The following is a 139,671-nucleotide window of genomic DNA, read 5'->3' on the forward strand; positions in this document are numbered from 1 at the left end:
TATCATACAGCTTGGTTAAAATACCTGTCTTTTTTGGGCCTTCGCAAGACGGTTCAAAGGAGGAGATTGGAGTCGAGCATTTGATTGAGGAAAAGGGACGGCGCATCAGACCGATGGACAGAAAGAAGATTCATCTGATAGCAGAAATAGAAAGGGAGGGACAGGATTACAGGTGTATTTGTAACGGTCAATCTAAAAATTGCTCCGTGAACTTTGTTTCTCTACGTCTTTTTCTGCAAAGTGGCTGAGCCTCCTCCCAGTCGTTCCTGTTTACAAGGTTGCTTCCTGATGACGTTGATGTGAGTGTGTCATGGTCCGTCATCTGGTATTTCTCTCAGAGACCAGGACCCCTGTGTGTGTGTGACTTTATTAGTTAATCCTGTCTGTATTAATCAAAATGAACTTTTTAACGTGTTTAATTTAAGATACTAATTCTCTTTCCCTTTTCTGATCCTGGATTCTCCTTGTTGACCCTTCTGGTGATGTGTTAGAGTTTCTAAATCTGTGCTCTCTGTTACGTGAACATCCTGAAACAAAAGGACATGACATTGTTTCCGGAGTTTATAAAATCGCAAATTTGAAATTGTTGATCTAGCTGTCATAGCCTGACCTGTGGGGCAAAAACAGAAATGGGAAATGGAAATGCAAATTTAAAGGTTCTATTTTGACAAAGGGGAACAGACCCTCATAAGGAAAAGGAAGTTTGATGAGGGTAAACAGCATTAGTAATGAATAAAGTGTGTCGACATGTGCTTATGGAGTTGCTTAAAGCCACTTTGGAGGAGAAAGGCTGAGTAACAACGGTGAAGTAATGAAAGTACAGCACTGTTCACTATGAGTAACCCGGATGGAGCTACACTACTGGTGAACAGCACTAAACAAATAAAAGTTATATTTGAGTAACATACATCTATGCTAGTGTTGAAAAAATAAGCAGAAGATTACAATAGATACAACTCAAGGCAATTAGATATTCTGGTTTTTACTTCGGTATTGGCCAGATGAGTTCTTCTTCTTCATTGGAAATCCAAAAAAGCCCCTTCCAACGCTCAGTGGCTCAGGGAGGTTATGTCTTTTCTAAAACTGGAGAAAATGAAATACTCTTTAACAGGCGAAACCTCTAGGTTTTACACTAAGTGGTAACCCTTCTTAACCTTCTTCCAAACTCTCGCATTTTTTTCTACTGATTAATGGACACCCCCCCCCCCCCCTTCTTTCTTTATTACATATAATTTGTTTTGTCTTTGTATTGTTTTAGTATTATTCTTTAATATTATTATTATTATTATTATTATTATTATTATTTTGTCTTTGTATTGTTTTAGTATTATTCTTTAATATTATTATTATTATTATTATTATTATTATTATTATTATTATTTTGTCTTTGTATTGTTTTAGTATTATTCTTTAATATTATTATTATTATTATTATTATTATTATTTTGTCTTTGTATTATTTGTATTTATTCTTTATTTGTTGTTTTAGTATTATTCTTATTATTGTATTATTATTATTTTGTCTTTGTATTGTTTTAGTATTATTCTTTATTATTTGTATTTATTATTTATTTGTTGTCTTTGTATTGTTTTAGTGATTCTTTATTTTTATTTTGTATTATTTCTTTGTTTGGTTCTGTTAGTCAGTACATCACTCTCTTACATTTTGGCTGTCTGGTGTTCTGTAGTTATGACGGTGGTTTAAATATTGTACACCTTCGAGTGAAGAACAACTCTGTATGGCTTGTCATTTTGACGTACAATCGTAGAGACTAAGCTGATCACTAGTAGCTTTGAACTGTTGTAACATGTGTAACTGTGGTTCCTATCAATGTTCCAAATGTCTTTTCTATGTGTCTTCAATAAATAAAAATATGACAAAATAAAAACATAAGCCAGCGTGAATGTTATACGGTTAGTTTAGCTGCAAAGATTGTTTCTAGCTAGCTAGCATCCAGCTAATTGCAGCTATTGTAAGGGCATAGTGAAGGTGTGTGATTTGCGACAATGCTAACAAGTCAAATTCACACACAAGTGTCCCAGTGTACGATATGGCAGTGCATTAAGGGAAGTGCAAATGGAGACAAAGCATCAGCTGCAGGGTGTTAAGGGGGGTACAGCTCTTTTTCTGCTTTGAAGCACTTGTTTTAATAGTCTTCCCACAGGCCGGTTGGTCAGTAACCATCACTTAAAAGCACCTCATGTGGAATATGAATCTAAGGTAAGGTCTATTAAATGGAAAATACAGTCCCTAAAGATCCACTGAAGAGACATAAAATAAAAGGTCAGGAGGCGGCAGGTAGTTAATGGGACACACCCACGCTTAGCATCTTTGTAATTCGGTAGCTCTTCCTTTGTTGCCTTGCCATGCAGCTGCTCGCCGAAAGTTAGCAATCCTTAGAGCACCATAAATCTCACAGATGTCAAATCCACAAATTCTTGGAAGGTTTTTATACAGAGTGTGCACACCTGCATTCACAGCCATATGTATACTGCATACACACGCCTACAAACAGTCCACACACACTGCAACAAACACACACACACACACACACACACACACACACTCTGTACAGTATCTCACGCATACTTAGTAGGAAGTTTTAATACTTTGGTTGAGTGGAGGACCCTGTAATCAAAGCAAACAATCAGACAGGTCCAGGCAGCCCAGAGGGAAGACTCAGCGAATACCAAACTGCATCCGAAAATGCTTTAAATATCTCTGCCGTACCTGCTTATTACAATATAAAGGTGAGTACTTATCTTATGGATTTGTGGTTGGTGAGGGGATCGAGGAGAAGGGAAAGAGCGAGTCATAGTGGCCCTTTCTATTTGGGTGATTGGAGGTAGAAAAAATGATATTTTTGTGCTGGGAATATTTAATAAGACAGTAATGGGATCTTCGGCAGATAGAATTGGTACTTTATGGGTACATTTCCTGTTGTAAATATGTTGCAAAAGAGACAGGTTCGGAGCAGGTAGGAGCTTAGGAGAGGGAGGGGGGAGCTTTTTGAATAAAAGGACATAATGGTTTAACAAGGAGGAGAGGAAATGAGAGGAGTGGTGCTAAATGAGAGGGTGAGAGCGAGGCGTTAGTTGTTAAAGAGCTAGGGAGAGTGGAAACGGGGAAATCCAGGCTTTACCTCCCAGGAGACGGGGGAGGAGAAAGGGAGCATGGAGGAGGGCAGGGGTAGCGGGCATGAAGATCTGCGACTGATTCTCAACTGCCGACGAGGGTCGTTGAGTACAAAACAGCTTGGCGTCTACTGCAGCGGTGATTTCCATCCCCTCCTACTCCAGATACAATGAAAATTGTGTCTGAAAACAATGCCATCTGCAGAGACAGAGTGGGAAGAAACTTTGGAGTGGCCCAGTTCAGCTGCATGGCAGCCAGGGAACTGTGTCAAGGATGTGATGTCTGACAACCGCAACACAGCAGGGCCTCTGTGGGGCTTGTGTGTTGAAGGGCAAGACTATAGTGTGTGTCTGTGTGACTTGGGGTCAGTCCGTCGGAAAATACTTTCTTCAAACAAAATAAATGTCCCTTTTTCGGTTTATATTCTATTTTTTTGTTTCGAGTTTTCAAGCATTGAAGCATTGAATCCAAAATCCTGCTTCTACATGCTGCCTATTCGGTTGTGCAAAGGAGCCAGCTTAAAACAAGGATGGGTAATCTTGAGAAATTAGCAAGTATACAGTAAATAATCTAACCATGCGAGCCAGACAATGTTGCAAATCCTTTTCCATCTAAAGTACCCAACAACACTAGCTCTGGAAGTCGCTAAACCTAGCAAAATTGTCAACAAATTGTCAACACTGACAGCCAGCCTTTCTCTAAAGCAATGCCCCCAAAAGTTAGCCACAGCCACCATTCAACCACTCACTGCACACATTGAATGAGCCAAAACAACTATAGCCAATTTGGACTGAAGTTGCAAAACGGGAGTACATGACACCTATTTGATCTTACCCTAACCCTATTAGGGTTGTTTATTTCTTAGACTTTTAAAAAAGCAAAAGGGTGAATGTTGGAAAACTATCCATCACTAGCTACTTCCACCACTTTTTTAATAGCAATCTTATCAATGTCTTCCAACAGATGTGTCAGTTTCCCTACTATCTCATCCTTCATCCCTTTTTGGAAACAGTTGCCATGGTCAGCTGATTGTGTTAAATTGTGTGGGAGCGTAATTCTGTAGGAGTCATAGCTGCAGGTGCATCTGTATTAATTTGGATCCAGAGAGCAACCTAGATGGATAGAATCGGAGGATGAAACATTAGTCACATACATGCACACAGCAGAGCACACACAGTGAAATTAGTCCTCTGCATTTAACCCATCCTAGTACTAGGAGCAATCTGAGAGCCGGATTAATTTATACACCACCCAGGTCCTTTACAAACGGACTTCTTCTAAAGCAGCTCGATCTGAATGATGCTACACTGACTGCATAAACCGGAACTGTCTCCTTCCTGGACTCCACATGGCTTCAACAGCAGCTGCTCTCTCTCTAAAACTCTCTCTCTTTATGTTTAATTCCCTTCCTCATCCTGCCTCTCCTCTCCCTCTTCTTCCTCTTCCCTCCTCCGGGTTTATTTGTTCTCCCTCAGCTCCCAGGTGTTTTCCTGCTCCTTTTTCCGCTCTGACTCAGGTACAGCACACCGGTGGCTTCCCCCTTCGCTGTGACACACAACACACTGATCCATACACACACGTGTGACACACATATCGACCTCAAACACACACATTTACCGTAATACGTCACATGCACACTACCCTCTCTCTTTCTCCCTCATCCAACAATAACACAACAAACCTTGCTTCCTGTGCGCGGGGGAACAATAGTGGGATAGCTTTGATGGCCAGAGGTGGTTTGTTGTAGATAGTCCCTTATCGGCCCAGCATCAGCAGATCAGCTATAGATCCTGGCAGCATGTGCTACTGTATGGAACAGCTTTATCCTTTCCCCAGTGTCAGGATGTATGGTCGACAGGGAACTGCATTAACAGACAGGACAAAAAGTTAAAAAAGCGTATTGTGTGCTCCTGTGAGCCCGAGGTGATTTTAATGGTGTTTGTGTATTGTTCTGAATATCCCTGTGAAGGTGTGAGGAGGAACGCAATATGTGGGACATGTTGTGTAATTATGATACGGGGAAAACATAATTGTATACCGTTAGAATTCCATTAAAAAAAGATGTCCGACACATTTAGTAAAAGGGATTAATAGCCGGGCAATGTAATACCATACATATGCATAGGAGTCTCACACAATGGCCTCTGTTTGCTAAGCCTTTCTGGGAGAAAAGGAGGAAGTCAGGTAGGGAAAAAATCAGCAAGGATGAATGGGTTAAAGGGCAAAGGCTAAAATAGTTTACTTCCTTAACATAGTGACATCACAATGTAACAAGTGTGCTTCTATTGGGTAGGGCTCAAACAGATTATACGTGATAGGCTCAGGGGCGGGACATCTCTAAGAGTAATCACAACAGAACTGTCCCAAGGACACTCAAACACACATGTCCTCACACACACACACACACACACAGTTCCTATCACACACAGATTTATACTCACACAGGAATCTCAGTTTTGGCATTTGGTTAAAAACAATAAAAGTAACCAAACACACACTTAGTAATACCTAAAGCACGCACACACACACACACACTCCTCTTGTTTCTCTCCTCTGTTGTCATGTGTATCAATACTTCCATTGATTCAATAAGTCACAGGCGTTACCGGGGTCAGTGTTGGGATATCAGTCGCCCCTAGCAACATATCCATCGTCCCGCCCCCACATCCTACATACAGACCCCGTCCCTTCTGTCCATGCACCGGACTGTACTGTAAACCCAGTGATGCTCCGTGTGTTTGTGTGCATCACTATGGAGCTACAGCAGCTGTGGACAGCTGTTTAACTGTGTGTGAGTGTGTGTCCTGCGTGGGAGAAAGGAGGCGATGAGTCATGGCACACATACCACCAGGACACAACAGCTCCCCCTGTTGCCGGGGCAGGGGAACCCCGGAGGTGTGGGTGTATTGTGTGGAGAACAGCGCTGACCGTGACATCATAGGACATCTCACAGCGGAGGGGGAGGAAGAGGGAGGTGGGGAACAGGTGGAGGCAGTGGGTTTCTTTCTCTCCTAACGTCAGGGACAAACTGGTGAGAGCAGAATCCCTCACTCATTCCTGAGTTGTCGTTATACTTTGATAACTGTAGCTATCATCGGCTACTAACTTTTATGAATGAGCCTCACTGTTGGACGTTTTTCCTCAGTGGGATTTAGCAAGAGCATTGATTGAGATGTGATGCAGAGGGAAGAACACTCATACTGTTGGACCTTACGTACATTCATTCTCCTCTTGGTTGCATCAGCCAGTGATTAAATTATTCTCATGCAGTTATTAAATAATATGTGAGTGCTGGGCCCGGAATCAAACCAGCAACCCTTATTTGCACTTAACCTACTGAGCCACCGTCGCCCCAGCCACATGGCGTCAGCACAGGTGATTCATGAGTTTACCAATCAAACTTTTCATTCAAACTCTAAAATCATTAACTCCGTGTGTGTGTGTGTGTGTGTGTGTGTGTGTGTGTGTGTGTGTGTGTGTGTGTGTGTGTGTGTGTGTGTGTGTGTGTGTGTGTGTGTGTGTGTGTGTGATGTGTGATCCAGAAAGTGTGAAGCAGCATGTTTCACTCTTCAAGCCTCCTTAACCTTTGTTGTAGCCCAGTTCACTAAAACACAACGATACACACACACACATTTATACACAAGGACAGGACCCTCGCACGCGCATCAACTCGTACGCACACATGCACGTGTGCGCGGCCGCAGCAGGGAGAGGAAGCTGCAACACAATGATAAGGTTTGGGAACACAATGGGCTCAGCAGTGCACAGACAGAAGCCAGGACCAGTTTAGCTCTGAAAGGTCAACAAGCCTCTCCAAGCTTTCATTCAGTTCCCGCAGTTATTATTGTTCAACATTATAATAATTACTGGGATGGCCTTTATTTTGCAAATGTTGGAGCCATCCGGAAATACCAATGAAATATGAAAATGCAAGCCAGACCAGTGTGGAGAGAGAGGGGGAGGAAGGTTACTTTTTTTTTTAGGAGGGTTAACTGCTTTGATGTCAAGTTTCCCATGGCCTGGCCCAGCAGCGGATTGGACTTCAGGTTAGGGTTAGGAATCTTTAGAGTGCAGAACAAATAAATGATTGATGTCATGATAGGGACTGAAATATATAGGAAATACAACAGAGTGGTACATGCAGGGACTTTAAGAGGATATATTCTGCACATTTTCAGCTTCATATTAGTATCCTGTGCCTCTACTGGGACATGTCTCCTTGCTTTGATGTTCAAAAAGCTCTTTATTTTTCTCATACTGTCTGTGCTGCAGCACCTCTTTTCACCCTCTGTCTGAAACCAGAGCCCAGTCTGCTCTGATTGGTTAGCTGGCTGGCTCTGCTGTGATTGGTCAACCACTTGGAGATGCACCGCCCCTTAGCCTAGGTTTCAGTTTTTTCAGTGAGATAATTATGTATTGATCAACAAATATCTTTCATTTTGTTGTCACCCTTCTGGACATTGCTTAGCTCCAGTGCCGGATTTTTTCTTTAAACTGGGGGCATGCAGACCGCCATCTTCATACTGAATATATAAAACCCCCCACTTCAAACAAATCCAAACCCTCCCTTTGAGGTGTTCACCAAAGAAATCTAGTGTTGCAACTTAAACTATAAACTGCAGTGACGGAAACATTGAAGCAAAGGGATGAATAGCGCTTCATTGACTTTTCGTTTACATTGATAAAGACATCTTTGTTGCTATACATCCCATAGAATGAGACAAGCCTCTCTACTCCAACCACCGATTCCAAGACATCAATTCAGCCCACGAGTGGCGCCGACCTCGACGGTCTGTCTGGGCGAACCTCTTTCTGATCTTCAAAGCAGCGAAGGAGCAGAGCAGGTCACAGCCCACTCCAAAATGTCACAGCTCTTGCGTAATCCCTGCATGTATTTTATGTCAGGACAAACCAGATATACCCGCTCTGAAGTCTTCCACGGAGACAAAAAGGTCAAGACATTTCAGAGGAGAGAATGGCTCTGGCATGCTCGCCTAGCATCATGCAAAAGGTTAGCATGGAGACATTTACAGAATGACCTGTGTGAGTGTCTTATTGATTATGTCACAGTTATTGTGTCTAAGTGACCTATGAAGTTGTGCGAGTCTGAGTGTGGCTTTGTTAAGCTGTTGTGGTGAGTGGGCAATGTGAAGCTTGTAACCTCAGTGGGTTGCACAGATCACTGTCACACAGCATGACTCACTTGCAGAGGTGTGGACTTGATCACATGAGTTGGACCCGAGTCAAAAAATGTTATGACTTCAGGATCGTCTGTAGAGAATCTCCACTCCACTTGGACTTGAAGACCAATGATTTGTGACTGTATTTGGACATGAGCCTTTGACTTGAAAATACTTCCTGCAAATGCAAAGATTGAATTGTGGGAAAAAGAAAAAGCTCCAAATTAACTCCTCTGGTTTTTTATAGTAAAATTAAAGCGTTGATAATATTTATATGCAGTCAAAATGGAGCTGGGGTTACCGGCCTACGCTTAGGGACATAAACTGCCTTGCTTAGGGTGTTAAAAAGAGTGGTGATTTGAAATTTGAGACACAATTCATTTCCTGAATAAACGTAATAAACCAACGCTACTTATTTCAAGCGAGTAGATGACTTGTTGATGACTCAAAACTCAAAGTTAAGGACATGAATGAGCTGACTGAAGACTCACTTGTAAAGCAATGAATTGGTCCCGACCCCGGTATATAAAAAATGTGGTCATTTTAAATTGCAATCAGTCAGCATTAGCAATGAACACACATCATGGATTCTATCATACCAGTGTTAGTGTCACCAGTCAAGTCTTCTGATGCCATGAAAGACAGTTTTATTTTGAATTCATGCTCAATGCCAATAAACCTGACCTCCGCCCAAATTCTTTTTCCTCTCTGGTAAACATTTACCAAAGCTCCAAAGCAATGAAAACCTCTTGGGACAAACAAAGCCTAAGATATTGCTGCCAACATCTAAAAACAGCATTAAAAAAAAACAGAAAGCCTTGGTGATGCTGCCATTTCTACTTAGACATTAGTTTCTCACCATCTTAAAAATGTCTAAAACAAAACCAAATATAGTTCTGCACCGCAGGGTAACATGTGAATATCTTCTCCAGGCTGGATGAGAAACTGTAATTGGAAAGGGTTGTTTTTGTTGCCATGAGAGTGGTATTTTCTACCGTACAAAGATCAGTTTTTCTACGTGTTCAAAAGCAGTAATCTCAGCAAAGAGACAGACAATTGGAGCCTCGTAAGTGTTAATGACTGTTTGCTAAAGTTTCAGGCAAACAGTCGTCTGTGGTGAGACAAAGGAATTGTTTTTCTGAGTGTCAGACAGAAAACTTCAAGTCGTTTATGCATGCGTATTATAACCATGCACGATACAAGGAGAAAATACCAATATGTAAAGTAAATGGACTGTACCATATACTGCTTCAGCATGTTTTAGCTCATTAACTACAATGGATCACATCATTTTACACAAAGCACACCATGAGTTTCAAATTGAGTTTCAAATTGTGTTTCTACTCTTTATAAACTGGAATGATGCCCAGAAGCTAAGAATCTATCTATAAATCCATGCTGCGCTTTCAAAATGTTCAAAACCATTTTTAAGATAGTTACAGGAGGGATTCAATGTTAAATGGAGCACATTAAAGGAAAAATGGATTATTGTTCACACAGTTTAAGTTATAAGAAAGCAATGCCAAGTTATGATGATTATGGGGATTTTGGAATGTAAAGCGTACATATGAAGTCACAGGGAGCAGCTGGTTAGCTTAGCTTAGCATACAGCACTGGGGGTAGCAGCTAGCCTGGGTCAATTTAGGGATATAATAAGTCGCTTTGGATAAAAGATAAGCTAAATCAAATGTAATGTCATGGTAAAGGCAGTTAAATCCACCCACAAAATAATCCACGACTTTAGCCAGCATGCTGAGTCTTATCGTCACCCAGGCAAACAAAAACCAAAGGGCGTCTGTGTCAGTGTCACAAATAATAAACTGTCCTTGTTACACAATAATATCTGACGGAAATAAAACAGCTACAGCATCTTAATGTGTGAGCTTCAGATGTGCTGGGAGGCAGATTTGGGTACCGTTGGAAAGGGCCCGTCCCCCTTCTGTTTTGGGTTTTGTATGCTAAGCTAAGCTAAGCTAACAGGCTGCTGGCTGTAGCTTCATTGTTCATATATGTACCTGTCTGGAAGTTAGCGAATGAGTATATTCTTCCCTAAAGTTTTTTTTTTAAGGACCCGCCTTGCTCAAAATGTTCCTTAAATGTCTGACCTTGACTTGAAAGCTAGCGAGGTGTTTTCACTTGGAGAGGAGGAGAGTTTGTGCACACATTAAAATCTGAGACTGAATTGTTCTCGGGTCAGTCAAATATAGTACGTCACATATTTGATCATCATTCATAACAATCTAGTCATTTTCATAATTAAAAACATGTCTGAAGGGCAACTTTACTTAAAGCTAGTTGACTTTTTGTGTATTGCTGGGTGACACATCACTGTGTGTGTGTGTGTGTGTGTGTGTGTGTGTGTGTGTGTGTGTGTGTGTGTGTGTGTGTGTGTGTGTGTGTGTGTGTGTGTGTGTGTGTGTGTGTGTGTGTGTGTGTGTGTGTGTGTGTGTGTGTGTGTGTGTGTGTGTGTGTGTCTGAATAAATGCCCAGTGGCTCTACATCAGTGCACACGCATGTAAGTAGGAGGGGAGCCATGCTTCATTGTCCATGTGCTTTTTTTCCCTCGCTCGTTAAAAGCTAATTTTCCCCCCACCATCTCCCCTACCCAACACTCCTCCCCTCCTCCCTCCTCCTCCTTCCCCTGGCCCTCTGTCTTGTGTGATCAACAATAGTCTATTCTGTGCTGTCCCGTGCGAGTGGAGACACACCCAGAGCCAAGGCCACGGTGCAAGGGGAGATTTTTGGGAGGTGGCCAAGTGAGCGGGACACTGGCTCGATTCTCGTCTGGGAGCGTGGATCCTGCCTCCATAAGAGGGAAGAGGTGGTCATTTGGCAAGACAAGAGGTCATTTAATGTGGTGATTTCCAAATTAGGCAGGGGCAGTGGCAAAGATTACATGGATGGATCGGGGAAGAAGCTAAACTAATTACTTCTATTGAGTCGGCTGTAACACCTGAACACCACCATGTGTGCAGGGGGCCATTGAAACAATCTAGAGCCTTTTTAACTCAAACCAGTTTTTGGTCCATATCCTGATTGCATGCAGGTGGATTTTGGACAGCTTGGACAACATACAAACACCTGAATTTCTATTTTTGCAGATCAGATTTCTACAACGTGTCTTTGTTTGGATGTTCGGCAGGAGAAATCAGATGTTTGTGCATAGAGAAGAACAGTAAAAAGACATACATTTTGAAAGTGCCATATAGTACATCCACGAACCATGGAACAGTGGGAAGTCTTCGCAATCAAAAACTAAGTACAGACCTACTTACCATTTGTCATGCTCCTGCATCATGTTCTCGAACCAAAGCTGTGTAGTTGCTAACCCTAAGAGGGTGTGCAACAGCAGTCTGTGGTTGGTGATATCTGGACACACACATCAAATCTGATCACTTTGAAATAAGAACCTGGACAGCTGACATTGCAAGTAGATGGTTGAATTGAGCTAGCTAGTTAGCTTAAAGCAATAGTCAACATTTAAGGGTTAAAAAAGGTTAAAAGAAGTGGGGAAATGTTTGAAATTAGATCAACTAGCGGTACAACATATACTTTGAATCCATAAACAGATAGTAAGCTAATGGATAAGAATCAAAAAGGCTCAAATGAGCTAACAAACGGTTGAAATTACAACAGGAAAATTGCTTAAATTAGCCAAGTAGCAAAAAATAAATGCATAAAAGATTCTAATACGCAGGGTGGCCACTCAGCTGGTAATAGTACAAATGCTAACGGACTGTTGTAAACACTGACAGTTCAATTTAATGCAATTGTTTTTTGATAATGTCTGCTTTCATACAATTAATAGCATTAAATAAAATCCAGCACCATGACGTCCATACTTATTAATGTAATCTTCTGTGTATCTCACCTCCTATCTGGTTCTTGGAGCCCCAAAAGTCCCCATCTTCACATATCACACACACACACTGGCCACAATACATGCTCTGATATGTGCCGGGCCGCATGCTGAAGGTCGTTCTATCGACCCGTTATTCTCTATCATGACAATCTGTCCCTAAGAGCCACAGCTGGAGCCCCCCACTCACTCTGCTGCCTCCTCTGATAAGACCAGACCCTTCATTGTGTGATAACATAAATATGACACACCAACACACCATCCCCGTCTGCACCAGCCAGCCTAATTATATAATTATCCCTTGTCTGATTGTGCCCGTGCAGCTGAGACGAGGGAGGGTCTTTTGTGTGGCCGGAGGAATGTGGTGCGCTTGGCATTTTTCTGCGAAAGGGCAGCTTTCTGGAAGACGCTGCCAAAGGAGCGGAGAGGAGGGTGAGATCACGGCTGCTGGAGCCCACTCTTCTGTCTTTTCAGTCTCTATCACTCAGTACATCTTTCTCTTGCATGTCTCAAGGTCTTTATATCTGTCTTGGGATCTGGCTCTGTCACTTCTGGACAATTCCCTCTTTTTTCTGGGACTGTCAATCTCATCCTGACTCTATCTATCCCCCCTTAACCCAAACCATTCCCCCTAATAGTTGAGCTGCCAGAAGTGTGAAACGTATAGTAGGGGTCCCCTGCACATGAAAACTGCCGGATGCTAACTTGCATGTGTTCTGCAATGTGTGACATTAGCATAAGTTGCGTAAATTAGCATGAATTAGCATTATAGCAGACAATACTTTAAAAATGGCGTGGCAGATTTGGAGATTTTTGAAATGGTTTTGGAGGGTTGCCGAGTCCATTTCTGACATTTTTAGGATCACAATTTGCAGTTTTCACCAGGAAGTGGCCATATTTGTAGTCCCCGTGGGTTGATTTTGACCATGAGTAGGGTTGCAACCATTGGATAGAACAAGATGAAAATGGTTACCTCTACTTTAGACAAGTTGTTTTGAAAAAGAAAAGCAATTTATCCAATCCAAATGATCCAGAGTCCCCTAAAACTTCAAAATTGACTACATTTTCATCAAAATCAGCTCACCAGGAGTACAAATAAGGCCCTTTTCTGGTTAAAACTGGCATGTTGGATCAAGAAATGGATTCAGCATCCTCAATAATCCCCAAATACACCTCCAAAATTCTCCAAATTTGCCAAGCTTTCAGTCCACATGAACTATTATGCAAAGTAATGCTAATTAATGCAACTCATGCTAATTGAGCAAATTGCCCAACATGTGCACCTTAGCATCTGGCAGATATGTGATAGGGACCCATTATTTAAATTTCTAATGTCAAACTTCGGGGTACTCAACATTAACTGTACCCGCAACAGGACTTTGGGAGCTGGCTAACAGGCCAAAACATTTAACTCCACGTTCCCTCTCCAAGACTTCAAGCTTGGCAGATCCAGCTGTCTCGCAGATAGCGTGGCCTTTCGAGAGGGAATGCGCAGGATTTGGGTCTCCGATGATAAGATTGGACGGACTGTTTTAGAGAATGTCCGATAGTGCACACGGAGGCGACCGCTCCACCGCGTGTTAGGAAAGCATTGCCATTGTTTCTCTTAGCGAGCTGTTGAGGGGATAAGAGATACTAGAGCACGGGCAGGTGTGAGCACAGATTACAGCATGCGCCTAGAAAGCATTGCCCCTCTTTCTTGAATCAAAGTCAAAAGCAACAAGGCGGGCACATAAACTCGTACACTACAATAGAAACTCATTTTTTTCCTGACATCTACATCAAGGGCCTCCCAGCTTTTGCACGTCGTCCCTACAGGTGATTCTTTATTACTTCTTCGGACGCCTTTTATACTCGCTAATGAAAACAGCAGGGCGAAGGGGTTTTTGGCGCCAATGCTTTGCCAATGAATTCCTCTGTAGGAGCTGCTGTGTACTTCAAGAACACATTGTCATTTCAGCAGACCGAGCAAAAGAGAATGCACTCTCAGAAAAAGAATTGATAAACTTCAAGAGTTAAGCGTCAACTTTTCCCTAAGGTGCATCTACATTTTGGAGCGCAGGAGTCACAACAGCCAGTGGTGGAAAGAAACTAAGTATTTTTACTCAAGTAGCCTACTGTACTTAAGTACACATTTGAGGTATTTGTACTCTACTACATTTTGGAAGACAATTTTGTACTTTTTACTCCACTACATTTATTTTACAGATGTATTTAATAGTCATAAATTCAAATGTTTACACACAATATTTAGGATTGATTATTCAAAATGTAATCTTCACTAAAAATATGATTATTTGGCATATATTAAACCATCCAACATTATATTTAAGTAAATCAATTCATGACGGGGTTGACGCAATATTAACTGGCAGCAATTTTGCAATGAAGTTTCCTGTTCCAAAATATTTCCAGCTTTTTAAAAGTCAAAGTTTGTTGCGTTTGCTTTAAAATATTTCACTATTTGTTTGAGTTTTTTCTGCAATGAGTACTTTTACTCCTCATGCTTTAAGTACAATGTCCTAACCACATAAATAATTATACCTAAGTACCATTCTTAATGCAATGCTTTACCTCAACATTGACAGTGTGGTATTAGTAGGCCTACTTTTTACTCCACCTCTGACAACACGACCCGTCAGCGGTAGTGAACACGTTTTTATCAGAGCCCTGAGACACCATTGTTTTACAGTAAGGTGGAAATCTGCATGCCGTCTGCAGCAGGGACGCTGGTAACCAATAGCACTTGAGAAATTCCCATAGAATTCCAAGCTGCCAGTGCGATCCCCCCTCTGGTGATCACCCAGCGTGGAGTATGTGAAAGAATGCTGTCGTGACATAGCAGGACACCAGGGGCCCAGTATTCCCAGCTCAAGCTTCCTTAAATGCCCTCAGGGGTTTCTCTCTTTTAATGACATGCAAAGAGTGAAAATCTGATCACAAAGTACGAGTAAAGTACTAAGAGACCTCGAGATAGTGTTTAGATAAACAGAGAAGCTGGATGCCAAGAGTAGGACCTCTCCCACTTTCGGCACTCCTGAGAGGGCCCCATTGTCTTGCCCAGCTCAAACAGCCCTGACAAATTGTGATGAATGTACAACCTCTGTCTGAACGAGGGGAATCTTCCAAAAGAACATGCAGGCACCGGGCCAGAGAAGAATTTTCCCATCAGTTAGATAATCAGAGTGTGTCGCTCCACAGCGCCACAGCTGGTCAGTACAGTTTGAAAGAAAGGGGATGGCTTCTTTAAAGTGCAGGTGGGATTTTATTTTGAAGGACCATGTGTTATGGTTGAGCTTCAAAATAAAAGCACCCTACATGGAGTGGGTTCTCACCATGCATTATGTCATAGGGAAAAACATGTTTCTTCTCTTGCTAACAAACCCCTTCCTGCAGACCCTCCGCCCCCCTTTTCTATTCCCCTTCCTCTATTGTACGAGCCAGCTGACAGGTGGAGAGGGAGGCCAGACTTTTCCTGGTATTCACTGTCTATGAATATCTGAATATATGTCACATTTAAGACAATGTTTAAGGCTGGGTCGCACCAACAAGGAAGACGTTTTAACTTTTCATCTGGTTGCAACAAACTAGCTTAAATTTCAGAAGATTCAATGGAAAACTCTTTTTAAACTTCGATTTGGTCACTAATCTTAGTTTAATTCTGTTGCACCAACATTTAAACTCCAATTTCACACTTGAGGGGGTACAACTTTTAAAAATGGATGCCTTTTACAGCCTAAAGTTAGTTTACGAAACAGAGTAGTTTGTAATCGTGCGGATGGTTATTTTAAATCTGGATTTACTCATTTAAACCTAAACTATAATTAGAACTAACGTTAGATTGAATCAATCCTTGTTGGAGATACCTTTAAAATAATACCACTCAGGACAAATATGATATGATTGATATTTGGATACTTACTCATATTTGGTTCCAGTTTGAAGTTGATTAATGACTAAATGTCAGAGCACTGTGCAGCCTGAAGGATGGCTGAATGGTGCCACTCTGTGTTAGGATACATGTACTGCAGTATTGGCATCTTTTATACACTTTATATCCAGCTAACACTATTTTTTTTAAAGCTGATCAATTAGTCAATTAATCTGCTACTATTTTGACAAATTTTTCAAGCACAAAAGGCCACTCTTCCCCAGATAGGGCCTCTCATTTGTGAGGAATATTCAGCTTTTTCGTGTAATTTGAGCAAATTAAATCATGAGGTCCAACACATTTGATGAAACACCAATGAGTTTTAATATCATAATTATTATTTTTCTTTTATCGCATTGGGCAAATAATTAATTAGATAGCTGTAAAAAACATTTTTTAGAAAAATAAAGCATTCTTTACAATCCCTTCATGCATATGTTGATCTGGGAATGGCTAGACAACATAAAAAGGAAAGGTAGTAAATGTTGTAAACACTTTGGAGAGACAACATATAACATCTTTTTAAAGGTCATAATGCAGCTTTTCTATAGAAATCCAAATAAAAAGACAACAACCTAAACATTAAGGTCAATATGTTAGATACTTTAGATTCTCATGTTTATAAAAAATACATTACGGTACGGTAATATCAGATAAAGGAACTACCACATGCACTTATTGTACTTGTGCGTTTTCAGTTTTTAAATTCATCTGCAACAAAACTATTGACTACAACTGAGGCACTTCCAGGAGATGGTTTCTGTATAGTGAGGCGGTGGCAGTCGATGTGTCTGAACTCAGCGGCAAAAAGGCCGAACAGACAGAAGAACAGCATGACCAAAGTCCACTCACACACCGCAGCCCCGGAGGGAGAGCCCGTGTTGTGGAGAACGACCACTGAAGGAGAGAGGAGTCAAGGAGTGTGTCAAAATCTGCAGGGTACTGAGCAATGAGATCTAGTTCATGTTCTTGTTCTCAGCCTGTAGTTCCGTCTGTCTGTAGTTTCCTGTTCTGTATGTGGTTGTATGGGCGCCTTCAATATAAAGGACCTCTTCAAAATAGAAAGTGTACATGTGATGCTTTATACGGCGCCACCTCATCCATAGTTAAATCTGTCCTGTTATCTGTCGTGCAAAGAAAATGTGATTTAAACAGATAAATGCAGCTACTTCAGATTGACTGTGGCAACAACATAAACCATTTAAAAGGTTTAGAGAATAGCTAAAGGACATATTTTGAATAGGTAGCTAACAGGCTATTTTCTTCTTTCTAGCTGTAAAGGAAAGTTAAAATAAATAGTTTAAATAGAAAAAACTTCATTTATAAAGAGTTGAAATAACTTAAAAAAGGTTGTTAAAGGTTGAAATAGATAGCTAAACATAATTGATTATAAGTATAAATCAACACCTTCGGTCTGACTGAGGTACGGACAAAAACTTTGACCTCAAAATCACTGAGATTTTATATTTACTGGATGAGTTTTCTCTCAAAGCACACAGACAGGAAGGATACTCAGGATGACCAGGACGGTGCAGAGGCTGCAGCAGGTCGCCCTGGCCGGCCCGACCCAGCAGCGGTCCTGAGACGGACGAGCCCTGTAGGTCAGAAACAGCTGCACCCAGAAGTAGGCCAGACCCACGAAGAAAGCCAAAGACGCTCCCAAAAGGTGAATACTCCGTATGACCGATTGCTACGAGGCCGAGGCACAGTGAGGAGGGAGTGAGCGCCGTGTGGTCGTTATGGCTTGGAAAGAGATTCTTTTATTTTGTAAATTGTTACCTGGAAGTTGCCAATGATGGAGATGCTTAGAGAGGAGATCAGTCCCAAAATAATGCTGGCTATGTTGGCCTTTCCGTGGTTTCCAAAGTCCTTCACCTGCTGGAAACGGATGATGACAATCCACACGGCTGAGAGACAAACAGAGGGAGGAGAGCAGAAGATGGTGAAGATCTAGAGGTAAAATATATACTTCAGGATAACTTTGTCAACGTAAAAATGAACCATGTAACACTGGCTCGTATGTGAGGAGAACATACATTTAAAAAACAGCCACATGTAGAATACAGGCGTCCCTACAGGTTCAATAAGACTGAAGTATGTGGTGAACAGAAATCTAGTCAATAATCAGAATCAGGACTCCTTCTTTCTATTGAGATAAAGACCAAACAGTATTAATTAAAGAGGCAAGCACACGTTGATAATTAAAACAAGTCAACATAGAAGGCAGAAAGGAGAGAAACAGCAGCATCGAAGCTTTATGTTAGCCACGCAATGACATAAATAAATCCATCATTACCTAAAAGAGAGCAGATGTTGCACATCTGGGCGAAGATACAGCTCTGAGGGTTGTACGATCCACACTCACTGACAGGATGAGGAGACAGTAGACGCATTATTATTCAACATTAACTCATACATAAGGATTTAGGATGACATTTTACGCTAACTACTTTATTTATTTTGGAGGATTTTACCGACCTGATGAAAGGGAATCGTTTTGTGACGTTGACTGATCCATTTGATACAGAAACAGCAAACCTAAAGGGAAGGGAACACACATATTGGGACTCAGAGATAAATATTCAGAGGTATTAGGGTGAAGCATACATTTCATTTCTTCATCATTTAGTTTTTTCTAATGCTTGGATGGAAAAAATAAGACTTGATATTCAGCGATTGGACTTTAAAGCAGAGAAAAAATAGACAAATGGCGGCTGTACTTAAAAAACATGTCAGCTTTAGGTTATTTTATGTGATATTATATCAATAATATGACCGTGAATATAAAATACATATAAATGGTTAAAAATGTGGAACACAGGGCCCATAAACCCCAAGAGTTAGTGCCGGCGGGGGCCACTCTGTTATTGATGTTCCTCTTAAAATGTACATTAGCATGGATAACACATATTATCAATAACTGTGAATAACCAGAGGTGAAAACAAGAGTATAAAGTCATAAATAAACATAAACATTAGGCGAAAAGATCCAGTAATCTGCAAGATTAGCTGAGGAAGGACACACACACACACACACACACACACATATATATATATATATTTATATATACAGAATTTCCATATTGTGTCCGCCTTATCAACTGTAACACTTGCTCAGTTTTATTAGTGATCAAGGGAGAAGCTGAGTCTTAAAGTTAGTAAATAAATAATTAATACAATTACTCAGGTAGTGAATAGATGTTCAAACAGATGAACGATAACAGACATCAAATGGCCATAACTGTTAGCTAAATATGTGCAGCTGTGTTCAGATTTTCCTCTTCTCTTAATACAATATACTGTATTTGAACACAGCATTTACATTCAAGCTAACTTTTGTAACACTTCCTCTGTAGATCCGTTTGGAGAAATTAGATAAGGAAAAAAAAAAGCTCAATGACATCGGCACATCAGTGATATTAAAATAAAGCAAGCTCAATACTCACACAGTCCAAATGCCCAGTGTGCCAAAGACAGCCTGGCACACCGGGAGCAACGCCAACAGCCACATGTTGGTACAGATGGAGGGAAAACACACACCTGCCTTACGCACACAGGTAGAGCGAAACACACATGGAGGATTTAAACTCAGGGAGACGACAGACCTCAAAAATAAAATACTTTTGGTGGGAGAGAGAAGTTTGTACTCACTTGTCAAGGTGCAGCTCAAAAGCGCCTCATTCCATCATTGCCATAAGTACCATAATGACACTAACAGATGACACACACACACACACACACACACACACACACACACACAGATTTCCTGATGTTTCACACACACACATTTAATAATCAGTATATCTCTATGAGCACAAAGCTAACTCATGTGGTTATTGTAAGGGTCTCAACGTACTAAAATGTTGAGATTCTCAACAAAAAGGCTGCCTTTACTCCCCGCTCTGTGGATTATTCAGAGGTGCACTACACCGCACCTTACGGTAAGTCACAGCTTCTTCTATTTGACGGCTGGGTTGAACTTTGAGCCTTTTAGATTTACAACCTCTTGTGAACTAGTTCCTCTCCTCCTCTTTCAGTTTACCTTTTCCTTTCCGTTAACTGAAAGCAAACCACAAGGTCTAAAGACTAAACCACACACACACACACACACACACACACACACACACACACACACACACACACACACACACACACACACACACACACACACACACACACACACACACACACACACACACACACACACACACACACACACACACACACAGGACAGATTCGATGAAACGTGTCCTCGGCAGCCATCCTCTCTCAGGTTGATCGTTACAAATGTTAAATTAGGAAGCAACGGATTAATAATTCTCTCAAGTAAATCATTTTTCCTTTTGACAAAGCAAGAACTTATATGACCTTTTGTTCTCCGACATAAAATAGTCATAAACATAATTTACGACAACATTATTAATCACCGTTTGAGTTATTTTTCAAAATACGTTTTCACATTCTGTTCCATTGATATTTAAAAACCTGCAGGCAGAAATGAAAACAGATTGACAGAGAGAGAGATTCTTTCAAAGAGTTTTTTATTTGAGGTTCAGCATTCACCACGAGGATGACTTGTCTTTTGGTTTGTGCGTGTGTGTGTGTGTGTGTGTGTGTGTGTGTGTGTGTGTGTGTGTGTGTGTGTGTGTGTGTGTGTGTGTGTGTGTGTGTGTGTGTGTGTGTGTGTGTGTGTGTGCGCGCATCAGAGCTCAAGCTCAATTTTGACGTCCATTTTAGCCATAAAGGGCTCCAGCAGGGGGCGCACTTCTTCAGACAGGAACCTGGTGACCTGGACGGGAGGACACGGAAGAAATAAATAAAAACAATAGATTATTTTACCAAACCATTGTCATATATTTTGTAAATGTAAAGCCTCAAAAGTATTCGGGGATAGATAACTGTTTCTCTAAATTATAACCCACAGCGTGTCATTCTTATTAATAGCAACAGGAGGAGCAATAATTAAAACACATTGCAAGGATTGGTTCACAAATGCTTACCGAATAAACTCCAAATGGAGCAAATTGTAAATTAAATATTTGGTATGGAAAAATAGCCATGATAAGTATTCATTATTTAATAATACATGTGAAAATGGGTGAGTGCCCCCTCACCCATTTTTGGTAATGTTTTTTGTTTTGCCCAAACAAAAAACATTACCAATAAATCTACGGTAAGATATGAAAATGTGCTCATGAGAATTATTTTGTATCTGCATCATATTAATTATTATAATTATTCTGAGCAACAAACATAATTATCTTCATAATTTATAAATATAAGATTATTATTATTGTCACTTTTTTAAATGTTGGTTTATTTTTCCTCATTTGTGGATTATTATTTTTGGATGTTGGTGTTCTACCTGCTGGGGGGCGCGGCCGATGAAGGTCTTGGGGTCCAGGATGGAGTCCAGGTGCCCGAGGATGGGGGCAAAGTAAGGGTCCCTCTGGACTCTGGCCAGCAGGTCGTTGTCCCCCCCCTCCTGTTTGACCACAGCTGCTGCCTCCTGGGACAGAACCCGGATCTTCTCGTGGCAGTCCTAAAGGAGTCGCATTTTAAGACTGTCCAAACATATCCAAACCATCTGTTGACCCTTTCGCCTCCATAGACAGATTTTTTGGCTTTGTAATTTTCTGATCATTTGCAAAAAGTGGAAAATAGAATTAATATTTATTTTATGGCAGTTTTTTTTTAACATGAAGGACCTGCAGTACCTGTCTGTTTCCTCCGGCCTTCACCATGGCCATGATGATGTTCTCTGTCGCCATGAAGGGCAGCTCGTGGCGGATGTGTCTCTCGATGACTTTGGGGTAAACCACCAGCCCCTCTGTGATGTTCTGCAGAGTGCTGAGGATGATGTCGGCCGTCAGGAAGGACTCGGGCAGGGAGATCCTCCTGCGCAAGAACAAGAGAGGAATAATTAGTCATAAAGTAAAAGAAGCCAGAGAGAAAACCCCTTCAGCTGAGTCAGTTATCCGCGTGTCTGCGGCGTTGACCTGTTGGCGCTGTCGTCCAGCGTCCTCTCCAGCCACTGCACGGACGCCGTCTGCAGCGGGTCGGACAGCAGCGCCACCAGGTGTCGGGCGAGGCTGCAGCAACGCTCCGCACGCATCGGGTTCCTCTTGTAGGGCATGGCACTGGACCCTGGGGGAGGAGGAAGAAGATAACGTCATGCTGATGAAGTTTGTACAGATGCCTGAATGACAGGGTAATATGCGAGTAAACGTACCAATCTGCTCTTTCTCAAACGGCTCCTCGATCTCCTTCAGGTTGGCGAGCAGGCGGATGTCTGTGCAGATCTGCAGCGACAGAGGAATGATAGTTGAGCATCAATTTATGTCATGCAGATTTCCTTTGAACCACAAGGTGGCAATGTTTCTCCACGTGTCTCCTCCTCCTGCAGCTCACCTTGTGGACAGTGGCTCCCATACTGGCCAGGCTGGACAGACAGTCCACGTCCACCTTACGGCTGTACGTCTGTCCGGTCACCAGGTAGGCTCTGTGGAGGAAGGGAACAACATCAACAGGGTTAATAGCAAAGCAACTGTCCATTACCTGGAAACACCACCTTTATTGTGGCCCTGACATTCAGACAGTTTACACAACGTAAGCTCGTCATGGGCAGGGATCGAAAATATTGTGTTTGCCCACAGAACTTACTTTTTGAAGCCAGCCATCTCCGTCACCATCCTGTCAAGATCTTCCACCTGATGAAGGGAAAAATTATAGGTGAAAATTGTGTGATGCGTGTCATCATGGAATTAAGTGCTCCAGTGGGTGTTTACAAGTCTTCCTCTTCAGTCCCTCTGTGTGCCATTCTTTATACTCTTTACCCAATTGGGCGGGCGATCTGTGATTTCTGCAATTTGTGAATTATCACAACAGTCTGTGATACCATTTATTAGGATGCTCTTTGACACCGAAAGTAAAATATATGAACTATGTTGGTTTCTACCTTGTCATGTTCCCCCTGAAAGAGCTGCAGGAAGCTGGCCTGGGTGCCGGTGGTCCCCTTGACTCCTCTGAAGCGCAGATCATCCCGAGCTCTCTGCAGGTTCCTCATGTCCATCGCCAAGTCCTGCAGCCAGAGACACGCTCGCTTCCCCACTGTGGTCAACTGGGCCGGCCTGGAGGCAGAGCAGAATAAATACAATGAATAAAGTAATAATAATAATAACATTTAATAAATTACAAAAGACAAAACGGAGATGACAGGCTCCATTCAAAAATGTTAATATAATTAAGACACACTCTTGATTATATGCAATTAACACAACACTAAAGCATTCATTTTAAGAGCTTTAGATCATATTTAAGACTGCAAAAATGTTTACAAAGAAGGAGATAAATTAGGAGCCCCAGGCAAATTGCTTAGAGTTTTAAACGGTGGTGAGGTGCAGCTGTGTTCAGACTCACTGGTAGTGTGTGAAGCCGAGCGTGGGGAGATCAGCGTATTTCTCTGCAAAGTTTGACAGTCTGTCAATGACTCGGGCCAGCTGTGTGGATATAAAACAAAGGGTTTTAGTGGCAACTTATTGCATAATACACTCCATACAACCCTTGCATGTTTAGCTTCTCTATGTATGCTATGTGTGGTGTGAAAAAAAGGTTGAATGCAGTGATTATTTCTACTGCGTTGACTTGTTACTGAACAGCTGAGGCCTGCCAAGAAAGATATAACAATGTCAAAAGATGCACAACTGAGCGTGTTCCCTGGCAAACAGCTGAGCCTCACCTTGGGCAAGAGAATGTCAAATCCGTCACGCAGCATAATCAGATCCTGGGGAGGAAATACAAAACCACTTATGAGAAATTCTAAAGAAAAAGCACTACACACATAATCCTTATGCAGTATTTTATTATGTAGAGGGCATTTGTTGGAAATAGTGCCCCTTTAAAAGGAGCTTGAGCAACTTAAAGACGCCCAATTATGCTTTTTGGGGTTTTCCCTCCCCTGTAAAGGTTTTGGTGCATGTAAATGGTGTGCAAAGGGTTTGAAACCCCTCCTTTGGACTCCTTTGTTGGCTTCAGTAACATACTGACATCACTATCTAACACTCACGCTTCTATTGGCTAGCGCTCCAACACATTGTACGTGATAGGCTAAGGGGCGGGATATCTCTAAGCTGTTGACCACTCACAAAAGAGCAATCCAGCTGACCAATCAGAGCAGACTGGGCTCTGGTTTCAGACAGAGGGTGAAAAGAGGTGCTGCAGCACAGGCAGTATGAGAAACATAAAGAGCTTTTTGAACATTAAAGCATGGAGACATGTCCCAGGAGAGATTTCAAAATATAAATATGAACCTGAAAATGAAAATGAACATTATAGGGCCCCTTTATTTTCCTTTTTCCCATTTGTTAGTAGTTTTATATTCAAATTCAAGCCTCCAAATATTTGGTAAAATCATAAAACTCTTATCTCTCTTTCCTGTTTGTCATTTTTTCAAAAACTCATTCCCAGGGCTTTATTTTATACTATATCTGGTCAGAAAGTTCCTCAATTGTAAAAATATGAGATTCGAAATTGTGCGTACTACGGCATACTTACAGTGTTGTCGCCCACGTAGCAGGAGGTGGCACCCAGGTGGATGATGGGAGCGGCGGCGGGGCAGCAGTGGGCGAAGGTGTGAACGTGAGCCATGACGTCGTGTCTGAGTTTTCGCTCCTCCTCGGCCGCCATGGCAAAGTCGATGTCCTTTTCGTGGCTCTCCATCTCCACAATCTGGGCATCGGTGATGGGCAGACCCAAAGCCTGAGGAGGAGGAGGAGAGTGATGAAGAATAAAGGAGTTTGTTGATAGTGATGTACAGTGAATGTTATTCGAGCGTGGATTTTATTTTGATTTAATTGCTTTGATATCCTTGTTCTATTAGGTTAAATAATCACGTCACTCTAGGATGAGTGAACGGAGGGCAGACTGATGACATTACTTATCCTTCTGTCCTCTCTACCGTACTGACGGGCATGTGCTCTCCTCGTGAGATCCTGATTAGGTTAAAGTTTTTCTATCGAGATAAAGCAGTCATGTGATGGGACTCCAGAATTGACAAATAGAGACTGAGTCCCAGTCCTGAATCGAGCTTTTTCAACCGATGTTAGAGTTTTACACACCACGTAGAATCACATGTAATAAACATTTGTATTTTGCTCACAAACTGGTAGAAATATGAAGACAGAATGGTTGCTCATGCATCGAAATAAGCCAGAGAATTACTTTGAGTCGTAATCCAGCTAAATATTAAATCTAAACAGAATGGGTTGATTGACAAAAGCTTCGCAGGCATTGTTTCTGCAGGTTTTTAAAAATGTAGATGCAAGACTTTTTTTATCATACCACATAGAGTGACATAATAACCATTTCTATGTTACACTCAAGCTTTTGAATTAAAATGACCCCCCAATCCAAGTCTAAATCTAGCTAAATGTAAACTCTAAATCTTAAGAAGCTGGCAGTGAACGCTTCATTCATGATTACCTGCAGATAACAGAAGAGAAGAGCCTTAAATGCATTGCTAATTAAAGCACATTTAAGGCTAACGAGATATTTTCCGGCCTTCATTTTAGGCACTTCAATGTAGGACGTTGAGGGACTTTAAAGGAGGGGTAAAGCTAAAGATCAAAGGTCAGTCTGTTGGAAAGAAAGCCTGTAAATAGTGACTGAATAATGAAATACTAAAGACTTTAGGCTGTTACCACGCAGCCTCTCCGGGTTGGTCTGTATCCTGTTACTGGGACATTCTCTGCATGCTATTTTCACACACCAGCCACACAGAGGCCGCCACAGGCACACAGAAACCAAAGTAAAGCTAGCCCCCTGAGGAACATCCCAAATGCAGAAAGGATGGACTGTGATCAGCTGTGATTAGTCATGTGAGGGGATGCATGTGAGAGATGGTCTGTCTCCAGTTAACCCCCCCCCCCCCCCCCCTTCCGACCCTGTCTATTTTAATATGACTAAAGCAGGATTCACAACAAGTTATTATAAGATTTGCAGAATAAGGATTTGAGTGTTTTTGATGCCAAGAGGGGACTATTAAGCACATTTCTGCTTGTGTATTTTTGATGAGCCTTTACGCCGGTGTGCTAAACATGAGCTGATGGACCTTAGAGATGTCACGTGCAAGCTAAATGTCAACATGTTCCAGAGGGTGCTTTTTTTTTAATAACATATGACGGCATGATTGCAGACTGTGAAACCATGCATTGCTCAAACCCACTTCTATTTGTTTTGAATTGTGTTAAAGACCAAAAGTTTCCACAAGTTAAATTAAAATATGTAAGATATTCAGGGAACTGTTTATGCACACACGTTTGATGGACCAAAAAGTCTATATGCATGTATATAAACTGATACAGATGTGTCTGACACTGTTAGACAGTGAGGGTTAAGATGGTTTAAAGAAGCTACTTAAGTGGGAACCACTGGATTACACTGTAATTGCATCAGCACAACCAAACAAGAACATTATTAAGGCTTGTTGCAGTGACCATGGTGGACTATGGCCAACATTTCCTCTCTATGGTTATCATCATAAAGTTAATTAAGAACAGAAACATGATATTTGAAGAAAGAAAACCACACAATAGGCCTATAACCTTTGTTTTCTTACTAGACTCCATCTTTAGGAAGAGTCCAGTAGTACTTGGTATACTATTACACATATATAGGTTTAAGCTGTATATACACCTCACATTCTTCTATAAATAGAAGTTAAAATGTATGTTTGAATAAGTAAATACTCATTGTGTGTGTAAGTGAGGTTAAAAACTACATTTACTCATGGTTTCTGAGAGTTTTATAGCTTTTGAACTAAAAAAAACAACATGCATTCTGATAAAAAATGTTGTTTTTTCTTCCCTAATAGCTTGTCTTGATACTTTATATAATGGGTTCAGTTCTCAGTTGCACGGTACAAGGAGCAGACATAACTCTGACAGTGACATGCATGCAGAAACTTCCCTCCCTCCTTAAAACTATATATAGAGCAGGAAACTTGATAGTGCACTCTAAAGGTCGCAAACTTTAGTTCACTTACAAAGCATGAGATTTTATCCATATAAACAAGAAAGGGCACGAACTAGCTTTGCCATTTTGCATCTACTATGTGTCAAACCTTCTCAGCCTTGGCCAGGTATATCCACAGCTTCCTCCAGGTGGTGAATTTCTTCCTGTCACTGAAGTTGTAGGCCATTTCCTTGCTAGCATATCTGGACACCAGCGGTGAACGGTACTTCATGTACTCGTCGGATCCCTCCATGTTTGGTACACTGGGTTTAGTCTGCTATAACACTAAAGTCTACCCTGCACCTTCACACGCACACACCAGCTTCCCAAGTAGCCGACTGCAGCTTGTAGCATCACATGGACAGCAGTTTTGCGACACTACAAGACGACTTACGGTGTGAGGTCAGCATGCGACACTTTCTGTCGCTTTACGGCAAGTATAATGAAATTGTTTGTTCAAAAATAGCTGCGACGCAACAGAGTTAAAACAACGCCCCATTACGTGAGAATACGTCATCGGTAACAACATGCTAGTGGTTGTAAAATATTATGTATGGACTTTGAAAATAATAACCATATTTTGTTTAAAACACGTGATTTTGCCTGGGTCCCTGAATGTATCTCGCCACATAGCGTGCATAATGAACCTGTTCAGGAGCCAAGGATGAGCTCACACATTCAGGATGATTTATATTATTCGTCTACCCAACATCCGTTAGAAATGACTCACACTCAGTGCTTCAAATCAAAGCAAGTATCATACTAAGCTGCTATTTATTGAAGATGTGATGTATTATACAAGCTGTATGTGTTGTATCAATATTTCAATTCATTCATGCAGCAAAGCCTACATCCCCTCCCCGCTTCACAAAAATGTTTTTGATGTCTGCAGGCTTCATATAAATAGTTGTGTTTGTGCATGATAATGCAGCAGCTGGGGAATACATCCAGCTGTAAACACAGAACAGAGTGCTCCCTTTCTCCCCCCTCCTCCCCTTATTCTCTTTCATTCTCTCGCTCTCTTTCTCTGTATATCCATCTTTCTATCTGTCCTCCTGACTGCAGTCTGCATACAGTGCCACGCTGTTGCTGCTGCTGCTGCTGCTGCTGCTGTGTGATACGAGCAAGTGGGAGGACCAGCTTTCTCTGTATTTCTCAGGAAATGACTAGACAGCTTCCTCGACCTGCTGCAGCAAGGGTGGATTTGGCTAACAGGCTCCTGCATTGCACAATCTTTCCCCTCTAGCTCGGGCAGATAAATAAGACAAAAAAGGGCAACGAAAAGGAGAACTGCTGAAGAGAAGGACAGGGAAAAAGGCATAGTGGTTTTGAGGGGGTGTGGAGGGTGACAGGATTTTTTTTATTAAAGAGAAAGAGGAGAGGTTGAATGGCAGAGGGAGGCAGGGGTACACAGACGATAGAGTGGGTTACACTGCAGTAGAATGAGGGTAAGGGAGAAAGAGAGAGCCGATAAGCATTCGAGCTGCCAGCCTTTCGAACACCACTCAGGATCCGTCGCTTTCTGAAGAGGCTAGAAGAGGAAACTAACCGTGGAGGCGAGAAGGAGAAGGAGGAGGGGGGCCGAGGAGGAGGAAGCCAGAGGTTCAACACACAAGATGGCTGCTGTGTCCTCTGCCTCTGACACTGGTGAGTAGGTTTTCATCCTTTTGCTGCACACCTCCCCACCTTCCCCCCCATCACACATCATTCAGTCACAGCAGCATCCCGGGTAAACCCTCACAGCCATTTCATGTTCACGCAACCAAAACATCCTCAATTATTGGAAACTGTTGCTTGAAACAACTTCTTGTGTTTCACAGCAAAGGTGACAGCAGTGATCAGTAATGGGGGTAAATCAATTAACTTTCCTCACTCTATCTTGCTCCCTGTTGACTAATGCACAGAGCGGGCACCTATCCTCGTGCCATCCTGGTGAATATTCATGTGTGTGACGTTGTTTATCAAAACACTTATCCTTTTCATGGGATTTCTAAATCATATTGTGTCCACATGTCACTCTCCTTGGAAGGAGTCCAAGGTTTGTCCCTTTTCTGACCCAATTCTTTCCCAAAGCTTGGGACAGATGAAAACAAAGAGGAGACATGTTGGGAGGAAGATTAAGGGGAGAGAAGGGGATGAGGACACGAAAGAGGGGGCGAGGTATAAGAGGTCTAAGGCAATAAGGAGCTCAGATAAGAGGAGAGGGAAAAGACAGAAATAACGAAGAGTGAGTAAGAGGAGCACTATGTTAAAATATTAGGAATCAAGAAGCTCCACAAAAAACTTTCTGGACGAGACCAAACTTTGGAGTCCGAACAGAGCAAAGGATCAGGATCATTTCCTCTAGGGGCCAACATGTAGGAGTCAGAAAATAAAATCAACAAAGTCATGCATGTGGGGGGAACCACACGTCTGATCTTTTTGAGTTTAGAGGCAATCTTTGAACCGAGCTAGCCTTGAGACTCCATGTACAATGTGTCCAGTTAGACACGCCATCAATAGCGGTCCAAAAAAGGAGTAAAAAGATCCGACGTGTTTAAAAGATAAACGTTCAATTTAAAAGCAAAGTGTAGACTATGTGTAAAATAAACACTAACGCTTGGACTTCCAAAACAAAATGATTCCATTCACCTAACCCGAAGCACAAACTGAATAATGGGGCCAGAAAAGATACACTTGACCACACTGTGTTTCAACAGGGGACCCCAGAGGCCGACATCCCCCTGAGCGCAGACTCCTGATCCTGGGGGGGCCACAGTCCGGTAAGACCTCCACCGCCAATAGCATCCTGGGAGATGAAGTCTTCGATGTTGGGACGGAGACGACTCACAGCAACGTGGGTCAGACGGAGATCTACGGGCGACGGGTCACCGTGGTGGACACCCCGCCGTGGGCCATCCCCAGCGATCCGGTGGAAAACACAGAACCTGACACTGAAGAGGACGCCGGGGCTGAATCGGAAAACCCGACACGGCCTCCGCAGAGCCTGGACAGCGAGGGGCCCTGCATGGGGGCGATCCTCTGCCCTCCTGGACCCCATGCCATCCTTCTGGTGGTGTCAGTCACCCAGCCCTTCACGGAGACAGAGAAGAGGGCAGCGGATGAGCAGCTGGGGGCCCTGGGTGGAGGGACCTGGAGGTACTCCATGGTGGTCTTTACTGGGGTGGACAAGCTGCCTAAAGGGGTCTTCATTGAGGAGCACATAGCCAACACCGGAGAGGCCCTGCAGTGGCTGGTGGAGAGATGTGGAAGCAGGTACAATGTGTCTCTTTTATTCTCTCTCCGTTCACAGGAAATCGATCCCTAAACAAAGACACTCTTTCTCTGTCTTGTCTGTGTTAGTTTAAGCAAAACAACCACAAACTAAAAGGGCTCTCAGAGAACAAAGCCCTATGCGCCAAGGACAAACATCCTGTCTCCCAATGTAAATGAAAATTAAAACTAATTTGTGTGTCTGTTCCAAAATGTAATGAGATCTTTCTTGGCCCGTGCAACGCTCTTCCACCAAGTGTTATTAAAATGTTGCCGTTAGCTTTTACGCAATCCTGCTGCCAAACCAACCAAACCGAAAACATAACCACCCCTTGGCTGTTTGAATAATTACTGAATATTGTGGTTGGAGCAGCAGTTAAATGGACATTGGCAATTGTCTGTGTACAGCTCTTTGTGAGCAATAAATGTTGGTTTTTTTCCTAGTCCAGTGAAACTACGCTTGAAATCTGATAAAGTGCCTTAAGAGATGTCATTTGAGTCAGCTTTAGTTGACGCTGAAGACCACAAGTTTGTCAATGGATCAAATCTGAGGGGATGTTGCAACAGAATCAACTAGCGTAACCACCCTTAGACAGAAGTTTGGACGGTTACGTTGCATTGTGGTGAATGTAGGGGGAGTAGTGTTTTCACAGGCTGTCTTCGCCAACTGTACACATCTCTTCTTATAAACCATTAAACTTTGATTTAATTGGTAGCGACTTAGTATGGCTGCAGAGGCGGAGATATTCTGACTTTTAGTCCCTCATACTGTTCAGATTGTAAAAACGCTCAGTCCCACAAAGTTCACTCTATATTTTCAGGGTTTAAGTCTCAATCCTAAGCTGTGGTAACCACCGAGATATTGCCAGTCATTGTTTTGTTTTTCAAGTGTTCAGAAAGCTCATTTCAGGGCCAAATGCAGTAAAAGGAAAATGGAAAGTCTCCGACATGTCCAAACACTACCTCAAATAACTTAAACCTCATCTAGAGAGATATCCTACCACTTCTAAAGAACCAAAGGGAAAACAAATCTCTTGGAACAGAGAGTCTCGTCATGGGAGCTTTTGTAACACAGAACAGATTTCTAAGTAAAAGCTCTTGTTCTTGTTCTTTATTAGGATCCCCATTAGCACTAGCTCTACTCCCACTGAAAGTGAAAATAACTGGTTTCCCACGAGTAGGACCCATCATGATGAGTAAAGTGAACTTAATGAGGAAAATTGTTTAAAGGGTCCCTTAAAAACCCTGTTTTTGTCCACCTGCAGGTATCACGCCTTTGATAACACCCGTAAGGAAACAGAAGACAACACGCAGGTTCCCGAGCTGATGGAAAAGGTTGAGGAGATGATCACTGACAACCAAGGTTTGTTTTGACATTAATATTAAGACGGTTTTGCATTATTAATGGGGGAACAGTGGATCATTTATTGTTGCTGTCACGCAGGCTGGTATTTTGAGGTGAACGAGTTGATTTTACTGGAGGAGGAGCAGGCTCGACGAGCTCTGGAGGAGGAGAGGATGAGGATGGAGGAGCATGCGAGGCAGAGGGATCAGATGATCGGAGGACCTCCCAGAGGTACGTGGGGGTTGTGTGTGTGTGTCAGAGTGTATTCATTTGTGCAAGTGAGTTAGTCACGCGGTGAAGAAGACTGATGAGTGCACGTGTCATAATGCTGCTCTAGAGAAAACAAAACTCCAGTATTGGTGTTCTAGGAAACAGCTTACTCATTATCAATCAATATTTCTTTCTTTATTCCTAACTAATGCAGTGGTCAGTTGGAGTGAGGCCATGAATAGTGCATGCCTGTACCAAGCAGGCCAATTACTCAGCCGCTGGAAGGGCTTTTCACAGCAATTTCAAGAATCATTCATCCAATAGACTTCAAAATCGACGCTGACTCCCTTGGGTCCTCAGCAAAACACCCGTCCAGTGTGAAGTTGATTGGATCAATGGTTCTTGAGACCTTCTGTGGACAATCATACATAAATACAGAGTGTGGTGGCAATTTGTTTATCAAACGTGGATAAAGAATCAAACCATTCAGTTGTCTTTTAGGTATTTTATTTCTTGCAAGAAAGTTCAAGAATCACACACTGATATTAATAAAGTCAGAGTCAGGGATTCCTTTTGTTTATATTTAAATGATGCTTCTTTATGGACCAAATTGCTATTTATTTTGGTTTCTTCGAGATATGTTCTTTGCAAAATTTGGACAATCAATCTGGACACAAATGGGAGTGGCTTGTAGGGATAGCTTTTTGCCAAGCTGCAACTCCAGATTTGAAGTGTAGGCAAAGTGTAGGTTTCTTAAACTAGCATTATCTCTAATTACCAGCAGGGGGCAACTCAAATGCTTGTAAAAAGTACAACTGTATAGAAGTCTATGAGAAAATGATCCTACTTCTCAGGAGTAAACCTTTTCTTGACAAGTTTATCATCTCAATTGCTAGTTTTTTCAATGCAGCATGATGTGCATTTTGTAAATGATGGTCCCCTTTTAAATAAAAGACATGATAAAGCAGGATATGCTTCAGTGCATGGCAACTTTGAGATTGACAGGTTGCTACAACATGGTGTTTTTTCTGTTTGGGCACTCCTTTAGCCAAAAGCCAATGGGTCGCATCACAGTGACTACATCCACTGCTTGATTACAGTCTGTTGTCCCTCAGAACCCAGAAGGGAAAAAGCAAGAAATAGTTATACTTTGTTTTGTGGTTCAAACTTTAAAGCAAGAAAGCTGTATTGTTATGGCGCCACCCTTTCACCTTATTACAAGACACTTTACTGCTCCCCCTTTGGTCCAGTGCAAATGTGAAGTGGATTGGATGGGTGGTTCTTAAGATATGTGAAGGATACATAAACAGACATACATGGATTCCTAGCTGTATAGTCAGTTTCTCATATTCCCACACTGTTTTCCTACCTATCTCACTCTTTCTTTGTCTCTGTTTCTGGTCTCACAGAGTTAAGACTGCTGTTGTTGGGCTGGAAGGGCGTTGGAAAGAGTTCGGTTGGGAACTCCATCCTGGGCCGTCGGTACTTTGAGTCGGGCCAGGAGACGGAGCTGTGCCTAAGGAGGCAGGCTCTCGTATCCGGCCGTCGGATCACAATCGTCGACACCCCTGGCTGGGACTGGTTCTCGGTGAGGCGAACCCCCAAGCGCATCAGGCAGGAGTCCCAGCGCGGAGCTGCCCTCCTTCGACCCGGGCCCCACACCCTACTGTTGGTACTTCCCGTCGTATCGTCCCTCACCGCCAGGAAGAGGCGGACACTCCTGGCCCACATAGAGACCCTGTTTGGGGACAATGCGTGCCTCCACACCATGGTGCTGTTCAGCTGTGGTGATTGGCTTGGCCGCACGCCCATTGAGGAGCACATTCTTAGGGGCGGGCGGGAGCTGCAAAGACTACTTGAATTCTGCGGGAACTATTATCACGTCCTGGACAGTAAGATTCCTGGCAAGGACAGGAGTGTGTCAGTCCTACTGGATAAGATGGAGGAGATGATCAGAGAAAACGGGGACAAGGCCTTCCTCCCGATACAGACCGAGTGGTGTAAGTTAAACTATTTGTGTTAATGTCTAAAGGTTGTGTGACTTATCACTGAAATGGTGTTATTATACATTGTTGTAATTATTAATCTTATGTTTGACAGTGAGTGAGGAGAGCTCTTACTCCTCTGACAACACGGAGCCTGAGGACGACTGTCGAGGATGCCAGGTGCAGTGATACAATCGCACTCAACGGAAAGTGGAAAGTCTCCAACAAGCCCAAACACCACCTCACGTAACTTAAACCTCATCTAGATATCCTCCTCCAATTCCAAAGAGTTTAAGGGAAAACAAATGGCTTGGAACGGGGAGTCTCCTCAACAGTAGCTCTTTTAGTTACAAAGACCGAATTGATCGCTAAGCTCTACCCGGACTGAAAGTGCAAAATCACCTCAAACCCAAGAGGAGAAATATTCTGCTTCTGCTTCAAGGGACCAGAGCCTGATCCCTGTCTGCGAGCATGTCCCCAGATATTACCTGCTGCTAAAGAGACCCTGTTTCATCACTGCTGAGTAAATAATTACTCATTATCCCAACTATGTCCTCAGATTCAACTGATACAACTAAATCAAAGCCAAAAGACAATATTATCATGACCACTAAGATTTGGCAGTCGGACTAACGTCTGCAGTAAGTTTTACACTCTTTGTTGTTGAAAGATTAAAAGGGTTTGCATCTAAAGTCCTAACTCCACAAACAAACCAATGCAGGTATGAGCCATGTTTCACATTTCCAACACTTCCAGTTAGCGCTCACAAAGGCGAAACCGAACCAAAAGTAATGTGGTGTTTTCGAATTGGTCATACAGTTGCCTTGACAGTCTGATGTACTCTATGCTGTGACAGGAATATGTGGCTCAATTTGGTCCATTTTACTCATTTAGAGGCTGTGTAGTTAGCTAGCTGGTTTTGCTCATTTCTCCCTGCTTTCATGCTTCTCTGGCTGCAGATAATGAGCCAACAGGTGGGTGGACTGTGAACCATTTATACCATTTCTTACCAAGTTGAGATAGCTAGCAAAGCTTTCAATTTGGTACATTTTACTAGTTTAATGGCTGTGTAGTAAGCTAGCTGGTTTTTCTAGTCCACAGAGCTTTCATGCTAATCTGGCTACAGAAAACGGGTTGTCTGCTGGGTTGTAAAGGGTCCATCCGTCAGTTCATGTGGTTAAAATCTGACGATGACGACTGTTTTCTGGAAGTTTATCAGGTTGTGCTAGCTAGCTAATTATGTGTGATTTGTGGTCAGACAAACAGTATATTCATCAAATTCAGTGGTACTAAATGCGCAAAGAGGCTACTTGTTTACCAGTCATCAGAACAGGAAATGAAAAGTTTTTTTAACCAGTGAAATTATACATAAAGGTACGCTACCTGTGATTGGTTCAAATGGTGATCATACCAGAAGTAAACCACAGACCGACCCAAACAAACTGCATCAAGGTAGTTAACGCTACATATATCACAATATAGTTACCCCTTTCTACATCAAGTGCCATTAGTGTCATTCACTTTGAATTAAATTGAATCAAAAACGGTTCAATGGAGATGGTTTGCGTGAAAAAGGTCAAAGAATATTAGTACGAAAACATGGCAGAAAATAAAAATGTGTCTGTGTTAAATTTTGAATAGAAGAAAGTGATTTACACATTAGCGACAATAAAAAAGGTGGTCATTAACATTTGATTAGTTTCTGCTCAGGGAGTCAGGGTTAAATTGCTTCCTCCAGGGCAAAATCTGGTACATTTACAGAAACGCTGATTAAGGCTGAGTGCAAAACTGCAGACGTAAGTCACATATTAATTCAGAGTGGTGTGTTTTCTCTGAGTATCTGCTGTAGTTTGTTGGAAGTAAAAGAGAGACCATGTTTGCACTTCGGTTGTAATTGGTTCCTTTGGTCCTTGGAAAAAACAATATCCCATCTTAGTAAATCACTCTGAGCCAACCTCTGCTGTAGCATTCACGCTGGACACTTACAGGAGAGGCTGAATGGAAACTGTGTGCAGTCTCAGATCCCTGCGGAGCAACTTTGGGCTGGCTCTGCTTCACAGTTTTGTGGTCATCCTGCGTCCAATGCATTTATCGACAAGGCAGATTCAGCTACGTGCCTCAGCATCAAAGCGGGAGAGTGGGAGTACTGTGCAGCCCTGCGGCAGGGCAGTATCCTATAGGCTTCATCAAGCTTTCGCATGCTACAGAAACAACATAACCTCATGAACCATTCGAGCTCACATAGGGCTTTTACTACCTTTTTCTACACCAGTGAGACATCTAAAAAAGTGACGTTTTGGAGAAAAAAATTAAATATATATACTCAGCTCTCAGTGGCATGTTCAGAAAACGCATGCAGATAAACGAGTGCCTATAGAGTTGAAGGCAACCTCACTTCTTATTGCTCTGATAGATTGCTAAATCTATGTGAATATCTGGTGTGTCATGACATCCCTCTACAGCAAAAAAAAAAAAAGATAAAAGTGGACGAAAGAAAATTCACACTCTGAAAGGTACAAATAACAGCGTATATAATATGTGACCGATACCACTGCCATGCTGTAAAATGTTATTTTCTAAAAATGGTGTAGTCTACATATATAAAAAAAGAAACCCTGACACTGCTTTCCCTGTGCTTTACTGACTCTGTGCTTCATCTAGTGATGTAGGCTACCGCAGCACTTTGTGTGACTAGCATGACTTTACACTTTGATATGAGGATGTTTAGAAAAGAACATTCATTTGGAGTCTTAGAGTCCCACTTCACCTGTGAATATATTGTATATGCCGTGTATATTTACAGTGTAAAACATGTTATGTTGTGCGGCTTTTAGCGAGGCATTTTACACTGTGTAAGTTCTACCACTTTACTGTGGCCAAGGTGATGTTACTTCCTGTGTTGTCCTTCCTAAATGGTGATTGCAACATCAGTATTTTGCTCATCCTCCGACAATAAAAGATATGGATATATAATGCTGTGTGTATTTGGCTTCTTCTCTCATTACACCTCTATCTTTCTTATTAGTGGTCGGTCATGTGTGCAGAATAATCTCCCATTTTACTGCACCCATTAGCCCAATATATCTCAGTCATATATTTATGACTTCACATCCAAGGACTGCTTACGGTTGTGTGATTTTTGAAAACCTTTTTATTGACCATTTTATACCGTAATCAATGCTGACTCCTCAGTCCTCTTAACCAGTAAGTAGGGGCCTTGTAATTAACAACCGCTTCAGTAGCAAAAAGCACTTTCTCCGGGGTTTTGGCCAGGCTGAAAACATGCCATAACTGGTCCGTCTTTGCCATATCCTGGCCTTTTTCACAGCCATAAAACTGACATTTATAGAAGAGCTCTGTCTCGTTTTGTACAGGAGCATGAGCCGATTAATTACATACTCATTCTGTCATGATCCAATAAAGCAGAGGTGTCCAAACCACGGCCCGGGGGCAAAATGCAGCCCTTGGTACATTTTGAATTGGCCCTAAGCAGATTCTAAAAGCATAATGGAATATATATTACACAGTATTTATGTGTTAGCAAGCCACATTTTGAAATACAATCTGTAAAATAAATGAAATCCTACAGAGAGCTGTGATGAAGGCTGTTTTTGAAAGCATATTCAAGTTTCAATCATCATTTACCTACATTTGATTGATTTAGCAAACTCATAACTCCTCCTATAAGGCAATATACCTCTCCTCCAGTGAGGGGTCCAGCCCTTCCTATATGTGGCCCTCGGTGGAAAAATGTTGGACACCCTTGCACTAAAGATATGAGGGGGAAAAATGACATTTTGACGATTTGATTTTTAGAGTAAATATACATTGAATTCTTCCTTGTTTCCGTGTCTGCCGTGTACTTTCCCCCTCCCTATGCAATATTTACTTCCTCCATCTACAGTTTATTACATGTTCTGTTGTGAGAGTAGTAATTGTGCTGTATCGTCACTAGGTGTAGCTGTAGCAGGCAGATTTGTCAGCAAACATCCCTGCAGAATACCAACCAAGGTAATGAGGATACTGAGACTTAGCTTTTAAGCTTAACAAACACATTTATACCTTGCCAAGCATGTTCGTACACAGTAGGTATTATTATGGGTACCACTTAAGACTACCCTCATAAAAGGTTTACGAATAGTTTGCAATTCATGTATTAATTAGGTTGTGAACACTTTATAGATCATTAATAAGCTTTTATAAAATAAACAGAGCAACTGGGACTGGTTGCTTGCCAAATAGTGAGCCCGGATTTATCTGTAATGCTAAGCCTTGTATTGGCTACTTAGCTTACAGATGCCAAGAAACATCAAGACGGATGGGGGGAGAATCAAGTCAGAGAACAACAGATACTGACGATGCTGGCTGATGAGGAAGATGAAGTAAGCTAGGTAGCCAATATAAGGCTTAGTCATCTTGCCAAATAGTGAGCCTGTGTTGATGTATGAAAACTATGTTAGAAGTGGTTTGTAAATGGTTCTTAATGATTAATAAAGTGTTTACAACCTCATTAATAACCTAATTATAGACCCTTTATGAATTCTTTCTAAGGGTAGTCTTAAGTGGTACCTATATGCCGTAATCTGTACGGGTTTGTTGAGCTTGCCTTATACTGTATGTCATTGTGTTTTAACCTACTTTAAATGAGGAAAAAAGGATGTGGTCTTTTGTGAATATGTAGTTCAGAGGGTATTCATCTTGATTTAACCTCCTTTATCTCAGATACAACAATGGAGAGTGGTATAATAGGTGCAAGGTAAACAAATAGTGCGATGGTTTACTTCTAAACCTTGTGTTTATGATTCGTAATGTTATAGGTCATCTGGAGCCAAAAGGTTCCCATGAAAAATGAAGGCATTTACAGAGAAAGGGTTTAAAGTTAGCCAAGTTCTGTTTATTTGTTTTGGAGGAAATGTTTATCCCATTGTAAGTAGCTCTGCACCATCTTGACTCTGGCGTTCCTCCAGATAAAGATTGTCTCTAAGCTGTCTGGAAGAAAGCCTGGACCAATTACAGCGTGCACAGCCAGGGCCTGTTGTTGGCTGAACACACACACAAACACTTTTGTTTTTTTGGGGTAATATTATACAAGCTGTGCCGAGGTCAGCACTCTCTTTATCCCTCTCTCACTGACTATCCTTTTCTCCCACAGACTTTGACAAATGAAGGGTTTTCAGCCCACATTATGCACTTTTGGTGTCTTTGAAATAGAGATCGGCAGAGGGAGAAATCACAGTCAGAAGATAGTAAATCTGAAACTGGTGGTACGGCGTTTCATCATCAAAAGGTTGGGACGTTTACCCATTCATTGCTTCTTCATTGAATGATCTGCTTAGGGAAAGCCTTGGGAAAATCTGTTGCTTTATCCAGCTCATTAAGTGGAATTTGATATTGGTTCTTAAATGCTTTTAGCACATTAGATATCACAGGGTCAGCGGTTGAAGTGTCCTTGGGCAAGATACTTAACCCCAAAGTTATGTCTACAATATTGAAGTGTGTGTTACTGGCTTTGGTGAGCATCGGCTAAAAAACAGGGGGCACTATTTCCCTTTCCTGTGGTGTGTGATATAGGTTTTTGTGAATGGAAGTGGTCTGCGAAGATCCCCAAAGTCTTTATCTCTCCCACAAACTAAACAATCAAAACATCTGTTATCTCTATGGTTGCACTATGTTAGGATACCTATGATTAATAGTTACATTTTGTGAAGATTACACTTCATTTAAGCTTCATACCACAATTTCTATCACACACCAAACTGGCATTGTTAGTGCAAAAGCAGGGCTTCATGTTTCTGTTGCATTTTGGACCTCATATGACTGTCAGTGATTGAATGCATGGGTCTGCAGCACGCTGTCAGTCAGGCGGGCTCCATTATCCTCTCAACTCAGATGGAGAGCCACAGGTCCATTGTTATGTATTATCAGACCGGGAACAAAAACCCTTTGTTGGAGACACGGCTACACTCAGAAAAGACTGAAACCCATGCAAAACTGAACCTAAAGTAAGGGTGATTGTATAGATTACATACGAATAGCACGCCCTGTCATTTATCTTTATATGCCAGAAAAATAGGTTGTAAAAAAGGAGGTTTTTTTACCTTATTTGACTGTGCTTCTGTACGCACCATTAAACACCAAAGCAAATGCACTATGTGTAAAAGCTTCTCAGGTAAAGATTCTGCACTGTCAGGTAAATCTTGTTTTATTTTAATGCATTTAGTGTCTTATCTGCCATATTCACTGTACTTGTTTTCTTGTTGTATTTTTATCAATTTGAAAGAAAACTATTTTTGCTCCTTTTCTTATTTCCTGTGTGTTGTATGCACCACTTTTAACCACAGTGCTTGTATGTTACGTGTCTTTATTTCACTATACTGAGTTTTGAAAGTATTTCTCTTTATTCTTTTAAATATTTTCTTTTTAAAATAGTTCATTTTGTCGATGTGTTTATGGATGCACCACTGTCTTTATGCCATAAGCATGCATGTAGTATGATGCATGTAGAATTCATAGTATTGTTGAATCACACCAAAGACTGAAATATGTTTAAGACTCTTTATTAAGAGATTCAAATACAGATGTTCCGATTACATTTTAATACATCATTATTTAAAATACATCTTACTGGCAGGCTAGTAGGGTCCAGAAATAGGATACATACATTACAAAAAACTCACAGGTTGATATACTGAATGGAAAATACTTTGTTTCCATACTCTAAACATGATCGTCTATATTTAATACCAGTGTATTAAAGGGAAGTGGATCCATTACAGACTGTGTTGACAGAACACATACTCAGTAATAAAGTCTGCAGAGCCACTTTCTCATAGTTACACACTTCTACCGGCCACTAGGGGTCAGCACCGGGATCTTTTTTACTCCTGGCCGATCGCACCTCCTCCATCAGCTCCTTCAGGTACTCGATCTCCCGGGCCATGGACTCGGCTTTCTCATTCAGCTCCAAGTTCTTCCTCTCCAGCCGATCGTGCTCCTGGGACAGCGTTTCCTGCTCGCTCCTCTTCTTCTGCCGGTACCTCGTGGCAGCCGTCTTATTCTGCTCCATCTTCTTCAGTTTCTTCACCTTCGGTGCTTTCAAGGACGTCTTTACGTCGCCTTCCCGACTTTGGGACTTGACTTTGACGCTGGGAGACGGTGGTGGGCTGGTTTGACATGCAGACTCTGGGTAAGGTCTGCTTCTGGAGGAGGGTCTGGGGGGAGGGGAGGCAGAATGAACGATCTGCGACGTGGCGGTTACAGTGGCGATCCCGATTTCCTGTTTGGGGGCCAAAACCAGGACTATTCGGGTGGGGGAAAGGGAGAGCACTATCCTCTGGACTTGGGGGACGACTGGAGCCACCATAGGCTTCACATCGCACTCTGAAACGTCCACTTCACTGCCCAGATCTAAGGTGTAGGCCGGGGAGGAGGGGGAATCGACCAATGGGGACGCAGGACCTGGAGATGTGGGCTCGGATTTGATTTCCAGCTCCTGTTGAGGCTCTGGGACACACAGGGGAACATACTGGTCATCGATGTAGGATTCAGGCTCATCCAGTGTAATAATAACGGGAGGATCTGAGCACACAGTGGCGGGAGGGGGGGGAGGGATACTCGAAAGAGAAGCAGAGGGGAGATTTGAGAGAGTGGGCAGTGGGAGGGAGTCGAGCTCCATGGGGCAGTCGAGGGAGGCGAGGAGGTCTTCCGGGCAGCTGGGGGGGTCTTCGTCGGGGATCAGAGCGTCCAGGTCGAAATCGCTCAGATCCACCCTCTCTGCCATCCAGTCGAAGTTACCAAACACATCCTCTGTTGAGGCAGAAAGGCAGGGAATTAACGACAGCTGAAACCCACATTTAGCTTTTAATTAGCAAATTCAACGCCTTATTGTCTGTCTGTCTGTCTTATGTTCACTTAGAGCTGTTTTCTATGTATGAAAAATATACAGCTTTACTATAATTATTATTACCTTTAATGTCATCTGAGACCGAGCTCTGTCTCAGGTGACCGGTGTGGCCCAACCAGGGGAGGGAGAGCAGGTCAGACTCCATCCCATCTTTGTCCCCCTGCAGGAGGACGGAGGACGGCGAGGGAGGAGGGGAGTAGAAAGGAGGAGGGGAGGAGGAAGTGGACAGCGATGAGGAGGTAAGGGGCGACACAGGTGACGTGTCCCCAACCAATGAGGTTCCTCCTCCTCCTTCCTGTTGATCTTTGAGGTCAGGGCGTGAAGGGGGAAGGGGACGGCGTCAGCCATGGGAGAGGAAGGAGCCCAGAGAAGGGCCTCCATGTCTTCCAGGCCAAACTGTGAGTTTGTCATCATCATGGTCATAGTGGCTGTTGTTGGTCACGAGAGGGGAACGTGATAGGAAGGGTTCGAACTCTTTTATGCTGTCAAAAGCAGCAGTGGTGAGGGTTTCCAAAAAGGACCTGGGGATGGAGAAAAGAAGACATTTGTGGTGAAAATCAGATCATCAGAAACATAATAAAGCCTGTCTAAGGTCGCCAGAGAGCTCAGTGGTTCGACTCCTGAGCCCGGCAAACATATCATCCCCTCGAATCTCCTCTTTAAACTCTGCATCTCGAATAAAGCCAAAATAAGTCTTAAAAAATAAAAAGGTTTATTATTATAATTGTTTTTAATCAGCGCTATAATATTAATCTCCGGCCAAAAAACAAGTCTTAAAAAAAAAGAAAAAAAGCTTTAATATAAATTAAAAAACACAATTAAGGACAACATTTTATTTCTTAAATGGGATTATTCAGACTTAAAAATGTCAATAATAAATTAACTATTTGCACAAAAAAAGTTTGGGTAAATCATAATAATAATAATAGCAATAATAATAATGTGATTTTAAACTGTAAAAAATATGATTCTGTCCAATTTTGGCTCAACACTGCCACCCTCCCTGCAGTGCTTCACATCTTTCCACTGAGCTCTCAGTCTTGTGACTCTGACGTCAGCCGGTCTCCTCATATGACGTCACCCCCTCGTTATAACCAGACGCACTTTTGTCCTTAATACGCCTTTACAAGCCGCCATTTTAACACACAAAGAGGAAATAAACCATTTCCCAGCTGCCACGTTGACACCCATTACAATAACACTGAATATGTATTTAAAGAAAGTAGCTACTCTGTCCTTTTGATTATATTACATTAAATGGTCTAGTTCCTGAGCTTAAGAAACAAAATATAACTTTAACGCATGGCATGTGTTGCGTCAGCCCAGTAGATAATCCTATTAGGTTATCCATCTAGCAGTTCGACGATTTAGATAAAGTAAATCTCAATTAAAAGTGTCGCAATCGTTCTTAATTGAAATGCGATACGATGTAGCGTCGCGCCAGCGGGAACGTCACGCTCTCGTAGCGCGCGGCCACACTAGGCCGGATCTGTCATCGACCAAATATGATAAAATAACAATAAAACAATACTTACGACATGTTTGCTGAATTTGAAGTGACTCAGTGCACTAGGTGGATGCACTGTTTTGTTGGCGGCTGCTGGGTCGCGGCACACTTTCACACTGCCATTTCGCCAAATGTAGCGATGATCGACGGTGGTAATGTTTGTTGTTGCTCTGAAGGGAAAATGGCGTAGGTTGTGCGGCTCTGCATAATATAGATCAAGCGTGGACTGGGCGTATCCTTCCGCATTGCAGACGATATCACTCCGCCACATTGTTTTGTCTTCCACATTCCATGAGTTCTCTGCTGCCGTCCGAAAAAGTAATTCCTGGTTCAGGTACTGGTTCTCTTTGTAGATATTATATGTAACCAACATTTTCGCATATACGTATATATAAATATATATATATTTATCATATTAATAATTTCATATGTTAACAGTTTTTCCTAATGCTAGATAGATAGATAGATAGAGAGATAGATAGATAGAGAGATAGATAGATAGATAGATAGATAGATAGATAGATAGATAGATAGAGAGAGAGAGAGAGAGAGAGAGAGAGAGAGAGAGAGAGAGAGAGAGAGAGATAGATAGATGGATAGAGAGATAGATAGATAGATAGATAGATAGATAGATAGATAGATAGATAGATAGATAGATAGATAGATAGATAGATAGATAGATAGATAGATAGATAGATAGATCCTGTGTTTTTACCATGTTGTGGGATTTTATGGGTAATAAAAAGGCAGTCAAATATAATAATAATAAACTATTTTTGTAGCAAATGTTAAAGTGCTTTTCAAGATATAAAGTAAAGAAACACGTAAAAAATATATATAATTTGTAAATTAAAATATAATTAGTAAATAAGGCATGTCATCTCCAGTTACACCATTCAACTTTCTCTCTCTCACTCACACTCACACACACACACACACACACACACACACACACACACACACACACACACACACACACACACACACACACACACACACACACACACAAACCAACACAAAGTCTTTGGACTCAACCAAACTTTTCCCACAGGCGAATCATCTGTTTCAGTTCCTCCTGCAGATTTTCCGCCAGCAGACGAACTCTACCGGAAAACTTGCTCTTAATAGACTTCTTCAGCTTCTGTCCTTCCTTCTCTGTGAAGTACAGATCTATATCCTTTGCAAAAGCCAGCAGCAGTCTCTCAGAGGCCATCCCACCCGTGTGTTGAACAGACAACCTCCTATCATTGTTCATGTTAAACACCGTCTGGGCCAGATGTGCCACCTTCAGAGCATCGGTCTGGGCTCCGGCCCTCTGGATCCTGGCGATGTCGTGCCTCCGCAGCTCGTTCATCCCAGAGAGGATAAAACCCAGACAGAGCTCCGGGTCAACAACATTTCCCTTGTAGTCGTACATTAGTTTCTCCACTGTCATCCTATTCACAATTTTCTTATTGTTGGTCTTTGCAGTGTGGGCCCCAATACCCCCAGCAGACGCCACCATGCCAGCACCGACAGCTGTGGCGATCAGCGAGGCCCCCATGGTCATCGGAGCAAAGGCGATGCCCAGAACTGCAGTCACTCCTCCCACAGCGCCTGTGGTTCCTCCAGCGATGTCCATGGTTTTGGACTTCTTCTGCATCTTGTCCAGGCTGTTGGAGATGGAGCTGAACTCTGTGATGATGCTCTTCATGCAGTCGCAGCGTTTCATCATCAGGAGGTTGTAGAGACGCAGGGCCTTTTTCACATGCATCGCTCTCTCGTCGAATGACCTGCACAGGGACAGACACAGAATATATGTTTCCACTGCATAAACTGTATACGTATAACTCTTATGTTTTATTTTTTCCATAAATATCGGTATTGTAACTTTTTTCTTTATCTTTAATTGGATTTCACTTTTGATGTTTTTATAGATATTTGTTTTTAATTAATTTTATTGTATTTTTAACTTTTACTGATATTTTAACTCAACTTCCTATTTTACATATTTTTATTTAATTTATATTATTTATTTTATTTATTTGTTTCTATCTTATTTCAGTTCTTTAAATGTGATGTTAAATTATTCCTCTATCTTTCATTATTTTACTCGGAAAAACGACACTTAGGGTTTCCATAAATATTATAAAAGGAAACAAATGTCACTAAAATTACGTTGTTACTGCAAAGAAGGAATTGATATGACAGTATCTGTGTGTTTACCTGATTTCCTCCTCAATAGTGAGGCCATATAGTGACGGAGCCATGCAGTCAGATTCTGTTGGAGTGACAGCACAGACATACATTAGATCAGAGGTTATACCAGAGGACCTCTACAAGATAGAGAATATACCCTCGTGGATTTCGCTATGCCCTTGCAAAAATGTGCAAATGACATCAATGTAATAAGCTGTAGGTAACACTGTACCTAAACAACATTTATATTAAAAAAGGGCTGATTTAAAGTGCATTTGAGAACATACTCATTCATATCAAGAGTGGGAAGTGAAATGTTGCACTTACTTGACACTCTTTTCAACCATCTCAACATCCCCAAAATGTCCTGTGAAAAATAGATTCATAAAAAAGAAAAAACATTGCAGTTTATTTTCAGGTAAAGGAGTGGAGAAGGCGATCCATTTAGAAAAGCCTACCTCTTTGTCCTCTGTGCTCTGCCGACAGGAGGTGGGGATGTCCCTCTGGTAGCGAAACGTTGGCCTGTCTGGAGTCTACGAGTGTTAAACAAAGAGAGATTAATGGATTAGAAATAAATGAAAGCATACTCTTGTCTAGTACATCAGCGTGTGTAAACAGTATGTGTTGTCTCTCTTACTATCTTTTCTTCATCCTCTGGCAGGACGTCCAGGTAGGGCCGGTGCTCGATCTCACTGTACATCGAATCTGAGTCTGTGTCTATTGAAGGTGGGGGTGGGGGTGGCGGAGCGAAACAAGGTGGTGGTGGTGGTGGTCTGGTCTGTATAGATAAAGAAGGAAGTAGCACTTTCAGACAACTCCAGAAACAACATCTTGGTATGGAAATGAATTCTAAATGTTCAGCCATGTTAGTGTGTTTGCTCTCTAAGTATGAAATCATTTTTCTGTGTCATTCTGTCATTATTTGGTATAAAGACATTTAGGCCAGATATTTTATCCGAATGCCTTCCCTCTAACGTCACCATAAGGTTGTAGTTTTAGGTGAAATATTGGAGGGAGCTCATTTTGTGACCTTATGCCAGAGGAGGGGACAGAGTGGGTTAAGTAACCCTACAACAAGACTCAAAATGACCACAAAAGACTTCAAAGGGCTCCAAATAACCACAAACTGACACAAAACAACTACACAAGATTCAAAAGGACTACAAAGAAATGCGTAACAACCACAAAGACACAAAATAACCACAAAAGGGATGCATAATGACCAAAAAGAGGCACAAAACAGCAACGAAAACACGCTAAACAACTCAATCAGAGTGTATTGCCACCTTTATATACTGTATACAGTCTGATGGTGTGGTGCGCCCTTTTGCATGGATCTTCCCAGGGGCCCATTGTTTCATAATCTGCACATGCAAAATCAACTAGGGTAGAGCTCACTTCCTGTTAAGAGCAGAAACCGCTCTTGGACCGGCTCCTTAGTTCATGCATTCCATGCAGACTGAACAGCATAAAACGCATTAATAAACAGTCAGCCCTTACGCATGTGATTTTCCATGACAGCGTGACGAACGCATGTGTTTTTCTTTTGTTATTATTTTGGGACCTGTCCAACCACGGCTCATCACCTGTAGTCTGCAGTGTCTCTCATACCTGTGAAGGCGGGGTTTCATTCATTGACTTAGAGCAAAGCGGAGAGGAAGCCCTGAGCCGAGGCGGAATTGCAGGTTTGTCTGGGAACTGAAATCACATCGATTATGGTTACATAATCCAGGTGAAATTAACCGAATAATTGAATGTTTTACAACTTTTCTTATCATGCAGCTTGCTGAGATCCAGCAGGAGTTCACCTCTTCATCAGAAACAGCTGGAGAGGGTTGAATGGATCTCATGTAGGAGTGTGTGGATTGCGGACTCTTATCAGTGGAGCTCTATAATAAATATTAAACAGACAGAAAAACAAACGTTATTATTCATGAACTGGTGATTTAAAGGGCGGACAACTGCCTTCAGATGTTTCTGGAAGTTGCTGAACAAGTGTTGCGGTATAAGATGTAGGAGGTGTAGTATGTTAACCTTTACCACTGATGAAAGCTTCATTGTAGACCGTCTTGCATAATCGATGCAGGGAGGAGGAGGGCGTGCAGGCCGCAGAGCAGATTGTTTTCTCTCAGGACTGACAGCTGAAGTCTACCACAGAAATAAGGAGGAAGTAAGTTCCTACATAATATTGCATAGCACATTACAAAACACAAATACAAGGTGCGTTGCCAAAGCAGAGTGAAAGGAGAATCCAATACCATGACACTACAATAAAATCCTTGTGAATAAGTAAACAAAGCTATGAATAAACTCAGATAAAGTAGCCAAGACGATATGATAGATAACATATCTGATATTCTCTCCAGTTATCCCTTCACACCAGTTTCGCACATTTATAAAAAGGATATAAAAGGAGTTTAGCTGTATTTATATTCTAAAAGTAATTCTTCAAATAACAACAACAACACACATGTATGTTTGACTGTAGATAGAGTTCAAAGTTTGGCAGAACAGTAGCCATTTTGCAGAAAGTTGGATGAAAAAATCAATACCATTCCAATTACAGTTAGCCTGGCTATGTTCAAAAGTACTAAGGCCTGCCTACCAGTGCATCTAAAGCTCACTTGATAAAAAGTTGTATCTCCTTTGTTTCATTCATACTATTACTGGCAACCTAGCAGTTACAAAAAGACCTCAACCGTGCAGAATGACTCTCAAAACTTTCAAAAAGGAAGCTAATATATCCCAAAATATCAAACTTGTCCTTTGAGGCAAGTGATATATCTAGAAACAAAACACACATGTAGCAGGCTTTTAAAAGGTAACATACCCTAACATTCGGCTCATATTGTGAAATCATATAGTGATTGTCTCCATAGACTGTTGCTAGGGGTATTCTGGAGTTTTTGCTCAGCGGCGGAGGAGGACGAACAGGACGAGGTGTCTTCAAGTCTGCGGGACGTCCATTGAGTTGGGAACTCTGAGGATAGAAGAACATGTAGAAAATGAATGAATGCTAAATAATATGAGCTATCATCAGTCAATCTTAGAGAGTATATCCCCACTCACCACTGCATCGGTTGTATGGCTGGTGTCTGCAGGGTCAACAGCGTCGTTGTTACGCTCGGACTTTGGTTGTATTCTCGACCTGGGACGAGGTACAGGCTTGACTTTAACCTCCGACTGGCTTCCATCTGTGACAGCAGGCTGACAAAAAGTGAATCAACAGGTCTGTTAATGCTTGAGAACTGCAGACAACAGCAAAGGTAAATAATGAAGTCTACACAAGAAAGCTCAAGGATTTTTACACCACTCTGAATGTCATCTTAAAAATACCTGCACAAACACCAAGAAAGATGGCCCACTATTTCAAAATAAATGTGTGTTTACCATCGGTGCTCCCAGTTCTTCGGAGGCCTGTGGGACTCCAAACGCACTGGTGATGGTGGAATTTGGACTTGAGGGTTTAGGCGCCTATTGGGTTTAAGAGGGAGAGAAATTAACTGTCTAATTAGGATTATGAGGATAAAAGCAAAGCCTTTCAGACAACCAATGGTTTAAAGGAAGTCATGTTCTCTGTTGGGTTTGTTGGTTGTCAGCAGGATGACAGATAAACTACTGGTGGGATTTTCATGAAACTTGGTGGAAGGGTGTAGCATGACCCAAGAAAGAACTCATAACATCTTTGAGCCGATCCAAGTCACTGTGGGGCATCAAAGCAGCTGGTGGACTTTGGACTTGAGGGTTTGGGTGCCTTTGGGGTTTAATAGTGAGAGAAATTAATCATGTAATCTTATAACGTTTAAGATAAAAGCAATGCCTGTCAAAGAACCAATCATTGGTTTAAAGGAAGTGTTGGGTTGGTTGGTTGTCAGCAGGATTACGGACAAACCGCTGGCAGGATTTTCATGAAACTTGGTGGAAGATTGTATCATGGCTCAAAAAAGAACTCATCACATCTTCTAAACCAATCCGAATCACAGGGTGAGTGCATGGAATATTATCCACTTATGGAAATGGCCTTGGCAGATTTCCCTTACCCTAACCCTTTCCAAATGCCCTTTTAGTATTGTGTATGGTATCTATTGAGTGGAATTTAGTAATGTGCAAAAACATACACTCCATTCATGCATTCAGATGAACAGCTGTTAAAAAAGTCATTCAAGTTTACCTTAGGTGCAGCCGAGTATTCATACGCCGACTGTGGGACGTTTTTAGAGTTGATGATGGTAGACGTAGGACTTGAAGGTTTGGGCGCCTATAGGGTTTAATAGTGAGAGAAATTAACTCTCTGATATTAAAAGCAATTACTTTTAGAGCAAAGCCTTTGAAACAACAAATGGTCCAAGTACACGGGAAGAACGAGGAAGACCTATATGTATTTGTCTGAATCAGTGTGCTATCTCTCACAAAAATAGGATGTTTATCTGTCTATCAGCAAGTTTACCAGAAGTATGCATTAATTCATTTTAGGTTTTCAGATCCTGATTGTGCTTTGGGGGCAAACATTTACTGCTCAAACTCTGTTGACCCCTTGATATTATTGGTTGGGTTGGTTGGTTGTCAGCAGGATTACAGACGAACTATCCACATGTTTTAAAAACTTGGTGGGAGGGTGCAGCATGGGCCATGAACAACTCACTTCATTTCTGAGCAGATCAAATATGAATTCAACTTATAGAAGTGGCCCTGGAGGAGGTCTTCTCCCTCCGAGAGCCCTTTTAGTATTGTGTTTGAAGCAAATGAGCTTATTAATCTTTAAAAACACCAGCAGCAACCACACAACCCTATTCACCAATTAATGCATTCAGATTGACAACTGTTTAAATAAGAACTCAAATTTACCATAGGTGCATCTGGGACTTCGTAGGCCGACTGTGGGACGTCATTAGACCTGGTGAGGGTAGATGCTGGACTTGTAGGTTTGGGCGCCTATGGGGTTTAATAGTGACAGAAACAAATAGTCTTATATTAGAACTATTGAAACAAGAGCAAAGCCTGTCAAACAACCAATCATTTGTTTTTAAATGGTGCCATGCACTGCATTACTGAGCTGCCGCTTCCTTTGACATGATAACATCATGAGGAAGAACTATATATATTTGTCTGAATCAGTTCCAGTAACTCGTTTGTGTTCCTGAAAACATAAGCAGGATAGTGATGTGTGCTATCTCTCACAAAAATAGGATGTTTATCTGTCTATCAGCAAGTTTACCAGAAGTATGCATTAATTCATTTTAGGTTTTCAGATCCTGATTGTGCTTTGGGGGCAAACATTTACTGCTCAAACTCTGTTGACCCCTTGTTATTATTAACTCTGACAAGGAAGTTGTTTTTTTGGTTGGGTTGGTTTGTTGTCAGTAGGATTACAGACAAACTTTCTACATGTTTTAAAAACTTGGTGGGAGGGTGCAGCATGGGCCATGAACAACTCACTTCATTTCTGAGCAGATCAAATATGAATTCAACTTATAGAAGTGGCCTTGGAGGAGGTCTTCTCCCTCTGAGAGCCCTTTTAGTATTGTGTTTGAAGCAAATGAGTTTATTAATCTTTAAAAACGCCAGCAGCAACCACACAACCCTATTCACCAATTAATGCATTCAGATTGACAACTGTTTAAATAAGAACTCAAATTTACCATAGGTGCATCCAGGACTTCGTAGGCCGACTGTGGGACGTCATTAGACCTGGTGAGGGTAGATGTTGGACTTGAAGGTTTGGGCGCCTATGGGGTTTAATAGTGACAGAATTTAAGTGCCTAATATTGGAACTATTAAAAAGAGCAATGCTTGCCAAACAACCAGATGCCAATCAAAAAACTCGAAGTGCCCTTCTTGTTTTCTGTGTGGTAACCCATGCTGTGTTTCTCAGCAATGTGCAAAGATACCATAGAATGCATGAATTCTGCCTCCAACTGTTCAAACAGGAACTTGTGTTTACCATTGGAGCATCCAGGTCTTCGTAGTCCGACTGTTTGACGTCATTAGAGCTGGTGAGGGTGGGGGTTGGACTTGAAGGTTTGGGCGCCTATGGGGTTTATTAGCGACAGAAACAAATAGTCTTATATTAGAACTATTGAAACAAGAGCAAAGCCTGTCAAACTACCAATCATTTGTTTTTAAATGATGCCATGCACTGCATCATGAGCTGTCACTTCCTTTGACATGATAACATCATGAGGAAGAACCATGTTTCCTGTCTGATTCAGGTCCCGTAAGCCTTTTTGTTTACCAAAAGCTCTGGGGGAAAGGTCAAGGAAGAATTCATACAATTTCTGAATCAGGGGGTAGATTAATTATATATTATTCACGTATGGAAACGGTCTTAGCAGAAACACCACAATCAATTCAGCAAGATGGACCATTGTTTCAACAGGTGTTTACCATCGGTGCATCCGAGTCTTCGTAGGTCGGCTGTGTGATGTCACAGGAGGCACTGATAGAAGACTTCATCAAGTACTTTGTCCTGGGGGATTTGGGCGGCTATGGGTTTAAAGGGACAGAAATTAACTGGCTAATATTAGAACAATAAAATAAGAGCATTGGCTGCCAAACAAGCCAACCATGGTATTACATTTACAAGTGATCTAAAATGTATTAGATCAAATGACACATATTAAGTCTCCCTCTACCAGGTTAATAAGCCAGTGTTTGGTAGAAACATGTTCAGAATTTGTGAATTCATTAATAAATAAAGTTCATCAAGAAAGAAAATATAAAAACAAGTTTAAACGACATCATAGCTTGTTTAATTTCATAGTCCTGGATTTGTTAATTGTCATCTCAACTCTGTAAGATTGTTAGTTCTACAACTGTCCTTCCTACTACGACAGGTCAAAAGGGAATGGAAAAGGTCTAACGTAGCTGTAGTTGTTCCAGTTTATGAGCAATATTAAATATTAAACGCACTGTTGTTTATCTTTGTTGCTGTAAATCTTATTCTTCACGAAAGTATACGTATGTTTGTGTCCGACCCATTATGCAGGATCACAAATGTAATTTCTTCTTAAGAATTGTTGCCAGACAAGTGAATTGGTCCTAGGACATGCAATTATGGGATGACATCCAAGCACCGTCCATGAGCCAAAGACAACAATTTGACTGAAATGTAATGTGAAATAGCCAAAGAAAACTAGCTTGTTTACAAAAATAAGAGAGCATTCCTGATGGGAAGGTTTGCAGCACAGGTAAATTCAACTGCAGTATAATAAATGCTTCTCAGTGTCCTTCTCAATCTTTTATAAGACACAAATTCTGTTCATACAATATGCGCGCCAACATGCACTGCTGTGTTCACATGTTCCTATCATTAGTTTGTTTTATTAAAGGGTGGTCTAATATTTGATGCAAGGTATCTGCTAGTTTAGTTTCCATCGTAATAAATAGTAAATAGATCAAGAGTGGTAACTTATTCAGTGAGTTGGTGTTACATGCAATCAGCAGTCACATCTTGTACTAAAACTAACAATACCACAGTGTGAAAATACCCAGCAGCAAATAAAAGGCCTTCATTTGAAATCTTACTATCATAACAAATATTGGTTTCAAATTCTCCTTAAAGGCCGAAATCTAAAATACATCTTGCTCAGAATTTCCCATTTCCCCCCCAAAAAAGCATCATGTTATCTGAGTTAAACAAAGAAGAATTTTCCCCCATATACATAAAAAAAAGCCCTCAAAACTCATCTTTTCCTCTAACACCCCCCAACCCCGTTTCCACCTTCATAGCTTAGCACTTTTTCTTTTTGTTGTTATTTTTCTTTACTTGCTGGTAAAGCGCTTTGATCATCAGGAAAAGCATTATATAAATAACATGTATTATTATATACGAGTTGCAAAATGTGTCAATTTAGTTAATAATCCAAAAGTTCCAGTGATATTATAACTTTATAAGAGTTGAGTTATATTTTTGCATTAATAGTCCAAACCTGCACATTACTAAATACTAAAACCAAATACAACCTCTGTTTGATTATATTTCTAATGATAACAAATCGAGAGATGTTATAAGGGTTTTTCTGAAGTAATATATTCTGCATAATGAGTACTTTTGGTACTTTTAGTTACATTCCATCACTTCATGCCACACAAGGAGTCAACCTCAATACCTGAATGACAGTGAAAGGAGAAGCAGGGTGAAACCAGCTACACCCATATAAATGAGAATTTGTCTCTGGCATGTATCCTTCAGGTCTAACTCTTTTCTAAAATAAATATTTAAGAAAAAAAGCTGATTCTTACCATCATGTTCGACTTCATCTGGTATCAGTCCTCCGTCTCTCATTTATCCTTTACATCCAGAGAGAGAAATGGCTGAAGGATTCTCCCGTGCGTTAACATGTCTTCATTGTCGTCAGGCAGCAGATTCCTTAAATGCTTCTCTCAATGTTGTCAAGACTTAAAATGCCCAAAGGTGTGATTTTCCTGCAGCGTCACAAAGGAGAAAAAAAAGGTGTGGGAGGATCCTCATTTTGTGAAATTTCCGAATTGACATAAAAACCAGTGGGGAGAAGTTCAAAATATGTAAACACTGAAATGGATACACACACAGAAATCCTCACCATGAGTTATGAGGATATTCCATTGATTTATTCCCTGAGGTTTACTTAACCATCACTGATACACGCTAAAAGCTAACCTTGTTTTACTTCACCTTAACCAAACACCAAGTCTTAACCCCAGCGTTTAATGGCTCACCATGTGAGGGACCCCCTTTTCTTTTGTCAACAGCTCGAGGTCTGACTGATGATGATAGATGGCGTATGGGTTTTTTGTGCGAATGTCAGTCTTTATGTTCAAGTGTTTGTGTTTCCTGTGTAGGGCATTTAATCTAAAACTTGTATAACAAGCCAAGTGAAATACCTTCACGCTTTGTTTGATCAGTCTGCAGAAAGGGCAATGTGTTGAGAGGCGGCTTGGGTGACTCATCTTGCAATATAATCAGCTGTAGTTTGGATTTGAAAACTGTTGTTTGATTATTCATAATGGCATGTGTCCACTGAGTGCTTGAGAACGTGACTCAGTACCTGAAATATTTTTGCCTTATCTTAAAATACTTAGACATTTAGGGAAAGACCTTTTTGATATCTTACTGTAAGTTAGATGAGAAGTTGATACCACACCAGTAGAGGAAGCTGGAGCAAGCTTTAGACAAGCATAGCTTAGCATAAGGACTTCAGGAAATAAGGTAGCCTGGCTCAATGCAAAGGTTATAAAATCCATCTACAAGCACCTCCAAAGTTAACTATTTGACATGTGTTAATACATTTTAAAGCACACAACACCACCTTTAAAACAGGGATCTGTCATTTTTAAATGTTGTGTTTGTGTACTGATTAAACAAACAAGATAAAACATTTTAGTGATCTTTAAATATGTTAATATGCTGTCACTTTCTCCCACTTTCCTGTCTAAGCTAGCCAGCTGCTGGTTACTATTTTCTTCATTTATTGACAGAATAAGAGACAGGAAACAAACAAATACTAAACAGAGAGGAGGTATGACATGCAGCCATAGTACTGAGGTGGTCTTAGCTTTGAAATTGACACAACTAATCTTTAAAGGAGTACATCAACTGGTGGACTTTGACTTAAAAAAGAAACAATGGTACAATGGCCTGACTTAGTCTTAAGTCACAGCCTCAAAACCCTAAACTCAGAAAACATTTGTGAGACGTTCCCTTACTATATAGTCCCAAATGTGCAAAGGCATGGTTGCTGCTAAAAACTGTCTCCAAATCCAAGCTGAATATAATGGGTCAAATAAGGTCATTTTCTTTATACATCTACAGAAAAAAGGGGACCCAGTGTTTTAATTGTAGGTTTTATCCACTATTTTAAATACCCAAGTGCAACCTTTCTCCACTGGAGTACCTCTTTAATGATATTAGGGAGTGATGCAAAGCGTACTCATTCATTAGGCTTCCCAAATACAAGTCATTATTTACCAAAACTGCAAGATGTCCGACATTAAAAGCACTTCCACATTTGTTTGGTTACTGAACTTATCTGTACGCAGTCTGTGTGATTTTCTAGGTAAAGTTTTTCAGTAAACTGCTGAAGTTTCTAAAATGAACACAATGTGCTCCTATGTGCCTCTCATTTGACACTCACAATACAACTCGTGATCGAGAGCACCGGTTGGTAATGCCACATGATGGCCATCCTCCTCCACCAATTAAAAGGCCCCACTGATTATTTTCAGCCAATCACTGAGCCGCATTACGGGGGGAACCGAGTAAAGGCGGAAATGGCCGAAGCGCTTCCACTCGTGTTTCTGCGTCAGTTCAAATAGTGTAGTGTTTTTGTGGCGTTCAGTTGCGGAAATAATTCAGAAGTGTTTGATATTTTAATACCCGGACAGAAATGGCAAGGCTGGAGATGTTTTATGTCATCGCGGCGCTGCTGGTAACACAAAGCGTCGCCATATTCAGGTAAATACTGTTTATCAGCTGATGTTTTTAGCATTAAAAGAGACTAAAATAACATTGACATCTAACTTATTAGTTAATAGCGACAGGCACCTTTGAGTGAAAGTTAATGCAGGTTTGTGTTAACTTCCTTGTTTGGTTCTAGAAGCCACACGTGTTCCCAATCAGTGTTTAAAACCTGCTAAAATTAAACCAGTAAATGTTGTTTATACATAGTTTGTACATTTGTGTTTGCTCTGTTCCAGGAAGCTTGACGCACTAGCATGGGTTTTTCCGGTGCATTTCATCTAATAATATTTCATTTCAGAGTTCCTCTTCATAAAACCAGGAGCCTGCGCCGCCTGATGAGCGACAATGGGAAGCTGTCCCTGCAGGAGCTGCGAGCTTTAGCGACGAGCAACGGAGCGCTGGAGAGCGATCCCTCCCCCAAATTGCCCGTAGAGAGGCTGACCAACTTCATGGACGTGCGTAAACCACAGTACATTATAATGCATGATTCCTCTCCCCTCCAACTACTGGAGGTTTAGTGTGAGTGAGTGAGGTCTTATTTCAGGAAGTTCAAAAGGTTCATACGTCCCTGTGGGTAAGAACAGTGGGTTGACCTCAAATGGTTTTATTTCCCTGTCTTTTCTTTTTAAATGTATTTTATGCATTCAATTGACTGGAACAAATGCAAACAAAGGGGATAACTTCTAACTGTCATCAACTCTCAGATCATGGCTCTATTGAGGCTTTATAAACAGCACTTTTCAGTTTTAAGGAGCTGAGTGAAAACCTTTATCATATTTTAAGTTACAATTAGCTTTTCTCACTGATCAAATGCACCTGTTTTAAACTTACAGTCAATATTATTAATCCTTCTGATGTTGTGGTGGTTTCACAGCAGCTCTCATTGTTCTCTACCCTCTCTCTTTAGGCGCAGTACTTTGGTCTGATCAGCATCGGGTCCCCTCCTCAGGACTTCACGGTGCTGTTTGACACCGGCTCCTCCAACCTCTGGGTTCCCTCCATCCACTGCTCCTTTTTCGACTTGGCCTGCTGTGAGTTTGGGGGACTGACTCATTCAGCGTGCTTTCTTTATAAGTGTATCTGTTGAAATCTGTATGTTCTCATTATAAACCACTGTCTCCTCTCATTAGGGGTTCATCATCGTTACAACTCAAAGAAGTCGAGCACGTTCGTTAAGAATGGCACCGCATTCTCTATCCGGTACGGCAGAGGCAGCTTGTCTGGTTTCATCAGCGGGGACACGGTCTCTGTGAGTACACTCAGCGCTCACTCATACAGCGCTTCTGTTTGACTGCATTCCTCAATTCTGGTGGTCACGCCATTCCTATAATTTCATTCAATGGAAACTTTGCCAAATTTCTACAAAGGCTTTGTATTGTTGCAGTGAATGTAGTTTGTGCAAATTAAAAAAAGTTTGGCTTTCCTCGTTGTTATGGGAGCCCGAAAGTCCATCGTGACATCACTTGGTGTAACACTCAAGTTCCTATTGGCTAGCGCTCCAACACATTGTACATGATAGGCTAAGAGGCGGGACATCTGTAGGCGCCCGACCAATCAAGACACAGACCCGGCCAGATAGCCAATCAGAGCAGACTGAGCTCTCGTTTCAGACAGAGGGTGAAAAGAGGTGCTGCAGCACAGGCAGTGTGAGACACATAAAGAGCTTTTTGAACATTAAAACATGGAGACATGTCCCAGTGGAGAGACTAAATATAAATATGATCATGAACACAATAGGGCCCCTTTTTTTTTAAAGAAAAATACATTTGCTTTTTGATTCCTGCAGACTTCCCTACCAACCCTAAGCATAGCAGCAAGTAATCTTTTGTCCAACTTCCCCACATTGTTACTCCATCTCTCTCTATCTTGTGTGTGAGACTTTGTTTTCTATTTGCATTAATGGCTGTCTCCTTGCAGGTTGCAGGTCTGCCTGTCCAGAACCAGCAGTTTGGTGAGGCGGTGAAGCAGCCTGGCATCACGTTTGCAGTGGCTCGGTTCGACGGGGTCCTGGGCATGGCCTACCCCTCCATATCAGTCGCTAATGTCACCCCGGTGTTCGACACGGCCATGGCTGCCAAGCTGCTGCCCGAGAACATTTTCTCTTTCTACATTAGCAGGTTTGAGCCTGACAGGGGAAGCATCTAAAACGAGCATCATTTACCTTGAGAAGTATTACCATTTTAAAATAAGTTTGCAAATGTTGTGTTTTATGACAGTGATGAGTTGTGCTTCTGTCCACCCTTTCACTTAGAGACCCAAAAGCAGCAGTAGGTGGAGAGCTGATTCTGGGGGGGACAGACCCTCAGTACTACACCGGAGACCTGCACTATGTTAATGTCACACGAAAGGCCTACTGGCAGATCGAGATGAGCGGGTGAGAAGGGACCTTTTTGTTGCTTAATTTCTAACAAGGAAATAGTGTAGAGGAGGTTGACTCGCATCCTGTTCTCACTTCTGGTGTTTGCTAGTTTTTAGCTGGTACCTGAAAATAGTATTCCGACATTAACTTCTGAACAGTAATTCTCCAATGTGAAGGACTCTCAAAATAACCATGACGATGCACAAATCATTCATTCCTTAATCTCTGATACATTTTTACTGCAGTCCTTTGCATGTGGATTGGTTAAAAATGGTGGATAATGTTTTCTGTAGCATGACAACACATTTCTAAACAGATCAACCTTGTGTCTCTCTCCTGCTCCCCCTCTCCCCCTGCAGAGTTGGAGTTGGTGACCAGCTGACTGTCTGCAAAGGCGGTTGCCAGGCGATCGTCGACACGGGAACGTCCCTCATCGTGGGTCCTAAAGCTGAAGTCAGAGCGCTGCAGAAGGCCATCGGAGCTCTGCCCCTGCTGATGGGAGAGGTAGAGCTGATATTAGACAGAAGATGTGACGCCTATGTTGCACTCTTCTATTCCAGGTGTAATTCTTGAAATCATCTCTGGAGGGATTGATGAATTTGAGTATATTCTCCTCTCCTCTTTAGTACTGGATCGACTGTAAGAGGATCCCATCTCTCCCCGTCATCTCCTTCAACATCGGAGGGAAGATGTATAACCTGACGGGAGAGGACTATGTCATGAAGGTAGGTTACCTATTATTCAACACATCCCATGATCTACCACAACCAGTAATGGCTTTACTTTAATTTACTTGTTCTGTAGCAGAAGCCTACTGTTGCTTCTTCCTCTTTGCCATAGAGCTCCATTGTTACTGTATTATCAAACGCACCAATAAGTCTCCCCTAATTGAACATGTGCGGTGCAGGTAGAGTAAATTAAACCGACGCTAACCCCGGTAGTGAAGTGTTGGGGAAATACTGAATGTAATCTTGCCGGGACATGATAAAATGTATGTTTACCTAGAAGAGAAGCATGACACATTGACACTCATTTCATAGCTATGTGACAACGATTACCATGATGATTCAGCCAGGAGAGATAGCCTCAACTTATCTGAACAAAGCGTTGTATACTGCTTTGAACCGGTATTCCTCGTCCTCGTGACTGTGAAACACCCTGTCTTGTATTTAAGCATATTAAGGACCAAGGAAATGGTTGTACCATATGCTGTGTATGTGATGACTTTTACATACTTGCATGGATAATGAATTCATGCATGCTGTTTGAGGCTCAAGCTGGTATTGAGTGAGATTTTTCTAACATCAGTCAAGTATTCAGATGCTTTATTCCAGTAAAAGTAATTAGAGCTTACTGTTACAATTCAAGGGAACTTGAGTGTCTTTTATAATCTGGAAAGTCCACTTATTATAAACGGTATTCAATTAAGAAAGGTGTAATCTCCCCCGGCCGTGGCGCAACTGGCTGGGGCAACTGCACCGTACGCCGGCGACCCGGGTTCGATTCCCGACCCGTGGTCCTTTCCGGATCCCACCCCGACTCTTTCTTCCACTTTCCTGTCACTCTCCACTGTCCTATCCGATTAAAGGCAAAAAGCCCCCCAAAAATAACTTGTAATCTCAACAATCCATAGTAGTTTCCAATTAGTTATCTATCTTCAGTTAATGGAATCGCTCCCAGTATATATTGTCGGGTAAACTATTGTGTTTGTACCAAAGCATCATATTTCATAAACAGTTTTGAAATGCAACAACAATATGTTTGCTTCTGCTGCAGGAGTCTCAGATGGGTCAGGTCATCTGTCTGTCAGGCTTCATGGCGATGGACATCCCGCCCCCCGCAGGGCCCCTGTGGATCCTGGGAGATGTTTTCATCGGGAAGTACTACACCGTGTTCGACAGGAACGCCGATCGAGTCGGATTCGCCCCCGCCAAGTAGCTCCCTGACCCCCCCCCCCCCCCGTGTCTGAAATATGTTGCACTTCTTCTCATTTCAAGCTTTACTTTACTTTCAAAGTGGCACCAAGCAAAGCTGAATTTCTGCATCAATGTTGCTTTATTTCAATGGCAAGAATGAAGTGTTTGATATTGCTGCTACCCCTGGCTGCCCACCTTATTTTGATAGTTCAGATCTGCTTACAATAATGAATAACTGACTGCTTATGAGTGATGCTACATTAGCCATTTCAACACGTTAGCATAAAGTATAGATGTCTGAGTCGCTGAACAAAGGGACCGCTTCCCAAACCATCTGATCTGTGAGATTGTTTTTCTGGGTTAACTCTATCTTTTGAAATGGCAGCCAGAGCTTTGCAATTTGATGCATTTATTTGCAATAAGGGGGAACAAATGCAACTAAATTGTAATTCCTGACACTCCCCAACCACATTTCCAGCTACCAAAGCCTTATAATGGATGTTATAATTAGGACTATTTTGTACAGTTACGGTATCTCAGGATGTTTCTCTTGCTATGTGAATTTTTAAAACCAAATATCACTGAATTAAACATGAAATATTTACCAATTTTGTGATCTTTCCCACCGCATCCTTAGAAAAAACACAAATAGGAGAATATCGTTTGTAATATTTTAATGGAAGTATACAAAGTGCTGCCACGTTCAACTCCAGAGCTGAACTTAAAGAAGGAGAAGCAGAGGACAGGGGGGGGGGGGGGGGGGGTATACAGCATGCAACAAAGCATATGGTTAGTATGAACTCCACAAGGTAGAGGTAGTGATCTACTTTGGGTTTTTTTTTGTTTCACAATAACAATACAGAAGTGGCACAGTGACTCCCCTCCTCTGCACAGGAAGACGCTTTGAATGCAAACAGCGATCCACCGTGAGTTCATTTCAGATCCGTACATCCAGCACAAAGCACTTCATGGAGCACAATAAGTGGTACCTTTTACATGGTGAGTGAAATGCAAATAAAATTGAGCTCTTTTTGGTTACAAATGTACAATAAATAGAAAAATATTCACCTGTTCTCTGGATGATGATTAACTGAATGCATAACAGAAGTATAAATAACCCTGCATATTGCACACTATACACACAAGGGGCTCCATCACTGCATTTATTTCTCATTCTAAGGCTAAAAGTGAGAACAAAAAGCAACCATGTGATTATTTTTGGACATGTTTGAGTGAGACACGTTACAGTCTGGCAGCTATTGTTGTATTGTCTCCACCTGCACTGTGGAGCAGGCTAATCTAGCATTATATAACTGAGGATCTGCGAGTAGATCCCTCTCAATCAGATCACGACCCAGGAGAGACTAGCACCTGAAATCTATAGATATAAACAGATTTGACCGGAGAATCACTACAGGTCTTCCTAAGCAGAACAGAAAGATCCTACACCACTGACCTATAAGTTATACTGGGGGGTAATACAGACTTGAAACGTGCACAGGTATGCACAAAGACAAAATACCTATACAGAAGTAACAGCCTCCTTGTTCGTTATGCAAACATGACATGAAATTAATACTGAGACTAATTCAAAAGACAAACGTTAGTACCAGTTTAACAGCAGTGTGTCTAGAGTGGAGAGTTCTCAAAAAAAAGGATGAAGCAGAAAGACGTACTCTCCAGAAACAGTCAATTTTGAAGATGATGATTCAGAGGAAATTTGGATTTAAATTAAAGCAAAAACCAGGAGACAAAAGCACCTTCAGTTTCCAGCTGAGACACTTTGGATTCACCTATGAACTTTCGGACAGTGCAAAAAATAACCAGATATTAAAGTGTTCTTTTGTTTTAAGTGAGGTAATAAAGCATATCAGACGTATGACTGAAGAACCAAACCTCCTGACATGACAGAGCGGCTCTGTTTTAGACATATGGACACAGTAATAGAGAAAATGGTGGAGCTGAATTGTTCAAATCTCATGATAACCGACAAACCAGAAGCTTCACATTTCCCATAAATATAAACATACATGTTCTATTTATGGCGGTATATTCAGCTTTACATCTGATTCATATTGAATGTTGAGTTACAAAGGCATCATACATTTTCTAATTCCCCCGTTTGATTTCTAGAGAACACATGCACACATTCCCATCACAGCCCAATGTTTGCAGATCCCGGAAAAGCATTCATAACTCTTCAATGCAGCCACTGTATTTATGAGGTTCTGACAAACCCAGTAGAGCACTGTGGGAACAAAAGGTGGATGAAAAGAGAAGGCTTGTCTCTTTAGCTCATTGACATTTTATTAGTTTTAGGATTGGCTTACACACACTCATCACACCATCCTTCCAAAACCGTCCTGAAATAAATGAATTGGAGCACCTAAAAGATCCAAATAGGAGCACAAAGGTGACGCATGTTTTATATTCACCTTATTACCGTATTCTCATATGGACAAACCAATAGAGTGGTGCAGGGATGATGTGCTTTTGTAGGCTATCATGGAAGTTAGCGTTGCAAGGAGTTGTTTTTCCATTTCATTTTTGAATATTGCGGAAAACAAGCTCTGTGGTAAACACATTGAAGCTACAACCGCTAAGCTACAGGCGGCTCATGTTTGGCGTGATCTATTTTAGCCACTTGTTAGGTACCGCCGTTTTTGCGAGATTGAAGCTTAAGCTATTCTCTAGCATGTGAGCATCTCTTAAGCTTCTGTTAAACACAGACCTTATTTCAGGCTTACAAACAAAAACACATTCAAAAAACCATTGAAGTCGAGACGAGAAAAGCTTGAAGTGTTAAAATGCTGACTAATTTCCAGGTTTTAGGACTCATTCCTGCACCAGCCTATCCAGAGTTCACTACCTCCCCTGTGATGTATATCAGTGACTCCTCTCAACCTCATTAATACAGTGGCTTTGGTGAGATCCATCAATGGGCCTTAACTTACTCAAATAGTTTTTGCATGAGCACGACACAAACATCTTTCAGGTCAACAGAGATCCCAACATTGAGTAGCTGCTACAGTGTGCATCACATTTTCTCACTGATTTTAAGACTGAACAGATCGAGTGTTTGGGATGACTCCATGCTGTTTTGTTCTGCTCCCCGAAACCCGTTATGTCGAGGTCACCATCGCCACAAATCAGTGTTACTGGAAGATACACGTTTCTGTTGGTAGTGACGTTTTTCCCCAGGGTTGTCAGGGCTGTGGCATCTCTTCCATGTCAGTTCTCAGCAGCCCCTCCGGATCGGACAGGGCGCAGTAGAGCGTGTACCCCAGCTCGTCCACTTCCTGTTCAGTCAGCTCGCAGAATAAGTTCACTTTCGGGCTGAGGGCACACGGCAGCTTCCCAGCCTCTAGGTGTCCCACTAGCGCCCGCAGCAGCTGGAGGAAGCGGTCTGCCAGCGCCTCCTGCGTCCAGTCGCCTTCCTTCTCGCACAGCAGCAGGATGCAGTTGGTGAGCTGGCTGGCGTTGAGCCGGTTCAGGGCGGGGTTGAGTTTGCACATGGCCTTCGCCAGCTTCAGGCAGGCGCAGCGGCAGCCCCCGTCCTCCTGGTCGAGGGCTCTTAGTCGTGCCGTCTCCGCCACTCGAAAGCTCTGCCTCCACAGGTTTTCGTGACGCTCCGCGACGAGACGATGCGGTTTGGCGATCAGCGAGGTTCCGTCCTCCATCACGAGTAACGGAAGGAAGTCCACGTACAGTTTCCGGTTTGTGTCGTACTGCACCTCCAGGGTCAGCGTCTCTGAGGGAACCACGGGACGAATGATGTAGTCGAGAACGCTGCCGATGGCGGGCCAGTTGATGGAGCCCGCCACGAGTTTGTCGAAGACCTCCAGGACTGATTTGGGGGAGAGGTAGCCTCCCACCATGCAGCGGTCCCAGTAGCTGCTGTTTCGAGGGAAATACTCTAAATTCTCTCTGCGGATGAGCCAGAAACCCGGGACATTCATGATGGTGTCCTCGCCGGGTATGGACGACCACAGGTTCTTCTCCAAGATGAGAGGCACCATGAGCTGGGCGTGGTCCGCTGTCACCACCTAAACAAATTAATGAAGGGATTTACATTGAATATCAAAATCAATACAGAGTCAAATATATCAGATCATTTGATACCCAGCCCTGACTAAAAGCAGAACCACATTTTTGTTTTCTTACCTGCAGTTCGTCGTACAGACTGCCACTCAGGTACATCTCTCTGAGCGGCATGTCGGGCAGTTTGGCGTGAAGGAACACCCGGAGTTCGGCACAGATGTCCAGCGCTGCCCTCCTCGCCACAGCTTGCTCCTCGGTGGGGATGTTCACGTTATTCTGGTAGAAGTGCAGCAGATGTTCCTGGAGCGACAGACGCATCCGGGCCTTCTGAAGGTCCGACTGAGTGGCGCCGCTGCCTCCCACAGCTGATCGACCCACGGCCCTCCGCAGACAGTCTGAGGAGATTTCAGAAGAGAAAAGAGATGAGGAGAAATTTGCCATAAAAAAATTATAACTTTTGAATTGAAGGAAGCCACTAATGTTTAGAAATACAGAAGAGGCATGGGTTTGTTTTCTACGGGTCCTAAGTAGGGGCTTCTAAAGTATCTAAGAAATGACTAACTGATCTCAAACACCCGGCTGACTCACTACAGCACCACAGTAAAGGAAGACACCTACACCCACTGTAAAGAAAGAGCAAGAATCCTCCAAAAAGGCGGTCTGTCAACAGATGAAATGACAGCTGGCTGAAAGTCTTAAAGGATGCAAAATATGACACGAAAAAAAATATATATTTCACAGAAGGACGTGGGAGATTTTGCTTCACTTTTCCTCACCTGGTTCAAAAGCATGAGAGGAAGTGGGCAGATTCTGCAGAGACCGGCTCACTGTAGACTTCATATCATGGTTCAGCACCCGGGGGGATGAACCCATCCACGCAGGCTCCTCCCAGCTCCTCCTTCCTGTCTGTTCCATGTTGGTCGGGCTGTTGGGAGTACTTATGGCACGGTCGTACATCTGCACGGTAAAGAATTGCATGAGTTTGGATGCTAAGTAAGAGCTTTTCTTCCGCTGTGTCAGGAGAAACTGTTGTAGAGAAATCTCTTACTCTTTTGACAGCAAGCGTTGCAATCCCCAGCATGGCCGCTCCCCCCACTCCCAGCACGAGCTTAGCATTTGAGAGCATGAAGTCGATGGCAGTGCCGATCCCATTGTCATCTTTCTTCCCTTTGCGGTCTCCGTTCACCCCCGCCATCCTGCAGCTGAGAAAATCAAGAATAAGACGATGGTAGGAAGGTTACAGGGAAACTTCTTCTTTCAGTTGCTTAACTCAGAGGCAACTATTGAATATATGTCTGACACAAAGAAAATCTGTGAGTAGCTACACCATACACGTTCCTACTGATGACTTTTGCCCTATAGTGTTACAAACCGTCCAGTACCTCCTACAAAGAATGTGTCAAATCTAAAAGAAAGCCACTGCTGACAAAGAGTATTATCTTATTTGCAAACCTACCTGGGTGACACTCCTCCAGATGCCCTTTAACCCTCCTCCAGATGACCCCTCCCCCCCTACATAAGCCCGCCCAATCGGCTGTTGAGGAAGAACTGGCCCCTCTTCAGCGCGTCCTCTTTGTCTTCAGCTATTTTCAGGTCTTGGCAGCGGCGGAACTCGCGAGCCACGGCGCGGCGGTAGTAGTTGCGGTCGGTGTACTGAAGTTGGCGGCCTGCGCGGAGCAGCGACCGGTAGAGCTCCAGCACGGCACTGCGAGACCAGCCGCCCATTAGGGACCACACATGGACTGGTACCTGGGGAAAGGATAGCAAGTGATGAGGGAAAAGTCAGCGAATATAAGTAATCTACCAGTTCTAGGGCTGTAGTTTGAACTACAGATTGTGTTTATAACCTCAATACAGTGCAAAAATGACCACGCAGCAGATTAAAAGAATATTTGCAATGTAAACTGCATAGACAGTCATGTTTGAATAAAAAACGACTATCCTTCCAGTTGTGAAAATACTACCAAACATCAAAGTTGCATATTGGTTTGTATACCATATCGAAAACATAAGAAAGGTCATATCTGCCAAAATATATTATTTTCATTAAGCTAGGTCCATGGTAATTGAGGTGTGTAACTGGTAGTAGTGGAGTCACAGTCAGAGTATAAGGGGAAAGACATTTCAGAGGTTGCTACTTTGGAGATTTATTTACCTTTACATGTAATGCATTGAACTTGCAAATCACACAGGAGGCTTCCAGATAAAGCCAACTGCCAATCAGTCTTGTTTGGTAATCACTTTGTTTTGAGCTATTAAAGCAGTATCCCACTGTTCGTCCATGACCAAATATTGTGTTCAATCTGTCCATGCCTTTCAGATATTATGCAATACATGTCATGTCCATTTAAGAGCACACCACCTTTATACAAGAGGTCAAACAACCTGCTCCTTTGCTGGTTTATATTTCAGTACGATGACACACACAGTTCACACTCAACAACATTACAGCCTCTCAGGTACAGCAGTGTCAGCTCCTGGCAGCTTTAGCATCCAAATGTCACTACTTAGCTTAACACTGTAGCTAACAGTCTGTCTGATTTCCACCTACTGTTACGTTTCTATTCACTCTATCGACTGTACTACGGTGTGAATGTAATTTACAGAGGTTAATGAGTCTTCAGAAAATGGCTGGCTCATTGGAAAATCACACATTAGCTCACTCCTGACTAGCATGTTAGCTTAGCATGCTAACTAGCTGTCAGGCTACGCAAGCGCTGACCTTAGCTTTAGCCAGCCTTGTTGACAAGAAACACTCATAAAATGACAAGGAGGGTATAGAGGAAGCAAAAACATGAGTAAACACAGGATAAAAGTTCAAATGGGACAACTTACGGTTCAGAAATCAGACCAAAGGTGTATCTTCAGAGAGAGGCAGGGCTGTGTTCAAGCCGGGGGTCAGATTCGACAGTGACAACCGGAAACAAATATTGCTCACATACTACATCCGGGTTATTAGCATGTCGCTGAATTCACTTTTTTTTTTTAAAGGTATTTATTTTATTTATGAATTTATTTTTGGATATTTTTTATCAGCGTAAATGTTCTATTCGCCAAATCTGATAAATTGTATTTGATGCTTCCAGGAATTATTTAAATGATGTGTGTCTCTATCGTTGAGTGTTTATGATGTTTGAGTTACTTTTGCTTATTGTTAAAAAGTACACCAAGAAAAGGTAACACATCTTTAATTGCTCATTTAAAAAATGTTCATTTCGAAAACTATAAATTAGCGCAGGATACAAAATGTTAATTAAATTTGAAAAAATCTCTAAACGTTATTTATGGTTTAAGTGACATATTGTATCCTACTGGTGTACCAACATTGTTAGTCTACAACATATTACAATCAATCACAACTGAGCCTTTATCTATTTGAACCATGCACATTTTGCCTGTAGTCACTTGGATTTCATATCTGTTGGTTTCTGCATTAAAGGATCTGCAGTCTATTACTGTTTGACTTGTTATATTGAGTTTTATTCATACATATTGGCTTGAAACTAAAGAAGGAGACAACCTGTATAAAGGTTGGATTTCAGTTGCAATGAAAGCCTTTGCGAGTTCATCTTTAAAAGGGGTAAGCTTCTTCTTTTCTTCGTGGCGTTAAAGAAGAATGCTTGTGAGACACCTTCTGTGGTTACCTGACCATTTGTTGTTTTGATATCCAATTGTGGAAACATACATTGGTTTGAACCAGTTCTATCACGATGGTATTTGTCGACATTGTCAATGCTGTCTTTTTTAATCAGAAATCCACACTGCAAGGTTCTCTGTGTTTGTGACTATGCACAGGTTTTGCATGGGTGGAGAAATTCATTGGTTGGCTTTTTTTTAAACTGATGAGTTGTTGCAGCCAAACCCACGATCATTGATCAACATGGGAGTTGTCATTTTAAATTGTAACATATCTCCAGGTTGAAAAACAGGTACAATATGTGCTTGGTCTATTAACAAAATAGTAAAATGAGCATCAACACAAATGACTTCCACGAGATCCTTTTAATACAATGATTGTGGTAGAGATATTAAAACAAAGATATTATTATATTGAGGAACAGTATAAATAATGTTCTTGCACAAATAATAAAAATGCATGACCAAAGACATAAACACGTACCTTCATCTTGTCCCAAACATTAAAACAAATATACACATACACATTTTATCCTGTGACATCTTTTGTCAATCATTTTATTAAGTCTCACACAAAGAAAAGATGAGACAATGCAATGAGCAATTCCAATTGTACAAGCTGTACTATCTTTCATTGACACGTTAGCTTAACCACTGTGTTAACACTTAAAAAACAAATGCTGATATACTTCATGTAACCTCCAAATAAACTTTCTCTACATTAATTTAATTCTCTAAAATGATATCTCTGGTTTTGCTGCAAGACTATAACATACTGTAGCACAGGACATGTTACTTTAAAATGAACAAGGGTTGGTTCAAAGGGTTGGGTTGTATTAAAAGCTATAATAATTTGCAGAAAGGAACACTGGTAATGATTATAAAGCACTCGAGATGGAAGACTTTCCCAAAGTCTGGATTCATATGCCATTTTTTGTGACTTAAATCCATATTGTATATTCCTCTTTGGCCACATTGTTACACGTAAATCACATCTTATGGTCTGTAGACCTGTGAAGTACTTATGATTATGGCATGTACTTCATTCCTTTCATCCTAGGAATGATGTGCATATCTCTAATGTCGTCATGTTTAAGCAGCCAACACAAGTAGCGCTCCGTTCCCATGCCCCATCCACTGGTGAGGAGCGGATTCACCTGCCGCATGTTAAGGTACCATTTGTAGGACTGCTCTGGCACTCCATGGTGTCTGAGGGCCTCCTGTACCATCTCAGGGGTGGAATGACGTTCACCGAGACCCACAGTCTCACCTAAACCCAGGAGAAGATCCGCAGCTTTGGCTTTGCACCGCTCAGTGCCCTCCACATAGGCCTGGTAGAAGGGAACTCCTAGATGGTCCATCTCAGTAAGCCAAACAGCGCCACCATATTTCTCTATCAAGACTCGCTCTCCTTTGCGTGTTAGCTTTCTGCCAAACTGCGGCTGGCCATCTTGCACCCACTCTAGACAGTCGGTGGAGGGCATCATGGGAATGGCCTGGTCTAGGGGGACTCTTGGTAGTGGGATTTTTCCATCCAGCTTACTCAGCATGACTTTGACATGTGTAAGAGTCCCGGCGGTGTTGAGGATGATATCAGAGTGTTTCTTCAGCATGGACTTGGTGAGATGAGCCAAGTATCCCTCTGCGGTGGAAATGGCCTTGTCCATGTTCCCCAACAGTTCACACTCCACGTGATAGAACTGGTTCAAGTGGGTGGCATCAGGATCTTCCCCTCTAAAGCTGGGAGATATGTAGTATGTCCCTGGCAAGTTCTCCTGGAAGCGAAGGAAGTATTCAAGTACAAATTGCATTGAGTCAGCGAGGTAGATGTCCTGGCCGAGCAAGTGAACAGAAACGGGTTCTGAGTCAGATCCCAGGCCCATTGGCGAAGAGATGGTGTCTGTGGTGAGAGGGGTTAGAGCGTAGGAGTACTGGCAGGAACTGTGGAAATATTCCACTGTGCTGTGGAAAAGGGTGTTTTGAATCCGGAACAGGTTACGGTACCATTGGCTCTTCATGGCAAGTGTGGAGTGAGACTGAGGGTCTTGCCATGAATGAGGAGGTGTGCACTGGGTGATTTTTGAGTGGACCTTTTTAAGGGCTTCGAGGTCAGCAACTGGGCCATGCCGTGATGACACAAATCCAGGGTAACCTTGGTAGCATTCTGGTTGCAGTTCAGCTGGCTTGGTTCCATCTGGTGAAGGCAACAGAGGGATGAGCTTGGCATGAGCATAATCAATCTCAAGCCTTCAAAGATCAGTGCAACACCTTGAGCTCCATCCCCTCTTCCAGCAGTTTGGCAACTTTACAGGTGGCTACGATCAACGCTTTGTAGTCAGCTTCCTCCAGTTTGAAGATGTCACTGGACAGTGGTTTGCGAGGCACCACAATGGTTAGTCCAGCAGTGTTTGGGTAAGGTGTCAGGAAGGCAACATGCTCATTGTCTTCCCACACTCTCCACTGTTGCTGCTCTCCACGTACAATACAACTGAACAGGTTATCATTGGAAGCATCTCCAAAAAAGTCAAAGCAGGAAGGTGCATTTGGTGTTGGCAGTCCTCTTCTAATCTTGGCTTGAACCTGGTCCAGTGCCTCGTCATCCCAGCGGGGGCCACTTTTGGAAGTGCAGTAACCAGGGTCATATGTGTGGAATTCCTCTTCACTTGCCAGATGGGGCTGCCACTTTGGCTCTAGACCATGAAGCGGGAGCAGTCGGATTTGTGCTGGCTGGTTTGGGATTGGATTGAAAACCAGGGCACAGCGCTGCACTCCCAGTCTCTCGCATAGCAAGCTTGACACAGCCTTTGCTCCTTGTAGGATAGTCAAAACATCAGGTGTAGCTAACTGAAAGATGCTGCTTGCTCCACTGAGAGTTTTTCTCTTCAGAATGGTTGACCCAGGGGTCCAGGGTTTGGGATCCAGGTAAGCGACCAGCTCATCAGTTTCCCAGATCACATCAGAGAAGCTCTTGAGGGGCCTGAGGACTTCCACTCGTGAAATGCCATCCACCATTGAGGCCACGAACATGACATCAGCATTCGTTTCAATGATGACATCACCTTTAGAATCCAGAGCTATGATTCCTGCACAGATCCCATTGAGATTTTCAGCCATCACTTCCCTACAAGCCTGCCTCAAACTATAGGCCTGTGTGGTGGTAGAGACTTGCTATTTTCTGGGCAATTGTGTGCCTCAGAAACACATCTCCATCTCCAGAGCAGGCAATGGCTAACTTGTCATCAGCATATATTCCTGCTCCTACTATTGCTGTATCCCCAACTCGCCCTTTCAGCTTACCTACTACCCCACCTGTTGATGATGCAGCAGCCAACCCTTTCCAACGATCCAAGGCCACAGCTCCAACTGTCTGCGGGTGATTATTTTTTGAGGTATTTCCTGCAGCGAGCTTTGCAGTCAACTGTTTGTGACGTATATCTGTGTAGAAATACTCAGGCCCAACAGGATTCTTCTTCTCCTCCAACCCCTGCAGAAACTCCTCAGCCCCATCTCCCACAATGAGTGAATGGGAGCTTTTCTCCATGACACACCTGGCGGCTTTTATTGGGTTCTTTACATTTTGCACACAAGCAACAGATCCTGACCTCATTGCATTGCCATCCACAATGGTTGCTTCCATTTCATTTTTGCCATCTTGGTTGAATACTGAGCCTTTACCTGCATTGAACAGGAAGCAGTCCTCTAGAGCTTCTACTGACTTCTGAACTGCATCTAGACTGCTGCCACCTTGTTGAAGCACTTGAGATCCGAGGGTTAAGGCTGTCTGTAGAGCAAACTCAACTACGCCAATCACTTCGGTGTTAAGCATCATCTCCTCTCCAGCCCCACCATGGATTACCAGAGTGTAGTCTGTGACAGTGCCAGAGGTGTTTACAACAGTGGCGTTGCCATTGTTTGGGCTCTCTTGGTAGTGTTTGGTCTCTCCATTCATTTTCTCAGGCTGACCCTGATTCAATGGACGCTCAATGGCTCCCATTTGGCATGCAATGGCATATCTAACAGCAAGGAGCATCACTAACTTCAGGTTTGTCTTCAGACTTGCTTGAAGTTTCTCCAGTGTTAGAGCAAAGCTCCCTTTTCCATTAAGCACAATGCGAACCTTGTCTTTTTTTCCAAGGTAGGTTACAGCCAGCTGATCTTGGGCATAAACATTCCCTACTCCACACTCCACGCCCTCCATCATATCTGTACCTGTGAGGTAAACAGATGGACATCCAAAGGGGTCCAGGTACTTTTTCAGAGGATTGTCAGATGGCAACGATCGACGCAGTGCAGCTAGGTGGGGTCCAACTCCATGACCACTTTTGGTGTTTCTGATGAGGCTCCTATGCTCCAAAAATGCAACATGGAACAAGCGTAGCAGGTCAGCAGTGTATATGATCATGTTATTTGAGCCGATGCAAGACGCCAAGGCATTTACTAACTTGTGAGAATGCATGGTGAGTGAGTATGTTGGATCACAACGGCCATGTTTGTAGTGCCTCATATGGGTAGGTGTGACAATCATGTGCTTGGCAGCGGATTCCCCAAGAGTCTGCCTCAGGGAAAGCTGCAAAGAAAAGTTAACCCAAGCATCAAACAGGCCTCTCTGCTCTCTGAGAGTAGAGAAGACATCAGGATAGGAGGACAAATCAAAAGTGAGAACAGGGTGTGTTTCTTTTAAGTTGAGGCTCAGTTTTGGGGTATTTACTCCTTGCAAGGGGAATGTTAGGGAGGTGGACACACATAACTAGCATTGTTTACTATGACAGACCCATTGACTGCTTCAGTGTGGACAAGGTTTAGGTCCACAGTTTCAGACAGGTTGTACACATGCTCCGTCACAAGACCGGCCACCATCCCATCGACAGCACTGTGCTCAAACACCATCCCAGCTGTGCTGTCCTCGAACACCACCAGGTTCACCACCTGTAAATGAGGAAACTGTGAATGAACACTCTAAGCACTGACCCCCCTTAATAGCACTGATAGCATATGTTCAAACCTGGAATGGACATTTTCTTAACTTTAAAATCTTGGCACGCAGCAAACTGTGAACTAAAAAGTTACAACGATTACAAACTGCTTTGTGTGGTATCTAAAATGCACCTTTACCAGGTCGTGAAACAGCTTTTCAGTTCAGAAAAGGCAGTATTACGATAATGAAAAACAAATTCAAACAGTAGGAAAAAGTGTTTATGAAAGATGTAAGAATTCTGATTTCCGTATAGTTGAAAATCCTTAGCCAGATAATATCCAATACCTTGTCATAATATCTCAAATAAAGGCTGCCTTCTCCTCCTTCTCCGAGCCTCACTGCATTAAGAGTATCAGCCAGTTCAGAGGGAGGGTTGCAATCCTCCAGACAGAGGGTCAGCACAGCGCTCTCCATCAGACTCAGGGATGCCGCTGTCTCCCCTCCTTGCCCCAAGATCTCTTCCCTGGTGGCAGCCCAGACTTTGCGGTCCAGAGCCGAGAGGCTACAAATGGCAGATGGATCATTCTGTTTTCCTGCTCTGGGTTGATCCATCACCTGAGCCAGCTGGTTGTAGATGTCAACAAACGGTCGAGCAGAAACTGGCCCACCAGTGCTGGGACGCCCCAGTATGTCGACAGGGAACACTCCTCCATAACAGGTGACAATGGCATGAAGGCTATCTGGGTAGACCTGGAGCAAGCAAAAGAAGATTAGAAATAGAGCAGACTTGTTAAGACCTCTAATTTTTCATGTTGCCAATAATCTCACCTTGATCTCATCTTGACTTCTGCCAGGAATCCGGCTGGCAGCGAAAACCTCGGACTGTTGTGTGTTCTCCATTGGCACATTGCCCTCCAGCAACATAGGCTCGCTGTACAGCTTTGCCGCAGCCCAGAGGAGAGCAGCTGCCCTCCCTAGCTGGGTACATCCCTTTGCTTTGGTAGGAAGAAGAACAACAGGAAGGGCAGTAGAGGTGGGTAGGGGGTCGTAACAAGACAGCAGACTTCTCTTGAATTGCTCCGTCACCCAGTTTTCTTTGCCTAAAGCTCTTGTTGCAAGTTTTTCCTGGGCCTCTTGAAGGAGCGCCCTCTGCTGTTCCAGGGTATTTTTGAACTCTGGGTAAAGGTCAGCTCTTAAAGTGAGCTGCAAGACACGACTCACTTCCTGCAAGGTAACATCCAACTCTGGAACAGGGTAGTTGAAAAGTGTCATCCTGTTGATGTGGAGTAGGCTGAGGAAGAAAGATAAAAACAATGAATGGGGAAACTAAGTGCTGATTAATTGATGGACAAGACTGTGCATTGTAGTTGCAGTAGAATTATAGCTTAAAAAGGAGACAGAAAAACAAAACGCATGCCCTTGCATGTAAACCGTATTGCACCACAACACATTTTTGCATGCATACTCTACAATCTCAGCAAACACACATATTTAGCCTAACCAAAACAGAAACAAATACTCCTCTAAAAAATACAGTAAACCGGGGCCAGGAATGGAGTTATGCCAAGTATAACTCATTCAATAAATCAGCCAAAGTCAGCACGACAAATCCTAAATCATCAGAAGCGGCTGAACATCATCTTCAATTGTGTTAAAAGGAAGATCACCTAATCATGAAACATGATACAAACAACAGATTAGGGATCTGATCATTTCTCATCTAGCACCATCGTGAGGTTATTTGCATCTGTCCAATACTTAAATATGATCAAAGTGCAAAACTAATGAATTCCAATCATCCTCAAGTGTGCTAATTAGCACATTTTAGCTGCATGCTAACATACTAATGTAGTAATGGTAGGCCTAACTAAGATGGTGAACATCTTATCTGCTAATGGCAGCATGCTAACATTGTCATTGTGTGTGCGTGCATGCAGACTTTAGCATACTGTTCATACAGCCTCACCGGGCTGCTGACATACTGTACAGTAGGACTAAATACGCACACACAATCTGGCATGTGCCTCTTCTCATCCCTATTACATTTCCTTCACATGATGTCCAACCTTTCTTACATTAGAGGAACCACTAATTGAATGATCTGAATGTTGGTAAGGGACAGCTGAATCGAACACAGGTCTCTTTGTGTATGAATGTAGTAAATATGCATGGAACGCATCCAGCTTTTAGTTCTCCATTAAACAATGCCCCTGGAATCGGACCAGAGCAATAACTGATAACGAATCCTATCTGCTCCCACGTGAAAGCATTTAGTCACTAATTGTCAGTATAAAACTGAAGCATGATTTGTTGCTGGTTGTCAAGGGAATGCGTCCCTTGCTGTATTAGAAAATTAGATTTCTCCTGATCAGTGTAAGTCCTGCACACAATGCAGTCTGTCTGTTTTCTAACTGAGGATGGATTCAGATTCAGATGGGATAGTGGTCTTGTGATTCCAATAGTTCCTTTACTGGTTACAAGCAGTACTTCCAGTATGTCTACTACCATGTATGACATAATATATATTTTTCAAGGGTTAGGGTGGGGGCGCGTGGCTTACAATGCCCATAAGATCAGACCAGACTTTACGGACATTCAAATATTTTTTTCAAATCAGCTAAAACAATTCAGAAGATGTATTTTTCTAACTTAAAGGACAATTTCACAGATGTCTCATGTAATCCCAGTGGTGTTAGACCTTGCAGATTATTTACATTGTATTTGCTGAGATATTTTGAGATGTTCTGTGATTTTCCCAAAGCAATAGCGGTAAAGGAAATTCTATTTAATTCAAGCATTGAAAATAAAGAAAAGAAAAGATTTTAAAATAAATATTATTTCAGAAACAACACACAATGCCTTTGGATACGCAACAGAAATCCCATTTATTCTACTAAATATAAAGGTCCACGTAAATCTGATCACGAGGAGGAATGTAGATTAACAGGAGATAACGGAGAACTGTGTTTTCACAAAGACACAGTATATCAATATTCAATATTAATTGATTTAATTGGTATATCTGTTTCTTTTATATCTTGATGAAAAAAAAGCATTTTCTTTAATAAAATAACTACTCCATTGGAAATGTAACAACTATTAATAATTATAAAGACAGCATTTTTTATATATATTTTTTCTTGACTTGTTGTGATTAAGGACTTTTGTTATTCTTACATTTTAAAACTACTCTCAAGAAATCATCTCCACAAAACTGCCAAAAAACATGTGAAGTGACAGAAATGACTTGCTTTTTAATTCACCTAATTTAACACCTAATTTATAAAAACAACATGACTTATTATGTTTCAGAATTACCATCATCATTGTAAATCCTTCATCTGGACATTATTGTTATTCATAGAAATCATTTCAAAAACAAAATCAGCTTACCTCAACCTCAGAGATCGGGCCAGTCGGTAAGGGTGGAAGAAGAGTCTCAGAGAGGAAAACTTGGTCTGACTAATGCAAGAAGGGTTTGACGATAATATACAAGCAGTGACTCCAATTAAGCAATTCAATTTCTCTCTCTCTCTCTCTCTCTCTCTCTCTCTCTCTCTCTCTCTCTCTCTCTCTCTCTCTCTCTCTCTCTCTCTCTCTCTCTCTCTCTCACTCTCTCTTCTCTCTCTGCCTGTCTCGTCCCTCTTTTGTTTGTTTGTTTTGTACATCATATATGACTAATACACAGTCTAACTTCACAAAAGCACCATCATCATTATCGTGTTTATATGATAATATAACACCAATGGTCTTTATAGCCAGAAATGTCTGAACTTGCTCTGCTATATTGTTAATGTCTGGCATTAATGATTCAATCTACAGACATTAATGGATCCAGTGAGCTCCCAATTTTACCTAACAAATGACAGCAGACAAAACATTAACTGTTTAAATTAGTTTTGTGTTATTGCCATCAAAAAGCTGTTTCATTTCACATCAACTGGATGTACATTTTCATTATTAAGGGTATATAATGGTAGTATTCAATTTGAATTTTTTCAACCTCAAAATTGCAAAAATGCCTACAGTGTCTGTTTCTGTTTTTAGATAGTTTGAACTCACACTTCATGATGTTTTTAAATAAAAAAAGAATAAGGTTTCAAAGTCAAGATAAATCTTAACTTTTAACTGAAATGAACTGTTTGCTCTTGCTTTTGTTACAGAATGTTTCACAAGCAGAAAATTACAATAAACTAATAATAAAATACAATTTAAGAAAAAAAGGTTTGAATGTATTGAAATCAAACATACATTGAAAACATTTACATGTATATGAACCATTTTAACTGTAATTTAACGCGTTTCCACTTACTTTTGGCCGCTCTGACTACCCGTACTGTAAATGCACTAAGAAATGCGCAACAGATATACCTGTTGCTGGCTGTGTGTTATGATCACAGAGTGCAAATTATTATAATGTGATTTATATTTTGTACGTTGTGGTATATACGGACTTCAACGCTCCTGGCGAGGTCCCTATCGGGGCTGTCTTATAGTTCTCTGTGCAGGAAACTCTCACTCAGATCTGGTCACACTGAGCCGAGGCTCACTTGACAGCAGCTGTGAACCTTAGACATAGACACCTGTAAACATGGGGATGCAAGCTCAAACTCTTGTTTCTGCAAAATGGCTTGCAAACATGGTCAACCGAAACCTTGTTGGACCTGGTCTGCGGATCCTGGACACGTCCTGGTACCTGCCCACGATGAACCGAGACGCCAAGAAGGAGTTTGCAGAAACTCACATCCCAGGAGCGTCTTGTTTCGACATTGACGAGTGCTCAGACAAAACCTCAAAGTACGATCATACGCTCCCAAGTGAGCAGTTTTTTGCAGACTATGTAGGGAATTTGGGCATTGGAAATGGCAGCCATGTGGTTGTTTACGACGCCAGTGACTTCGGGGCGTTTTCCTGCACCAGGGTTTGGTGGATGTTCCGCTTGTTTGGACACCCTCAAGTGTCGGTGCTCAACGGGGGTTTTAGGGACTGGGTCAAGCGAGGATATCCGACAACAGGCACGTACACCCGGCCTGAAGGGGCGCGCTTCACCGCCACCATGAACCGCTCCTGGGTGAAGTCATTTGAGGACATGACAGAGAACATTAACACACAACAGTTCCAGGTGGTGGATGTGAGGCCCCGGGAGAGGTTCCTTGGCTTGGAACCAGAACCAAGAGAGGGTATGTAGTTGTAGGCCTATGTGTAATGTTTGCACTAAAGTAATATTTATTTTGTATTTGTTTGTCGTTCAAACTGAAATGGGTGAATCTGCATAATGAGTACTTTTACTTTCCGTACTTAAAGTATATTTTGATGCTAATATGTTTGTACTTTCACTTGAGTAATAGTTTGATTGCAGGACTTTTACTTGTTATAGAGTATTCCTACAATCTGGCACTCTGGAGCTGTTCAGTTTAACAGTGGTGGTGTTGTGCAGAGATACAAAGGGTTGTATGATGTAGGACACTATATGTCACAAGGGTTGTGTTGATGTTACCAGTCTATAGGAGGGTATTAATGTACTGTATGTGTCCATTATGTATCGCTGCATTATGTATCGCTGCATTATGTATCGCTGCATTATGTATAGCTTGTAGAGTAAACAAGGCGGCCTCTGTGACTCAAAGTTAAGAGGTTTTGTTGTGATTAGTTTTTATAAGCTAAATTGTGCATTGTGGGAAACAGCTGCACATTCTTTTGATACAAATAAATGTTCCAGTGATTTAAAGTCACTAGAAAAGGGCATAATTTATATAGCAAACACACCCTTAACATCAATGCTCAAAAATCCAATTGCTATGCTAAATAAGCACAAAGGTCATAGGCTATTCCTTAGGCCTGATTGTTTTACTAAAATGTATTTTGAACGTCAAAGTTGATTTCTAGCACTCTCTTGTGATTATACTTAAAACAGGGATACTTAATTGTGCTACACGTATGTCCAAAAAGATAATCTTCTGTATAATTTTCCCACAGGTGTCAAATCGGGTCACATCCCCGGCTCTAAATGCATGCCTTTCTGGGAGTTCCTTGATAAAGACGGCATGATGCTCCCCCCGAAGAAGCTGAGGAAGTTCTTTGAGAAGTCACAGATCGACCTGAACAAGCCTCTCATTGGAACCTGTGGCTCCGGAGTGACGGCCTGTCACATGGTGCTGGCTGCTCACCTGTGTGGGGCCCCGGGGGCCTCTGTGTACGACGGATCCTGGGATGAGTGGTTCACCAAAGCTCCACCTGAGCATGTCGCCACCGTGGTCAAACCAGAGATTTAATTTACCTATCAGCATTTAAAAAAAATAATTCACACTGGCATACTGATACATTCTAATTGTGATCACAATTATATAAGCTTCCAGAAATAAACTTAAGTATATGCTGTGCGTGCTTGTTACAGAATCTGAATGTGGATTCAAAGAGGTCCGATTATAATTTATTGTGGCTTTCCCTTTTCTGTAGTGTGTGCTATAGGTTTTGTGCATGTAAATGGTCGGCAAAGGCCAAAATCCCAAAGTTCCCTCTAAAGGGAGTTTCTCTCCCACAAACTCTAACTGTGTTTTTAAACATGTTAAAAAGAACTACTACCGTCCTTCTACAGTCCTTATTTACTGAAAACAAATCTGATGCTGCTATTTTCAATTTAGCTCATTTCAGCACATTTTGAGCTTTTTCTACTCCTGCACTTGCCCCATGTGGGTTCTTGTGGAAATGTATCCACATGGCACAGCCTGCTGGTACTATGAGGTAATGCACTTAAAAGAATGTGCCCTTGAACACTTTGATAGGTCCAGTTTGTATGTCAAAGCCTTTTACCTAACAGTTATAAACTGTCCTAGATGAAGCATTTTAGAAGGTAAAACAAATTAGTCTTGATATGTGATTTGAAATAAACCTATTTTTTTATGTTGACAATTTCTTATTAATAAATGCAAGTTTAAGAATGTGTGTCTCATTTTATTTTTTGTGGGCCTATTATCTTAAACTATGATATATTTTCCTATAAACCCATTGAGTGTGAGGGAGATTTGGTCAATCAATATGTCTTTGACCCACAGTATGTTGCCCTTCTTCCACTGACAACTAACACAGCTAAATATTGACTGTTCTGGTTATTGAATAAAGGAGCTTTTCCTCCATATCATGCACTGGAGATATTTCAAAGGGAAAAAAGAGACATTAAACCCAAAGTTAGAAAAACAAAACCAGACATTTTTGTTTAACATTTGTCAAATAAATCATCAGTGTATCCACTTGACCTGCTCCTATCATGAACGTGCACGTTTTACAATAATTAAATGACGATTTGTTGAGACACAAACAAAACATTCCTATGATTCATGTTTACTTTATTACTCCTCTTTAAAACGCCCTCTCTAACGTTGCCCTCTAGCGCCCGGAGCTTGTACTGACTCTATCGGCTCGTCATGGCGGCACAGACCCGGGCTCTGGTGTCCTGTCAGTGGCTGGCAGATGCTATCAGAAACAATCTCGTCGGTCCCAAACTTCGCATCCTCGACACGTCATGGTACCTCCCGAAAACCAAGCGCAACCCGAGGGCTGAATTTGTGCAAAAACACATCCTGGGCTCCTCGTACTTTGACTTGGACGATTGCAGCGACAAGACCTCTGCTTTTGATCACATGCTGCCAACTTCCAGCCACTTCTCCCAGTATGTAGGAGATCTGGGTATTGGGAATGACACGCATGTAGTAGTGTACGACACCAGTGGCTTTGGGTCGTTCTGCGCGCCCCGGGTGTGGTGGATGTTCCGGTTGTTTGGACACAGGTCGGTATCGGTGCTGGACGGGGGCTTCAAGAACTGGCTGGCTGAGGACCATCCGGTGTCTTCTGACTACTCCAAGCCGGAGTTTAGGGAGTTCAAAGCGACCCTGAATGCTTCGTGGGTGAAGAGCTATGAAGACATGCTGGAGAACATTAGGACCAAGAAGGTGCAGGTTGTGGATGCCAGGTCAGCAGGTCGATACAGGGGTGTTGAACCGGAGCCAAGAGACGGTGAGATGCATATTTAAATCACATGTTTTTTCCATTGAGCAGAAACCAGAAAAAAATAATTCCTTAGTCGAAAAATGTAAAAGCTAAGTGTGCAAAGCTAAGAAAGTTGCATGCCTATAATTCGTTGCAATTCTGCACATTTTAGCACACACATTTTCTCAGTATAGCCTACATGATGTATTTCTGTACGCAATTTATTTAATGAAAAGTCCTTATTTTACATATTGTGGTCTTGTGATGTAAAACCATGTAAACAATTGTAATTTCAAACAGTTTTGTTTGTTTTTGTGCATTTATCAATGACATGCTTTTAGTACTAGAACAAATACTGAGATATTGTATTACGGTATAAAATCACTACATTTAAAAGCTTACTTTGTGAAAGTACTGCAAAAATATTGGCATCAAAGTATATTTAAATTCCCATCCACTTGCAGAATGGCCTTTTCAGAATTGTGTGTGTTATATATCTTGGTTATAATTATTGATGCATTATGTTGAGCTCTTAACTACTTTATTTAGGCTACTGCCCTGTATCTTAACCCCTAACAAATATAACATCATTTATTTGTTTAATTATATCTTGCATTAGTAATGTGAATCTGTAAAGCAAGTAGTAACCTAACTAATAGGTCAAATGTTGTCTAAAACTTATAAAAAATGTAAAAACTATAAGTGAAGAGCTTACAAATACCTCAAAATCATACTTAAGTAATTTGCATTAGTAGATCTGCTCAGTTGAATTCTCCTCCTGCGTAGTAGTCCACTTACTGAATGTCTTTCAGCCTCATATCATGTTCTTCAAGATTCATTATTGTCACATGGACGATAAAAACAGCGTAGAAGAAATCTTAAATCCCAGGCTTCTCTATCAGTGCAACATACGATATATATAAGACCTAAAAAGAGATCAAAATAGTGCAGATAAAGATGGTCAAACTGTCATGGGTGCTAACTGAACCATCTCTATACAAACTAAGCTACTATCTGCTGATCAGGTCCATTAGATGTGTCTGAAAGCTTCAAGAAAACTCCGATCAGAGAAGCTCAAGTTGTGTTTGTTCTCTTTTAGTGATGTCCGTATTGCCCCAGATGTTTCTCACTCCTCTGTTTCCCTTTCACAGACACACTGCCGGGTCATTTCCCCGGTACCATCAACATGCCGTTCCCTTCCTTCATGGACTCCTCGGGGAAGCAGCTGGACACTGAAGGCCTGTCCAAACTGTTCAGCGGGTCGGGGGTGGATCTGCAGAAGCCGCTCTGGGTTACCTGTGGCTCCGGGGTCACGGCCTGCCACGTTGTTCTGGCCGCTGATGTGCTCGGTTACCCAGGGGTGTGTGTTTATGACGGCTCCTGGTCTGAATGGTTTAAAAGGGCATCTCCGGAGTATATCATCTCAGAGGGAGAGGGAAAGAAGGTGTGATAAGAAGCAAGGCTCTTAGTTTTACAAGGGAAAGCTGCCAACAGGAGAGATAGATAAAGAGTATCACAGTAGCCTCATAGTGTACTTTCTACTGATTCTGGGGAGATAGTACACGCTGTATGCAAACATTCAGCCCGTTATGAAACTTAATAATTAACTAAACTCGTTTCAGGAGTTAATAATCTACTCTACTTATCCAATGTATCTGACTTTTTCTTCTTAGGAAAGTTTCATATGTTAGAACGGTTTAGAATATCTGGATAACATGACAGTTTTGTTTGTGTCTCAATGTATCGTAGTTACAGGACTCCAACATGTATTAATAAAGGACACTTTTGATTTTAATAAGTGCAATTTCATGATGGAAGCAGGTCAAGTTGATATATCGATGGATTTTACAAATGTGAAAATAAACGGTTACAGCCTGGTTTTGTTATGCTAACTTTGGATTTGTTGTGATGTCAGCTGTTGCTATGCTCCTTGGGGGTGAAACGAAACAAACAAAAGGCCACTCCACATTCAGAAGCATCTACACTGCCTGGCCAAAAAAAAGGTCACACACTCTAATATTCGTTTGACCGCCTTTAGCTTTGATTACGGCACACATTCGCTGTGGCATCGTTTCCACAAGCTTCTGCAATGTCTCAACATTTATTTCTGTCTTGCATTCATTTTTCGCCAAGATCTTGTTTTGATGACCGGAGATTCGGACCACTTCGCAAAGTCTTCTCCAGCACATCCTAAGATTCTCAATCAGGTTCAGGTCTGGACTCTGTGGGGGCCAATCCATGTGTGAAAATGATGTCTCATGCTCCCTGAACAACTCTTTCACAATTTGAGCCCGATGGATCCTGGCATTGTCATCTTGGAACATGCCCGTGCCATCAGGGAAGAAAAAGTCCATTGATGGAATAACCTGGTCCTTCAGTAAATTCAGGTAGTCAGCTGACCTCATTATTTGGGCACGTTGCTGAACCTAGACCAAACCAACTGCAGCAACCCCAGATCATAGCACTGCCCCCACAGGCTTGTGACTGGGCAGTGTACTTTGCCTAGTTAAAGGTAACGCCACTGTATCTTCGTGAACCATGTTTTTAAAGCATTTTCAATGACTTAAAAGTGCACCTTATATTTAACTTGACTTTAAAATTATATTATAATAGTATGTTATAATAGTATTGTTGCTGTGCAGTTTACAGCTGGACACTGAAGGCCTGTCCATACTGTTCAGCGTGGTGGCGGGGGGGGGGGGGGGTTCTGCAGCAGTCACTCTGGGTTACCTGGGGCTCCGGGGTCACGGCGTGCCACAATGTTCTGACCGCTGATGTGCTCGGTTACCCAGGGGTGTGTGTTTATGACGGCTTCTGGTCTGAATGGTTTAAAAGGGCATCTCCGGAGTACATCATCTCAGAGGGAGAGGGAAGAAGCTGTGATAACAAAGCTCAGATAATTCAGAAGATGTATTTTTCTAACTTAAAGGACCATTTCAAAGATTGTCTCGTGTAATTTCAGTGATATATGTGGAATTTCTTTCAATGTCCCAAAGCAATAGTGGTACAGAAAATTGTGTTTCATTTTTTGGGTTCAAAACATTGAAAATAAACAAAAGAAAACAAACATTCCTTTCCAGAAAAAACACACAAGGCCCTGGGATACACAACAGAAATCCCTGTCAACTTTTATTCTACCAAATATAAAAGTCCAATTGAGTCTGATCAGAAGAAGGAATGTGTCAAATAAATCATCAGTGTATCCACTTGACCTGCTCCTATCATGAACGTGCACGTTTTACAATAATTAAATGACGATTTGTTGAGACACAAACAAAACATTCCTATGATTCATGTTTACTTTATTACTCCTCTTTAAAACGCCCTCTCTAACGTTGCCCTCTAGCGCCCGGAGCTTGTACTGACTCTATCGGCTCGTCATGGCGGCACAGACCCGGGCTCTGGTGTCCTGTCAGTGGCTGGCAGGTGCTATCAGAAACAATTTCGTCGGTCCCAAACTTCGCATCCTCGACACGTCATGGCACTTCCCAAGAACCATGCGCAACCCGAGGGCTGAATTTGTGCAAAAACACATCCCGGGCTCATCGTTCTTTGACTTGGGAGACTGCAGGGACAAGACCTCTGCTTTTGATCACATGCTGCCAACTTCCAGCCACTTCTCCCAGTATGTAGGAGATCTGGGCATTGGGAATGACACGCATGTAGTAGTGTACGACACCAGTGACTTCGGGTCGTTCTGCGCGCCCCGGGTGTGGTGGATGTTCCGGTTGTTTGGACACAGGTCGGTATCGGTTCTGGACGGGGGCTTCAAGAACTGGCTGGCTGAGGACCATCCGGTGTCTTCTGACTACTCCAAGCCGGAGTTTAGGGAGTTCAAAGCGACCCTGAATGCGTCGTGGGTGAAGAGCTATGAAGACATGCTGGAGAACATCAGGACCAAGAAGGTGCAGGTTGTGGATGCCAGGTCGTCAGGTCGATACAGGGGTCTTGAACCGGAGCCAGGAGACGGTGAGATGCATATTTAAACCACAAGTTTTTTCCATTGAGCAGAAACCAGAAAAAAGAAATTCCTTACTCTTATATTTCCAACGAAAAAAATGCAGGTTAAGAGTGCAATGCTTAGAAAGTTGCATGACAATAATTTGTTGCAATTCTGCACATTATAACAATAAATCAAGCAATTTCTCAGTATAGCCTACATAATGTTTTTCTTATAGGCAATTTATGCAATGAAAATAAATGGTCATCAGCCGTGTGTACAGTAACAAACCGTGGAAATGTAGAATTCTGAAGATTTAAAAGAGAAAAATGGCTTGGAAAATTAGGACTGTATACAGTTGAGGGATTCTTTTATAAGAGAAGCCACAAGTTAACATGAACAATGTTTTTTGTTTAATTTACAAACAAAACTTAATTAAGAACTCAGGTTTAAAAAGAAAATGAAAAAATGAGAAAAAATGTTCTGATAATGTGAAAATAACTGACCGTGTCAAAAAGTGTAACTTCAAACACAGTTTTATTTGTTGCTGTGCTGTCATCAATCACAATGACAAGAATTACTCAGATATTTTAAGAGCACTGCATTAAAAAGCTTACTTAGTGAAAATACTGGCAAAAGTATTGGCATCAAAATATATTGAAGTCCCATCCACTTGCAGAATGGCCTTTTCAGAATTGTATGTGTTATATCTTGGTTATAATTGCATTAATGCATGTGGAGCTACTTTATTTACTGCCCTGTATCTTAACCTCTAAAAAAAACAACATCATTTATTTGTTTATTTATATTTTGCATTGGTAATCTGAATCTGTAAAGTAACTAGTAGCCTAACTAATAGGTAAATGATTACCTAAAAAGTATAAAAAACTGTAAGTACTCAAGTAAAGATCAGAGAAGCTCAAGTTGTGTTTGTTTTCTTTTAGTGATGTCAGTGTTGCCCCAGATGTTTCTCACTGTTTCATCCTCGCAGGCATACTGCCGGGTCATTTCCCCAGTACCATCAACATGCCGTTCCCTTCCTTCATGGATGCCTCGGGGAAGCAGCTGGACACTGAAGGCCTGTCCAAACTGTTCATCGGGGCGGGGGTGGATCTGCAGAAGCCGCTCTGGGTTACCTGTGCCTACGGGATCACGGCCTGCCACATTGTTCTGGCCGCTGATGTGCTCGGTTACCCAGGGGTGTGTGTTTATGACGGCTCCTGGTCTGAATGGTTTAAAAGGGCATCTCCGGAGTATATCATCTCAGAGGGAGAGGGGACGAAGGTGTGATAAGAAGCAAGGCTCTTAGTTTCGCAAGGGAAAGCTGCCAACAGGAGGGATAGATAAAGAGTATTGTACTTTCTACTGATTCTGGGGACATAGCACATGCTGTATGCAAACATTCAGCCCGTTATGAAACTTAATAATGAACTAAACTTGTTTCAGGAGCTAATAATCTACTCTGCTTATCCAATGTATCTGACTTTCCTTCCTAGGAAAGTTTCATATTTTCGAACGGTTTAGAATATCTGGAAATAACATGACAGTTTTGTTTGTGTCTCAATGTATCGTAGTTACAGGACTCTAAAATGTATGATTATAGGACACTTTTGATTTTAATAAGTGCAATTTCATGATGGAAGCAGATCAAGTTGATATATCGATGAATTTTACAAATGTGAAAATGAATGGTGAAGTCCTGGGTTTGTTATGCTAACTTTGGGTTGAGTGTCCCCTCTTTTTCCATTTTGAAATACAGTGGGGCAAAAAAGTATTTAGTCAGCCACCAATTGTGCAAGTTCTCCCATTTAAAAAGATGAGAGAAGCCTGTAATTTTTATCATAGGTATACCTCAACTATGAGAGACAAAATGAGAAAAGAAAATCCAGGAAATCACATTGTAGGATTTTTAATGAATTTATTTTCAAATTATTGTGGAAAATAAGTATTTGGTCAATAACAAAAGTTCATCTCAATACTTTGTTATATACCCTTTGTTGGCAATGACAGAGGTCAAACGTTTTCTGTAAGTCTTCACAAGGTTTTCACACACTGTTGCTGGTATTTTGGCCCATTCCTCCATGCAGATCTCCTCTAAAGCAGTGATGTTTTGGGGCTGTCGCTGGGCAACACAGACTTTCAACTCCCTCCAAAGATTTTCTATGGGGTTGATATCTGGAGACTGGCTAGGCCACTCCAGGACCTTGAAATGCTTCTTACGAAGCCACTCCTTTGTTGCCCTGGCGGTGTGTTTGGGATCATTGTCCTGCTGAAAGACCCAGCCACGCTTCATCTTCAGTGCCCTTGCTGATGGAAGGAGGTTTTCACTCAAAATCTCACGATACATGGCCCCATTCATTCTTTCCTTTACACGGATCAGTCGTCCTGGTCCCTTTGCAGAAAAACAGCCCCAAAGCATGATGTTTCCACCCCCATGCTTCACAGTAGGTATGGTGTTCTTTGGATGCAACTCTGCATTCTTTCTCCTCCAAACACGACGAGTTGAGTTTTTACCAAAAAGTTCTATTTTGGTTTCATCTGACCATATGACATTCTCCCAATCCTCTTCTGGATCATCCAAATGCCCTCTAGCAAACTTCAGACAGGCCTGGACATGTACTGGCTTAAGCAGGGGGACACGTCTGGAAGTGCAGGATTTAAGTCCCTGGCGGCGTAGTGTGTTACTGATGGTAGCCTCTGTTACTTTGGTCCCAGCTCTCTGCAGGTCATTCACTAGGTCCCCCCGTGTGGTTCTGGGATTTTTGCTCACCGTTCTTGTGATCATTTTGACCCCACGGGGTGAGATCTTGCGTGGAGCCCCAGATTGAGGGAGATTAGCAGTGGTCTTGTATGTCTTCCATTTTCTAATAATTGCTCCCACAGTTGATTTCTTCACACCAAGCTGCTTACCTATTGCAGATTCAGTTTTCCCAGCCTGGTGCAGGTCTACAATTTTGTCTCTGGTCTCCTTTGACAGCTCTTGGCCATAGTGGAGTTTGGAGTATGACTGTTTGAGGTTGTGGACAGGTGTCTTTTATACTGATAACGAGTTCAAAAAGGTGCCATTAATACAGGTAACGAGTGGAGGACAGAGGAGCCTCTTAAAGAAGAAGTTACAGGTCTGTGAGAGCCAGAAATCTTGCTTGTTTGTAGGTGACCAAATACTTATTTTACCGAGGAATTTACTAATTAATTCATTAAAAATCCTACAATGTGATTTTCTGGATTGTTTCCCCCATTCTGTCTCATAGTTGAAGTGTACCTATGATAAAAATTACAGGCCTCTCTCATCTTTTTAAATGGGAGAACTTGCACAATTGGTGGCTGACTAAATACTTTTTTGCCCCACTGTATGTCCAGTTCATTATATGGAGGGAAAACTCCTTTATTCAATAACCTGAAAAGTAAATGTTTAGCTTTGTTTGTAAGTCCAAAGGGCTGTTTATTGTAGGTCGAAAGCAATAATGATTGACCAAGCCTCCCTTCAACTCATCAGGATTAAAAGAATCTATTTTCGTATTGATCCTTGTCTAGCGCTGATTTCGATGCCCAAAAATGTGCTATTTTTTCATACCATTTTATGTAACTTGATGTGAACTAAGAAACTTAAATTAAAAATAAATAAATGAAGGAGATAATAGGGCCTCAAAAATACTGCAGCTTTTGCCCAGATTGTTTCCAACAAAAAAAAGGGAAAAAATCGGGATGCTGACGCAGAGGAAATCAAAACTGGTTCAGTCCAGTTCCTGTGCTTGATTTGAGGTGTCTGGCAATATGCCCGTTTTTCAGAACAAAGTTTTTGCAATCAAGCTTTTTTTATAAAACGGTTGGACTTTGTGCAACTGTAAAATTGATATACTCAAATAGGACCATACCTGTATATTAATGAAATATAATTAATAAACTACTGAGTAAGACTCATTTTTTTAAACGAGTGCCTTAGGAGAGTGCATCAAAAGCTGTGCACTTGTTTCAAACTGCATCATCGTCTTTTGCAATTTGGTAGTCTTTTTTTTTTTTACACAGACAGGTAATAACTTTACTTTTTTGTGATGTCAGCTGTTGCTATGCTCCTTGGGGGTGAAAAGAAAAAAGGGGGAAAACAAAAGGCCACTCCACTGGGCAAAAGAGAACGAACAACTCTTTTTGAACAATTCTTCTCGAAGTGTGGACTTTGCTTACTGAACCTGAGGAACCAGCATTATTAAAATAAATCAAACCCCCCCACCTCCTCTGTGACTGAGAGAGGCTTGAATAAGTGTATATTAGCCTTCTGACACTCACCTACTGATGCACTATAAAGGCACAGGGTAAAAGCATGTAACCTTAATTAATCACACATTGGCATTATGATAATGTGAACAACATTTTCAATGACGTTAAAGTAAAGTAAAGGACGTCCTCAATTTCCCTCGGGATAAATAAAGCTTCTTGAATCTTCTTGAAAGCTGTTAGGACAACATCTGTCATGACTTAAAAGCACCACTTAACTTTTACTTGACTTTAAAATGATATTATGCTGTCCCATCTACCTAAATAGTATTCATAAATTGTGCACATGCCTAATAAATACTACCCAGATGTTATAGATACAATGGATATTGATGTGAATAAGATATGAATTTATAAATAGACAAAACAAAAAACGAGTAGTAAAAGGTGATTCGTTTAGGAAGAACGACTCAAAAGGAATGAATCCTCTGTAGGCGTGAACTGCCCATAATGAACGCCACAACAAATATGGCCGACCGACTCTGACGTGCGTCCCGTCAACTGCCTGAAGGTCCTCAGGAAATAAACAAATTGGGGTCCTTCCTTGCGACAAGCTAGCTGTCGAAACGGTGTTACGAGTCACATTGTTTTACACAACTGTGATAAATTGACAAGAGTAATACCGATATATGACGATTAGATAGCCAGGGGAATGTTTAAATAATCCAAGTTTATTTCGGTTTGGTCTTTTTCTCCCTAACTGGCCGGCAGTTTGTTTTCAAACCGTCGAAAGGGTGTTTTTTTACGTCCTCCGTCAACAGCAGCGACGTTAGCGTTAGCATTCAAGCTAACGTTGTAAAACCCACGTAATTCTGATATTTAACCGATTAAAAAGGAGGTAAGTCGAGCTACAATGTTTCCTTTAATCGTTTTCTGAATGTTGTAAGTGTTTCCTTTTGTAATGGACTGCATTGGCTTGATTTAGCTTGTAATTTCTACTAACGGTAGCCTCATAAACAACGTCAATTAGTGTCTTAATGGTTTTGCACAATTTAAAAATACACAAACATGACAGATAACAGATGAATAACAGTGCGGGAAGAGGCAAATAACCCCATTGGGATTATTTAAAGCCTCTGCCTAAATATTTTTTTTTAAATCACAATTTAATATAAAACAAGATTAATATACCAACAATTAAAAACAGCAAACCTAAAATGCTGTGGTTAAATTGTACTGCGATTATCAGAACACTGAATTGGGGCTAACTAACTAATGTTTGGTGAATTTAATTGGATAATTAATCTGTTTTTGGGGGTTTTTTTCCACAGGGAGGCGTTGATGAGCAGCAATGTCTGGCATCGCGCTTAGCAGACTGTCACAGGAGCGCAAAGCCTGGAGAAAGGACCATCCGTTTGTAAGCAGCAGCATCATGTTGATCCTTACTCAATATCAAGTCATTGCATCGTGTCTCAGATCTCATATTCAGAGGTGGAAGAAGTACTCAGATATTGTCCTTAAGTAAAGATTGAAGATACCAGAGTGTTGGAATTCTCTGTTAACAAGTAAAAGTCCTACATTCAAAATGTTCCTCAAGTAAAAGTACAAAATGATTGGCATAACAATATACTGAAGGTACCAACATTTAAAGTTCTCGTTATGCGTATTGTTCCATTTCAGAATAATATGTTATATTTTATCATAATTATTGATGCAGTGAAGTGTTATCAAAGCTGGTACCGGTGCAGCTAGTTTTAATGAATTTACTCCAGGTGTAACAGAACTCTGATTTAAGGGTTGATAATACACTGCCTGGCCCAAAAAAAGGTCACACACTCTAGTATTTGTTGGACCGCCTTTAGCTTTGATTACAGCACGCATTTGCTGTGGCATCGTTTCCACAAGCTTCTCTAATTTTTTGCCAAGATCTCGTACTGATGACGGGATTTTCAGACCGCTGCGCAAAGTCTTCTCCAGCACATCCCAAAGATTCTCAATCAGGTTCAGGTCTGGACTCTGTGGGGGCCAATCCATGTGTGAAAATGATGTCTCATGCTCCCTGAACCACTCTTTCACAATTTGAGCCAGATGGATCCTGGCATTGTCATCTTGGAACATGCCCGTGCCATCAGGGAAGAACAAATCCATGGATGGAATAACCTGGTCCTTCAGTATATTCAGGTAGTCAGCTGACCTCATTCTTTGGGCAAATTGCTGAACCTAGACCAGACCAACTGCAGCACCCCCAGATCATAGCACTGCCCCCACAGGCTTGTACAGTAGGCACTAGGCATTATGGGTGCATCACTTCAGCCGCCTCTCTTCTTACCCTGATGCGCCCACCACTCTGGAACAGGGTAAATCTGGACTCATCAGACCACATGACCTTCTTCCATTGCTCCTGAGTCCAATCTTTATGCTCCCTAGAAAATTGAAGCCGTTTTTTTCCCTGAATAGCCTCACTGACACATGGTTTTCTTACGGCTACACAGCGATTTAGTCCCAATCCCCTGAGTTCCCTTTGCATTGTGCGTGTGGAAATGCTCTTACTTTCACTATTAAACATAGCCGTGAGTTCTACTGTTGTTTTTCTACGATTTGATTTCACCAAACGTTTAAGTGATCGTTGATCATGATCATTAAAAATAGATTTCCGACCTCATTCCTTCCTGGAGATGATGTTTCCCCACTGTCCTTCCAGTTTGTAATAATGTGTTCTTAACCCGATTTGAGTAGTTTCAGCATCTCCTTAGATGTTTTCTCTGCTTGATGCATGCCAATAATTTGACCCTTCTGAAACAGATTAGCATCTTTTCCACAACCTCAGGATATGTCTTTCGACATGACTGTTTAACAAATGAGAAGCTACTCACTGCATCAGTTAGGGTTAAATAACTTGTTGCCAGCTGAAAGATAACCTATGCAGTAATTATCAGTAATTATCCAATGGGAGGCTCTTACATATTTGCTTGGTTAAATCCAGGTGGGGACCTTTTTTTTGGCTGGGCAGTGTATATATTAAATAAATGTAGTTTAGTAAAAGTACACTTTTCATTTCTGAATTGTAGTAGAGTAGAAGTAACAAGTAGCAGACATGGTACAAGTATCTCAAATTTGACTTAAGTTAAGGTACATGGTTGCTTTGCACCTCTGGTCATATTCCATAACGTCCATGATTGTTACTGGCACAAATTAGATTACACTCGGGTTTACCGGCTCCCTAGTGATGTGTTGTGTCTCTTTTAAACACACAGGGTTTCGTTGCGGTGCCCACTAAGAACCCTGATGGAACCATGAACCTGATGAACTGGGAGTGTGCCATTCCAGGGAAGAAAGGAGTAAGTAGACCAGCTGCTCTCTTGGGTCTTCAGAGCGACCAGCAATTAGAAACTTCCATATACATTTAGATTTTAGTACACTTTAGCAATCTTTAAAGTTTGTCTTCCACTCACAAAACCTTTCATTTAAATCATTGTAATTGCACATTTTAACAAGACTGTTCTTTATTCTGGTAAACATGTAATTCTGCATCTTAATCCACCTGTTTTACAGCTCATTCATTAATGTGTGTCATGTATATTGTGGATGTCCTGATCATGTTGCATGTAAAATACATTTAAATCATAAATCCAGTTAAATGCCCACTTCAGGTTTAGATCTAGTCAAGAACAACATCAAAAATACGACTGACCAACACAAGCAACCACTTTTAATACATAATGCTCATTTTATCTTTTGAACTTGACTCTGAACGTTTTGGGGATGACACTTTCCATTCCATACAGTTGTTATTCAAAGAATGACCCACGGTGGAGTTTGACTGAAAGAAGCCGTTGTTCCTGTGGTCTTTCTTGTATCTTTACTTGTGTTGAGTCCTTCGCAGTTGTTGGAATTTTCGTTCGCAGTTCTAATTTTGTTTCCTTTTTTGTCTTCATCAGACCTTGTGGGAGGGAGGACTCTATAAACTCAGAATGCTGTTCAAAGATGACTACCCTTCCTCACCGCCCAAATGTGAGTACCACACCTGCTACATAGTTTCAGAAAGTCAGTACATTGCCATCTTGAGCAGAAGATGACAGTATTTTCAAAACGACCGTATATATTTGAGTTCTCCTTGAAAAACTGATATTCTGTGTTCAATTTCAAAAAGCATATTTTTGTATATCAGGGTTTTGTCTCTCTTGCTGTTAGCGTGCGCCTTTTAACCAAAATACAGATTTCCCCCGCACAATTTTAAAGTGACAATATTTCTGTTAGTTAAAAACTGTATAATTAGTCCAGAAATATGAAGATGGTGTCAGATGTCTCGTCAGACGGCAGAGACAGCTCTGTTTCTATTTCATCCTTACTGACTGCCAGAGGCAGTGCTTTAGCACTGGATATATTCCGTCTGGCGCCTGCGCAGGTCGAGTATTTATAACAACAAAGTCACGTGTGACCTCGTATGACCCGGTTCTGGTATAAGTTCCGGTGTCCTCTACGAGATCAGTCCTTTTTCATCTTCTCGCTGCGCAGTGTTGCTCTCTGAGCTACAGAAAAGAATACAAATTAAAATAATTTACTACTTGAAGCTCGTCGCTGTTGTAGCCTCATGACCGTGTCAGTCGGAGCTGCGGGTTACTCGCCCTCCAGAGGCTGCGACGAGCTGTCTCTCTCCAGAGAGGGAACTGTGTGTCCACCGCTCGGACCTTTGAAAAAAAGGAGCACCAGACCGGCGGACGCTCCTGCCGTTTATCAGTACGGTGAGACACTGTTCCTAACGTTAATGTGACTGCTGGCACAGTTAGCAGAGTGCATTCGCCGAGCTAATTGGTGCTGTTACGGTGGTCCTGGGAAGGGCTGTGCTCTGACAAAACAGCGCCTGTCCCACCGGATCGTGGACGGCATTGCCCATGCATATAGGACAAGTGCCCGTCCTCTACCGTCTGGAATAAAATGCCACTCTACCAGGAGTGTCTCCACGTCATGGGCGACCCTTGGAGGACATAGGTGCTGCGGCCTCATGGGTATCACTGAGCACTTTTTCCAGATACTACAGAGTGAATGTTGCCACCTCCCAACCAGTGGGCGTGGTTCTTCTTCCGAGTTCCTCTACTACACCTTTAGGAGGTGAGTACTCAGGATTCTCACGACTCTGTTGTTATAAGTCATCCAGTGCTAAAGCACTGCCTCTGGCGGTCAGTAAGGATTCATAGAACCGTAGTTACATCCCTAACTTTCGTTTTACAGAGAATAAATAGGGGATGGATGTCCGGTGGGTCTGCCGGTGGATGAGTGGCAGGCAGCAGGCTGACACTGAAACTGAGATTTCCGAATTATATTGTTTCTTTTACTCTCCTTGTTTCTGCAGAGGAAGTAAAGAAACCATAACTCTGGATTTATTTGTTGTTTGAGGTGCAATATATGACTCAGGAGCTTTAAGACAAGAAGACACTTTTATTTCCGCTTCGCTCTAATGCATTATTTTCTCTGGAAAGTGGGCAGGAAGTGACGTCAGCGCCCTCATACTCATACCTCATCTCTAGAAAGCCTCTGTGTATAGTGTATGCTAAGTTCAGTTAATGAAAGCTTTATTAAGATATGTTTCTAGTAGGGTATGCATGTCCCTGAAGGATATTCTGAAAGATGTTGAACAAAGGTGTTATTGATCAGTGATGTTGGCAGAGGAAAAATTGCAATGTTTGGTCTCAAAACATTTACAGAACTTTAACAGATTGTATGAAAATAATCACATAGTGGCTGTTCTACAGTGACTGTGTTGTACTGTGTTTGAAACTTTCAGTTTTCCCATGTCAGTCTCGCCTCAAGCTTTAAAATGTCTTTCTTTTCACTGACTTCCTCTCAGGCAAGTTTGAGCCGCCAATATTCCACCCGAATGTCTACCCATCCGGCACCGTGTGTCTGTCCATCCTGGAGGAGGACAAAGACTGGAGGCCTGCCATCACCATCAAACAGGTCTGAGTTGGGATAACTGCTGTGAAGAAATGAATGCACAGGTTGTGAGGTTTCCATTTGACCAGCTCCCTATCACACGCTGACTGGAGGATTGTTGACCTGTTTTCAGATCCTGTTGGGGATCCAGGAGCTGCTGAACGAGCCCAACATCCAAGACCCAGCACAAGCAGAGGCATACACAATTTACTGGTAAGTGGGACTCTTTTTAAGGACTTTTTACAGACTTTAGTCCATCAAAATGTTAGATGTGTGCTCTTGCTGAATACATATTGTATTTATTTCTTTAAGTCAAGTCTATCTTCAAGTTATTTTACAGTCTAATGGAACAAGGACTTAAAAAACCAGAGGTGTAGAATCATCCAGAAAGAATCCCTCTCAATCATGACCCACCTCTGCCTCCTGCTCTCCTCTGCCTGCGTTGTCTTATTTCTCTGTGTTGGGGACGTTTCTTTGGCATCAACCTCTAGGAAAATGTAGCATTCGGGAGCCAGATCTGTGTAGATAAAAATAACGGACGAAATAGAAAGAAAACGAGTGAATATAGTGCGGCGAAACAGCAAGTGGATGAAACTCCTTCCCAGTTTGACTCTGTTATGGTGAAAATGAAACCTCCTAAATAAATGAGCAGCGTACATTAGAAATTAAAAACGTTTCAACCCTTTTGTGTTTCAGTCAGAACAGGATGGACTACGAGAAGAGGGTAAGGGCACAGGCCAAGAAGTTCGCCCCCATATAGAGAGGAGCGCCGGCCTCCAGCCGCCCGAGCAGCCTGATCTGAAGGAGGTGACACACCTGACGGACCACTCCAATCAGAATTCAGTTTTGAGTATTCTCACATTATGACAAAGGTGACAAGAGCCTGTTATTTCTCCTCTTTTTTTTCTCTTTTTAAACACGCAGTCATAATTTTACCTTCTTCAATAAATATGTATGCATTTTTGAGGCCTCGCTGACGGTCCTCTGCTGTCATCACATGACGTTTGTTATTTGTATCTCTTGTATAATCTCCAGTTTCATCATGAGCGCTGTAAAGCCCGCTCATGCATCCATTAATTCTATAAAGTCATAATCATAATGTCGACAGAGCTGTAGAAATGTCCAAACTACTGTGTGTAGTTCACTCGCTCGTGGCAGAGGAGATTTTCTTTTATTGTTCAACTTCCAGTTTTTTTCTTTACTTTTAATATCAAACCCCCAAGTATTGTAGATAGTGTTTCATGATTACGGGCAGGAACTGGGACAAAGGAGCCAGACGAACAATGGAAGTCAATCCTCCCTTTGTTCTTCTGATCCCTTGTCTCGTTCCTATCACATATCCATCACCTGAGTTTCCGGAAAAGCATAAAAAGAATACAAAGTCAGGTAAACGACAATCCTGGCACTTGGTTGTAAGCTAAACCGTGGCGATTGTGTTGTCGGGGAGTGGCGCTCTGTCCACCTCAGAGAAGGGAAGTGTTACAGGAGGATGCAGCTACGATTATTATAGTAGTATTGCTCATTCAACACCAGTTTGTCATCTGCCCCCCAAACTGCTTTATTATGAGATAGAGAGAAAGCTGCTTTGTCAAAGTAACAGCAATTGTCACACTGTGTTCATTTTGGCGCTCCCATCAGTTACAAAAGGCGTCACTTTTAGTTAATTTCTCCCACAAAATCAAATACAAACTTGTAAGAAACATGAAAGGTGTTAAATCTACGAGTGGATCAGGCGCCAGAAGCTGAAGGATCCTCATGGGAAGGGCCTCTCAACCAGCAAAAGTCGACAAGGAAGTGAAGTGGACTTGAGAGTAAGCGAAAAAGCCTGAGAATTGTTTTGCCTCTAAATATTTGAGTGCATGTATATAATATAAATACTGAAAAAAATTGTGGAAGTAATGTTTTATATTGTTTAGCCAGTTGACATTTGTGTGTGGTATTATGACAAAGAACACAATAAATGGCATAAAATTGTGAAATAAAGAATAAAAGAAAAACAATTGTTTGAATTTCTATTCGACTCACCTGCAGTTTTATGGGTTATCTGCTTTGTTTGAACCACAGGGAAACTCGTTATAGTAGAGGCAGGAAATACAAATATAAACCTGCTAATTAGCATAATAGGGCCCTTTTTAAGATAGCAGCTTGCTATTTAAATACCTCTGCTGAACAGTGAGTGTGTTAGCAAATCCTTCAGGTATGAAAAAGGGTCTTTTTTAATTTGTATTTATTTATTAAGCTTTTGAAAATCCCTTTTTTTTCTAAATGATTCTTGATTTCTACTAACTGTTATCAAAGCAACAGGTGAGTGGCTCTGAATAGCAGTTAGCTTATTGCCAAAATGGATGCGTTTTTTAAATGTCACTTTTCTTCTATTATTTCTGGTCTTGTCCAGAGGTGAAACCTGATGTAATGTTCTCGGGTGTCTTGCATGACATTGTTACGAAATGTAACACCTTTTGTTTTTGCCTCGCCTCCCCTGCGGTTTACCATCTCGGCATGACCTCAAATGTCCAAAAAGACGCAACAGGTGAGAACATAGTGTTTTTTTTGTCTTCATTGGGGTTTTTTTGTGCTTCTGCGTGGTGGTGTTGTGAGTTATGATTTCCTCTGAACCTACTGTGTTGTAGGGAAGGGCGGTGGAAAGCCCTCAGGTGCCGTCCCTGTCGCTGCCTCACTACGTTGATCCTGGATCAGTTATTTCGTGCAGCTATCACAGTTTGAGCCACTGTCTTCGTGCAAACATATTTCCAGGTGTGTACAGCAGTGGTCAGTCTTTCTTCCTATCTTTTAATCTTATAAAAAGCCTCCTTCAATATACCAGTAACCTTTGTTGAGAGTAGGAATACGGCAGTTTTCAATCATTTGCAGTGAAGAGCTTTAACATGGCTGGTGGCCATATGAAATAAATCAAGGGAAAGCTGTGAACACAACCGGTGTTACTCTTTTACATAATTCAGCTGTGAATGTTGCCATGAATACTGTGTGACATGCTAAATTACTCTCATTCACTTTGTATGCCAAGTGTTTTACGTAAGGTCTGCTTTTAATGTGAGTGCACCTGAATACTGGAATAAAATAGGGCTTATACTTAATGAACATTGCAGGAAGTTCTCAGTCATTACTCAGAGTTGTTTCACATAATGTTATTATTTAAATTCATTGATCAAATTATTATTACGTTTTTATTTTACGACCTTTAAAACATTGACCTTCGTCTTACCATCAGACCACATAAGTATATTAACTTGTTGATCACGTTGGCTTTAATCAAGTTATCTTACTGACGATAGCATTTATCTAAAATGCTTTATGCCTAAGAGCAACATCACAGATTCACCTGTTAATTCTAAGTGAGTTCTATTTCGTTTTTCACACTTTTTCTTCACCCCGAACTCCCTTTAGGTGCTTCTTTCAGATGGAAATCCCTCTCCAAGGACTCTTACATTAGCCACCCTCCAACAGCTTGGCCCACGGACCCTCATCTCTGGTACGGCCACAAAACAGACGACCTGGGTAGGCGCTCTCCTTCTTCATGATCCTTTATTTATCTTAAATTGGTTTTGTCTGTTTGTTCTGATGTGTTTTTCTAAATATCGATTTTTGCTCATCTGCAGTCCAGTGGACAGAGAGAAACATCATCAACCAGAAACTCGACAAGATGCTGACTGAAAAGAGAAAGAAGACCCACGCAAAATGAGGTCCTGTTTCCTTCCCTGTGACCACAACACACTCGCCGCCCTTTGGATTCACACTTCGGCCTTTTTTTTCGAAATGCTCATATAAAGTGTGAATTGAAACTATGCATGTTGTTAGCTAGTTGCTTAACAATAAACAAATAACAGGGTTGTATCAGAGTTAAAACACCATACATACAAACGATAATTAGTTCGACAAAAGTGATAGCAGCAGTCCTTTTGGTCATGGCGAACCAAACTGTAATTATTTGGGTGCTAATGCGATAGCAACAATATTGTTTGTGCTTTTATTTAAAGCGTTGTCTTCTCTTTCTACTTCAAAATATGATATTGCTGAGTGTCTTAAATATACGGCGCATAAAAGGCACAAAAGCTCTTACTCAAACCTATACAAAACAACCTAAACCGCTAAATGGTAGCAGCAGTTGAATGGGTTTCTTGTTTCTCCATGTGTGAAGGCAGCAGAACAGAGGTGGTTTCAACAAAAACCACTGAAACTTGCTTTTTTGTCATAACCTGCTACCTCGCCTACTGAGTCTGACCTACAACATACAGTATAGGTCATGGATGATCTGCAGAAGTTATCTTTACTACACAAAAGGCGGTGTAAGGGACTGTTTGAAGTTGTATACAGTGATTCAGTGTTATCAGCAGTGATCTGTGTAGTTCTGATTTTCCGTTTAAACCAGTGCTCCTCGTATAAAGCTGATTTTAGCTGTAGTCAATTGACATTAATAAGGCTATTCAACCCAACACTTCAATATTTAGACATTTAGTACATGTCATGTTCTTAATATCTTACACAGAATCCAATTAAAGTGTTAAATCAATGTGATTTAGTTCAGCAGGTTTGCTGGTTTAAGCTAACCTGTTTAGCATAAACAACCCTAGCCTGTTTAAGCTAACCGGTGCAATTAAAACATTAGGCAACCAAAACTATAATGACCTAAACCTCAACTTTTTTGGCTTATAACGAAATGTCAGCAGGCTTACTCGCTAAAAGGATGAGTGGTGAACATGATATAGACCTGCTAAAAGAAGCTAAAGAAATGTGGAACCACCATTAAAACCTCACAGGATATTGAGTCAGCTCTGGCCTTTACTTACAGGAATTGAACACAGGTGTACTTTAAATGTGGCCTTTCTCCACTTCATGAGTGTTAAATAGAAACGGCATTTTTTTAAATTAGCAATATTTTAACTGTAACACCTCCATCAGACTGATGTTTTTACAGTTTTTCATTATGAGTGTGCCCTCCCTTGTTTTTGTTCTCACCATCTAACCCGACCTTCCCCCTGTCAATGTGGTTTGTCGAGGGACTGTTTTCATGTTGCCATCCGAGCACAAGCATCACTTTGGCCTTCTTAGCAGCCTCTCGCCTCAAGCACAGCAGAATTTGACCTTCAGGCAAGAGATGCAAGCCCTTCTTCTTCTTGCAATTCGTTTGCACTCTCCCCTTCCCTCGTCTCTCTTGTTAATGCTGCAAGCTGATGCTGACACCTAAGTATGTGCAGGAACTCGTGGGGGAGGCATCTGATCACCCTCTGGCCCACTGTAGGCCTGAAACCCACTCATAACAAGGCGTGTGCTGACTGCTGGTTTCAAACGTATTGTGTTGCAACCGTTGTTGTTGTATGTGTATGCGTTGTGGTTAGTCGGCCTTATATGTATAGTGTGGATGAGTGTTGCACAATGGCCCTTCATTGAACTTTAAGATTGAGATTAAGACTTGTAGATACTGAAACATTGATCTTATATTATGTGCTACATTCTGCAGTCACGCTTTGGCATTTGACTTAAAAACACTGGGTGAAAATACACTCTATCCTCCGTCTCTATCCAAAGTCAAAGTCCACATGTGTTATACATACAGAACATTGAAATACCGTTTCTGGCAGTCCCACAGTGCAAGCATAAACAAGAACATATAACATAAAAAGATAAGAGCGTAGAAAAAAAGAAAAGGGGGTATACAAAAAAACCTAAGTAATATATACACATGTTCGACACCATCAACACAGTTTGACGGTAGTGCAAAGTGCGTTTTCAGTAGCAGCGGAGAATAGAAAGTGACTGGTGCTGGATGAGGGACGTCGTGTGAGGGAGGGGGATTAATGTCCTGGTACATTGGAATTGTACCAGGACATTAATCCATTGGCAGAATGGCTTTTTTTCTATGTAGGCAATCATAGGATAAAAAAAGGCACCTTGGTGATGATTAGGGTTAAATGCAATGTTGTGGAAATGGGGCTGAACTTGACTGTTACTTTAAGGGGCCCTTTATACTATTTCCAGGTTCATATTAGTATTAAGTGTCTCTACTGGGACATGTCTCCATGCTTTAATGTTCAAAAAGCTCTTTATGTTTCTCATACTGCCTGTGCTGCAGCACCTCTTTTCACCCTCTGTCTGAAACCAGAGCCCAGTCTGCTCTGATTGGTTAGCTGGCCCGCTCTGATGTGATTGGTCAACTGCCTAGAGATGTCCCGCCCTTAGCCTATTATGTACAATGTGTTGGAGCTAGCCAAGCTTGAGTGTTTCTTAGTGATGTCTCTATGTTGTGGAAGAAAACAAAGGAGTCCAATAAAGGCATTTCAGGCAGGGGGCAATACAGGAAGCACAACACCCTGCATTTATAGACTAATTCCTGATTTTAAGCTTAATATTTTAATGGAAAATGAAGTCTCACATTGCCCAAATTGCTGTTTTAATGAATGTTTATACAGCACTTTATCAATTATTCCATGAAGGTATATTACAAGAAGTTTATTTAACAGATTTGCAAAGGACCTACAAAATAATGACCAGAGGAGGAAACAGAAAGGACATTTTTGGTGACCCTGAGTAAAGATCAGGCTGCTGCTTTAACTCTACTCTCCTTTCTTTCTCTCTAGAGACGCACATCTCTAGTATAAATACATGTGTCTGCAGTGGTTGCGGCTAAAGGAGCAGCGGTTTTGCTGCTGTGCAACATTGTGTGTGTGTTTGGTATCTTAATTAACCCCACATGGCTCTTAATCTGGTGGCTGTTAGTTCTATGAATCTTCACTTTAAGTTTAATTTACATGAACCACTTCATAGTACAAAGTGCCCGTTTCCCCTTTCAACAACCCACTTATCGTTGTGATTGAAACAGGATGTGGTGTGTGTTCTTATTTTCAGTGTAATTATGATTTTAACAGCGTCCAGGTAGCTGCAGAAGGAGGAGGAGGAGCTGTGTTTCGAAAAGTCCCCCTCCTTCCCCTGTCCTCCCCCTTCCTCCCCCACCCGTCCTCTCACACCATCACACAAAGCTTCATGAGGCTTCCTGTAAGGCACCCGCTGTGGTAACAAATGGAAAATTTCACTGGGCAATTCAAAGAAGAGAGAGGCCCTTGAATGAGGAGACGGAGGGATGAGCGACAGAAACAGATAGAGAAAGAGGGAGGGAGATAGTAATGTGTGAGTAGAAAGACAGAAGAGAAAGGAACACTTCTAAACTCGTCAGTCCAGCAGACAAGACAACAATGTGATTCATCTCGGGGACCCCCTGCTACCCGACTGACCGAGACTCATGAGGTACTGTAGCACTTTTCAGAAAATAATTCATACGTTTTCATCTTTTTTGACATTGACTTTTCACACTGGCTCTTGTACAGTTGCATTGTTTATAAATGCATTTAAGATAAATCCATTTATCGTCCCTGTCTATATATTAACCCATGACTTATGGACACATACACAGCTATAGACAGTACGTTACATTTAAGTTTCTTTTCAAATAAAACCAACCGTGTTCCTTATCTTTTATTGAGGAGAAGTTTTTGTTAGTTTCCCCTTGTTCGTTGTGTTGTATGAACGGTGACTCATCCGCACTTTCCACAAACGTATTCACTTTTAAGTTAAAGCTTTGACACTAAAACCAATCAATGACTCAGACTGGGGAGAAAATGTACGGTGTTATGTTAAATCCTATAATCAGCGTCGGTTAAACATACTGTATATTTACGGTATTTCTAGGTCAATTCTATATATTCCTCTCTGGTTTATCAGCAGAAATCTCTGTAAATAAGCTAAACTTAATGAAACTACACTAATTTTCCATTTGTTTGACATGTGTATCTTCATCGCTTATTGCCCTTAATGTAAGTGGCTTTAAATAAAAGCTTTAACTGAATGTGATAAATTAAGCATGATAATTACTAATCATCAGTACGGCTAATAAGAAGCAGCACTCTCTGTTAAGCAACCAGTAAGTTTCAGTGATAACTGCCAGTTACCGCCTTCTCAGGATGACTTTTTTTCTCAGTGTGGATCTAGTATTGTTTTCTCACTTTCAAAACTACTCATCACTCTGCCATTAAAGACTGGCTGATGCGGTTTCAGAAATTAATTTCCCTGCATTAAAAAAAAATGCATCTCGAGGTAGAAAACTTGTTTAGGTGTTTCTAATCTGCTGAGTTACTGCATGATCATAGCCACCACTTTACAATAATCAAGTTTAAACACACACACAAATGTACCTAGATATATTCAAGTGTTGCGTTTGGATCCATCCCACTTTCATATGTGAACATTTATGTAACACTATTGATTTTGGTTCTCAGTATGTTGCATTGTTCCTCTATCCTCTATGTTTGCAGTCATATTGTTGTCATCACCATGAAGATCCTGCTGTCCCTTCACGTCCTGGTAGTTCTGTTTTCACTGCATGCAGCCAACTTTCACAAAGGCTTGAGAGGTATAACCAAAGACGAACGCAACTGAAACAGTTTCCAATGTTACTTTCTTATAAGGAGGCCCTATTATGCTTTTTGGGGTTCTCCCTTTCCTGTTTTATATACGTTTTTGTTCATGTAAATGGTCTTCAAGGGCTAAAATCCCCAAATTCCCTCCAGAGGGAGTTCCTCTCCCACACACTCCCCCCCTGCCTGAAACGCCCCCATTGAAGTCCTTTGTTTACTTCTGTAACATAATGACATCACTATGTAACACTTGTGCTTCTATTGACTAGCGATCCAACACATTGTACGTGATAGGCTAAGGGGCGGGACATCTCTAAGTGTTTGACTAATCACAACAGAGCTGGCCAGCTAACCAATCAGAGCAGACTGGGCTCTGGTTTCAGACAGAGGGTGAAAAGAGGTGCTGCAGCACAGGCAGTATGAGAAAAATAAAGAGCTTTTTGAACATTAAAGCATGGAGACATGTCCCAGTAGAGACACAGAATACAAATATCAACCTGAGAATTTGTAGAATATGGCTCCAATAAAATCCTGAAAATGGAAGTACCAATTTAACCTTGCAGCTGCGCTTCCTAAATACAATGTGTACAGGGATCACTGGTTTATCTTCATGAAGTCCAATGACACTGATAAAGAGAATAATGATGTATCTTTTGGTTGGTGTCTCTGTGTCTCAAGGACTCTCTTGTGTAAATGACTACATCAGCAATGTCAGCTGCACATGGGACAGCTCTGCAGCGGCTCCCGGTGCGGACTGCTGGATCTTTGGTGTGCAGTCAACATGGGCCAACATCGACAGAGTTAAGGAAGAAATTATGTAAGATGTCGAATATATTTTACTCATTCAATATTTTTTATAGGGTATTTATTTTTTTAACAAGATGTGATTTGGGTATTTCTTCTGATATAGTCGAAGCTGCAAGCTGAAAAAGCACATTAACTCTTCTCCAGGCTGCAGTCTTTTCTTTGAAAATAAAGTAAGTAATGTACTTAATTTGAACATGTTTACATCTCATCAGTGTTTTTTTAATTAGCCATCATGTTGCAGATGCTGAAGTAAATTATAAATTCATAGCAATAATCAGCAGTTTTGCTCCTAAGCTCCTGAACTGTTTAATCGATCATATTATGGATCCTTCCAGAAATTTAACAGTTTTAACGTCATGGCCTACATCCGTGTGGAGTGTAACGGCACATTGATGGAGAACATCACAAACTACTCTCCATCGGGCCACAGTGAGTGGCTTTTACTTCCTCAGTAACCTTTTTCAAGTGCTTCTTAAATGTGTTTTTGTTAAGATTTGGACATAAAAATCATGGAAAGATGTTTAAGAATTCAGGAAAATAACACCTGAAAGACATTATTACAAAGAAACCCGTTTAAACTGAAGTTATAACTGGTCATCAATTTGATTTAATTGAATTTAAACATCAGGAATGAGTTAAGTGTGTGTTTTGTGTTCCTACAGTAAAAATGCATCATCCAGGAGCTCCTAATGTCAGCAGCACAGCCAATGAGACGAGTATATCATGGCGTCCAGGCAGTCCTCCCTCCACCTTTTTAAAATCGTTTAACTTCGAAATACAGATCAAACAGAAACACAAGACTTGGAACGTGAGTGCTGACACTATACATGCATAAATGTGTATTTTACACAAAAATAAAATGAGAATAAAAGTGAGTCATACACACACAATGTAAAGTTCAAGCGGGCAGTCTGCACATATCACTGTTAATCCCATTGCTTTACTTGGCCAGACGAAGCCAAGCATAGTCACATACAGCTCCTGAACAAATCAGTAGTGTACCCGTTGTTGGATTACCCTGATATTGTAATCCTAAACCTAACCAATCCAACCATCAAAAGCTTAAAAGCACTATAGCTTTCCCACAGGTCTGCATAATAATTAGCCACGTGCTTCTGTTCATTTTAGGATTGTATGGGTTTCAGTCAATTGTAGCATTTAATTTTGACAGCAGTTGGATTGATAAAAGTACGTCAGCCTCAGTTGTGTTGTAAGCAAAATGCTAATGTCAGCATGCTAACATATTCACAATGAAAATGCAGTTTGATGTTTAGCAGTTGTAACGTTAACCATGTTAGCATAGTAGCACTACAGAGTAAAGCTCAGCTGATCAATCATTGCCAGTGTTTTGTCATTAGTTAAAGTATTGTATACACTTAAATTAGGATTCAAAATTCAATCTGAAATAGCAACATTTCCATCCATGCTAGCAGCATGGCTAAAAAATTTGCAATTTTATGGTGACCATTTTTTTTGTCACCATAAAATTAAAGGTTGTCATGCAAAGGTTGATGCACTGCTTACATCTGCTTCTTGTAGGTGTAACATCATGTCACTTCCCCTTCCACTCCAGTTTGCTCTTAATGTTGCAGGCAATATATCTATTTTTATCTATGCATCCAATAAGGCAGTGGTTGGTTTCACAAGAGTAAATGCAGCAAAACCGATGCCGCTTTAGCTAATCATTTCAGGATGTTCGTAGACTTCGCTTCTTTTGATATTGGGCTGATGTTTTTTTTAATGCTTATAGGAGGCAATTATTCTGTTCACAACAGTGAGAGAGGAAAGGATTCCTGCTGGGAAACTAAAGGGTCACTGTGAGGTCAGGGTGAGAGTCAAACCTGTTTGGTCAAACAAACCTGTTGGGTACAAAAGCCACTGGAGCAACTGGAGTCCAACGACATCCTGGATGGTGGCGACAAATGTGGTGGAAACATCAGAGAATGAAGGTACAAACACTTTGCATTTCCAGTTTTAAATCTGAAAGCTTACAGGCCTGTTGAGAAATGAATTCATTGAGTCAGATGAATGATGATGGAATATTTTAAAGAACCCTTTACACACGCTTCATCATCTCCTTAAGGTGAAGAAGGGTCAGAAAGGGCAGGTTTAAACAAGTTGTTATGGTGAGAAATTATGAATTATCCCGTCTGATTGATGTTTGTGCAGGCAAGGAGGAACGAAATGCAGACGAGCAGCTTAAGAAAGATACTTATACCATCCAAAAAAAGCAGATTAAAGGTCCAGAAGGCAAACAGGTACAGAAGGCAAATTAATTAGAGCATATTTTTTAATTTAGGGTCATATATAGGCCTCCTTCCTTACTTGGTTGGAGAAAGGGGAGTTTGCTCTAAAGTATTTATGTCTTCCACTTTAAAGAAATAGCCATATTCAGTTGTGAGTGAGACTACAGACGGATTTCACTCAATAAGAGTAGGAATTATGTGGGGTTTAGTTTGGACATGGGCTGGTAAATGGGAACAGGTGAGAAGGAGGTCAGGCGACTGCAGGGCTAATGATGGACAGGTCCACAGGTGAAGTGGAAAACAAAATAAAACAGGAAAAATAAAAACTGAATAAAGGACATTGAAACATAACCTATGAGTCTAGGAGAATAAATAATGACTTCTACATACGTCGTTACACATTGTAAAGTCCACTCTGTGTTTCAGCTCGGCTTCTGAATCAGACCAAACTGATAATGAGGGGATTGATTTTGGGCTTCTTCCTGGGTCTCATCATTTTAGCGATGGTCGTTTACAGGAGTTGTGCGAGCAGGGGGTGAGTATAACGCTGACTTGTGCCCTTGTGTGTGTGTTTGAATCCATTGTGTCTAATCCCATTTCTACCTTTTGCCGTTTTAGGCTCCTCAAAGGGAAGCCGGTTCCAAACCCTTCCAAATACTTCCACAGTCTCCAATCTGTCCACGGAGGAAATCTAAAGGTAAAACATTGAAGGACATTAGAGTAGCACCAACCTTCGCAAAGGCAATGCAATCTTAACAAAAGTGAAATTTGACATGTGTATCCCGACCTATTATTCGAACCAATACATCATTTGTTATTTATTGGATCATGCAAAACCCTTTTATATAATTCTGCTGAGACACAATCAAAACAAAACCAACTGATTGTCTTGGGACGACAGAAAGACTTTTGTTTGTTTTGTCAATTCTCCTAATTGGTGTACCCCAGGGCTCAGTGCTGGGACCATTTTTAATCCCCCCTAATGTTCACTCTTGGCTACACCATACATATTGTAGGCCTTACAAATGTCCCAATGGTGGAAGAAGTATTGAGATTACATAGTTATGTGAAAGGAACAACAACACACAATGAAAATACTACACTTCAACAACAACAACAAGCTATTGTCCTTTGCATTTCGTTAATCCTCTGCCAAACAAGAAGGACCCCAATTACTCCATCCGGACCAAGGTTGAATTATAAAGATGTACAGCCATTTCTATTAGGGCTGTTTTGCGGTTGAATGGCCCGTGGCCTGTATTCAGTTAGCAGATTTGGTTCAGGTTAATAGGAAGTAAAGGCTATTACTTACTGCCAGTAAAAAGGACAGTGTCACGGGATCAGCCCGTCAAAGATCGGAACTCTTTTTTCTTTTAAACCGCAAAACCACCTGGTGTGGTTTGTCTTTAGCTTGTAATCAAACCAGCAGCAACAGACAAACTCAAACTCAAACTTTTTTTTAAAAACTAGAGAGATTTCAGATTAGATTAGAGGTCACACTAGATTAGTTTACATCAGAATTACTTTGTTGTACAGCACAATGGAAATTCATCTTTGCCTTCTTCAAGAACAGCTGCAATTCACCCAAACAAATGACACAACACCTGTTAAAACACAGCATTAGGCAATATACAACAACTGCAATGCAATAAGATCTATGCATGACTAGAAATGGTAAAGTAGACATTCTTTGAGTGTACACTAAATCTCTCTTTATTTTCCCCTAGAATTGGTTGAATCCTCCGTCAGTGTCTGAGTCCTTCTTCACGGCGCAGCCTCTTGACCCCATCTCCCCGCTGGAGGTGTGTGAAAGCTGGGATGTCGTCGCTTCCACCTCCCCCTCCTGCAGCTCCACCAGCGCCCTGCTCCACTGCAGCAGCCACCCCTTGGCCGGCTCAGGCTCCTGTGGCGTCGTTGATAAATCCTCTTCCTCCTCTTCGTCCAGCTTCTCCAACATGGGATACTTCGTTTCCAGCTCCTCCGGCAGCAGCTCGGTTCGAACTGCCCCTAACCCCGCATACTTCACCTATACGGAGGATTTTCACAACCGTCTTCACCTCACCCTCTTTCCTGCCCCGGAAACCTCTCCAAACTACGAGAGCTTAAAGGAAGAGCCGCAGAGCCCAGACTCCGGATTCAGCTTTGGAAAGGAAGATGAAGACAGCACGGAAGATCAGGAGTTCGTGGAAGAAGACGAGCTTTTTGATTATCCTCCTCCTCTTCTTACTCTCCCTCTCCACCTTCCTTTGTGGATGTGCCCCAACTTCGCTGCTACAACCCAACCAAGTCCTACTCCGATTTCCCCCGAAAACCAGCAGCAGGTGGATGAACCTGCAGCTGGGGATGATGGCAGCTGGCCTACAGCTGGCGCCATGAGCAGGTCTTCCTCCATGCCTGTAGAGCCCTGCAGAACCGGGTACATGACCCTCAAAGAGCTGCAGACAACATTCAGCAATAAATCCATCTGAACACTTTTCAGAATCTGAATCTGAATCAGAATTCATTTATTTGTCATTTCCGCGAGGAAATGTACATTATTAGCATACAGGAGTGTAGCGTGCAGATAAAGTGAAGAGAATAGACTAACATGTTTAAAAAGTAGGCAAAAGTGACCAAATAATATGAAAGGTAGATGTTTTAATGTATCTGGAAGATTCTCTGACTGATGGTTTATCCTAATGTGATGTGAAAGCGAGCGCCTATTGTGCATTTTGACCATTTACAAGATTTTTACCTTTAAATTCAAAAATCATTACGAGCGACACTGGCTGACTGATCAGTGCTCTTAAGTCTAGATAAGCAACCCTCTCAAATGACATAAATACATATACACATAACATAAAGCTGCTTCACACTTTTGCTGTACTTGTAAAAAACATACAGTTTACTTTGCTTATGAAACATTAGTGTGCAGGAGGTTGGTATAAGATGTAAAAGCGTGTCCTTTTTATTTGACCCTCAGCAAATTGTAAAAGTTTGATGGAATATGCCTCACAAATGAAACTTGTGCCCCTTTTATATTGTACTTCTTATATATAGTTTTAAACAGTAGTATTCATGTTTTCATAAGCCCGCTTTTCAAATAAATTCAGGCAATTCAAGTTGAAAACATGTTCTAAAAAATCCAAAAGAAACGGATCACTTATCTACATAACAAGCTAGAAATAGACCCTTCATTTTTCCCCTTAACATAAGTCATCTGAAGCTCCTGATTTAAGGAATGAGCTGCTAACACTTTTTTTTATAACAGATAAATGAAACCCTAAGGAGAGCTGTGATGTAGACTGTTTGTTTTCTTTAAGTGTATTCAGTATCAAGCATTATTTACCTGAATTCGATTGATTTTCTGTATGTGTCTCTGGTTGAAAAAAGTGTGGACACCCCCGGTCTCTGGTATGAGTGAAGACAGGGGTTTGAGAGAAAGTCTGAAAGTACCGGGTTTCATGAACAGCTTGACTGATATTTAGAATATAATGTGTGCGGACGGAGCCAGATATGTAAGAGCAAGTACAAATCATCTGTTTATACACATACTGTGCTGTCTGAAACTGCTGCGATATTATCTAGCTGACATATAATGCACGTATTAAAGTGTGCGATACCTCATTGTTGAATGTGTAAAACACTGTGGGACTCCTACAGTATTCTCCTTTCATGCATTTCAATTAGCTTTATTGTAAGTGCTATAATACTTATCAATTAGCAAAGCAAAGTAGGAAAGTAGACTTTAAACTAAATGTTATTATCAGTTATAAATGCAGAAACAAACAAAAACATCTTCTTTTAGTTTGCTTTAACTTCAGCCGAACAAAGACGTGTGTTTTTTAAACCTCTTGAAAGCGACTTATATCATCGCAAAATATAAACCCTTCATTCCTGCAGGCAGATCTGGGATTTTGAAAGCAGTGAGAAGTGATTAAGATGTGTTTTCATTCTGTCAATAATGACATTTTACTTTACTGAGCGTTGCTTTAGAGTCTAATTGGCTTTAAACAGTGATGTCTGTTAAAGATATAAAACTGACCAACTACAGCAACTTCTTTACGCAATTCACACATTTGTATGTTTTTACTGTCAAAAAGGCAGCTGGTTTGCCGCTGATGTGTTTGTTTTTCCATCTCATTTGTTTGTATATCTTATAAATGATTTCATGCTGTTTAATAAATTGAAGAAATCCCTAATTAATCACCGTGTCATTATTTCACAAACAGATTATCCTCCTGATAAAGCTAACAATAAAGAATTGTGCGTGAATTAACAGTGGTGGAAGAAGTACTGATATTTTTTACCTGAGTAAAAGTATATATATATATATATATATATAATATAATCAGCCCTTAAATCAGACTGTAGTCCACCTGCAGTAAATCCAGCAGCTACCCTGCAGTATACAAAGCCATTCAAACTAGCTGCACCTTTACCAGCTCTGAGAACACTTTAATGATCAATCATTATAAAACATATCAGAGATATTATTCTGAAATGGACCAATCAAACAATGACTACTTTTACTGTCGCTACTTTAAGTACATTTAGAGGAGAGTACTTTCTACTTTCACTGACAAATAAAGAGGGTTTCATCCTCCGATTCTATCTACTGGAGGAACATTTAGAATACTTTTACTGTGACAGAGTATTCCTACACTCTGGTACTTCTACTTTACTCAAGTACAAGATCTGAGTACTTTTACTTTACTCAAGTACAAGACCTGAGTACTTCTACTTAAGTGCAAGATCTTAGTACTTTTCCCACCTCTGGGTATAGTACAAGTATCTGTACATTGCACTTAAGTAGAAGTACTTTAGTAAATGTACTTTGTTACATTACATCACTGCTGCTTAGTAGTCCATTTGATGTTACTGTATCTTTGCTGATCTGAATCCAAAAGTAGGTTTTTTTCTAACTTTAGCTAAGATACAGAAGGATACGACATGCATGTAACTGCACGATGAATAATTGTGTATAATATTTATTAGATTGCTCTGTAAGTCATTGAGGTCAGTGGTATTTGCTGCTGTCTCTACACTTGCAGTACATTTCCGTTGCAGTCGGTGACATGTGTGCAGAGACCAAACAAAATAAAGCTTCTGGTAGAAATGGGTCACCCTTTCACTTCCTGTGTAGCTGTAGAATGAGGGCTGCATAGGGTGTGTGTGTGTGTGTGTGTGTGTGTGTGTGTGTGTGTGTGTGTGTGGGTGTATGTGTGTGTGTGGGGGGGGTGAGAAAGAGTGTTAGAGACAGCATGTGTGTAAAGTTTGTATGAGATGTTTACATGTCCTGTCAGGTGGTCCTGGTGGTGTGTGAGAATGAGCGTGTGTGTATTAGAGTGCGGTTTGACATTTAGCTTTGACACAACCAGCGACATCCGCTCACCTCACAGTGTGAGGTATTTAGCCACGTCAGGAAGAACAGAGATGTTGGTTTTTGTCCGTGTTTGTGCAACTCTTCTTACCATGTCAGAGCTTAACCTATTTATTATACCCAAAATATGTCAAGCCACTTCAGTCAATTACAAAAGTTAGTTTTTTGTAAAAGTAGGAGCACTAACTTGCACTGAAAGAAACTGAGAATGTGCTTTAATTAACTGTATTATGTCCACAGATTTCCCATGAATGTATTTGGAATGTTAAAAACAATACTATTAAGTTGAACCTAATATATTTTAATTAAATGTTAAGTTATTGCTTACAACTAAACGCAGTACAGTTATGTAAAACATCTGTTCACAGAATACATTTAATTAAAGTCAGCATTTCTGTGTGTCAAAATCTTACTTAACTATAAACGTTTTGGCATCAAAATGTGCTTAAAGTACCAAAATGAATTAGTAATGGACCATTTTAGAATAATACACATTAAATGACTGGATTATGATTATTATTATTGATGTGTTCATCACAGCTGGTAAAGGTTTGACATGTTTTAGTATTTCCAATTTATTTGTACACTTACAGGCACATATTGGAGTTGTATCTCCTCTACATTTATTCAATTCCTTTAGTTCAGATTATTGTCACAAAATACATTTTTAAATAAAATATCACACATTACTTTTGGACTCAGCCCCCAGCAGTATTTAGAAGGCTTCAAATTAGCTCCACCTGCTGCAACATTAAAAGTGATATGTACAAACAGGATTTAATCGATGCATTTAGCAAAATGAAAGAATAGAATATAAGAAAGTGGATTTCAAATACATTTAACCTCTCAATTTGTATTTCTCCTTTTTTGTAATAATTATATCTCAGTAACTCTATTCATTTTGCATATTGTTTACAATCAACGCAATAAGAAAACAGTAAAACAGAAAATTGCAGTAACACTAAGGTCTTGGGCAAAGGGGCTAGAAGTATTCAGCACTTTCAAGGAAAAGTAGTAATACCACAGTTTCAGAATGCTCCTTTAAAAGTCCTGCAGGATTGGCCCATTTCAGAATAATCCATTAGTGTTTCTCTCATCCATGCATTCCCTTTAATGCTGCGACAGGGTGGAGAATGTTTGACAGCTTTGAATTAAATACAACAAAACGTTCAAATGCATTGGTTCATTATCTTGGAGGTAAAGTAAAGCTGTCAGATGCAGGAAGTTGAACAAAAAGTCAAACAAATGCCTCTGAATTTTAGTGGCATTGAATCAGTTATTGTTTTTAATGCAAATACTCAGAAAAGTGTGCAAATATCTTTAAATTGTGCAGATCTTCTCTGAATGTTTTAAGTGATTTTCACCATTGTTCTTGGTTATTTGTTGAGCCTCGTGCACAGGGCAATACGACAATATTAGGTCTGTGCCTCTGTTTGGATCCAGTTTTCCTTTGTTTAAATAATAAGAAGGATCCTATGTGTCTGATAATAGACTCAGATATCTTGCATGTACTGTGTTCATTCTGCCACTAGGGGACATTAGAAAGCTGAACAACAACAAATAAGCACTCCTTTCTCTGCCTTTTGTGTCTTCAGTATAACAAAGACAACTAGCAGCTGAAATATAAACCCTGATTTGATGGACATTATCTTAATCTGCTAAATATGCAGCTGCTTTGTTTGCTCAGCTTGTTTGATTTCCTTTAGCTTGTTTGCTCTGTCAATCACAGAGGAATAGATGTAGAGAAAGAGAGACAGAGTAAATGAAACAGAGGAGCTTTAATGAAAAACAGAAGTAAAGTCTGATGAAAAACCACAGGGCTTGTTTTGGATGTAACCCGTATTGAGAGGGAGGATGTGGGGTCGGGGTGACCGTGTTTCACCCTCTTCAAGAAACAGAAAGCCAGCCACAGCTGCACATCCTCCACAGGATTCACATGGAGCACTTTGACTGACTGTCTTCTCTTTGGGGGGGGGGGGGGGGATGAAATGCATTTATTTTATATAGAATGTACATTTTTATTGATGTTCTCGATTATACTATATATTTAAAAAGTTCCCTTTTCATTCGTAGAGAAGACTATTTAAAAAAGAGTTTTGAAAAGTAATAATAGTAATAATAATAATAATAAATAAATTAACAATAATAATTAAAACGTGCTTTAGTTTTTTTAAAAGCAATACAAATTTAAAATATAATTCAAATAACATATTAACTATTCAATAATAATAAATGATATAATAATAATAATAATAATAATAATAATAATAATAATAATAATAATAATAATAATAATACAATAAATTAATAATAGTAATGAACATTTTCTTTTGTTTAATAAAAAAGCTAAAAATATATAATTAAAATAACATGTTATAAATAATAATAATAAATGTAGTAAGTGTCCATTTCTGTCTGACTTTTTGGGAGGATTCAAAAAGGGACTAGGAATGTGAGAAAAAATATTTGGCATCTTCTTGCTTCAATAAAAATAGATGTCGCTAAGAAATGTGGGTTTTTGTGAAAGTATTTCTTCCCTGATTGAATAAAATCATACATTTCAAGGAACCTGAAATAATGTTCTGGTGAAATGTCTTTTCGAAAGTTAAAGGGTCTGAATCTGCAATAAACAAGCGGTAAGTGCGTGGTTTTATTGGATATGGTGGGACGTTTTTATGCAGATATTTAGAATACCTTGCCAGACTCTGATAGTGTTGTGATTTAAATGGATGTTTTTTTATTGTGTTTTCTGAGTTTCCATCACACAGAGATCAAAGTTAGGAACCATTCATGCATGTCTGTAATTGATTTCCAATCAGCCGTTCCCAAAATATGAGGGTATGGTCAGGCCCAATTTAAAACCCTCTATGGGACTAATTAAGGAAATTAACTAAAAAAATTTAATGACCTTTGATTTTAAGTGTATTAAGGCCTAAAATAAATTTCCTATGCTCACTTTCCCAAATTGACCTTTGACCTTTATTTTGGGGTATCGTCATTTATAAATGACTTTGTCCCATTCGGGTATATATTTTTCCATGATTTCTTAATGTAAAAAACAATTGATTAAATAACAATGGCTTCATTATCCATGAACACATTTTATTGATAAAACACTTAAAAAATTTCATTTCAGAATGATTCTTGAACCATAATAATTAAAAAGATATATGCAAATTTGTCCCATTAGTTATGAAACTGAACCAGGCAGTTCTTTTTTGGTGTGAAGCACAGGTGAACGTCACATTTGCTGCACTTCACTCTTGTTTGCCCTGAGCAGTTGCCGTACTTGCACCTGCCTTGTTTTTCCGTATAGTATGGCCAGTGGGCAAGGCCATCTTTCCTGACCTCCTCTTGAGGGCATGATTCCCTCCTCTTAGCCATCTTTCGGGGAGTCTCCACTTGACTTGGCCGCCCCCGTTTGGCCCTTTCTGTGCCCTCTGAGCAGAGAACATCAGCAACGATTGACTTGAACTCCCTTAGACTGAGTTCCCCTCTTTGTGGCTGACCACTTGTCTCACGGTCTCGACGGTAGGGTAGCCATGAATTGACACAAATCATGTCCATGACATGAAAAAAGATTCGAAGGTACCACTTGCGTGACCTGATCTTCGTTCGATACAGTGCTATCAGCGAATCCATCAAATCAACGCCTCCCATATGTTTGTTGTAGAATGCAACAGAAGTGGGGCATGTCACGTTGATTGTTTCTTTATTCTTTTTGTCCCATCTTTCGACCTGAGAAACTGGGTGTGCACCTGTGAAAGTGCTGAGTAGAGTAACACTGCGGTTGTCCTGCCACCTGTTAGCAATTACCTGCACCCCTTCACACATAGCAACCTTCTCCTCAAAATAGCCCCTTCCCATTTTTTTCATTTCCTTGTCTGTTTTCAAGGGACATCCTTTCAACCGGTTTGTTCTGACTGTGCCAAGGCAGTGTATACCTCTCTTTGCCATTTCTACTTCAAGACCTATGCTAGTAAACCAGTTGTCGTGGTATAGCTTGAAGTTCTGGTATGGAGGTACTATGGATGCTACCCGCAGGACTATGTTGCTGCTTGCACCCAGGTCAGGCATTCCACTGACTGGTTGAATTTTTCCAACATGGAATTCAAAGTTGTATGCCATACCCTTGGAGTCACAAAGCACATACACCTTGTAACCCCATTTGTGGGGCTTTTTGGGGTTATAGTTTTTCAAATAACTCTTCCCTTTGAATGGGATTATTTGCTCATCAACACAGAGATGCTCTGTCAAAGGGATGCTTTTCATAGTCTCAACTGTAAAGTCAAGAAATGGTCTGACCTTGAAGAGCCGATCTTGGCCTAGATTATGAGGGCCCTCCATAGTGTTGTCATTGAAATGGAGGTTGGCTTTGATCTGTTCCCATCTTCTCATTGGCATCACCTCAGCAATTTTGTCAATGCGAGTGTGTGTCTGCCAGCACATGCGTTGTGCAGGTACACCATAAATGCCCATATGAAAGGCACAGCCAATGAACTGCTCCATCTCTTTCTCTGAACAATTCAGGGGTGCGTTCACATTGCTCTGTACAGAGTAGAGATTGGTCTGCTCTACAATGTGTTTGAAACACTCAGGGGAGAACATCTGCCTAAAATAATAGGTTGGGGAATGCACCCTTTCTGCTGTGGCCAGACGTATCTTCCAGGCAGGGACTGGGTAATGGGCACGGATCGCTGACTTCCACAACAACCTACGGCCTATCCCTGGTTGAAGATCCTCCTCACTGCCTGGCTCCTCATTCTCATCCTGTCCTTCATCACTACCATCTCTCTCATTGTCGCTGTCTTCCTGTTGCTCATTTCTGGGCTCCACTCTCACAACTACCTCGTCCTCATCACTGCTGGCACTGTCCTCACTGCCCTCAGGAATAGGCATAGCTGTCCCTCTCACTTTACCATAAAACTTGGAAACGTCCTAAGAAAGACGTATGAATAAATAGTTTGACCCTGCATCACAACAGTCGAATCTCCATCACAACAATAGAAACCATTAGGAACATTTCTTTCCCTTAATGGGACTTTGTCATTTATACATGACATGCACTTTTTTAACTGTTTTGAAGAAGGATTTGTAGATTTCCTTACATGAAATGACTAAAATAGTAAAACAACTGTTAGGCTATTTAGTAATATTTTTTTATTGGTGATTTATGTGTGTTTTATAGCTTAAAAATGGACTTACCATGATGCTACTTGTGCATGTGACCTAACATGTGCTCTTGTCTCCTGTACTTCCTTGTAACTTCCTTGTTGTCATGACATTATATAATCTTTGATTTTATTGGTTAGAAGGGATGTTAGGTGACACATTAAAGGTGCAATATGATTGGTTAGAGGCTTGTGTTATTTTTTAAAGCTGTTTTTTGAAGCGTCATTTATAAATGACGAAGTCCCATAGAGGGTTTTAAAAATCTCATGAAATGCTTTTTACATCCTTTAAATCCTTGTTGATGTGTCAGACGCTTAAATGCTAACCAACCGTCCTCTAGCTGTTTTTCCGCAGCCGAGCCACAAGAATGTTTTGAAGGCTCACATTTCAACTCATTTTTGGTTTTTAACTTTGAAGGCAGTGTCCCATAATTATGGCAGCCACTAACAATATGTCTTGTGTTCTGGGAAAAGGAACGTAAGGTTGTTTGGTTCAAATTCTTCCACAGGCCCCAAAAATCTCCATCTTTTATGACAGAAGGGAGCACACATATCTGGTCAGCAGTCACCAATCCCAGGAGAGCAAATGGTTCAGCTGCAAGGTCAAAAAGGTCAGGATGTGGGATATTGCTTGAGCTTATGAAACAAATACCAAACAGAGGGATAAATGAGATCTCTGATTTACGATGTATAAATAAAATCCAACCTGACAGCACACCAGAGGAGGATAACGGGTCAGACAGGAAGGAGAATTATGAGCTCCAATAGCGAGCATCTGAATTGTAATGACAACAGCCATAAATATTTACAGACATATAGCAGGTCAGGTGATTTCAGGCGGGACTCGTATGAGAAAAACCAGAGGAATGTTCTCCTGATGTAACTGCCGAACATGAAACCTCAACCCTCGGGACCCGAAAGGCTGTAATGGTCAACAGCTGTGCTCGTGTTACACGTGTGCAAAAGTCCTGCATCGTATCCTCCTGTTCTCTGACAGGACCGATCGTATGCAAACTCCAACATGGGGTCGTAAAGTGGAGAGATGGAGTTGGTTCAACCAGCTATCCTCTGCAACTGTCTGCAATAGGGAGAGAATGGATATGTATACGGTATAACTTCACTTATTCATCTCTTTAAAAAGGTTTTAACACTTGTATACCTCTACATTCTATTTCTCTTCTTGGTGGAAGTATGTTGTGATTCTTTCTGGTTGTTTTGTGTTTGTTTCCGTAGTTATAGGTCTACCTTTTTAGCTTTTTTTGCATCACTTGGTAGTTATATTGACTCTCTTTGTATTCGCTTGATCTTTAGTCAGGGCATTATGCGTTTCTAAGAAGTCATTTTCGTTTTATGTATGTTTGACCGTGTGTGTGAGGACCCCAGGAAAAATAGCCAATGCTCTCGCTAGTGCTAATGGGGATCCTAATAAAGAATAATAATTTGATTCTCTTTGTAGACATTTGCTTTTCTTCATAGTCATTTTTCTGTGTCTCTATGTTGTTTTTTATGATTGTACTAAAACACACTCTTTGTAGTCAGCTGTGCATTTTTTTAGGGTAAGAACATTTAGTTTGAGGCATGTTTTTCACTAGCATACCAGTTATCTCACAGTTGACATGAACCACAGATGAACCTTATTTTTTCCTTTGGAAGTTCAACCTCAGCTCTTATAATAAGACCATTATGAGTGTAGCCAAAATACAGACACTCAAGGACGAACACTCTTCATTAAAACCATATTGTTTTTTAAACGCCATGGAAAATGCAGCATTGAATCATCTATTATTTTATGTTTTCACTTTAGAGCTCTCGCTTTAGTGTGAAAACAATAACTCCACTTTTGTTGGAGGGATTTTCATATGAATTGGACTTTTTCTCTTATCAGGGCATCTCTTTAAAAGGTGAGGCACAAGGTTACATCAGGTCTGGCAATAAAGATGATAGCCCCCTTTCTCTCTCTTTCTCTCTATTTCTGCAGCTGCTACAGATAGCAGGGAAAGAGGAATGGAGGAATTCAGCAGAGAGGAAGTGCAGACCCGGAGGGGGGACCGACCTGTAGTTTAGAGACTTTGTAATAGGACCCTGCAGGGTGGTCCCGGTCCTCCAGAGTTATGTACACGGTGATACACAACTGAAAATGAAATACTGCCTTTCGGTAGCTTTAACAGTAGCATCAGATTTGTATAAACCCTTTAACTGTCATCCCAGATAAACGGAGAGACACTTGTTGCCTGCATGAAACGATAGGAGGGATCTTTGGGAGACTAACCGGGAGAGGGAGAGAGCTGCTGACTCAGGACTTTCTCTCTCCTCCGGAGGACTGAAGCAGCCGCAGAAACCGTGAACCAGGTGAGATTCATTCAGATTAGGCGATCAGTTATCAGTCTGCATGATCACTGAGTGGGAGAGTTGTTAGTAAATGAAACGATGAACCTTTGATCGCAACTTTTTTTGGTGTACCAGTGTTACCGTGCTGCACGAAATCAGGAATAGAAAGGGAACCGCAGTTATAGCTAATCTGAGAAATGTAGCCCATATGTAATCCGTTTGTTCACTGTTTAAAGTCCTTGTGGGTCTTTACTGAGCTTGGACTTTTACAATTGTTCGGTAAAAATAACGAATTGTTGTTATTTACAAAGCTTGTGTCCAATAAGAAAACAATTGCGCTAAAATCCATAAAGATGCACATCCTCCTCCGGACAGTGTCTAAATATAAGAGGATCAGCTTTATGTGTTTTCCATGTACCCGTTTCCAGTTCAGCTGGGGTTTTCCAGGAAAACGTTACGTTATGTAATATCCCTGGTCAGTGCAGGAGCCATATGACACACGCTGGAAATCCCAACAGCAGCTAAACACAGGCAGCAGATTGAGTGACTCCAGACTGAACAACACCGGGACCAACAATAATATGTAATTGATATGCATATGCAACTGTAAAACCTTGTTCAATTGTGAGTGTGATAAATACATCGTACAGACGACAATGTCTCCTCAACGTTTCCACAACTGCAATCAACTGTGGACAGATGTTGAGACAATGGGCCCCTTGGACATGTCAATGGACCCCTGTGAGAGACTGAAAGAGACACAAACTAACGACGCAGCTATGTTGTTAGTCGTCATTTTGTTGCTTTATATCTGTTTGTGTCTCTTCAAACTGGTCCCAATAGTTATCTGGTGTCTCTTCAGAGTTCTCTTCAACACTTTTGTGTCTCTTTGTAAAGATATTGCATATTCTTATGGTCATTTTGCATCTCTTTGCAGTAGCAGTAGTGCAGTGTCTCTTTGGTGCATCTATTAGAAGTTGTTTTGTGTCCTTTTTCTTCTTCAATCAAATAATAATAATCCATTTTATTTATAGAGCGCTTTTTTTTAAACACTCAAAGACACTTTACAGAAGTACAATTCATAAGAACACAATTCAAACAACACATGGTCTTTATGCGTCTCTTAGCAGCTGTTTTGTGTCTGTTTTTTGCGTTTCCATGGACATTTTTCATCCCTTTGTCGTTGTTTTGCCTCTCTCTTGTTGTTGGCCTGATCTCTTGTGATTTTGCAAATCTTTGTGGGCATTTTGCATCTCCAAGTAGTCATTGTGTTGTCCTTGTGTGTTTTGTATCTCTATATAGTTATTTTGTGTCTCTTCTTGGACGTTTCTCTCTCAGAGGTTTTTCTGGTCTTTTTGTTGTCATGTGATTTCCTCCATCCTCCAAATGATCAACATTTTTCAAAGAGTTTCAAGAAACCTTCAGAAAAGTAAAGTAATCGGTCTGTATCTGAGTTTACATATGTAACTAATAAACTGGTAACTCAATGTAAAGACCACAAAAGGGTCTAGTTTCAGTATACCATTGGGGACATAATTGCTCCAAGTTGTGTTGTCTGTTGATCAAAGCGATACTGCAGAGTTTCCTCAGGTTTTAGAATATCTGTTCTGTGGTATTTTCCTGAGTTGTGCACTCCTTTATGTAGGATGAAACAATCAGTCAGTATGGAAACAGCTGTCTTGTATGAACACAGCAGTACACACTGTTCCAGTTACAGACTGATGACTGAGTCTGGCACTCAGCCATCGCTTTTCCATTCAAAACCACTCAGCTTGGCTCTGTGTATTAAAAAGAAAAACCCCACTCCACTGACTTTCTCTGCATAAAATAAGCCTTCAACCTTTCCTGAGCTAATTGGTGATAAATTATGGGCTGCCTGCAGGGTAATTTTTCAGGTGATTTATGGTCCATGTAAGCTCACTCCATTATTTTGACATTTTCTTGACTTTTGGGACGTATGAGAAGGGCATTAGTGAGGAAACACTCCCCGTGGGTGAGTGAGGGCAGAAATCCTCCGTGGATTTTCATTTTCGCAGCCACTGAAAGGCCACTGTGAATGCATGGCTAATTCATAATTGCAAGAATGCTTCACTTTATTAGTTTTTCCACAATGTTTCTTTTCTTTGGGGCGATACAAGGTTCCTTTGGCTCAAGGCTGAAGATTCCTCGTTCTTTTTTCCGCTGCTCTGGGAGTGACATCCAGGACACATAATGGTCTTATTTCCGTAGAAGCTGCTGAACAATGTGTTGTACATGTGTTTCTTAAATTCAATTGAACCATCTTTGCTTCTGGTGGTTTATCCTTTCCTTGAGTGAACCGATGATTTATGTGTTCCTCTTATTTTCAGAAACATTTAACATAATGAAAAGGCAAAAGAAGGCATGAATCCCAATTGATGAATTAAATGGAGTTGTGTTTAATCCACAATTCAACAAACGAGATGAGTGGTTCATAAAAACATAGCAGCAAATCCCCGACAGGCCTGTATCTCACCCTGCTCTAATTACTTCCTCTCTAATTTAACACAGTTTTTGTTGCTTTAGGAATTCCCCATGGTTCTGCTTCATCTTAAAACATATGCAGAGCTTTTAACTTTTTAACACTTTCTGCACCAAGACCCCCAAAGGCCTTTCAGAGTTCTGCAAATAACCTGTGTTGTGTTGCTTTAGCTCAACACTGTGCCATGTCTTTTAGTGTTTGCATCGACCTTGAAATTGTCTGGATTTGTTTTTAATTCTAGCTGTTTTTCGATTGGCGTCTTTCAGAGGTGGGTCATTCTGAAATAGCTCATCAACTTTTGGATCAATCAATAAATTCATGAAGAAATACTTTGTTAATCCCAGGGGGAATGTAGGTTTCATGACAGCATATTCGAATATGAAGTAAAACTGTGCAATTAAAGTCCTTCTAGCCACATAGGGCACAGCATCTTAGGAGCAGGAAAGAGGCAGGACGTCCTCCTCAGCTCATGGTGAAGCTCGCAATGAAAGCCTAAAAGGACCAAAGGAAATGTTGTTGTTGGAACTGTTGATAGAAAAGTTGATGGAAGCATAGCGCAAACAGGCCTGAAGCCATGAATGGAAAGGTTGTGGTCAGATATATCCTGGTGCAGCCAGGTTTCCGTAAGGCACATTAATACACCGCAGATATTCCATCTGACTCCTGGCAAACGGCGTTGGATTGGTTGCTGGGAAATTCTCTACAGACAGTCACGGTCCCCAGAGGATGGATCCCACAGACCTAGTGACCTTCTTCGTCTGGGGGTAATGGGCTATATTTAGGAGGTTCTGGCAGATATCCTTTTTGGTCTTTCGCCCTTTGTTTAAAGTCCTTCAACATGAGTTGTAAACAGAGTTTGAGTTGGGCCTCCACTGCCAGATTGCTTCAAAAGGAGCTATTTTACAAGCTAATAAAAAGCTTTATGCTTAACAGACATAGCCTACGAGTTCCAACAAAGCATTTCGGCCAATGCTTTCCGCCTAGTTTGCTCTCCACACCAACTGTTTATGTGTATTCAGCCAAAGCTGTCTTAGAATTTATTGATCAATACATCCAGACAACAAATTGAACGCTTCCGAGGACAAAATCATGTCCTGCTGCCTACAGACTACTGCCTGTTTATAGAGAAGAGGTTTACTCCCAAGATGATGGATCATAATAACCACTTAACTTTTCATCTACAGCCATCCTCTGGTCAAAATATTAATCAGTCTTATACTTGAGAACTCAAGTTATTCCCATGAGCTTCAGTTTTGCTTTGTGCATAGTTTAAACAAAGATTGTAATTTTAAAATAGCAAAAATATACCCAACATCCACCAGGAGAATTTATTTCAGAGCTGAATGGTCGTAAACGTTGCTGCTCTTCCAGTCATCTGATCCCCTTCTCTGTTCTTACTTTAGGCACAGCTATGCTGGGTGTCCTCGTCCTTCTGTCCCTCGCCTCCCTCGGGGCCCTGGTGCCTCCCCCGGGTTCTCCTCATGTGCCCTGCAGACGCTGCTGTGATCACCTGGAGCCAGCAGAGGGCAGCGGGGACCAGCCTCCCCCAGAAACACAGTTCAGCCACAGGCCAGAGATCCGCACCTACATCAACATGACCATCCTCAAAGGTACTACAGCCATGTCATTTTCAATGTCAGACCAGTCTTGCGAGATGCACTTTCAACCACCATATAAGGCCAAATCGTAGGTGTCTTATGCTGCTCAGTCCACATTTGCTGGAGACAGCTCTAGAAGATTTTAGAGAATACTGCAGGTTTTCCAAGTTATGCAATGACTTTCAAAACCCTCAAATGAATCTTTTTCAAGATAACTCCCACGTATTTTCTTCAAGTGGAATTTAGTGTGTAGGATTTATTGGCATGAGGTTGCAGATCTCAATCACCTTAAAACCCTCCAGCTCCCCCTTCTCTTTCCAAGCGTGTCTGAGAATGTTGGAAGCATTTTCTTTATTTCTGACAGTGTGACAAATATCTGTCTGTTCAGGTGACAAAGGAGAACGTGGCGACAGAGGAACTCCAGGTAAAACTGGACCAGAAGGCCCCCCAGGTTCCAGAGGTCAAATGGGCTCGAAAGGCACTAAGGGCCATGCAGGGCTCCCAGGAGACGCCTGCAAAGTCCAGTACTCCGCCTTCTCCGTCGGCCGTCGCAAATCCCTCCACAGCCTGGAGTCCTACCAGGCGCTTGTGTTCGACACGGTCTTCGTCAACCTGGACGACCACTTCAACATGTTCGATGGGAAATTCCTCTGCCGCGTCCCGGGGATCTACTTCTTCAACGTGAACATCCACACCTGGAACTTCAAAGAGACGTACCTGCACATCATGCACAACGACACAGAGCAGGCCATCGTCTACGCCCAGCCCAGCGACCGCTCCATCATGCAGAGTCAGAGCCTGATGCTGCAGCTGAAGCTGAAGGACGAGGTGTGGATGCGTCTCTACAAGAGGGAGAGGGAGAACGCCATTTACAGCGATGATGTGGATGTCTATATAACTTTTAATGGATACCTCATCAAAGGAATCACCGAGGGGAACTAAAAAAAAGAGAGGAAAATGCAAAGCCGAGCAGGAGACTGTTGAGCTCAGGTGGATGGAAAGCCAAGTATTTGAAGTTTCACAGCAGCAGGAAGCAACTCACTGAAAAATAGTTTCTTATAAGTTTTATAATTCCATTGTGGTGCTAAAATATTAAAAATGGTTGCCAAAGAACAAGCTTTGCCTTCATCGAGAAAGTGTGAAGAAATTAAATGAATATGCTGTTTAAAGTATAAATATGGCAGGGTTTTTGATTTCAGGGTCATTTCTTTTTCCCTCTTTGCTTTTCTTCAGTAGCTCGACATGTGGTGCTAAAAAAAAACGGTCTGAAGATACCAATTTTATAATACCTCTATGTATTGTTATCACACTAATGTACTATGTTTGTACAGGGTTTTATACATAAAACTGTATAGTGTTTATATTGTTGTATTAGCCAACAGCCATGCAGTTCCCCCCTATGACCACTAGAGGAGGTGTACACGTCAATCCCACTTTTCCGTAAAAACGTTTAAAATAAAACAAGCAAAACATACGTCGGTGTTTCTGTTTCATTTGCAAACTTACATCGCTGTTAACAACATAATTGATACCTTAAAAGCCAAAGACAGCCGTCTGGATGTTCGGTTGATTTTCTACACGCTAGTAAGCTAACAAGTGTTTGTGTCTAAATTCACCAGACGGGGTTAAAAGTCATTTCTGATGGTTAAGGGTATCCATATGTATCAGTTCTGCCTAAAGTAAAGGTATATAAATATTACCCTGGAAATAGTATGGTATGGTATGGTAAAAAAAAAATACCTTCGCCCATCAATGCAAATACCTGTGGAAATTGGTGTGTTGGAAACCTGTGACCTCCAACTTGACCTCTAAGGGTCTGCTCTATCTGGACTGTCTCCAAAAGGGTCTCATTAAATGAAGGTTTGGATAGAAAAGAACACAGTGACCCCTTGAGGATGTCACAGAGAGTTGCTTAGTAATAAAAATGTTTCTTCTCCTTGTTTTCTGCATTTTGTTTTGTAGCTTATACGTTATCTTTCCCTGTCTGATGACTGTTTGACGTCTCAATTATCGTCCACATTTTCTGTTAACATTTTTATGGCATGAACTGCAGCTGTTGTCGTTTCCTGTTGTCCTGATAAGCAGTTTTCCCCTCCCCCATTTCCACAAGGCTTTCATGTGAGCCCTACTTAAAGGGATTATTCTGCTTCATGGTGTTGAGACAATATTATTAAATATTAAAAGGATGTTTTGTGGAAATATTATCTCACATGAATTGTATAGTTTACTGAGGTAGAACGAATGGTCAAACAAAGAGACAAATACATTTTCCATCATGCCCCACATCCTTTATTTCTCTTACAATGAGCAGATGACACCATGACACGGATGAAACTGAATGCTTTGCTTTTCCCTTACAGATTAGAGTAGGAACACTTTTGTCAGACTGTGACTTTATGAAGTATTTATATGAATTACAAAAACATCATACAGAAAAATAGATTTAGGTTTTGGATGTGCGATTGCATTTTATGTTGAGAACTGACATCAGGTGGAAATGAAGGACGAGGTTTGGCCTTTGAGCAAGGAAGCGTCAGGTCGCTGTGGGCCAAATGCCACCTTTTCACACTGTAATAGTAACTGAATTTCCTTTGCAGAAGCAGCATCCATTGGTGTAATTCAGCCAATAAATAAATAAATCCTTCCCCCCTTACACAGTTATTCATTTCACGGTGTTTACACTTTTAAAGAAAATACAGCCAAGAGCAAAGTTTCTGACACGGGACAATAACATAAGAAAACACAACGAACAAATCTGACAATCCAAACACCGGTGGGGTGTGTTTACAGATCAGCTGTGTGTTCACTCAGACGTACATGGTGATGATGACAGATTTTGTTGGGGGGGGAACACCAGCCATTTATCTGTTATAACTCCAATGTATCCAGAAAACACTACGAGACATTGAGGAGTAAAAAAATACCCACATTGTACAAAACAAATGAAGCGAAAGGCAGTGAGATGAAAAGGAGGTTTGAACATGTACATGTGCAGAATGATCAAATACAGTACAAAGCACACAGTACTCCTGCGTGTTACACGACACACAGAGCAATACATGTAAAGAGAACTCACACAATACAAACCCCATGAAGACGGTAAAGCACTTCTGCTGAAGGGCTCTGCTGCTGCTGTTTTCCTTTTCTTTCCACAGAATTATGCCACAAGATAAACAAGGCCTGACATATCAAATATACCTTGTGGCTTTGTACAGCGCTCACTGTATCGTGTTCAAAGTAAAAAGTCCTTCTACAAAAATACTTTTTTTTTTTTTGCTGTGTAAACTTTTGCAACCAAAAGGCACTATCTTAACTTCCAGCTGCTCTCATATAAAACATGCAGCCCGACCCATGCTCGGATCACTATTTGATTGATATTGACTCCAATACCGGCATAGCCTCATCTATTAACAACCCGACGCCTGGATGGATGTATCTTTAGGGCGCAATACTGAAAAACACTGCTTGTTGTCTCCATGTAATGTGCTCGGATCTGTGCTACAAAATACTGCACCCCATGAAAATGCTGCCCCTCGAAACATAGATTTAAAAAAGGTCATATTAAGGGGAGATGAGGGGGGCAACAATAGCTGCAGTCTCCAGGGTTACCCTATGTATGTCAGCGTTGATAACTGCAGTTTGTGCGTTAAAAACACAAAGGTCCATAAATGCTCATTGCAACACCACACGCATTAAAGCAAAACATTCCCTATGGAAATCTTTTCGTCTGAGTACACAGAGGCTCATCTGTGTTCATGCAGCTGGGATGATTTATAAAGAATGTAGAAACTCCAGTTTTGTGCCTCAAAGACAAGCTGAGACACATGTCCCGGAGCTGCTGTGCTTCCCTATGATAAGATAACGGCATGCTGAAACTGGTCAAATAAAACAAGCTGCTAAGGAGTTGTCTGAAATGTTCCTTTTAGTATAATCTAATGGACATCTCCACTTCAAACTACTGCACCAGGTCTGAAGAAGCAGCAGGGATGGTTGTTAAGGGAACATATGAGCATCCTCCAAGGGTCTGGTCAGACAGAGAGCTTTCTGCAGGGTTCAAAGCACAAGGTGCACCTCGTTGCCTTCTTTTGTTTAAGCCTACAGTTAAAAGATGATTGTTGTTGTTGCGACTGGATCCTGGAGTCATTAGCCTTCATTTTCTTTGAGCCTAGCAAACTCAAAACATCTTAACCTTTAAAAGATAAATAAGTTATCTATTTGTTAGTTAACTTACGTACCCAGCCTAATAAACAGGTATAGTATTATATATCGAGTGCTTCCATTAATTCCAGTTATAATAAATTATCAAGCAAGCATCTTATAGATGAATGAATTTAACAATGCTAACAGCTCACTGGTGATAGCTAAGAGTTAGCAAGGTTAGCTACATAGCTAAATAAAATGAGATGCAAAAGAGTCGTCTGAAATGTTTCTAATAATATAATGCACTGTCTCCCCTCTGAAACTAAAAATAATTATGAGGCAAGCAACTTATGAATGACTGTTGATAGCTAACACTAACTGGCTAGTAAGGTTAACAAATGGGTGGAGTAAGCTAATTCTAAGCAAAGTTAGCTTAATTGAGCTAGATTGCTAACAATGTCACAACCACTGAAGCCCTGCCTCTTAATTCATACGATTAAACAACTAGGTACAGATTATATTTCGGAGTGCTTTACTGTTCTGATTTCAAGTTATTTTTCAGCCACGGTCCTGCAAAAATGCAAGGTGCGTGGAGAGGGAACCACGAGGTGCGCAGCAGCACTGTCTGATCAGGTCCTGATCTGTGTACGAGGTATAAAATATTTCCTCCAAGTTCTCCTGTGGATAGTCATTAGTATGCATTTTTAAAAACATACATTAAAATCCCTTTCATGCCTCATATTGCACTTAGAGAGAGTGAAATAAATAAGATGACAACTAGTGCAAATCACTTAAAACTAACCTAATAACACCTTGTTTTAACTAATGCAAACATTTCCCTGTTGACTGCATCTGTGTTGGTGTTGCAACCAAGTACAGATTGGCTCTGTGACATCACATCCTGCTACGTGTGACATCACAAATTACAGGTGCTGCCTGACATCAATGTTTTGAGTTAAGGGTTACACTGAATGTACAACATGTAAGAACACATACTGTTTTCCACAATCCATATCCGTCTCTTAATTGTGTGCTTATTGTTATCTTTGTGATTTAAATAAGGAAAACAACAACGGATATTAACCTGGCTCCACCTCATTAATGTGCTTCCTTAGAGCAGTGAGTGTCCTTGATAATGTGTACTAGGGCTGCACACTTAATCAAAATTGCAATAGGGACCATTCAAATGTTCAAATTGCAGGACAGATATTTGTTAAAGGCTAAATATTTGTTAAAATACAATGTTGACTGTGCAGCCCTAATGGTTACATTCAGTGTAGGTCACGCAACTTTGGAGGCTGTTGTTGGAGTAAAAGTATAAACACACATTTAAAAAAGCCTGTTCGGTGTGTGTGGCTGTCACTCGTTGAGGAGGGAGTCCGGCTTGTCGTATCCAAAGAGCCTGAAGTCGGGTTCGTAAAGCTTGTACAGTTCTTTGCGGGTCTCCAGGGGCACGGTGTTGAACCAATCCGTCTCCCAGCTGCTGGCCGTGAGGTTCCTGCTGGAGGTGGGGAACTCCACTACATTGTCCACCTTCAGCTGTCGCAGCAGATGCTCCGCGTCCTCCTCCGCCGTCTCCAGGTGGCCCACAAAGTCATACTGAATCTGGCACGGGTGGCAGAGGCGGTACACCTGCCTCCAGTGCTCGTTGAAGGGCATCTCCTTCTCCGTCTGCGGGTCCAGGAGGTACTGGATAAAGTTGGAGAAGGACGGGTGGATGCCTACGCCGAACGCCTCGTCCACAGAGGCGGGAGGCGTCGGCTGGTTGGCGTAGCGACGCAGCATGACCTGGGCGAAGCGCCGGTAGAAGTTCTCGTTGCGCAGCTCAAATTTGTTCCGGTAGGCCGAGATGAGGCGCACAAAGGGGTCCCGAACAAAGATGAACTTGGTGTACTTCTTCAGCTTCACCTTGAAAAAGAGTAAGAATTGTATTAATTACCAACATATTATCATTACACAAATAAAGGACATTTAATCTAAAAGAGGCCCTATTATGCTTTGTGATGGTTTCCCTTTCCTGTTACCGGGTTATATAAGTTTGTGTGCATGTAAATGGTCTGCAACGGCTAAAATCTAATTCAACCTTTTTAGCCTTATTGAATTTTGTTGTGTAATTTATTTATTGTGCCCAGTAAAGTGATGATTTCTTGATATGCCCCAAAAAAAATACAGGCAATTTAAATAAAATCACTTCAGTTACAGAAACAACGGCTCATGGTTTGGGGAGAGACCTTTCGTTAATGATGACTTCTCTCTGTTGGAGCCACAGAAACACAGTGCTACACATTGGGTTTCATTTGTTTACTTGACCTCTGCAGTTCCAACAAAGCACTTCTCTTAGAAACACATTGATTATTCTGCTGGCACATTAATACTGCTGAAGTGGGAGCCGGCAACAGCCTCTACTTATGGAAATTGGACGAAAGAAGTGATGGCGCATTTAGAGTCAGAGAAAATAAAAGTCGCATTATTAAGACGAATGTAATCTCCTTCCAACAATTACTTCAACCAAATAATATAAACTATAATAACAACACATCTTTATTTTCACCAGTAGTTTCCCCTATACTTCATTAAAGAAACCTTATTCAGACAGATGCATTTCTGAACATATACCTGTCATTGACTACTGTAAAAAGCATCGACCTCCTTTTGTTTCTATTTTATTCAGAATTATGATGTCTTTTGAATCAATTCTAAAACTCCACATTTTTAGGTTCGCTTTTACGTGACTTTATTTATGTTGTCTTACTTTTTGATTGTTTTCCTTATTTATTTTAAATATATTGAGTTGAGTTCACACTGTATTTTAATTAATTATTAATATTATTATAATTATGACTATTATTATTATTGTGTTTTAACTTTGTTATTAGTATTTATTTGTATACTTCTAAAACAAAATATTTAATAGTATAATTCTCATTCTTTACCTTTTACTAATATTTAATAATATTAATATAATAATATACATTTTTTTCTGTGTCCTTCAAAGACGGAACTACTAAATTACACAGAATATAATAAACCTTTTCTTTTCAGTATTTATCCTACATTCTATAGCTTCTCATGGCGTTTGTTTTACAGGTTTCAACAGAAATAGGAAATGAATTGTGTGAAAAAGAACTTAAGAACACTTCAAACTGATCACCGGGAAAGAATCACAGCCAGCAGGTGAGATGATATAAAGTATTTGTACAGACCTTCATGAGGTGCTTAGCGAACTTGCCGTAGCGTTTCCAGAACTTGTTGAAGGTAAAGTGCATGCTGCTGTTGTGGACCAGATCCCTGGGGATGGAGAGCGGGTCTCTCTGGGGAACGCCGTCCCGCAGAAGACTCTCACTGAGGACGATCATGATGCGCTTCCAGTTACTGCACGCCACCTGAGGGAGGAGCACAGGGGAACATATGAAGTATATACTATAGGGGAATGGGTGGAAACTGGAAGAAATAGGTGGTATGATGTCGGCGTTTATGTAACCCTAACCCTAAATGTCCCGGAAGAATTGAGGAAATTCTGGTTAAATATTCTCTAAATAGATAGATAGAAGATAGAATCGGAGGATGAAACCCTCTTTATTAGTCACATACATGCACACAGCAGAGCACACACAGTGAAATTAGTCCTCTGCATTTAACCCATCCTAGTACTAGGAGCAGTGGGCAGCTATCGTGCAGCGCCCGGGGAGCAATGGGGAGGGGGGGGATTGGAGGTGTCCGGTGCCTTGCTCAAGGGCACCACAGCAGGGCCTAGGAGGTGAACTGGGACCTCTCCAAGTAGCAGTCCACTTTCCATTTTTCAAGTCTGTTCGGGGACTTGAACCGGCGACCCTACGATTCCCAGTCCAAGCCCCTACTGACTGAGCTACTGCTGGACCTGACTGAGCCACTGCTGGACTGGAATGTATGATAAATGGACTTGTGTATATATGTCAACAGTATTTATAGTGTAAACATTATACAATGTGGAAAGTAGTTGCAGTTTAAATACCAATTTTAACTTCCTGTTACCGTACCTTGGGAACGTAGCAGTAGATGATGCCGTGCCGGTCGTCCACGATGAGGTGATCCAGCTCCTTGTTGGGAATGTCGTCAAAGGAACGGTTTTTACCAGGAAACGCCATGCTGTCGTTGGCGCACATCTCCTGCAGTAATCTCCGTCGCTGCTCCTGGTTTTGGTGACGCACAGACATTTTTTATGATTAGTAGTAGGCATTCATTCCTGCTGCAGCTTTTTTTCATGGCCATAATTTTGACTGGAGATGGAATTAACGATGGCTCCGATTCCATTTAAGCATGCCAGTGAGCAAGGTGCTGAAGACTTACCTGCATACTTCAATATTATTTATGAATACTGAAATATTATGTATTAATTCTATATCACTGGCATATGAATTACATTTGAACCCTTCCCTGCAGTGTGAAACATTATTATGCATCCAATAAACCCTGCCAACTTTCAGGATTGTATTACCATCAGTACTGTTGGAGCTATTCATTGTTTGGTAATATTTTTAAATGTAGTAATTGATTTTTACTTTAGTCAATTAATATTTATTCAGTTTAATTATTTAAGTTCACTTTTTATGCTTTTATTTTGAAGGCTGCTGAGGCACCAGGGATTTGGGTATATACTGGTAGTGATAGAAGTTGTTCTTTTTATGATCGATGGTCGAAATCTAAGGAGAATAAACTGGACAAACATAAATCTTGCCAGGTCATTGGACTTAAATATTAAAAATAACAATACATTTAATGATAGAGCATTTTAAGGGCACTCAAAGACACTTTACAGGGTAAAATATCCTATATCCTTGATTTTGAGTGTGTTTTGTTTTTATTGGTTTAAGGACAACTTGCCGCTTAAGTGTTTAGCCCGAGGACACTTTGACATGTTGACTGCAGCTGGTGGGAGCAGGTGGGATCGAACTGCTGACCCTTCTATTTTCAGACAGCGCACCAATCCTCTGAGCTACAGCCACCCCGTTAAATCATCCATCAATAATATTCAATTCAGATATTCACCTGTCTCTCTCGGAGCTCGGCTGCCACAGGAGTCAGGTGGATCTTCCACTCCCTCCGCGGTATGTACCGCTCCTCGGCCTTCTCTGATTGGTTACCGGAGTCAGCGGGGGCGGTGTCAGTGGGTTCCCCAGTCCCGGGTTCCAGGAACTGGTTGACGAAGGCGTCGATGTCTGACAGGAAGGACGGCGTCCGCGAGGTATGAGGCTGCTGCTGCTGATGGGGGGGAGGAGGGTGAGGGATCTTGGGGCCCGGCGACACAGGGGTGTGCAGGTACAGATGCGAGGCCCCGACATCGTCCCAGTAAATGATGATGAGGAGGATCATGAAGGCCGAGCCCAGGACCACGAAGACTCGGAACATCCTGGAAGTTCCCATGGCGACTGTTGCTGGCTACAAGATAACCATAGCAACTGGTAAGACTTCACTGGGAGCCTCTACGGCAGCATGGCGGCGGATTGGAATAAGTTACCTGGGTCTTTTTTTATTCGGTCACCAGGGCAACAGATTGTTACAGGGTCACCATAGCAACAGAGTCCAGGGGCGCTCTCTCACCATGGCGATAGATTTAAAGATGGAGTCTGTGGCGGGTTTGTTATCTTGCTGCTGCTACACTGCGGGAAACCGGACGTCCATGAGTCAACTCTCACCTCTGCTCCATGCCTGCAGACGGAGAGAAAGCTTGATTTATTCCATCATCATTTAAAGAGGACATATTCTGCTCATCTCAGGTTCATATTGGTAATTTGTGCCTCTAGTGTGGCATGTCTCCATGCTTCAATGTTCAAAAAGCGAGGGAACACAGGGATTTTAGCCTTTGCACACAAACCTATCTAAACACACCACAGGAAAGGGAAAACTTCAAAAACCGAAATAGCAAAACAGAAAATGAACAAAACACCACTTTACGCATAAAATTCTAAATAAAATAAGTTATTATTTGGTTCAAATCATAACAGGGGATCTGCATTCATCACAGTCCCTGTAATCATTGCATACTTGTTCAGCAATCGAAGCATAATAATTAACATTTGCCGTCAATTAATCAGTAAAAGCTACAGTTTCAGTAATTACTGAGTAAAAATAGCAATAGTACAAATATTGTTTTTGAGAGCAGAGAAACACATACTAGTCCTCGGCAGGATTTGAAAAGCATGCAGATTATCATCAAAAACAACAACAAAGGAAAAGCTGATGTGAGAGTGAGGCTGCTCTTGCTCTCTGGTAATAAAAACCTCTTGAAAACTGGAGCAAATCGTGGGCACGTCTGACATTTTATTGGCTTCAAATACTTCACTGAACCTCCTTCACCTCTCTGAGTTGACTTTACTTCCACCCACAGCAGTAAAATCACAAGTGCTTGTCAAAAGTTTGCATGCCAGGGGCTCTGCATACCAAAAAGTAATAACTTCTGCACTGCACAAGTATCCCGCTGTACCCATACCAGGCTTCCTATGGATTACTGTACAGCATCGGCACATTTAAATACTCTCTCTGAGTTAATAAAGGCCCCACTTTATACACCGAACGATACGCTCTGCATGTACAAAAACACACTGAAGCTTACTGTGCTCATGCATTGCTGAAGTGGCTATTTCTTTATAGAACTGCAGAGAAACGGCCAGTTCTACCTGTGGCTTATCTCAAATCCTAATTCATGTATCCTAATCCCCACTTTATCTCCAGTTTTCTCCTCTCTGTGCAGTTTGAAAGTCACAGGGTGTCGCTTTTCCATGCTGACACTTTTTCTAAATTTGGAGCCTTCGTGCAACAGTCCTCATATTATTTCCTCTTTCCTGGAGCTGAGAAGGGACCATTGACATGGAAAATCATCGTTCCCCCTCTCCAGAGGCGGCAGACTACGCTCCTCTTCCTCTCTGCACTCCAATGAGCTAAAAGCTGTGACACTATGAACATTAAATCGGGCGTTTTAAGAACACAAATGTTCTGTACGCTGAAAGTGAATGTACTCAATTAAAAGCAGGGAAAGGAACTACTGTAGTTTTGTACCATTTAGATGAACTAGCACTTTGATTTAGTATTTCTACTTCATACTAGTTTACACTTCAACTTACAATTCAGAGGAAACATTGCAGATCTTTGAATCAATATTATTTTGAGATGAACAAATAATGATTTTAAAAAATATAAAACAGTAATAAAAATGCCAGTTGCAAGGTGATCTTTTTTTCAGTCACCAGTCCAAAATCCCAAATATTTCATTCATTTTGCAATGATATAAAACTGAGAAAAGCTGAAATACTCAAGTAAAGGTTTCCTGAAACATGGATGAGTTATTTACAAGTTCCCATGATCAATATGAAGGGATAAAAGACTAGATTAATTTTATTAATCCTAAATTGAAAAAAAAATCGGTGGTAAATCTGCAGCGTGTTAGTTTGAGTTTAAAACATATAATAAAAACAACCAAACATAGAGAACATATAGAGTGTCTACAGAATACATGACTGAATACTGACACTATATTAGACCAACATACTACTAAACATAGGAGGACACTATATACATGTACAAAGCAGCTGCAGTTTTTAAATTCAATTTTAAAATGGAAAAAAAATTATCTGTGTTCACAAGATTTTTGGGGGATGTTTCAACAAGTCTCAAATATAATTCTAAGTCTTGCTGTTAATAATATTTTCCCTTGATCGTCCACGCTTGTTCTGTTCACCTCCACCTCAACAACCAGCAGGAAAAGCTGTAAAAAAGCAGCCGAGCAGCAAGCTGTGCTCTCCGGACAGAAGAGATAAATCTCCCCGTCCGGTCCGCAGCAGACCTGGAGACAATGACGCCTTTCACCGGGGGAGCAGCACCGCGGGAACGGGCTGCTCGAGACTCTGCATGTGGAGCTTGTTTAGTCAAATTTACGTGGAGATAATACAGAGCATCCAAAGAAAACAACGAGATTCCAGTCGTGCAACCATGGGTTTAATCTACCCGTGTACCAAAGTATAGTGCACAGTAAGAGAGAAACATGCAAAACAACTAAAATAGGTAACATGTTTAAATACTTTTCATATTTCTTGTGAGTATTTAAGTTAAAAACCTCCTCACCTCTTTTTGTGTGAGCACCCAGCGCCGCGTCAGCTGCCTGTGATGCGAGTGCTTGTTTTTTCCAGGGAGATGGAGCGGGATCACGCAGAGTATCGCGAGAGTTGGTAGTTGATGTTTCTGCAGTGAGCTCATGAGGGGAAAATTTCACTTTTCTGGGTCAGCTCCAACAGAGCATGTCTCAGAGTCAGAGATGATTTATGTAGACAGCCTCCCAACCCTCCCATCCCTCCTTCCCCCTTTCATAGGGGCAATGTGCTGAAAATAACCTGCTGTACCTGCAAAAACAAATGTCATCTTCACGGAAAAAAATCTGACTGAAGGAATTATAATTAGGAAAGGTTGCTGTGGGGGGTCTGCGTCTATTTCTGTTGCCTCCGGCTGATCAGGCGGTTACAATCCTGTTATTTGTGAACTCTTTTCATCCTGTGACATCAAACACAGCAAGGAGCCCCTACAGGGCAACTGATTCACTTTGCACACACACACACACACACACACACACACACACACACACACACACACACACACACACACACACACACACACACACACACACACACACACACACACACACACACAGATCATCATAATCTGCATTCAATCAGCATCACAATTTCACCCCTCTCCTGATTTGTCTAATATAACTCTGTACCCTGGCATCAATTATACTTTGAACACACACACACACACACACACACACACACACACACACACACACACACACACACACACACACACACACACACACACACACACACACACACACACACACACACACACAGCATGAACACATCAGATAAGAAACAGAAGGAAGAGAAAGTGCCATCAAGATCATTTTTTCAACATCATTTCAAAGCGATAAAGGACACATTCATCACGTTTATAATCTTTTACTTTTTATACTTTCATCTATGTTATTATTTGACGATAATGACTATGACATTGTACCATACAAAAGGGTGAAAGTGTATTCAAAGTCATATAAATATTAGCCTTTGTGTCACAACACATAGAGCAAAAATCTAGTAAGACTAAGGCTTAAACAGGGTTTTGTGTTCCTTATCCGCAGTGTGTTGCAGTTATATTCACATCGCTGTTTGCATGTGTTTCCTCGCAGATGCAGAGATTATCCACCAGAAACAGGTTACACTTAATCCCCCTCTGGACAGCGCATTTGACTCAATTTGAACCATCTGGTGGTTATGGCTTTGAAAAAATATCTGTGTAAAAATAGATTTATAAACTGCAGAAATCAGCAAAGTAACCAGAAGCCATACGGTGTGTGGATATTAGTGCTGGATTAACCCAGAAATCGTCTTTTTTCATGAGTCTGTGTCAGATTTAAAGGAGTTTTGCGCAAATTGATTACATTTCACAGCCGAGATTTCAAATTAAGTGAACTTGGGAGTACTTGTGTTGATTTATAGCTTGTTTTAAGCTTAAAATAACACATTTTTTGGGATAAAATAGAGTATTTCCAATCAATAAGATTAGTGCAAAAAGTAAAGAGTAGTCTTTAAAAATCTTTAAGATAAACAAGCTTCTAAAAACACACAACAGTTGACAGTTAATTGTAAATCAATGTATTAATATCATCATTCCTGATAGAAAGAAACATTTTTATTCAACATGTTTTTTATCCAATGTTTTATACTTTATTTTCTAATCTTGTGTTGGTCAATTTGCTGCCTCTAAATCTAATATGTTTCTTTTAATAAGTTGTTAGGTGTCAAGATGACTTGTATTCTTGCCAACATTACACTCCTAATCCCTCATTAACATTATAAGTAATAATAGGAAACATCTTTGGGTTTTTTTAAGATAAAAAGGACAATTTTGTCTTTATGTGGAGAATACGGCATCTAAACATAGGCCGGTAACTCCTGGCTCCCGTACTTAGTTGCCTACATAAAAAAAAGTAAGCTTAGAGATTTAAAACTGTTGTGCTCATGTTTCCGGTTGCCTAGCACGGAGTTAAGTCATTATGTGTTTGTTTTTTAAATAAATGGAATGTTTAAAATGATTCAAATGGAAAGGATTTATGAGTTTATGTAACATAGAGGAAAAGCCACTGCATAGCAATTTGCTTTTAAAAGCTGTCCCAAGATGAACAATGACGTTAGGGGGGAGCGGAACGGTGCTCGAATTGAAATGTGGAGCTAATCATTTACGTGAGAAACGCCTAAAACCGAGACCAGTCGGACCAGTGTTTAAACTCAAATGTAAGTCGAGTAAGGAAAACATGCAAACACATACAGTGGTAAAAAAATATTTTCATATCTCTAGAATTTAAGTTCCTCCCACTTTTTAAGATGCGCGAGGCCTGTAATTTTTTATCCATACGGTCACCTTCCAATTGGAGAGACAGAATGAGGGAAAATATTCACTGGAAACAACATTGTAGAGATTTTTAATGAAATAATCTCCTAAATTTCAGCTGGTAAAATAAGTATTTGGGTACCTAAAACAATGCATCTTCTCACAGAACCTGTGAAGATTATCATTTAGAGGTGCTTCCTTTTTCGTCCTCGGCTGATCAGCGGTTAAATCACCTGTTTTTTGAACTCGTTTATCCTGTACAAAAACAGCAACCTGGTCCACATACCTCAAACATCAACATCCAAACTACACACAAGGCCAAGACCAAAACACCCCAAAAGGAGACCACAACAAAATCAACCTGCACCAGGCAGACAAACACTGATAATAACTGATCAATAGCATAAACAGCCTTGATTTGAATAAACTCAACCCTGGCATCAATTATTAGAACACTGAAGACATACAACACCACTCTACACACACCACATCACGTACCCACGCACAAATCACAACCCCAGACACAAAACACACAAGAAACAGTGAGAAAAATCAGAAAAAACAGAGGATAGTGAATGTCCATCAAGATCATTTTCACCAAAGTAAAGAGGCACCATCAGTTAACATTAACTTTAACTTCCATGTGACTTAAACCTGACATTTCCATACGTGTGCTCCAAAGTCATTAATGCCAGTTGTGTCCAAAAAGAGCACAAGTCTGAAGACTTGCTTAGAGGGCCTTTGGATGATCAGATAAGCATTGGTGCATGTGTTTTGGTCAGAGAAACCAAAATCAGAACTTATTTGGTAAACATTAACTCAAACCTCTGGTGTTGTTGAAAAGGAGAAAGAATTAATAACTCAAAGATCACCATACCATGAAGCCATGGGGTGGAAAATATGCTTTGCCCGGCTTTTTTCTGCAAATTACAGGATTTGGCGAAATGATTACGATTTAAAGGAAAAAAATGAATGGGAGCCATGTTTCGATTGATGCTTTTTAGTGAAAAACACTTTGTAAAATCAGCAGTCCAAGAAACTAGAAGTGAAGACGTAGAGTTCTTTAAAAACAAAATATCCCAAACACACACAGGCCAGTTGAAATCAAGATTATGCTTCGAAAGAAAGCATTTTCAAAAAAGTCCTGAGTGGCTAGCATTTCTCCCAATCTCAATATGCTTTAAAAATCTTTAGGGTTCAAGATACTTGTATCTTACCAACGACACCCCAATCATCATACATTTAAGGATATGCATAGGAGAATGGGTCTTAAGAAATAAGCAACAGTTTTGGTCTTTGTGGAAACGCATTAAAACATACGGTTTGGCTCCGTCATTGCCAATAAAAAAGATGTAATAGATAAAGTATGAGATGTAAACTTGTTGTTTCTTGCCTAAATAACATTATTTTTTTTTTTAAATCAATGGAATATTTAAATTGATTCAAATCAAAGTGATTTCCTGATTTTATGTAACATGGAACTGCCCTGCATAGTTGATGTTAAACCCTATGATAAAAATTAAGGTTGATATGTTTTGGGTAAAATGGTGGAAACCTTCACACATTGGGGGTACTAGAATACGCACACGTGTGCACTTTAAACACTTCCCTTTTAAATTCTCTACATTAAATTAAAACAATAATGCTTTGTAATGTTTTCCATTTGTTTATTATTTTCTAAATCAAGGTAAAAACACACATTTACAAAATATATAATGCATTTACTTTAAGTCTCCTGCAGTTTGAGTGTCCACGTGCGTTTCCGAGCATAAATATGTATGTATAAAAGCATGATGTACAAGGGAGTTTTTGATGG

At 41.2% G+C, this 139,671-nt stretch overlaps 17 protein-coding genes and 1 long non-coding RNA gene across 24 annotated transcripts in view; 9 read left to right on the forward strand and 9 right to left on the reverse strand.

Moving 5' to 3' along the window:
- Positions 1-16,465: 16,465 nt before the first annotated feature.
- tmem150b (transmembrane protein 150B) lies at positions 16,466-20,046 on the reverse strand. Of its 2 annotated transcripts, XM_063903255.1 has the most exons (7): positions 19,758-20,046; positions 19,553-19,650; positions 18,585-18,644; positions 18,403-18,470; positions 17,886-18,013; positions 17,619-17,796; positions 16,466-17,003 (listed from the first exon to the last, which is right to left on the reverse strand). In XM_063903255.1, exons 2-7 carry the CDS (start codon positions 19,615-19,617, stop codon positions 16,801-16,803), a joined length of 702 nt encoding a protein of 233 aa, XP_063759325.1. In that variant the 5' UTR covers positions 19,618-19,650; positions 19,758-20,046; the 3' UTR covers positions 16,466-16,800. The 2 variants fall into 2 exon arrangements, with proteins under 2 accessions (XP_063759325.1, XP_063759326.1); XM_063903256.1 differs by lacking the exon at positions 19,758-20,046 and having other exon boundaries at positions 19,553-19,736.
- A 584-nt stretch (positions 20,047-20,630) lies between these two features.
- On the reverse strand, positions 20,631-27,527 carry adsl (adenylosuccinate lyase). Its single transcript, XM_063903233.1, has 12 exons — positions 27,226-27,527; positions 24,660-24,863; positions 23,845-23,889; positions 23,526-23,605; positions 23,065-23,236; positions 22,770-22,816; positions 22,518-22,608; positions 22,339-22,408; positions 22,106-22,253; positions 21,824-22,004; positions 21,472-21,648; positions 20,631-20,895 (listed from the first exon to the last, which is right to left on the reverse strand). The coding sequence occupies exons 1-12, from the start codon at positions 27,367-27,369 to the stop codon at positions 20,809-20,811; spliced, it is 1,446 nt and encodes a 481-aa protein (XP_063759303.1). The 5' UTR covers positions 27,370-27,527; the 3' UTR covers positions 20,631-20,808.
- A 379-nt stretch (positions 27,528-27,906) lies between these two features.
- Positions 27,907-36,881, forward strand: si:dkey-110g7.8 (GTPase IMAP family member 8). The gene is made up of 6 exons (XM_063903231.1): positions 27,907-28,763; positions 29,816-30,371; positions 31,634-31,731; positions 31,813-31,944; positions 33,333-33,923; positions 34,024-36,881. Exons 1-6 carry the CDS (start codon positions 28,733-28,735, stop codon positions 34,095-34,097), a joined length of 1,482 nt encoding a protein of 493 aa, XP_063759301.1. The 5' UTR covers positions 27,907-28,732; the 3' UTR covers positions 34,098-36,881.
- A 3,568-nt stretch (positions 36,882-40,449) lies between these two features.
- On the reverse strand, positions 40,450-42,331 carry atf4b (activating transcription factor 4b). Its single transcript, XM_063903238.1, is given in 3 exon segments — positions 40,450-41,714; positions 41,875-42,123; positions 42,126-42,331. Coding segments are annotated over 3 exon segments (1,311 nt in total). The 5' UTR covers positions 42,235-42,331; the 3' UTR covers positions 40,450-40,761.
- A 1,825-nt stretch (positions 42,332-44,156) lies between these two features.
- On the reverse strand, positions 44,157-54,301 carry LOC134877639 (uncharacterized). Of its 5 annotated transcripts, none has more exons than XM_063903220.1 (18): positions 54,194-54,301; positions 53,738-53,920; positions 51,881-51,979; positions 51,438-51,524; positions 51,136-51,222; positions 50,342-50,428; positions 49,668-49,754; positions 48,887-48,970; positions 48,566-48,703; positions 48,327-48,476; positions 47,537-47,644; positions 47,305-47,385; positions 47,108-47,194; positions 46,134-46,274; positions 45,955-46,029; positions 45,824-45,863; positions 45,524-45,578; positions 44,157-45,090 (listed from the first exon to the last, which is right to left on the reverse strand). In XM_063903220.1, the coding sequence occupies exons 2-18, from the start codon at positions 53,753-53,755 to the stop codon at positions 44,349-44,351; spliced, it is 2,166 nt and encodes a 721-aa protein (XP_063759290.1). In that variant the 5' UTR covers positions 53,756-53,920; positions 54,194-54,301; the 3' UTR covers positions 44,157-44,348. The 5 variants fall into 5 exon arrangements, with proteins under 5 accessions (XP_063759290.1, XP_063759289.1, XP_063759291.1 ...); XM_063903219.1 differs by having other exon boundaries at positions 47,531-47,644; XM_063903221.1 differs by lacking the exon at positions 51,136-51,222 and having other exon boundaries at positions 47,531-47,644.
- A 1,411-nt stretch (positions 54,302-55,712) lies between these two features.
- Positions 55,713-60,813, forward strand: napsa (napsin A aspartic peptidase). Its single transcript, XM_063903243.1, has 9 exons — positions 55,713-55,928; positions 56,233-56,389; positions 56,842-56,965; positions 57,065-57,183; positions 57,852-58,051; positions 58,186-58,308; positions 58,653-58,797; positions 58,920-59,018; positions 60,070-60,813. The coding sequence occupies exons 1-9, from the start codon at positions 55,861-55,863 to the stop codon at positions 60,229-60,231; spliced, it is 1,197 nt and encodes a 398-aa protein (XP_063759313.1). The 5' UTR covers positions 55,713-55,860; the 3' UTR covers positions 60,232-60,813.
- A 53-nt stretch (positions 60,814-60,866) lies between these two features.
- mief1 (mitochondrial elongation factor 1) lies at positions 60,867-65,839 on the reverse strand. Its single transcript, XM_063903234.1, has 5 exons — positions 65,707-65,839; positions 65,299-65,452; positions 65,027-65,207; positions 64,374-64,645; positions 60,867-64,255 (listed from the first exon to the last, which is right to left on the reverse strand). Exons 2-5 carry the CDS (start codon positions 65,443-65,445, stop codon positions 63,416-63,418), a joined length of 1,440 nt encoding a protein of 479 aa, XP_063759304.1. The 5' UTR covers positions 65,446-65,452; positions 65,707-65,839; the 3' UTR covers positions 60,867-63,415.
- Positions 65,840-68,272: 2,433 nt separating this feature from the next.
- On the reverse strand, positions 68,273-70,125 carry LOC134877658 (asparagine--tRNA ligase-like). The gene has a single exon (XM_063903247.1). The coding sequence runs from the start codon at positions 69,902-69,904 to the stop codon at positions 68,915-68,917; it is 990 nt and encodes a 329-aa protein (XP_063759317.1). The 5' UTR covers positions 69,905-70,125; the 3' UTR covers positions 68,273-68,914.
- Positions 70,126-70,137: 12 nt separating this feature from the next.
- Positions 70,138-76,238, reverse strand: si:ch211-256m1.8 (uncharacterized). The gene is given in 6 exon segments (XM_063903788.1): positions 70,138-71,030; positions 71,032-72,229; positions 72,658-72,812; positions 73,201-73,551; positions 73,630-74,092; positions 76,195-76,238. Coding segments are annotated over 5 exon segments (3,036 nt in total). The 5' UTR covers positions 74,074-74,092; positions 76,195-76,238; the 3' UTR covers positions 70,138-70,142.
- A 909-nt stretch (positions 76,239-77,147) lies between these two features.
- On the forward strand, positions 77,148-79,739 carry LOC134877661 (thiosulfate sulfurtransferase-like). The gene is made up of 2 exons (XM_063903250.1): positions 77,148-77,981; positions 78,778-79,739. Exons 1-2 carry the CDS (start codon positions 77,393-77,395, stop codon positions 79,071-79,073), a joined length of 885 nt encoding a protein of 294 aa, XP_063759320.1. The 5' UTR covers positions 77,148-77,392; the 3' UTR covers positions 79,074-79,739.
- Positions 79,740-80,186: 447 nt separating this feature from the next.
- On the forward strand, positions 80,187-82,661 carry LOC134877659 (3-mercaptopyruvate sulfurtransferase-like). Its single transcript, XM_063903248.1, has 2 exons — positions 80,187-80,811; positions 81,936-82,661. The coding sequence occupies exons 1-2, from the start codon at positions 80,223-80,225 to the stop codon at positions 82,232-82,234; spliced, it is 888 nt and encodes a 295-aa protein (XP_063759318.1). The 5' UTR covers positions 80,187-80,222; the 3' UTR covers positions 82,235-82,661.
- Positions 82,662-83,562: 901 nt separating this feature from the next.
- On the forward strand, positions 83,563-86,478 carry LOC134877660 (thiosulfate sulfurtransferase-like). Its single transcript, XM_063903249.1, has 2 exons — positions 83,563-84,753; positions 85,716-86,478. The coding sequence occupies exons 1-2, from the start codon at positions 84,165-84,167 to the stop codon at positions 86,012-86,014; spliced, it is 888 nt and encodes a 295-aa protein (XP_063759319.1). The 5' UTR covers positions 83,563-84,164; the 3' UTR covers positions 86,015-86,478.
- Positions 86,479-89,510: 3,032 nt separating this feature from the next.
- Positions 89,511-96,880, forward strand: LOC134877667 (SUMO-conjugating enzyme UBC9-B-like). The gene is made up of 7 exons (XM_063903258.1): positions 89,511-89,834; positions 90,268-90,353; positions 92,191-92,274; positions 92,875-92,947; positions 94,782-94,891; positions 95,001-95,080; positions 95,564-96,880. Exons 2-7 carry the CDS (start codon positions 90,288-90,290, stop codon positions 95,625-95,627), a joined length of 477 nt encoding a protein of 158 aa, XP_063759328.1. The 5' UTR covers positions 89,511-89,834; positions 90,268-90,287; the 3' UTR covers positions 95,628-96,880.
- A 597-nt stretch (positions 96,881-97,477) lies between these two features.
- Positions 97,478-99,017, forward strand: LOC134877675 (uncharacterized). The gene is made up of 3 exons (XR_010167602.1): positions 97,478-97,621; positions 98,273-98,383; positions 98,485-99,017. It is a non-coding gene; the product is annotated as an uncharacterized LOC134877675 (long non-coding RNA).
- Positions 99,018-101,856: 2,839 nt separating this feature from the next.
- On the forward strand, positions 101,857-110,528 carry il2rb (interleukin 2 receptor, beta). 2 transcript variants are annotated; one of them, XM_063903224.1, is made up of 10 exons: positions 101,857-102,124; positions 103,189-103,286; positions 103,969-104,107; positions 104,201-104,267; positions 104,433-104,526; positions 104,760-104,905; positions 105,848-106,046; positions 106,770-106,878; positions 106,962-107,040; positions 108,071-110,528. In XM_063903224.1, the coding sequence occupies exons 1-10, from the start codon at positions 102,120-102,122 to the stop codon at positions 108,809-108,811; spliced, it is 1,677 nt and encodes a 558-aa protein (XP_063759294.1). In that variant the 5' UTR covers positions 101,857-102,119; the 3' UTR covers positions 108,812-110,528. The 2 variants fall into 2 exon arrangements, with proteins under 2 accessions (XP_063759294.1, XP_063759295.1); XM_063903225.1 differs by lacking the exon at positions 103,189-103,286 and having other exon boundaries at positions 101,858-102,124.
- Positions 110,529-118,978: 8,450 nt separating this feature from the next.
- c1qtnf6a (C1q and TNF related 6a) lies at positions 118,979-125,489 on the forward strand. Its single transcript, XM_063903252.1, has 3 exons — positions 118,979-119,225; positions 123,108-123,314; positions 123,691-125,489. Exons 2-3 carry the CDS (start codon positions 123,116-123,118, stop codon positions 124,242-124,244), a joined length of 753 nt encoding a protein of 250 aa, XP_063759322.1. The 5' UTR covers positions 118,979-119,225; positions 123,108-123,115; the 3' UTR covers positions 124,245-125,489.
- Positions 125,490-125,584: 95 nt separating this feature from the next.
- On the reverse strand, positions 125,585-135,565 carry LOC134877654 (carbohydrate sulfotransferase 12-like). The gene is made up of 6 exons (XM_063903242.1): positions 135,537-135,565; positions 132,937-133,127; positions 132,468-132,857; positions 131,459-131,611; positions 130,646-130,825; positions 125,585-129,350 (listed from the first exon to the last, which is right to left on the reverse strand). The coding sequence occupies exons 3-6, from the start codon at positions 132,840-132,842 to the stop codon at positions 128,802-128,804; spliced, it is 1,257 nt and encodes a 418-aa protein (XP_063759312.1). The 5' UTR covers positions 132,843-132,857; positions 132,937-133,127; positions 135,537-135,565; the 3' UTR covers positions 125,585-128,801.
- Positions 135,566-139,501: 3,936 nt separating this feature from the next.
- card11 (caspase recruitment domain family, member 11) overlaps positions 139,502-139,671 on the reverse strand; it is a 24,125-nt gene continuing 23,955 nt past the window's right edge. The window contains 1 exon segment of the mRNA XM_063903206.1: positions 139,502-139,671. This exon segment is cut by the window's right edge and continues 646 nt beyond it. The gene's annotated coding sequence lies outside the window, so the exon portion shown is untranslated.

Source organism: Eleginops maclovinus, chromosome 16 (assembly GCF_036324505.1).
Source record: "Eleginops maclovinus isolate JMC-PN-2008 ecotype Puerto Natales chromosome 16, JC_Emac_rtc_rv5, whole genome shotgun sequence".
Taxonomy (NCBI): domain Eukaryota; kingdom Metazoa; phylum Chordata; class Actinopteri; order Perciformes; family Eleginopidae; genus Eleginops; species Eleginops maclovinus.

Bases quoted from the DNA above. Each gene is read 5' to 3' on its own strand.
- LOC134877654 (XM_063903242.1), bottom strand. From the start codon at position 132,842: ATGGGAACTTCCAGGATGTTCCGAGTCTTCGTGGTCCTGGGCTCGGCC. The intron at 131,612-132,467 runs GTGAATATCTGA...CACCAAAACCAG, and splicing joins CCGAGCTCCGAGAGAGACAG to GAGCAGCGACGGAGATTACT. The intron at 130,826-131,458 runs GTACGGTAACAG...CTCCTCCCTCAG, and splicing joins TCTACTGCTACGTTCCCAAG to GTGGCGTGCAGTAACTGGAA.
- LOC134877667 (XM_063903258.1), top strand. From the start codon at position 90,288: ATGTCTGGCATCGCGCTTAGCAGACTGTCACAGGAGCGCAAAGCCTGG. The intron at 90,354-92,190 runs GTAAGCAGCAGC...TTAAACACACAG, and splicing joins GGAGAAAGGACCATCCGTTT to GGTTTCGTTGCGGTGCCCAC. The intron at 92,948-94,781 runs GTGAGTACCACA...ACTTCCTCTCAG, and splicing joins CCCTTCCTCACCGCCCAAAT to GCAAGTTTGAGCCGCCAATA.
- LOC134877658 (XM_063903247.1), bottom strand. From the start codon at position 69,904: ATGAAGAGCCAATGGTACCGTAACCTGTTCCGGATTCAAAACACCCTT.
- tmem150b (XM_063903255.1), bottom strand. From the start codon at position 19,617: ATGTGGCTGTTGGCGTTGCTCCCGGTGTGCCAGGCTGTCTTTGGCACA. The intron at 18,014-18,402 runs GTAATGATGGAT...TTTGTCTCTCAG, and splicing joins CAACATCTGCTCTCTTTTAG to CCGTGTGGATTGTCATCATC. The intron at 17,004-17,618 runs GTATCCTTCCTG...TCTCTCCTTCAG, and splicing joins CACCGTCCTGGTCATCCTGA to TGGTCGTTCTCCACAACACG.
- c1qtnf6a (XM_063903252.1), top strand. From the start codon at position 123,116: ATGCTGGGTGTCCTCGTCCTTCTGTCCCTCGCCTCCCTCGGGGCCCTG. The intron at 123,315-123,690 runs GTACTACAGCCA...CTGTCTGTTCAG, and splicing joins CAACATGACCATCCTCAAAG to GTGACAAAGGAGAACGTGGC.
- mief1 (XM_063903234.1), bottom strand. From the start codon at position 65,445: ATGGCGGGGGTGAACGGAGACCGCAAAGGGAAGAAAGATGACAATGGG. The intron at 65,208-65,298 runs GTAAGAGATTTC...TTTACCGTGCAG, and splicing joins CAACGCTTGCTGTCAAAAGA to ATGTACGACCGTGCCATAAG. The intron at 64,256-64,373 runs GTAAGAAAACAA...TAATTTGTTTAG, and splicing joins GTCTGTACGACGAACTGCAG to GTGGTGACAGCGGACCACGC.
- adsl (XM_063903233.1), bottom strand. From the start codon at position 27,369: ATGGAGGGATCCGACGAGTACATGAAGTACCGTTCACCGCTGGTGTCC. The intron at 23,890-24,659 runs GTAAGTATGCCG...TTTCCTCCCCAG, and splicing joins GCTACGTGGGCGACAACACT to GATCTGATTATGCTGCGTGA. The intron at 23,606-23,844 runs GTGAGGCTCAGC...ATATCCACACAG, and splicing joins TTGACATTCTCTTGCCCAAG to CTGGCCCGAGTCATTGACAG.
- il2rb (XM_063903224.1), top strand. The intron at 104,906-105,847 runs GTGAGTGCTGAC...TAATGCTTATAG, and splicing joins AGAAACACAAGACTTGGAAC to GAGGCAATTATTCTGTTCAC. The intron at 107,041-108,070 runs GTAAAACATTGA...ATTTTCCCCTAG, and splicing joins TCCACGGAGGAAATCTAAAG to AATTGGTTGAATCCTCCGTC.
- napsa (XM_063903243.1), top strand. From the start codon at position 55,861: ATGGCAAGGCTGGAGATGTTTTATGTCATCGCGGCGCTGCTGGTAACA. The intron at 55,929-56,232 runs GTAAATACTGTT...ATTTCATTTCAG, and splicing joins CAAAGCGTCGCCATATTCAG to AGTTCCTCTTCATAAAACCA. The intron at 59,019-60,069 runs GTAGGTTACCTA...CTTCTGCTGCAG, and splicing joins GAGAGGACTATGTCATGAAG to GAGTCTCAGATGGGTCAGGT.
- LOC134877660 (XM_063903249.1), top strand. From the start codon at position 84,165: ATGGCGGCACAGACCCGGGCTCTGGTGTCCTGTCAGTGGCTGGCAGGT. The intron at 84,754-85,715 runs GTGAGATGCATA...TCATCCTCGCAG, and splicing joins TGAACCGGAGCCAGGAGACG to GCATACTGCCGGGTCATTTC.
- LOC134877661 (XM_063903250.1), top strand. From the start codon at position 77,393: ATGGGGATGCAAGCTCAAACTCTTGTTTCTGCAAAATGGCTTGCAAAC. The intron at 77,982-78,777 runs GTATGTAGTTGT...ATTTTCCCACAG, and splicing joins GGAACCAGAACCAAGAGAGG to GTGTCAAATCGGGTCACATC.
- LOC134877659 (XM_063903248.1), top strand. From the start codon at position 80,223: ATGGCGGCACAGACCCGGGCTCTGGTGTCCTGTCAGTGGCTGGCAGAT. The intron at 80,812-81,935 runs GTGAGATGCATA...TCCCTTTCACAG, and splicing joins TGAACCGGAGCCAAGAGACG to ACACACTGCCGGGTCATTTC.
- si:dkey-110g7.8 (XM_063903231.1), top strand. From the start codon at position 28,733: ATGGCTGCTGTGTCCTCTGCCTCTGACACTG. The intron at 28,764-29,815 runs GTGAGTAGGTTT...GTGTTTCAACAG, and splicing joins GTCCTCTGCCTCTGACACTG to GGGACCCCAGAGGCCGACAT. The intron at 33,924-34,023 runs GTAAGTTAAACT...TATGTTTGACAG, and splicing joins CCCGATACAGACCGAGTGGT to TGAGTGAGGAGAGCTCTTAC.
- LOC134877639 (XM_063903219.1), bottom strand. The intron at 49,755-50,341 runs GTAAATTTGAGT...TAAACCCTATAG, and splicing joins AAGTCCCAGATGCACCTATG to GCGCCCAAACCTTCAAGTCC. The intron at 47,645-48,326 runs GTATGTTACCTT...TTTCTGTGGTAG, and splicing joins AATATGAGCCGAATGTTAGG to ACTTCAGCTGTCAGTCCTGA.